Source organism: Hibiscus syriacus, unplaced genomic scaffold (genome assembly GCF_006381635.1).
Source record: "Hibiscus syriacus cultivar Baekdansim isolate YM2019G1 unplaced genomic scaffold, ASM638163v2 tig00001825_pilon, whole genome shotgun sequence".
NCBI lineage: Eukaryota > Viridiplantae > Streptophyta > Magnoliopsida > Malvales > Malvaceae > Hibiscus > Hibiscus syriacus.
This window is the reverse complement of record NW_024061893.1, coordinates 631,723-775,901: the sequence shown is the minus strand read 5'-3', so window position 1 is coordinate 775,901 and position 144,179 is coordinate 631,723. Positions and strand designations below refer to the sequence as shown.

Genomic DNA, 144,179 nt, shown 5'->3' with positions numbered 1-144,179 from the left:
AAAATTTTAAACTCGCGAGCTTCCAAATCGAGCTTCAATTTTTTATTTCTAGTTCAAGTTGAGCTTTATAATATTAAGCTCACGATTTTTTGAATCGAATCGAACTCAATTTTAAACTTTTTAAGTCGAGTGAAGCTCACCAATACTCGAAAAAAAATCAAAAAATATACTAAATAAACCATCCTTAAAAAGTGAAAACAACAAGTATTAGGACAACTTGGTAGTAAAGGTGGGTTGACATACAACTAGGACAATAAGCCCAGCAAGCTTTGCAAAGCTGACACACAAAACAACCAAAGATGTGCTGAATATTTGGAGAAGACAACATCATAACCCATAATGTATAATTTATCATGCCTTAGATTCATCAAATGATTCAGTCTTGAGACATCATTCCTTATTTACGCAAAACAAAGGGGTCAAGAGCTTTGTACATGAACATCCACTAAAAACCATTGCCATGCTTGGTGCTTCAGTAAAAATGGAGCTATTGTTCCAACCCCAGCTGTCCTTGCTTTCTGATCACTGGCCCTTGATCAGTGTCGGGCTGACTTCCACTTGAATCAGCTCTAGAAATTGCCTCCTGCTGTTGGACGGGAGATAACTCCTCATTTGTTGCATTAGGTAAGGTGGTACTCTCCTTGTTTGTCACTTTAGATGAGCCTGAGGCGATCTTTCCCTCAGTAGTTGCTTTAGATTCAGTTAGAGATGTCTGATTGGATGCCTTAGATGTACTTTCCTCAATTGTTGCACTAGGCAAACTAGTCTTCTCAGAAGGCAGTTTGGGAAGTGATTTCCTTTGTGGCTTTTTTATATGGACAGGAGAAATTGCTTTGGAGGAGATACTCAGAGATGCTTTCTCATCCAAACTTAGCCGGCCTAATTGAAGATCACTATTGCTGTTACCATCAGATTCTAAAGGAGTTGTGTTTTTTTTCCGACCAAGCTTTGGAGATTTAGCTCTTGTTGTTGGTATCTGCATCAAGGCAATAAGAAAAGGGTCGATGTTGCATAATATTGAGAAACTCAATGCAGCCACATGAAAAGGAAAAATAGAAATAAAATCATACTACGGTTAACAAGTGTAATCCAAAACAGAGCATGAAATATATTATCATAAAATGATGAATGTGTCCACACACTCGGGAAAGCATAAATAAATTGGCCTGTCAGGTCAGGATTGGGCCAAAGCAAATTAAAGCAGTTCAATTCAAAGTTATCCATCAAAGCTAAATGTATCAACAACTACAAGTAACAATGAAAGTTGCGTTGAGAAATGAGATATAAATTGCAACTCAACAATATAAAACAGCACTTTCAGAAAAGAAAATGGCTCTTATAGGATGATGAACAGAGACATGCAAATGGCTGAATAAGAAAGGTGTACAATAGGAAAAGGTGGCAAACCTAAAGCTAAGGCTTTGAAAATAACTAAGCACCTGCATGATCAGCATTTCATGCCATTGTCATTGAAATTGAAATACCAAGACAAATTTTCTCAAGCCAATTTCTGTATTGAACTGATCATCTAGTATTTTACTCATCAGGAGAATCAACTAACCTTCTTTAATTCCACCTTAGGAGGTGGAGGTTCCTGATAGAAGCTTGGCAATGGAGTTGCTTTAAAGTTTAAACTCTTCCTAAACATCTTAATCTCAGCTTCTTGTGTCTCCTGGGAGAAAATTGAAGTATTATTATGACAAGAAAGAACTAAAACTGGATTATAGACACCATCGGATTCACAAAAATAGCACCTTGGACTTAGCTTGCAAGTTACTCTTTTCTACTTCCATTGCATGAATCTTTTCCTCAAGTTTAGTGTAGAACTGCAGAATACAATGTTGAAGACTTAAGTGAAAGAGCTGCAGGAATACACTGTATATCTTGAGAACATAATAGAAGCACCAACCTCTTTCCTTTTCTCAGCCCGTTCGCCACACTTGAAACTGAAACCATAATTTGGAAGAGTACCAACCCTACGAGGTTTGGCATCAGTTGAAGTGGGAGTTCTATGAAGCAATTAAGGATAAACATAAACATAGTGAATTGAGAAATAGAAGGCTAAAGAGTGCAGTGCAAATGAAACTCGAGTATCAACGTATTTCAACCCACGGTCCCAGTCAGAAAGTAATACACACAAAAAAAACATTCAAACTGGATAGGATACGAGGACTCTGAGTCTGCTTCAGATTTAGTAACAGGCCCTTTCTTGAGAGGCTTGAGCTTGGATCTCTCCCTGTAATTCAATAGAACAGTTCAAAAATGACAGGAGAAAGATCTGTCATCATCTAGCAAGAAAGTTTCAGGGGAAATATACAGATAAAAGGTGACCACTATGAACTTCCCCCTTCAGTTGGATAATGTAATCAATATCAAAGGCAAAAAGGCTTTATGAAAAAACAGAAAGCTAAGAAATTGAAACATAAGCACGAATAGCACGTACGTAGTTCCTTCAGAGAAGGCTGCATCAGAGGTTTCAGATTGCTGTAGGAAGATGAGAGGAGAAAAGCAATACTCAAAAAGGCAGGAGCAATAATTGAAAAAGGAAAACAATCAGAAGATGAAATGCAAACAACTCTAACCTTAGATGCATTGGCTTGTCTTTCATTAACTGGTCTGTTTTTATGAGGCAGACTCAGACCTGGACTTGTAGCAACAGAACCACCATTTGAAGGTGTTAATGTCGCCTCTGCACTTTTTCCATCTTTGTTTTTCTTCACCAAAGCTGAATGAACAGTTTTGGGACCAAATGGCTTCTCATTCTTAGTTTTGCCTTGAACCTTTTGAGGTTTGGATTGCCTCACATTATCTTTTACTTCTTGTTCCTATAAATACAGACACTCCTGAATATGGTATCAAACTAATGGTAATAAATAAAAGCACTCAAATAATCAGACTTCTAATACCTCAGAATCAATCAATCCTTTGCTCTCCACCAAGTCATTTAATTGTTCTCTAGCTTCCTCAGTTTCTCCATTGTCATCCATTCCAATCTGCAAATAAGTTTCAAAAGTTTCCTCAACATTTCCACTCACATTATCTGAACCACTATCATCCCCAGGAACCCGAAGTAGTGGATAAACACCATTTAGGTGGACGGCTTCAAGCCCAAACGAAGACAAGTTACTTTCTGAATCCATCAAGCTGACAAAAACAAAACAAACAAAATTGTGAGCCTAATTTAAAATTTCTCAAAACCCTTGGAGCAATACAAATTTCAATACTTACTAATTTTGATTGGTCTATGTCTATCCACGTCTATCTATTTCAGCTTCATAAACGGTAAATATGGCTCCGATTGGTTGACGCTTAATCCCCCCCCAAATAACGTTTATAATATTTGTTGTTGCTATAACATTCAAGAAAAATGCGCAAAAAAGAACACTAACTTAGATCTATTCTTTGCAGATAAACAGCAAACAAAAAGCGGGAAAAAACATGCGCAAAAAAGGCGGAATGGAGTCGATAAAAAACCGAGTTAAAATAAAATGACTTTAAGTAAAGCAAAGCTCCGATGAGCACAGAGATCTACAACGCCACCAAACAACTAACACATTTCGCTTCACATTTATCTACTTTTACCAAATAACAAACATGAAATCCCTCAGTCTTTCTTAGGAGAAAAAAGAGAAGGAGAGTTGTTCTGGTCTTTCTTACCTCATAAAGCGTGCGATAAATCAACACTCCATGAAGCCCAGAAGAAGATTAATGAGAGAAATTAGTATAGAAAATGCGAAGGATCCGAGTAAAAGGAAGATAGTAAGGCAAACAGTGGAGATTAAAGGAACTAATCCCCTAAGCAGGAAGATCTTCAAAATTTAATTGGAATTTGAACTTTAGTTTTTTGTCTATGTGATAGTTGTACGAATACTGTTTCTTTGAAGGCTGAAGGGTATTTTATACGAGCGGCTTTCAAAACCATTTCCAGGTAAACTCACTATTCCAAGGGTAAATGACACTCCCCGTTACAATACGGTTACGGAAATACGTTTTTTTCTTTTCTTAGATTAACAAAAATACGGTTTTCGTACGGGTTTTTTTTTACTTGGAATTTCGGAGAATTACGGACGGTTAAATAACTAAATATGTTCTTCCACTCTCCCCATTACTTATTTTTTTAATTAAATAACTTTTTTATAATTATTAATATTCAATTCATTAACTAACTATTTTAAACCTAGTATTAGAATATTTCTTATTACTAAAATGTCATAATCTATATTAGTGAAACTTTACCTACAAATCACACTATACTTGTCCGATATTTGACCATGGTTAAATAAGTAAAGTTATGTTTGTGTTCGATTAATGTTCATTTAAATTTTTTAGTATCATATTCGTGTTTGTTTATTTATATTTAAAGTATTTGTACTCTTCTATTTATCGTTTGTGAACAAATGCATTTAACATTCACGAACATATTTATTTAACCTTTATGAATATATTTATTTAACGTTCGCGAACATATCCATTTAAATATTATTTTAATGTTAAGCAATCAATACTCTTTTTAATTTTTTATTTCCAAGTCAAAGAAAAATGATGAAATTATGCCACAAATCCTTAAATTCCTTAAACTTCACATTTTGAACTCCAAAGTTTACTTTGCGTTCAATTTAGTTTATATCTTCACCAATATTTAAAATGTAAAAAAAATAAACGCTTAAACGAGCTTGCCCGTGAACATAATGAATCGAATACATTTTTGTTCGTGTTCGTTTATTAGTAGATGAACATTAAAATTTTATTCATACTCATTTTATTTTATTCGTGAACATAAATAAACGTTATTTAAACGGTTCACAAATAATTTGTTGAATGCTCGATTCATTTACACCCCTAATTATATTAGACAAGACTTTGCTTTGATAATCATAATACAATGGATGTAGTCAAACTCAAGAGTGATTGATTTGCTTAATAAACTGAATCACCTAAATGGTAAGGCAGAAAACAGACGCTTTTAAGCAAAGATAAAGATGGCTGGTTATGCTGGGGTCTTTCTTCAACCTTGTTTATTATTACTAATTTTACCGATGTCTAATGATCTCATCTTTGCAACAACTTTAATAATCTTATTATTAATCATCATTTTTGCAGTCACCATTGACAGCCGCCAGACCAGGAGGGTTATAATCAACACTAGGACTTGACTTGTATTATAGCTAATAGCTGATGTTACAAAAAAAATTAACAATAATCTAATAAATATACAGGCCATATGAGATGTTAAACATCATATTGATAATACAAATCTATAGAATAATTCCAGTAACCTCTACTCTTTTTAAGTGATTGTTATCTTGGACCAGAAAGCCGTACAGCTGAAAGATAAGCATCGCTGTTGTAGTCCGATGGTGCTGAGGCTGATGTCGAGGACGTGCCCTCTCCGCTCATCGTCATCGATCTGAAGAAACTCGAATAAAGGCGAGATCCTAATGGAGATGACATTGGTGGCTTTGAAACTGGGGAGAGACCTTCTAGCATTTGAATGACTTTTGTCATGGATGGCCTTAAATGCATATCTTCTTGTATGCACCATAATGCAACTTTGATTGCAGTGTAAACTCTCTCATCTTCTCCTTCTATGGTCAGCCTCGAATCGAGGATATCTATCAGCTTCCCTTCGTCTAACATCTTGAAAGCATAGGATGGCAAATAGGATTTCTCTGAAGATTCTCCAGGATCGAAGTTTTTTCTTCCGCCAATGATTTCGAGTAGCAACATGCCATAGCTGTAAACGTCGCTCTTCTCTGATATCGCGTAGTTTGTGATCCACTCGGGTGCAAGGTACCCTCTGGTGCCCCTTAGAGTGGTGAAAACATGGCTTTGCTCTCGGGTCATTAGCTTTGCCAAGCCGAAATCCGAGACTTTGGCTAGGAAATTGTCATCAAGCAATACATTCTCTGGCTTTATGTCACAATGCACAATCTTTGCATCACAATCTTCATGGAGATAAGCTAGCCCTTTAGCTGTTCCTACTGCGATATTGAATCTTGTTCCCCAATCCAGCAGCGCATCTTCTCTGTTTCTCTTGAAGATCCATCTTTCTAAGGAACCATTCGACATGTATTCATAAGCAAGAAGTCGATAGTTTCCTTCAACACAAAAGCCTTTCAATCTCACCAGGTGGACGTGATGGATACTGCCGATAATACCGACTTCAGCTCGAAATTCTTTCTTTCCTTGACCAATGTTTTCCAGTTTCTTCACAGCTACTTGAGTTCCATCCGGAAGAGTCCCTCGGTACACCGAGCCAAATCCTCCATGTCCAAGCTTAACTGAGAAGTTATTTGTGGCAGTCCGAAGGTCATTATAAGTGAAACGAGTAGGCATCCCAGTTAAAGTCTCCAAGAAGTTATCCTCTTCTGAGGTATCATCAGGAGATCCTGGCATTTTCTTCTTTATATTATAGTATCCATATGCCACAACGATTAATCCCAAAATGACAAGAACCGTAGCAACAGCTATAATCACAACATATGGGAAGCTTTTCCTGCCGCCGCCGCCATCCCCTACACCATTTCCATTGCTTGACATTTTGACAAAAGCAACTAAAGCAGACCCCTGGTTAGAGTTTTGGAAGCTGCCAACCTGGTCAAAAAGGAAACAATTCCTCGAACTATTGTCATAGAACATAGCCATACAAGAACAATTACTCAAGCAGGATTCTTTGCAACTGCTCATATCGGTATTTGACGATGGAGAAACATAGTTGACGGCAAAATAATCTAGCCCGGTTCTGGCATCTACAAGGCTTACAGAGTCCTTTCCCTGACCGCAAGGAGAGTCGATGCCTGCTTTGCACGCACTGGAACTAAGTGGTGACGGACACTGGCATCTGGTGTTTCCTGAAGGTCCTGAACAAACAAAATATGGCTGACAAGCTTCTGGTGTGCCACAAGGATCGTCCGGGATCTTAGCTGATGCCAATGACCCTTTATCATGGAGATTGAAGAAAGATATAAAGCCATCACTTCCCAAAACTGCAATCCAAGTGGCGTTTGCATCAGTAGGATCCGAGATTGTAAATTGCCACAACAAGGCTTTGCTTTCATCAAATAAACTCCATGAATTCCCATCAATGGATGCTGAAGTGACCTCCCCACCATTCTTATTAATGTTTCTTCGTGCGTCCTTCCCCATGGACCAGTACGGCTGCGGGGTTGAGTAACCTGCCGAAAGAACCATGTCGCCGGACTTGATCTCGAGAATATAGCTCAGGTTACTGGCGCTAGGATCGCTTACAAGTTTCATTCCTTCTCTAAACTCTTGGTCCGTAATGAGGGTATTGGAAGGATGAGCAAAACTCTGCCATATTACCGTGCCATCATTCCCTTGCAAAACCAAGTTCCCTGAATCCATCAACACCATTTCTGAAACTCCTTTTTCACCGGTATTTGTCGTCCAAACTTCTTTTCCTCCTTTCTGCAATAACACGTTGCCGTTCTTGTCAAACAAAAAGGGATCAGAATTCGAAACAGGAACGTTCCTGTTAGCGGCCCAAATTACTTGAGTGGTGTCCATGTGCATGACAACAAGGAGAAACAATGTTACATCTGAGGTAGTGGTAAGGCCAAAACCAAATGCCGAGTTGTTAGATACAAGAAACAACCCGTCATTGTCGATCCAATCCATTTGAGTTCCTTGAAAACCCGGTTCAATCGACCCAATTCTTCGAATGCTAGCCCACAGATTTCAGAGAGAAAAAGGCTAGACAGCGCAAAAAATCCCAGCAAACGAATAAAACCCCCACTTTCCATTATAAAACTCCCAAGTTGAGAACCAAAACTAGGAGTCTTCATAGCAGAGAACAACAAAATAACCCAAAAGAAAGAGAAAATATTTTTGACCTCAATAGGCTAGAACCAAAGAGGATATATAGAAAATAAAAACAGGTTTTCTAGGCAAGAATAAATTCTGGGTTTCAGGAAATTCATCCACCAAACTCCTCACAAAACATTACTAAGCTATGGAGGAAGCAGATTTGAAGATGTAGACATATTTAAGTTAAATATTCAATAAAGTCTGGATTTTGAAATACAAAGCAGAAACTTCAATTCAGGGGGTGAGAAACCAGACTAATGGTTTGTCACCAGCTCAAACGAAAAAAAAAGGATAATAAAATTGAAGGAAGAGAATCAAAAGACCCACCTATAAATGATGGACACTGTTAAATGGAACGTACAAAAAGACCCGACCGACTAGAATCGATGGATGCTCTTCACCTTGCCATGAAAGGAAGCTTTTTTGGATAAACACATACAGTAGTAGGAGAAGCAAACTTAGAACATAAGTACTCCCCTGTTTACATCAGCAATTAATTATAAAGGAGAGAGTGAAGAGAATATAGAAGACGAAAGAAAAAGGGTAGGTTGCAGCCTCTCAGCACATTTTGTTGGATGAGATTGCATTTGCAAACATGGGTCTCTGGCGTTTTCCTAAATCTGTTTCTGCTTCTGTCATAGAGTTGAAGAGAGATCTGAGCTGCCTTCCCATCCTTTTCAAGCTGTTCTATTTATATATTTATATTTTTTTTGGGTTTGGAAAATTGTTTTCATTTTTTGTTTTCTGATGTTTTGGTCTTCCAGAGATGATATAGAAACTGTCAAAAAGAATGGGGTGGGGTTTGGTTGATAGTTCCAATAAATGAATGTAAGAAGGAATGAAAAAAAGAAGCACAAGTCAAAAGTGTTGTCAAACAAAAACATGGGAATGGAACTCTGTTGGCTGTTGAAACTATAAAACTACACATAACTATCTTTTTTTTTAATTATTTGATATTATATATGTATTATCTAAATTTTCATAAATAAATTAAACATATTAAATATTTAAGTATATTCATTTATATAATATTTATAACAAATATTATTTTATCAATAATAATCTCAATCTATAGAAATAAACATTTCAAATAAACAAATTTTTTACATTTTTTAATAAATCATCAACTGAACAAAGTTTTCAACGTTATATATATATATATATTAAATTTAGTAATAATAATAATTTTGTATGGTTCATTTGTTACAATATAATATTCTTTTCTTTGGTTGAGACAATATATAATAATATTTTTTATTTAAATTTTCTTAGTCATACTTAGTGATGGAACAAGTTGAATTATATTGAAAGTGAAAGTTGACTATAAAAATAGAGAAAAGAAACTAAAGGTGACACAATGATAATAATATACGAAATATTATAAATTTTATTAACTAATAAATATTTTTCTGAACAAATTAACTAATAAATATTTTTTTAAATAATAAAATAAGCTAATGTAATTGAGGATTTCTTAAACTAATAATAACAATGATATAGAGCTCAATCATAGTTGAAATATTATTTAATAAAATATATCAAAAATTAGATTAGTTATCGACTACTAATTAATGGTGAGGTGTTAGATTATTTAAATAATATTTAAAATTTAAAAATAGAATAACTTTAAAGAGAAAATCATCTTATAATAAATTTTTATTAATTAGTTAATAAATCAAATATCGAATGTCATAAAAGTAGACATATTCATTTTCCGATGTATGTTATTATCGTTAAAAGAATTAAAAAAAGTCTAATTATTACTTTTTAGTGTTTAATCTTATTACTTCGTTGCAATCAAATGTAAAGGGATCAAGGTCCTTAGAAATAACAGTGTTATGCCCTAAATCTCTAAACAGCATATCATTTTAAGTCCATCGAAATTTAAACGATTGATGTTCATATAAAATCTGATTAAATTTGAAATCAAATTAGATTATAAAAAGGTTTTTAAAATGTTATTAGTCAAATAATCCGTTAAAACTTTGAAGGTTTGGACATTTTTAGTTTTAGAATGTTTATGTATAATTTTAGTTTTGAGTTTTTTCTTCTATCATCTTTAAGATAGTATTACGAGTATTTTGAAGGTGGATCACACGGTTTATGAGATGGTGTCATCACAAATATCTTTATGTTAAAAGATATGACATTAAAACCTAATTATAATAAAATATTTAATTTCTTTATGTAGGGTCTCGTGACTCGATAAATATCTCAAATAATGTGAATTGTAACTATTCAAATTTCGAGCCATGACGAGAGTGTTAATCCAAGCACTTTTGGCCAAAGTAAGAGATTAGTTTGGCAATATTAAATGTTTATATTTAATACGAATTGTGCTTGCGATAATATATATATGTTGTTACGTTTACTGTTTGATGTGACTTTCGATATGGTTGCTCTATATCTGTAAATATATTGTTCTATCCCTAATATGCCGGACTCTTCTAACGATAACAAATCTAAAATAATTTGTCATGTACATGAGTAAATATTTTGTTATTAATTAGTCTTTTTATGTGTACGTGTTTAATAGAAGAAAGCATTTAGCTTAAGCATGAGACTAATATTTGATTCTTTGTATTGTAAATAATGTTATATGTTTTAAGTGTCTCACGTCACATTTACGCTTAACCTGCTTACAGTACCTGTTTCATGTTTATTCGTTAAGTGTTGTGTATTATTGAGCTCATAATGCTCAACTTTCGAATTATTTCTCTATATAGATAGTTAACATTATATTTACGTTCGAGTTAGGATATCGTAGAACCTTACTTAATGATTAAAGACTATAAATTTATTTGATTTATAATCATTATTTTATATGTGTTTTAATTTGTGGTGTTCTAACTTTTCTAAGATACTTTAAATTGGTTTCAATTGGAGTTATAAATTCATTTTAATTATCTAATTTAAATTATGTTTTTAAAAGGAATTCCGTAAGTTACTTCGATGATCTAAATATAATATTTATTAACTCATTAAATATTTTAAATGGAATTTAAACTGTTACATAAATCACCTCCAAAGAGTATCTAACATCTTCCTAACAGTCTTCAGATAAAATATCTGGAATATACGGATAGGGAATTGAATTATTCATTGATCTTTAGCTCAATCTCATAAAAGCTACACTATGCCGCAAATAAATAGCCCAATTCTGCAGTAAACTTCTTATTTTTTTGCGTGAGCCTTGAATCAGTGGAATGAATGTGGATAGGATTAGGGATGGTGGGTCGGGTCGGGTCGAGTTTTTGGGCCATACGATCTGAGAAGAAAGGGTCTCTACCCGTGACCTGACCCGACGAAATTAAGGTTTCACCCGACCCGAATATATGACTTAGAAATCCGACCCAACCCGACCCGAAATAAAAAAAATATTTTTATTCAATAAAAACAGTGACTTAATTGAAAAAAATTATATATAGAGGAGTATTATTGTAATTATCTCTAAATATATATGGTAAAATTATATATATTTTTTTGGGTAGGTCGGATTTTTTTCACTTTAAACCCGACCCGAACTGTGCATAAAAAACCCCGACCCGAATTTATTTAAAAAAAAAATCCAACCCGATCGGGTCGGGTCGGAACCTGTCGGATTCGGGTTGAATTGTCATCCCTAGATAGGATTAGGAAGGAAACATCTGTTGGCCACTCACAGTCTATGCCTCGTGAATTATAACACATCACATGCGATCGCAAATAAATATAAGTGTGGAACTTTATTCTATTGCAACTTGGCATATTGTAATTGTCACATGACCAAAAATTCGTTATATAAAATTTTACACGCAATAATATTTATCGTGAAAATAAATAAAATTATTCATATTCTAATATATGAATTAACAATAAATTCTTTTTATTTTATATTTTTAATCAGATTTAAATTAAATAAAATAAATATATTATTAAGTTGTATATCAATAACAAGGCTAGTTTAAACAGAAGGCAATGAAACGTATAACCCAGTGAAGTGGAGCTAGGTGGAGAATATCCTGAAATTGGTTAACCTATATAAAAATTATAATAATAATTTAAGGATTTCGATCCACTGACTTAGATGAAATTTACAAACCAATATTTAATAACTAGTGGTTGCCGTGTCCGATTGTAAAATGTATATTTTTAATTTAAAAAGAAAAAGGAAAATAAAAATTAAGGCTGCCAGCAGAAGTTGTAGAAGATTATTATAGAATTGAAAGAAAAAAGAAAATAAGGCATTTTTATTATATGATTTTTCATACTGAAGTAATTGACATCCATCATAAATGTCACTACCAACTATGCATAAAATATATATTGTTAAGAATTCATTTAATCCAATATTATATTATCAGTCATGGGACCGCTCTGCTGTGAAGGTGCCAAACAACTCTGTTGTACCCGCCGGCTGCCATATTGCATACCAAATATTAGGGGTGTACAAATTCGGGTATCAAATTTTCGGCGGGGTTGGTGATTTATTGATCCGTGTTTTGATTCGGATGTTACGGTATTTGGTAATTGGGCCGCGTTAACCGGGTTTTTTTCATTTTTAAATTATTAATTTAAAAAAATATATACAAATTTAAATGTTCGAAACTTCGAATTACATACTCCAACATCCGAACATAAAATTTAAAAGTTCGAAATACAAAATCTAATAATCCATAATATAAATAATTCATTATATATATATATAATAAAAAAATAAAAACTAACCGGGTACCCGAAAAAACTCAATTTTGTGACCCAGGCCCGACCCGAAAAATATCGGGCCGGGTAATTTTTTAAAAAAAAATTACCTATTTTTTAAGTTCGGGTCGGGTATTTTTGCATACCCCTACATAGCAAATTGCTAATTATTATTAGTTAAAAATTTAAATGAGAGTTGTTTTCTTATTTCCAGTTATATTGCATTTATTATAGTTACAGACGTAATGAAAATTATTGTATTTATTGTGGGTATAGTGATCGTGAAACTTTTTAAATGAGTTCATTTTCTTTTAAAAATGAGATTATTTTTTAAAATATAAATATAATAGCAAAATAAGAATGGGAATAATGGTCTGCTATCATCGCTATTGATTGGTACCCATTAAATTGTGATTGCAATCTACTATTATTGGTGTGATTCCGTTGTACACTGCTTTATTTTGTTACACCAATTTCAAACACCACTATCACTACATAACTATTGTTATTCCATTATCCAATAGCTATTTGAATCCATGATCTTAATAATTTGATTTATATTCTTCCAACTCATCAATTACATTCATTACTACCATAACCTTTACAATAAACTATTTAACTAGAACTAAATTCATTGAACGGTCTCAATGGACAAAAAGAGGGTTATTCTCTTATGATATATCAAATTTAAGTAATTATATCTATAAGATGTGTATAATTAGAATATTTATCATTGGATCTCTCTTTCTCTCACGATGATTAGCAAGTGAAATTACTTGACAAGTTAAGTATAAGAGACGATTTATACTATTCTATTTTATTATTAAATGAATTAATTAATCTTCATATTATTAAAATTAAGGATAAAGCCTATCAATGTCACTAAATTATACTCAAATGATCAATTGTCACTGAAATTTTTAAATTTATCAAAAAATTATTAAGTTTATCAAAATATTATAAAATAATCAATGCAATTGTATAATATATTCTAAAAGTTTGCTTAATTTAATGATAATTTTATAACATTTTGATAAAATTTAATATTTGTTTCATAACAATTCAATAAATTTAATGATTTTTTATAGTTTTTAAAAGTTCAACGACCAAAACGGTCATTTGAACATAGTTTAGTAACATTTGGAGTAATTTACCCTAATATTGTTCAAATAAGTTTTTTTTTAAATATAGATGTTAATTCTAGTGAAATTTAGCCTTATTTAATGTACAAGGATTAAATTGATCCATTTAATAGTAGTTGAACTTATTTGAACTGGCCCCATAATAAATGGATTTGAGAGGAACTTTTACCATCATCAATGGGATTGAAAATAAAAGTGAAATGATGGTTTTTGCATTGCTTAGGCTGTCTGCGAAAGTCAATACATAGAAGGAATTTGATCCCGTAATCTATCTCGAATCTCTATCGATGATGTATGGAGCCACACGGCAAATAAACAGCGTTTCATGGGTTTCTCACATGGATATGTATGATCGATGGTGGTAATACCGGACCTGCTCCCATGATTTCATCTTAATTATCAATCTTTTCTTTTACTCATTATTTAGTTTGGGTTTAGACATGAATTGGGAGGAAAGCACACATCGGCCGCTTTAAATTCGCAGTGCATGGGGTTTTGTCTTTTGCAAAGTTTAAGGTGAAAAATGCGTCACATCACATGCACTCAGTGGCGAGTGGTGATCGTGCATGTATATGGGCAGCTTGTTGGAGATCCATTATGTTACCATGTGATGTCACTTTTCTTGTTCTATATAAAAACCTATATTATATCGTTTTTATCCAAATCCTCATCATATTTGAAGTCCAACAACCACATAATGAAATCAAATATATTATTGGAGAGCATCTAGAAATAACAAATTTATTTTGGACCTGTTAACTTTAGACTTTGTTAATTTATGAAGATGAGTCAAGTGTTCATATATATATATATATGAACACTAATCAAATCTTTGATATTTTTACATTAAATATATTATTTTTATTAAATTAAAAATACAAATGTGTTAATTGTATTTTTCCTTGAAATCCCAATCGTCCATGTTCATTGTAGAAATTTTTGAAATCAATTTTGGAATTTTTTTCTTATATTATATAATAATGGACATGAAAATCTTTGACAACTTTTTGTTGAAGAGTCAACCGTGGAGAGAAATATAATAGGAAGGCCGGTATGAGCAAAAGGTCATACCGATGGAGACTGAGGAAGGCTGGGTGCTGATGATAAAAGGTATTTTTGAAAGACAAGTGGACGTGTTTGAAAAAACAAAGCATCAACAAAAGCATGCGTTAGGTAATCTTATAAACCTTTTGAAACCTTCAACTTTATGAATCAAAGTTGATAATCCTTGTATGTGTGTTTTGAATTTGGGGATCGATTAGGTAAGAAATGTTAGTGGACAACTTTATCTCATTTGTTTACCCGGCAAATTGCTCCCTTTCTTTCCTACATTGGAACCTTTGCATTATTACCGACTCCAGTGGCCCAATTATTCAAAACACTCATACCAACTGCCTTTTCTCAATGACCTTTGCAAGCCCAATCTCCATCCTTGAGATCAGGCTTCCTCAACTATGCATCCAATCAAAACTCCCCACGTAAGTTATTTCAAACGGATCACAACGTGGGCAACACAAACATTTTTGGATAGGAATGTGAATGAGCTTGGGCATAACGAAAGTTACTCAAGTTTGATTCGATTAAAGCTCGATTAATATTTGATTTAAATTGACTCCACTCAAACTTAAACTCGACTTGAGTTCTTAGTAAGTCAAAACGGACTACTTGATACCTGATTCCAAAAACTCACAAGCAACTCAAAAAATAATATGTTAAAATTTTAATATTTTTAAATTCAATTATTGATAATGTTAATATTTATATGTTATTTTTTAAAATATGATATATAGGAAAAAATTAGTTGGAAAAATATAATATTTTGAAAAAAAAATCAGCCAACCAATGAAGTGAAAAAAAATTCTGAAATAATGATCACCTGAGTTTGTTTTCTCAAGTAAGATTCTTTTTACAGTGCAACAAAAAAGACGTTAGAATTACATGATGACTTGGGGGAAGACGATCGAACAATATGATGTCTTCTACAAATAATCTCTATTCATGCTCTTGTTGGGTCATACACGTAGAATGAAGACCGTCTTCTTAAAGTTATCATGTCGTCCAATCATCTTCCCTTGAGCACTGTAGACTTTTCCCTAATTGAGAAAATAAAAAATCAATTGCAATACACAATAATTTTTTTTCAATGTCTTATCTGGACATTTTTATCAAATATAATATTTGCATGTACTTAAAATTCATGTTAGAGTTCGAGTTTGAATCGAACAAGTCTAAGAATGTTGAGTTCAATTTTTTGAGCTCTAGTCGAGTTTATTTTTTAATTTTAGAGCTCGAATCGAATTTGAAAATTTTAAGTTATAAGTTTTCGAGTTGATTCGAGCTCAATTTTAAATTTTTTGAATAGAATATTTTACAGTCCTATCCTAGGAAGAGAATAGGGGCACGGGTTATATATCCTCTCTTCGCCATTTTAATTATAATAATTCTTTCAGAGGTTCCCAATTGCAGCCTTTCATGGATTAAGAGACGAGAGTCTCTTGTCGGTTCAAAACTCTGATGCCAAGAACCTATGTCCCTCAACTTTTTTAAAGACAAAACTACATCACCAGAAAAGGTTCATATTCTCCACCACATTCAAGGCTGTGAAACTTGATGAAACCAAAGAAAAAAGAGAGAGATTAGATCCTGACCCCACCACTGGCACCAGCTATTACTAGTGTTTTTAAAATCAGACCGGACCTTAAACCGATAAAATACTAGTTCACTGATTCAACCGTGGTTCAATCAATTTGAACCGAATTATATAAAATATTTTTTTTAAATTCCACACAATATTCAAAGAAATATTAATATATACAACACTACAGAAAAACGTCTAAAGAGCATAGAATAGCAAAAATAGGAGAACAAAACAATCTCACATGACTAAAAAACATAGAAGAGCATCCCAAAAGTCTAAAGAATAAAAATAGGATAACAAAACAATCTCACATGGCTAAGAAACATAGAAGAACATCCCAACTGACTCCTATAAATAATAGAGGTAATTTGACATTCAAAATCATAGAGCCAAAAGTCTAAAGAATAAAAATAGGAGAACAAAACAATCTCACATGGCTAAGAAACATAGAAGAACATCACAACTGACTTCTATAAATAATAGAGGTAATTTGACATTCAAAATCATAGAGCCTTTTGGTGAGCACAACGTGAACAATTCTTTCGCTTAAATTGAGCTCGAGTTTCAAACTTCAATCGAGCTTCTAATTTTTTTTGAGTTTGAGCTTTTTCGAGTTTGAGTTTCAATTCTAGTTTGAGTCAAACTCAGCAATACTCGAGTTCAACTCGGCTCGTTTAACAAACGACGTCGTTTGGTTTAATTTTTTTAAAAAAAAAGAAAAAAAAACAGAACCGACGACACCGGTTTTGCCGGTTTTCAGCCAGTTCACACCGGTTTTATCGGTTCTCAACCGATTCTACCAGTTTTCAACCAGTTCATTGCAAAATTGGTTTTTAAAATTAACCGGACCGGACAGACAACTAGTAAACCGGTTTTGATAACCATGACTAGTACACATACCTAAAAAAAAGTAGCCACAAGCCCAATACTAAATCCAAAACGCAAAAGAAAAAGAGAAAAAGCAGCACTCATCAGTCATCCTACTCCAACAAACCAACACTTTTCTCTTTAGATTCACATTTATCAGCATTTAAAGTGAACATGATAGGGTTATACTTCTACAAGAATCAACATGTAAGACAACATAATTTGTACGTCATAGTTCAAGAGTCTCTTCGGTCATTTTGTTGGTGATTCCCTCATCCAACTGAACTCATTCAAATATTGCAACTCTTACATTTTTGCAACATTTTAACACACTGCTCATTAACATATAACTTTAACTACAAAAATGAAGACAAAACAAGGAAAAGAGCTTCAGCAGCACATACTTACCAAACCAGTTTCAATGGTCTTAAAGGACGGCCTAGGATCCTACATGCTTCATTCTTTCAGTTAAATAGCAGCAAGGAAGCTTTAACGGCAAACAAAATTGCTGATTGGCTGGTGGAGCATAAACTGCCTTTCGCTTGCTCAATGTTGCATCTACATTCAGATGTCCACCTTCAAGGCTCCATTTGTTTGAAGATGAGTTCAATGGGGCATCTCGGTTGCTCCTTGGAAAGGAAGATAAACTTTTGTCAATTGGTGATGTCAGATGACTGAACCTGTTCCACTCTAGAAAGGTGGAACCACTGTTTTCAATTTCCTTGGGCGGACTGTTTCCAGTACTCGGGCAAGGTGTTGAAAGAGGGCCCAAACGCAACGATAGATCACAGGTAATTTCATGTGGATTGTTAGAAGTATTTCTAACATCTGTATGGTTCATCTTACTCGAAGAGTCCACATCAGGAGAGAAGATGTCACAAATGACACCCATCTTAGCGGGCTCTACTGTGTTAGAAATTGACTTCGTGGAGATTCCATAGCTATGCTGCAGTTCTTCAACTTTAGGGTGGTTCCCATAGAAAAGAGGATAAACTGAATACATACTTGGAGCATGCTTCTCCACATTACTCGGAAGAGAATCATTCTTATATGGAAAGGAGATCTTGTTGGTGGCTCGGTCACCATTCTGAGCAATGTGTTTATGAGCTTCAGTGCCCATATGTACCACATTCATGGTTGTATGTTTTATGAATCCGGAATAACTAGCCATGCAGTGTGAATTAGTTAAGAAATTTCCTTGAGTAGTATTCTCTGTTTTTTGTGTGACCGGGTTAAGGTAACACCTCGAACTGCAATTGCGTTGACTCCTCAAAGTTCTTCTTGCAGTGCAGCCCAAATTAAGAGCAGCTAGCCAACAATAAAATAGATATATAGCATCTCAGAAAAAAGGTACAATTTGAAGCAAGTGATCTTCATAATTAAAGCCAGAAGCAACAAAGAACCAATAAATATGCAAATATTTGGCTTCAAATTCAAACAAAGGAAATTGGGCACAAAATTGAACGATTACCTTCAATACAAGGTTGGATAAGCTCTCCAGTTTCAGTACTCTCATCACGCCTAATGATCGTGTTAATGGCATCATTGGTTCGATCCCAGAGGATTTTAATGTCCATGTACTCAGCCTATAGAATAATTAGTTGCAAAAAATATGAGCTTGACATAACCAATCTCATCCCCTCCCCTAAAGAAGATGATGATACTATAGACACGTTTGGTTGGCTTCCCAAATATACAAGCAAAAAACAGGTGACAATTTGTGAACATTTTAACTCGTCAATTAGCAAAAACAACATAAAATATCATGATCAAGGCTTGTCCTTTTCAGCAAAACTCAACCTGGCAGAGCAGATGAAGGAAGATAAACAGTGTTAAATTTCAACAAAAAGTGCAAAAATTTACCTCGGAATTGGCTTTAGAATACATGATTTCTTCTGCTTTTAAGACAACAACAGGGAGCTTCTCTTGCCATTCTTTGTTCTTCTTAGTTGCTGAGCTATGAATCTCATTAACAACTCTAAGAAATCCAAATACATACGAAAAAAAAACGACTTAGTAGAAATAAATTTACATGAAAGAAATACAAAAGCAAGAGTGGGGGAAAGACCTGAAAATTTCTTGAATGAGAGAACCTCTCATGGGTTGGTGTCTATCACTATGCCAAGCTCTTCTCTCACAGACATAAGGTCTTGGACCTGGTCTAGGCATCTTCAATGATTCATTTTTACTGAAGAAGGAAGAAAGAAAGAAACAGAAAAAAAGCCATTTGCTTCTTCAAAGAGAAACAAAAACAAAGGCTTAGCCAAGGCCACCATGCTCTATAGAAAACTTGTTGGTAGCTCTGCTCAAAGCTTATACTTTTGGTTTTTCCTTTTTCATACACCGCCCCCAAAAACAAAATGCAATTCTGTAGCAATTAAAAGACATTAAGCAGTGAAAGATAGAGAGAAAAATAAAAGACAATAGGAGAGGGTTTCCTTTTCCTTTCTCTTTTGTCACAAAATCATTTCAAGGAGGGTTTAATTGATGAGTCCTGGTGTGTCCCCACTCATCCACATGCCCGCTTCCCCCAGACCCAGGAGTCTCTCTCCACCTTTTTCCAATAATTTTTTTCCTAATTGCTTTTAGGGTAAACTACACCAGACACCATCAAACTTTAAAGCGGACTCATTTATACTATTAAACTTTTAATTTTATCAATTTTAGTCATAACGTTTAGTTTTAAGTGTAATTATGCCACTCCATTGTTAAGATCTAACAAGATGATGACATGACAGTCGTGCGACATGATGTTGTTGATGTGGCTGACTCACTAAAATGACGTAGTTTTGTTTGAGAAATTTTAGTAAAATATTGCATTTGAGGAAATTTGAACTCAAGACCTTTTAAATCAAGAGTTAAAGCTTAAACACTATGTCAATTTAAATTTTTGATATAATTTTACAAACATAATATACATAACATGAGTCGCGCATTTCATATATTATTTTTTAAAAACCCCATAAAATTATTAAAATTCTAAAAAAACACATTAAATTCTAGAAAGTTCCAAAAAAACCCTAAATTCTTAAAAAACCAAAAAATCCTAAAGTCTAAATCACAATCCCTAAATTCACCCACCATCGCTATTGTTGTCGCACTAAAGCCTTCTCCTCTCGACGTGCACGCCATTCACCATTTGCTCGTTGATCGGTCGTCGTTCATGGTTCGATTAGAATATTTCACATTCGATGTTTGACGATCGATTAGCACACCGTTCATTGATTTCCAACGACAATAGAGTGAGGTAATTGGTGGTAAGGGTCCGACAATGGAAATGGTGGGCAGTGGTCGTTGGTTCGAGGGTGACAACAGGTGAAATTTGTGATTTGGTACTCAAGGCTTTGGGTTTTGGGAGAAATTTGAGAATTTTAAAATTTTGAAGGGTTTTTGAAAAATTATTATTTTTATTATAAATCATATATATTATAAAATAAAAAATAAAAAAATATTAAATAAATAATATTAATTCAAATTATTATTTAACATATATATTAGTTTTGTTATAATTATAATAAATTCTTAAATTAGCTTAGTGGTTAGTTGCTTCTCATTTGGTCCAATAGGACTTTGGCTCAATCCTATGGAAAGTATTTTTTTTCTATTAACAAAATGACGTCATTTGAGGCTTTATGAACATTAAAACAATTGTTCCAAAACGATGTCGTTTTAGTGAATTAACCACGTCAGCAACGTCACAATACACGAATGCCAAAATATAAAGAAAAAAAGCTCTGAAATAAAATTCTAGGGGTACCCTTACAAACAAAGGGTATATACAAAACGTGATTAACATGAAATATTAGTTAAACAAAGCTCGATACATCAAATAAAGCAAGCTAATTGGAATTAATTATATGGTTCAATCACTAGCTTAGACTATATAGAGATTCTCACACTTGACTCATTTAACATGTTTTTACAACTACATACTTATTGGAAGGAATAATTTGATCTTCAAACCATTAATGTTGGGTAAAGTAGGAAATTTTGCTTATAAAAGTCGACTGCAAATCCGATGTTTCAATCCCGGTTCCTTATTATCTTCAGCCGCTGCACACTCCTGATAAAACTTCTGCAACACCAACATTAAGCAAACTTATAAAGATACATGTTAAAGTTGATTTAAGATGATGGTATGAACTAAATTAATTGATATTCGAATTGTTTAAAATCGATCCTCAAGACATTTATGTTCTTCCACTCCTTGCATAGTTACTGTTATTTGCAAACATTGCTTGTAATAAGAGAAGCCAATCTCCTGCCATGGAATATCTCCTGCAATCAGCCAATCTCCTTCTTTGTCTTGGTAGGTGAGAATATAACGTGTATAATCGTCGTCAGCACATTTCTTGTCTGTTCAGAAAATGTATATTGAGATTTTGGCTACTTTTTTTATTTTTGAATGAATTTTGGGAGTGGAATTTTAGTGGCGTACCTTCGGCAAACATTGTGATCAAGGAGTTGGTAAGTGTTTGATAAGAGAGATAAACCCTAATATCAACCTTTCTTGTGATTGCCACTCCTTCCATCTTCGCCTTAACATAAATGGATCTGCCATTCTCTTTATCTGCAACTCGGTTGTTCTCAATCCCGCCAACTCCATTCTGTTGCTGGAATATTTTCTTCCTCCATGTTTTAATGGGTGGCCACCCCACTACTTGATCAACTTCCTCTTCATCGTTCCTGCTACAATTTCAACACTAAACTTAAATACTTTTTGTTTGGAACTTGGAATCATTAAAAGGCAAGAAAAGAGCCACTTACTCATCAATGGTGGAAAAAGTAGTGTTCTTTTGATCCTTGTGATCTTCTTCCTCGTTTGGCTGACCACTCCAAAGAAGCAAGGTTTTTGTGTTACACTCTTGCTTGAAGTTTCCAAAAGCCTGCTCAAAACTACGTTTACTTTTGTCACTGAAACCACCCGTTTGTTTCAGCTGATCCAGTCCGAGGTTGTTTAAGTCGAGCCCCTTTATTATGTTTGGTGTTGGGAGAACAAGACCGAGTTGAAGCTCCATATTAGGCATGGAAAATCAAAGTAGGAATTAAGAATATGAAAGATAGATGGGGGGTTAAAGCGAATGAAACTGGGGATGTATTTATAATGGGAATATGAGATGAAATTGACCCGTGTCTTGTGAAAGAGGGGAAGTTAGCGACAGCATGGAAGTTGGGTCGGGAAATAGCCTAGCAAAGATTCGGACAGGTAAGGAAAGGATACACCAACGTGCCAGAACCGCCTAGCCCAGTAGATGAGTTCCAACTTTACGTCCCCACCAATTACCAAACTCACCTCCCCTTCTCTCTATACACTGCTTAATTAAGTGTAATCTAAACAGTTTATAAATAAAAAAAAGTAGGCATTTGCTGTCACGATTTCTTGGATCTGGAGTATAATTCGGAATTGTCTTTTTTAAGTTTTTTTTAATATTTTAAAATGTATTTTCGAATTAGTACAAAAAATATATGAAGAAAAAAACTTAAGGAATCGTTTTGTGTAAAGACACAACTAAAAAACTTTTTTTTTGAAACGAGATACTTTGTATTAAGAGAAAACAACAAAGTATACCACCCTAAGACCCTCGTTAAAAAACCTCCCTAAACCTATTCGGAGGAAAAATAGTGATCTTTGGGATAGTACAACAGGACAGTTTATAACAAATAATACACCATATGTTGCCTCTACACTTAGTGCAACTCAACTACCGAGGCCTATACATCAAACCATGAATACAACTGTTACTAAAAACTGCAGACTTGGCCAGAAACATAACCAAAACCAGATCAAGAAAAAAATCCAAAACCAAAACAAACACAAAACACCTAGCAGACCATAACCATATCTTCTAAAACCCAGACATAATTAACATGTCCAAGCAGAAAGACAGACACCAAAACTGCAAGGATCATTCACATAACACAATAGATTCCGGACACCGAACAAAGTCTAGCACAAAGGGAATCAACGATGGCCAGAGGTAATTCGTCCAGACACCGACCTGAATCAAAACTTTAGTGAAAATCTGATCCGCCGAGAACACAATTCCTTTAAACCTTGATTTATTTCTATAATGCCAAATTACCCAAAGCAATCCAAAGAAACCGAGATGCCACAAATAATGAACTCTCTTCCTAATTCGAAGATCAAACCAAACCTCCAATAGCTGATTAACATTGAAAGGAATAACTAAATTCACTCTCCACATTCTACACCATCTTTGCCAAACTAACCAAACAACGCCACATTGACATAGAACATGATTTATCGATTCCGGGAAAAGATTACAGAATGGACAACCAACGCGCTCTAGATTCTTAACACCTCTTTTATGCAATTCTTCAATAACTGGTATTCTTTGGTGAACAACTCTCCACACAAAAGCGGCCACTTTTGGAGGAACCAATTTGAAGCAAACCAGACTCCATATATGCTCTTTCATCTTTCCCACACAAGCTAACTTCAAACAATAAGCTTTCGGATTATAGTTACCATCTGTCGCACCCAACCATTTAAGACTATCAGCTCATTGAGAAACACTTACAACTCCTTGAGAAACACTTACAGCTTTAGAAAGAACAAAATTGAAATTCAACCACAGAGGTTTTTCCCATTCGAAAAGAGATCTTCTAAGCTCGATCCTCCAAACCCATGCTCCATGAACCCAACTCCCAAACTCACTAATTTTACCAAACTTTTTAACAGTAATAGCATAAATCCTGGGGAAAGCTTCTTTAAGAGAGATCAGCTCAGTCCAATAGTCTGTCTAAAACTCTATTTTATTTCCATCACCCATAATACATTTAAAATCGGATAAAAGAACAACCTTTTGAGACACAACCGGGTTGACAATACTACGCCAAACCCAACATGAATTTCTATGATTGACTGCCCTAGGAAGGATGGAATCAAAGTCATAATTATACTTTGCTATAATGATTTTCCTCCACAAGCTATCAACTTCCCTACTAAATCTCCAAATCCATTTATTAAGCAAAGCACGATTCCTGATTTTAATGTCATAAAAACCCAATCCCCCATGCGATTTCGGCACACAAATATTGTTCCATTTTATCCAGTGAATGCTTCTATCCGATTAAGACTTCCACAGAAAATTAGCTATACATTTATTAATCAACTCAACAATTGAACACGGAATCGGGAAAATGGACATGAAATACACCGGTAAATTAACCAAAATTGATTTAATCATGGTTAATCTACCACCAAAAGATAAGAGTTTACCTTTCCAGCTTTGCAAACGATTCATAATTTTTTCCAGAACAGGCTGCCATAGGTCCTTTGACTTTTTCTTCAGTCCTAACGGCAAACCCAAATAGTTTGAAGGAAGATTTCCCCATCCACAGTATACCAAATCAACCACCTTTTAACTCTGGTCTCCTCCACATTGATCCCAAAAAGCCGTGTCTTTTTCATATTTAATTTCAAACCCACTGCAACTTCAAAAATTTTTAGAATTCGATTAAAGTTTAAAATCGACGATTCTTTTGCTTCGGAGAAAATGAGAAGGTCGTCTGCAAATTGTAAATGAGATAAAACAACTCCTCCCGAACCCACAGAAACCCGCCACAAAGTCCAATATCAATCGCTCTCGAGAACATAACGCTCAAAGCCTCCCCAACTATATTGAAGAGGAAAGGCGACAACGGACAACCTTGTCTAAGCCCCCTATTAATAGAGAAATACTTCGAAGGGCAGCCATTCACTAGAACCGCAATAGAAGGAGTCGATATACACATTTTAACCCAGTTCCTCCATCTCCTTCCAAATCCCATCTTCTTAAGGACTAGATTCAAGAATCCCCAATCCACACTATCATAAGCTTTACTAAAATCTGCTTTGATTAAAATTGCTTCCTTTCCTTTGGACACCCCATCGATGATTTCATTTGCTATTAAAATGCAATCCGATATTTGCTTACCGGATATAAAAACAAATTGGTTTTCACTGCTCACCTCAGACATGCAAGAACCCATCCTCTTGGCCAATACTCGAGAAATAATCTTATACATACTCCCCACCAATGAAATCGGTCGGAAATCTTCAGGAGAATTGGCCTCCGCCTTCTTCGGGATTAGGGCGATAAAAGACTTATTAAAAGAGAAATCTTTAACTCGTCCGCAATAAAAGTTGTGCATAAATGACATAACTTCCCCTTTGATAAACTTCCAGAACCTTTTAAAAAACTCCATATTAAATCCATCCGGCCCTGGAGCTCTCGACCCATCCGAAGACTTAATTACATGCCAAACCTCCTCCTCCAAAAAAAGGAGATTTAATAAACCTCCTTGTGACAGTATTCAACCTCTTCAGAGGAATTCCAAATCTCTTGAGAGGAATAGTGGACATCATTATATCCAGAGCGAAAGTAGTTTACAAAAGCATTTTGCATTCCAACCTGGCTTTTGAATACCGAATTCGACACCTTTATTTTTTATATCCTGTTAATTCTGCCTCTAGAAACAGCAGAGAGATGAAAGAATTTCGTGTTTTTATCACCTTCTTTAAACCACTTCAATCTAGATTTTTGCAACCACTCACGTTCTTCCTTCCTCATAGCTGCCCATAACTTAGCCTTCAACGAGTAAATCTCATCTTGGATAGAGAAACTGTTATCCTCCAAAATCGCTTTATCCTCTAGCAATCAATTTGTTTAGCAAGTTCTTCAGCAGAATGAGGATTCTTCTGTCTAGCTACTCTATCCCGATCCTTGGTCACATCCTTTACCAATTTAAGAATTTGAACCATGCCCTTACCTCTATTTCCTGCACAAATACCTTTAATTTTCTCAACAAGAACCGAATCATTCGCCCAATGATTAAACCACTTGAACAAACTATTGTAATTCTTGACCTTCTTTTCTTTTAAAATAACTGGTTTATGGTCGGATAAACTTATAGGAATAGTGACTTGAATGAGATGTGGAAACAGTCTAACAATTTTTGTTGAGATCAGGAATCTATCAAGCCGACTCGTCGCCGTATTCAAACCGCCTCTAAACCAAGTGAACTGACTGCCAATGCTTGGAACTTCAATAAGGTCCTGAGCAGAAATAAACTCCTCAAACATATGGCTGTCGAATGATTAGAAACCCCTACTCTTTCCGACTCCAATCTAACAACATTAAAATCGCCCCCCACTATTACAGGAGAATTCATATAAGTAATAACATAATTCAGATTCTCGAAAAAATCTCTCTTATCACCTTGAGCATTCGGACCATAGACATTTATAAAACTTATAACCATACTTGTTTTTGTCATTTACCCTTTAGAGCTAAAATTCTCCTCGTTACAAATTGATCACACATATCAAACACATTTGAATCCCACAACGAAATGAGACCACCCGATGCTCCTTCAGCAGGCGAAAACACAAATTCCTTATAATTCTTTCCTTTCAATCTCCTTTCAAGAAATCCACTGACATCAGAAACTTTCGACTCTTGCAGCAATACCACATCAACCTTATTCCTCTCTATAACACGAGAAACCTCTCTAATTTTTTCAAGTTTTCCCAATCCTCTAACATTCCAAGAAAATAAAGACAAAGATTCTTCCATATACAAATAACACACACCAATAAGAAAACCAAAAATCAAAATCAGGTATCGGACTTACCCCTCCTCTCAATTGCTTGCAGGTTTTCTATCAAGAGATCTCTGGGGCCAGAAAATTCCACCCCAACTCTTCGCCTACTGCTAAAGCCAATTCCATTTCCTTGCCTGACCTCCAATTCCGACCCGGAGAGTTCCTGCCATTATCTTCCTGAATTCTCGAACATTTATTGCTCTTCAAGAGATCATGTGAACCCTTATTGCTCAATTTTCTCCTTCTGGCAATATTGACCCTCGAAGGAACTCTTTTTCTCGCTCGTTTCGATCTTCTCGAATTTGATTTACAGGCGTCATCTGGAGAAAAAATATCCTCACCTAGATTCTGCTTCAAGGGGATAACACTCTTTTCCACTGTAGTTACTGCCATCCGAGCTTCTTCCTCTCTATGGATAGAGGAAACTTCATTAATCTGCACATCCATTAGTCTTGAACCATGAGAAATGGATTGGGTCTCCCAAGGCTGGGTTTGATCTCTATTAATTTCCATGAATCAGAAACTCTCATCCACATGCTGAAAATCAGGCCCAATAGTGTCCACAAAAGGCACGTCATGCAGTCTCTCCTCTGAAGCAGCAGATAAAATAACAACAGCTTTAGAATTGACCACACTAGCTTCCAGCTGTCTCGTTTCTTTTTCCAACACCTTCAATCTTATCAATCCTTTGACTCACAGACTCTACCTGTTCCATCACCTTCCAACTTTTCACCAAATCAACTCCTACACCATTGACATCTTCTAAGCCAAAATCTTCAGCTTCATCTACCTCCACTGGACACCACTCTCCACCCTCTGCCATTGTCCCATCGATAAAAGATCTAGTTTCCTCATGGGGTTTTGTACGAATTCTAATAATGAAAACTTTTCCATTAAACAATATGGAAACTCTTTCTGGAATCAAAGACTCAAACTAAACTTCCAGCATAAGCTTTGCAACGTCGAACCTATCCCTATTTCTGGTTTCATCATCTATCATAAGGACTTCCCCCCACAAACTACCAAAATCTTTAAAGAACTTAAGACTCCAAATTGAAATTGGTACGTCCAATAAGGAGACCCATATTTTAACCTTGACTTTATTCTCAAACCCTTCTAAAAATTCAAGTTCATCGAACCAAAGACGTATCCATTTATCTCTGCAAGACCAACACTCCTGACGACCTCGTTTGTTTTTAAACTGAATGATAAGCAGTAAATCATGCCATGGACTTACTTTCACAATCAATCCATCAGCTCTAAAGGCTGTTTGAACAATATCTTCATTATAAGTATTCTTGATTTTTCCAACCAGACTGCAACCTTTCCACGATAAATCTTGTTTAGGAATTGAGATATTCCTTCTAGGAACAACAGTCTTAGAGTAAGAGATCAACTCTTCTTCATCAGTAACATTAACGTGAACCAACCAATTAGAAGAACCTTCATTCACGGACAGTGGCAACCCTCCATTTTCGAACCTCTTCCCTTCAGCTACCTGCAACCCTCCCAGCACTTCCTTAAAAGATCTAGAATCCCTTATAGCTGGCTTCCAAATTCTCTTAACATTGTTGATTGTAACCCCCCTTTTATAGTTACTAACCGCCTCTTTGTCGTGGAAAACCCTGATCTTAAAGCCATCTAATATCCTACTATCTGCTCTAAGCACCGTATAATTAGCTTCATATTTCTTTCTGTATCTAACAAACACAAATGTTGAGTTCGCATCCACTCTTTTCCTACTCTTATACGCGATGAAAACATCTTTCACCTCTCCATAAACTTGAAACGCTTCCTTTAGAGTTGAAACCTGGATCCTTTTACTAACATTGTTAACAAAAATCGAGTAGTGATCGGGCTCCTGCGCAACTCTCACCCCTTGAGACATCTCACTCACAACTAAACAACTTAATCAAGTAATTCTTTAAGCCTCCTCTGATATCTCAAGAAACTAGTGATCCTCCTTTATTTTGCCCTTACAAACTGGAGAAAAAAAACTGACATTAATATTTTTTTATATAATTTCATCGAATTAAAGCTCTTGATTTTTGTATTACGTCTCTAACATAATCATATTGAACCAGTTAATCGTGCAACCTTTATTATAATAGGATAATGATAAATATAATAATCTCACAATATCTAAAAATATATATAAAAGAGCAGAAATTCGTGATATGTTGAATGATACATGATGTTTGTGTTTGTGCAGTTTATACTAAATAACACAATAATTGTCGCTCTGTTAAAATCTTAAATCACATTAATTGTTTATAGGATTACAAATCAAATTCACATAAAAATAAATTTATCCAAACTAGATTTTCAAAATTCTAGTCAAAGTCTAATAAAAGAAGTATAATAGTATATAGATTCAATATGCACATCAAGGTAAGGTATGAATCCCAAGACTCTGGTCCACCACTGATCTCCATTTTCATATGTTCACCAATTGAGTTACCACAACCTTTCTGAATCATATCAAAATAGAATTAGAGTTACAAAATTCTTACCGTCATCATATCTTTTAATATTATAGTAGTGATATTTTTTCAGTTTTGGTGAGATCATGTGCATATTTTTATATTGAAGTAAACTAGAGAGCAGCAGATGTATAAATTATAGTCCGTGCACATGAGTTTAGTTTTCAAAACTCCTATCAACATGTCGGTAGATGATCCTCAAACACATCATGATGCATGAACTCTCTTGTTTCAACAATATCCATGCATGATAATGGAGGGTTTTAAAACATTCTACTTATCTTCTTCGTTGTAATGATTTGGAACCTAGACTCTTATTCCTCATTAAAAATAATCACGGTTCCTTCTGTCGGAGTCTAATTCTACAATTGTAGATCAATAATTGGGGAGAGATAGAGGAAAGAACTTAGACAGTTTGCCAACAACATATTATACGTTTGGTACGTGGTTTTTTTTTTTAGTTTCTTCGATCACGTTCATCCGTGGTGGGGTTGCCAAATTAAGGGTGTGAAGGGACTTTATTTCGAAACATATGGAAAGAGTTCCCTTGTGAAGTTCACGTGATGGGCTCGACATGTTAGCCCCGGACCCGTGGTATTTTATCCCGTTGAAACCAACTGCTGCTGCTGCTATCCCAATTCTTCATGGTCACTCGCGTAATGATTCAGTCTGGTATGGGATCATCATGCTTGTGTGGTGGAACCCAACAGGGGATAGTTGTATACCATATTGGTCACATAGTTTACTGTCTCTTTAGCTGGCATGTGCATGTATGTGTATATTCTCACATTAATTTAAATGTATTGATGAGAACAAATTTATCTTGCCAATGGTAATGATTCATTATTCTAATTTAGACAAAGAATTGTCGTCGGTAAAAAGACAGTTCTGATATTTCTATACGAGAAAAATGACAACATAATAAGGTGAAAGATAAAATAGAATAAAAGAATGAGAAGATTATGGAGAGAGTCTTTCTCTAAGTTATTAAGGAGAAATATTTATAATGACCCTAGTTAATTATGTTAAACATAGGACAATTATAGTTATTTTTAGGTCAGCAGAATAAATATATTTGATCATCAATCTTGAATTTAGTTATGATAAATCATATAGGTATGTTAAAAGTATTGTTTGAATATTGTAGTTAACTAAGATTTTGTATCCGGAAAATGTGGTCCTACACAATTTTAAATATCTGGTAGTTTTTGTAAGTCATATACGATGGAGATTTAAAAAAATTCAAAAATTCATTTCCGAAGGTATAACAAAACGCTCCTCTAAACTTGGTGAAATTCATGTAGTTTAATTGGAAGTAGCTTCCTGAAAACTAAAAGCAATCCAATACCATTTATCTACCAAAAGAGTAGCAGTCAAAAAGTTATTAGCACGATGAAATCAGTCTCCAATGTGGGGCAAGAGGCACGGTCCACACGCTAGGAAAGCAAGTGGGGAGGTTTTCTCTAGCCTCCATTCATATTTTCTCATCACTGAAACGAAAGGTCCCCTACAAGGGATCAAAGCATCCTGGAACGTCTTTCGGTTGTGCCCCGGAATGGGACTTCGACGTAAAAAATGGATTGGGAGTCGCCACCGATCATTTATTTAAAAATAAATGGTTGACCGGATACCTTGTAATTTACCTGATCTGCGTCTTACCAAAGATGTGTCGGATTCGGGAGTCGGTTACAGTCAAGGAAGGGTTAGCACCCTTGAACTACCCTTTCGGTACCAATTAATTTTCCAGTTATCTTAATCGCGAAAATTAAAATTTAAAAACCCGATTCGAATTACTTACCTTTAATCAATTTAAAAAATATTCCCCTAAATAGTCAAAATATTAGACAAAATTAATAAATAAATAAATAAATACTAAATAAATCAAATAGAAATAAAAATAAAAAATAGAAAAAAATAAATGAAGCGTTCCGAGTCTCTTTAAAATAGGAGCAAATGAAAATCTCAGAAATCAATATAACTAAAGCATGTAAAATTTCAATTAAACTTAAAATAGTAAAAGTGGAGCAGGCACAATGTTTCTCCCTTTTCCTGAGTACTCCGAGCGCGCCTGTTGGTGGTCCCTAGCATCAATCGAGCCCCTCCTCGCTCTATCTTTGTGGTTTGGTCATTTCATCGGAGCTAGGTTCATCCCTGGGATCGAACGTCGGGTTTAGAAGTCGATGGGGTCGAACCTCGATGGGAATGTAACCGGACCCGGTTTGGGCGGAGCAAATGGATTTGGCTCCATTTTTCAAGCGGCGACCCCAACTGATGAACTTGGATAAAGTCTTGGACTTGTAAAACGATCCCGCTTGTGTCAGACGATGGTACCCATATGGGTTCCGAGCTTTGCGCGTGAACCATCTGGATATCCGGACTACCCGTTGGAAGAAGAAGAAAACATTCAAATGGAGAGACAACAGGGCATTGAAAAAACACGTACTGTCCACTCTTGTACCAAAATTGAGGTGGCTTAGACATTTGCAATGTGAGAACACCTCCAGAAGCCATTGAAGCCAGTGATTCTGTCAAAGGGCTTGGGCAGTGTAATCAAGTTCCACCGAAACCATCTTGTTGCCAATGTAAACGCAATGGCCATGAAGATAACCATTAGAACTCCAGTCACTCCTTCAATTCCATTTTTTGCTTTCTCTTGCTCCCTTCACTTTTCGTTTTGTTGTAGGTTCCCCCTGTAGCCCGAAATTACAACCATTAGATAATAATTCGCCCTTCTCCCCCTAACAAATGTGACCTGGGGTTTACTTATATATCCCACTGCTTTGGATATTCCAAGTTATGAAGTGGAAGTTTTAGATGGGCGCATATTGTGGGGGTAGTGGTTTAGTGGAATAGTGGGGGGATGTTATGAGATAATGGTGGTGGTTGGATCTTTGTTGGACCTATAAACAAAACAAAAAAATGAAAAATATATAATAAATAATAATAATAAATAAATTATAATGATATAAAACCCGGTCAAAAACGGTTGTCTACAGCTGCCCCTCTTTACACATTCTTGTGTTAACAAGAATAGGGCAAAGACGAAAAAGACAACCAGTTTTTTTCCGGTCTTCTCAAATGTGATTGAGCTTCCTGGAATTGGGCCTTTGTCTTCTTCTCGGTTTAAAAATTTCGTCTTGAAAATTCTTCCAGAAAGTAGTTCATCGCTGCCATCGAGCTGAATGAAATCGAACTCGTCGGGTCTTTGGTTGTCAGATAGCCCTTCTCGACTTGAGCTATGAACACGATATCTTTCGTCGTGAAGTTGAAATCGTGGACGGCACCTTCGTCGTGAAGTTGATCCTGTAATTGGATATCATTCGTCGTGAAGTTGAAATTCAATCTAAAGGTAAATGTTGCTGGTGAGCATGATTCCCTTCGTCGTGAAGTTGAAATCATATATGGTCCCTTCGTCATGAAGTTGAACCTTGGATTGGATATCCTTCGTCGTGAAGTTGAAATCCAAGTAAGTAGCATTGTTCCGAGTCCAATATCCTCGGTCGTGAAGTTGAAAGTTGTTTATTGACAACCAGTGGTCCCTTCGTCGTGAAGTTGAACTTGTGTTGTCTTGAGTCCAATATCCTTCGTTGTGAAGTTGAAATTGACTCTGAAATTGGGAAATTGTTTATTGACAACCAGCGGTCCCTTCGTCGTGAAGTTGAACTTGCGTTGTCTGGAGTCCAATATCCTTCGTTGTGAAGTTGAAATTGGCTCTGAAATTGAGAAGTTGTTTGTTGACAACCAGCGGTCCCTTCGTCGTGAAGTTGAACTTGCGTTGTCTGGATTCCAATATCCTTCGTTGTGAAGTTGAAATTGGCCCTGAAATTGAGAAGTTATTTGTTGACAACCAGCGGTCCCTTCGTCGTGAAGTTGAACATGCGTTGTCTGAAGTCCAATATCCTTCGCTGTGAAGTTGAAATTGGCTCTGAAATTGAGAAGTTTTTTGTTGACAACCAGCGGTCCCTTCGTCGTGAAGTTGAACATGCGTTGTCTGGAGTCCAATATCCTTCGCTGTGAAGTTGAAATTGGCTCTAAAATTGGGAAGTTGTTTATTGACAACCAGCGGTCCCTTCGTCGTGAAGTTGAACTTGCGTTGTCTGGAGTCCAATATCCTTCGTTGTGAAGTTGAAATTGGCTCTAAAATTGAGAAGTTGTTTTTTTGACAACCAGCGGTCCCTTCGTCGTGAAGTTGAACTTGCGTTGTCTGGAGTCCAATATCCTTCACTATGAAGTTGGAATTGGCTCTGAAATTGGGATGTTGTTTATTGACAACCAGCGGTCCCTTCGTCGAGAAGTTGAACTTGCGTTGTCTGGAGTCCAATATCCTTCGTTGTGAAGTTGAAATTGGCTCTGAAATTGAGAAGTTGTTTATTGACAACCAGCGGTCCCTTCGTCGTGAAGTTTAACTTACGTTGTCTGGAGTCCAATATCCTTCGTTGTGAAGTTGAAATTGGGAAATTGTTTATTAACAACCAGCGGTCCCTCCGTCGTGAAGTTGAACTTGTGTTGTCTCGAGTGGCACGATATCCTCCGTCGTGGAGTTGAAATCGCGGGTGTGTGGGTACGATATCCTCCGTCATGGAGTTGAAATCGTGGATGGCCCTTTCGTTGTGAAGTTGAGCCCTGACTTGAATATCCTTCCAAGTATTGTATGTTGCGGTGGACACGATTCCCTTCGTCATGAAGTTGAAACCATAGATGACCCATTCGTTGTAAAGTTTGGCCTTGAGCTAGATATCCTTCGTCGTGAAGTTGAAATCTACTCTCGAGCTAATTGTGTCGTTTCGAGTCCAATTGTCTTCGCTGCGAAGTTGAAATAGACTCTGAATGAAATTGGAAAGTTGTTTGTTGGCAGACAACTTTTCTTGACTTAAGTTGTGTTGTAAATTTCCTTTAAATGAATGATGGCCCCTTTCGCCAAATTTTGTGAGCTGGATGTCTTCCGTCGTGGAATTGAAATCTAGCTTGAAAGTGTTAACTGGAAACATGCTGCTCATGGTTGAGTTTGAGTCGAACTAGACTTGTTTTGAACTGGTTCTCGAACCTATCTGAAATTGGTTCTGAGATGTCAAGTCGGTTTAGGTGTAGCTTATTACTGCCGAGTTAAGCAACCACCATCGTTCTTTAAAGGCGCTTACAAGTCGAGTAGCCTTCATCCTGAAGTCGAAGCTTGACTCTAAAAGCTGCAAAAATTATGTATGCTAAAATGATGAATGTGATGCACCTAAGTATGTCTGAGATGCATGTAACATGAATGAGTTATGTTTTATCTCTTGGATTGGAGTCCTATATTTTTCCTGCCAATCTGGTTCATGGAATTGACCGTGCCCCATTTGCTTCTCGAGCTTTGGCTTTACAGACCTTTCATATTTGAGACTATCATGTTTAAAAATGTTTTTCTCCTTTTTCTTGTTTTAGGAGGGAAAAGGATAAAAATTCTGTAAAATATTGTTTGCAATTGAATCAAATTATAAACATGAGTTCAGAGTATATCAAAGGAATCAATAGCTCTTTTAATGCTTTCAAAGTTACAGCTCTTTGACAAGTGTTCAAATGGATGAGTTGGCTTTAGGTTGGTCTCCTTTCTAAGGTTTTGGTAACCCAAAATGTCATTTTTTTTAAATATCGAAATATGCTTTGGCATTTCATTTGGGTGCGGACATAATGACGCAACTAGAATGACCCACTTACTAGACATTTTATTTCGGTCCTCTGAAATCTTCCATTTGTTCAAGCTTTGTAGGCTCCTCCAACAAAGGCAGTGCGAGAGATATCGGTCTAAAAATGAAATTCTTGAGTGCTCGTGTGTAGTCGACTATAACAGGTGTTCCTTAACTCCCTTAGTTCAACATTACCGAAAATTTCTTGCTCAGATAAATTTGATTTAATTTTCCATTGTCTGGCTAGCTGAATCCATAAATTCGGGGCGTTTAACCAATTACTTTAGAGGGACAGCTTAACATTATAATCACTTTTATCAGGTTTAATTGAAGGGTTCATCTCATCACAAAGTCTTCGGCCTGACAAAAGTAGTGGAGCAAACACCGAATTGCCAAGTGTCCGAGCAATGTCATGGTTTGAATACAATCTATTCATAAAGCCAGGGCTTTCGAGTTTCCTCTGTAACCAATTGCCTTAGTGGAATAGCTCCGTTTTATGGATTTAATTTCTTAAGATTGTCAAGAATAACCTATTATAGTCTAGGTGTTTGTTGAAAGTAAAAAATTTCATCTTTAGAGTTCAATTTCCAAGCAACTGACCTAAACTAGATTCACTTACTCGACTATTCCATATGTGAAGATCATTATCATCACTGAACGTTCTAAATAAAAAGCATAGTAACGTCATATGCAAAAGGATGCCTCATGTTGTCCGCATTTTATGAAAGGAAAAGGTTATATTGGTTAATTGCAAGAGCAATGAACAGTGTTTGAGGGTATATTTTGGGTAAGGTCAAAGTCCTTGTTTTAAACTGCGTCAAAGATCTGTAACTTTGAACCACTTACAGAGTTTCTTAATTCATATGATATTCAAAGAATTGCAAGTTTACAAATGTGATTCATTGCTTATCATCTTTAAAGTAACATAAATTTATTCAAAAGTCCTTATACAAACTTGGGAAATAATGAAAAAACAGATTCAAACAGAATGCCTCAAATGATGAAATGATCTTCCTCACTTGGATGCCCCCAAGTTGTTGAAGTTGATCCGATTCTTGTTATGTATTTTCTGTATGATTCTCTTGATTGTGGAGTAATTCTCGATTGTGCGCCCTGGGACTCCGCTATGATTTTCCCTGGATATGGTGACACCACATGTGTGTGTCAAAAAGTTATTTGTAGAGCTCTTTGTAGGTCATGAGAATAGGGTCGAAATGTTCCCATTTTTTATGAAACATGTGAAGATAATTAATGTGAATGTAAAGAAACGAACAAAATGCAAAATGTTTAAATGCATGATGCATGAAATGTCCAAGGCATTGATCCGAAAAATGTGCCTATTATTCTGAATAATCCTTATTGGGGACAAAAATGTTATGTCTGAAGAGACAAAAAACTTTTTGATGGTATAGATCCCGCACAACCTTGGGAAAGTTGATTCGCCTTCCGCTTTTTCACCGGTTGAATATCTTGTCGAACCATTTCAGCTCATCTCGTCTTGCCTATAATCTTAGACTCTCAAAAATTTACTTTAGTGTGCTCGGTGTAAATTCCGGTCTATTCGGAGTCCTTTACAATGTAGCAATGTGACATATTCTTCGATTGCAGGTATCACGTCTTCTGGATTGAATGTGACACATAATCGCCCTGTAGACTATCCTCTGTATTTTCATCTCTTGTATTACAACCCCTTTGTCCATTAATGCAGATTATTCATGTTTAACAAACACATTTTGGTGGATCAAACCTCTTTAAAATGATGCATATGATGTAAATAAAATAAAAGAAAAAATGAAAAGAGTTGTAAGGTAAATCAAAATAATAAAATGAAAAATCCTACCCCACATGATATCTACCCGAACATGCTTAGTATTCCTACTCGGACATGATCTCTATCCCGCATGTTACTTTCAAACAAATCCTAACCGCATATTGTCTAGTTCGCATGCTTTGAACAGAAATTAAAAATGAAATAATTCTGGCATCCTAGGGTTTGAAATGAGGTTTTGGGGTAGGTTTATTTCCATAGTCTCCTGGTTTAGGTTCTAAAAAAAACGGTACCCAAGTTCTCCTTGTTGGTGTCCCCTTGGGCTTACCAGACCCTTAGTCCTAAGCTCATTACAAGCTTATGTGGACTAAGTTAAACTCGGGAGGATACATTCCCTTATGCCCATACGGAGAATAAATTCACACGAAGGCATAAGGTATATGAATCCTGAAGGTTACTTGCTAGGCCCATACGATGAATAAATTCACACGAAGGCGTCGCTTTCACCCCCACTTAAATAGGGTTCGGAGCTCGGGTATAGAGCCTTTAGGCAAAAAAATCTTTAAGGGCTGAAATAATTAAAAAACGGTCAGTACAACTATTTACTCGAAAATATAATCAAAGATAAATAATTGGAATCGAATAAAAAAATTTAAATTTAAATTTAAAATTTTCGCAAAAAAAGACAACTGAAAATTAATTTTGGCCTGACTCACTTACCTGTCCCCAGCGGAGTCGCCAAGCTGTCGGAACCGTCTTTCGGTTGTGCCCCGGAATGGGGCTTCGACGTGAAAAATGGATTGGGAGTCGCCACCGATCATTTATTTAAAAATAAATGGGTTGACCGGATACCTTGTAATTTACCTGATCTGCGTCTTACCAAAGATGTGTCGGATTCGGGAGTCGGTTACAGTCAAGGAAGGGTTAGCACCCTTGAATTACCCTTTTGGTACCAATTAATTTTCCAGTTATCTTAATCGCGAAAATTAAAATTTAAAAACCCGATTCGAATTACTTACCTTTAATCAATTTAAAAAATATTCCCCTAAAAAGTCAAAATATTAGACTAAATAAATAAATAAATACTAAATAAATCAAATAGAAATAAAAAATAAAAAATAGAAAAAATAAATGAAGCGTTCCGAGTCTATTTAAAATAGGAGCAAATGAAAATCTCAGAAATCAATATAACTAAAGCATGTAAAATTTCAATTAAACTTAAAATAGTAAAAGTGGAGCAGGCACAATGTTTCTCCCTTTTCCTGAGTACTCCGAGCGCGCCTGTTGGTGGTCCCTAGCATCAATCGAGCCCCTCCTCGCTCCATCTTTGTGGTTCAGTCTTTTCATCGGAGCTAGGTTCATCCCCGGGATCGAACGTCGGGTTTAGAAGTCGATGGGGTCGAACCTCGATGGGAATGTAACTGGACCCGGTTTGGGCGGAGCAAATGGATTTGGCTCCGTTTTTCAAGCGGCGACCCCAACTGATGAACTTGGATAAAGTCTTGGACTTGTAAAACGATCCCGCTTGTGTCAGACGATGGTACCCATATGGGTTCCGAGCTTTGCGCGTGAACCATCTGGAAATCCGGACTACCCGTTGGAAGAAGAAGAAAACATTCAAATGGAGAGACAGCAGGGCATTGGACAAACACGTACTGTCCACTCTTGTACCAAAATTGAGGTGGCTTAGACATTTGCAATGTGAGAACACCTCCAGAAGCCATTGAAGACAGTGATTCTGTCAAAGGGCTTGGGCAGTGTAATCAAGTTCCACTGAAACCATCCTGTTGCCAATGTAAACGCAATGGCCATGAAGATAACCATTAGAACTCCAGTCACTCCTTCAATTCCATTTTTTTGCTTTCTCTTGCTCTCTTCACTTTTCGTTTTGTTGTAGGTTCCCCCTGTAGCCCGAAATTACAACCATTAAATAATAATTCCCCCTTCTCCCCCTAACAAATGTGACCGGGGTTTACTTATATATCCCACTGCTTTGGATATTCCAAGTTATGAAGTGGAAGTTTTAGATGGGCGCATATTGTGGGGGTAGTGGTTTAGTGGAATAGTGGGGGGAAGTTATGAGATAATGGTGGTGGTTGGATCCTTGTTGGACCTATAAACAAAACAAAAAAAATGAAAAATATATATTAATAATAATAATAATAAATAAATTATAATGATATAAAACCGGTCAAAAACGGTTGTCTACACATCCCTAACCAATAACAGCTATTTAAAGAAAGACCCCTTTTTTATCCACCGACAGAGATGATAGGAAACTCTTCAACAGATGGTGACGATACTCAGAAATTCAACGTCTCTCACTGTTTACATAATTCACTGTTGAACCTTCTCAAATGTGTGTTTATGGGGTCAGTCCAAGAACCATGTCTCTAAAATACCCTTATAAACTCAACTATTGCAGAGGCACACGTGGGGGACGTTATGGCTCACTCTACCTTATCTTAAGGGTACATCTCCATCGCTAAGGGTTAGTACTACTGCCCTTATCCATGACACGGTTTAGTCGCTGGCTTCATTGGATTGTGACATATTTGCACGCTGAAAAGCATCCAATGTGTCGTAAATGTGAAAGAGATCCGCCTGTCTTTTTACATTTAGGTTCGAATTACCCCCCTTTTTTTATTCAAAGTCAAGATTCAAAAAGACAAGGCAGTAGAAAAAAATGAATTGGATTTTGCATCATTGGGTTTCTTGATTTTAAACAAGCAGCCGCAAAGAATGTCAATCCCTGAAGGGGTGTTGGGATACAAAGCACGAACATAATCATTCCATTTTGTTTTTACCTATGATTTTGGATCGTCCTAATTGCTTGCCCGTTTACACTTATTTCATGTTAAATCTTGTTTTACTTTTGCATATTATCACACTTCGCTTGGTAAAGTAAAAAAAAAAAATTTAGAATGATGAAAAATTAGAAAGGTAAAAAAGTAAAAATATTTTTTATTGGCCATTTGGTAGAAAAAATAAAATGAAAATAAAAATACAATTTTCATTCCTTTCATTATTTGGTTGAGTTGAAAAAATAAAAATTAAATTAAAATTTGAAAATATATAATTTTGAATTAACTTACATCTTTCTTTTATTTTTCTTCTTTTCCTTTTTAAATTGAAATATTTTCTTTTAACAATTTCTATTTTGAGAGAGGGAAAAGGAAAATTTTACCAAATTGATATGATTTGATTTTACACATGAAGATATAAAATGGTCATTTATTTTATAACATTTTCTTTTCTAATTTATCTTAATACAAGGAAAAGGTTAAAAAAATTAACCAGATAAATTCGAACAAAGGTAGATACGAACATATCTAACTGTATGAACAACAAACCACAAAAGGGAATCAAGTTATTGAAAGCTACCGACAAACTATAAATCATAGTCGACGTGAAAAAATATCTGCAAATGCAAGTAGTATATCCAAATCCAATCTGAGGCCCAAAACAGGAACGATCAATATGATAATAAATAAGCACTATATTAATCAGTCGTGGTGATGTCAAATCCAACCCTAAGAAAAATTATAAGCAAAAACAATGGTCAATCAACTAAAAACATACCATAAAGAAAAAAAAATCATAAAGGTAGAGTTATTGAAAATTAAAAAACAAGAAAAAGATAATGAACAATGAATATCATTGGTTGACGATCAGTATCAAGACTAATATTGTAGTCAATCACGAAATTAAAGAAGAAGAAAATCTAATAATTACAAAAGAAAGGGAGAGAAAACTGGAAAAATCACTTAATTCAATTTTCTTCTTCTTAACTTTAATTTCGAGAAGTTATAAGGACAAACATTTTTGTTTTTGGTTCTAAATTTAAAGAACCATTAAGTTCAGCATCAGCAGGAGAGAGATTTCATTTTGCTTTTTATTGGCACGAGTAAGCCCAATTTTGTTTACCAAAAAACAAAAGGAGTAAGCCAAGTTAAGTGAAATTTTATGATCCGAGCTTAATCCGAAAATCTAAGAAAAATAGCAGTATGGATACCCGACTACAAATTCAGGTATTTAATTATAAATAGCTGACAATTTTTATTCGGGTCAAAGGGTAAGATAATTCTTGTCGGATATTTTTTAACATCCATACTTTGTACTGGGAAATAATAATGTTGGGCTGTGCCCATTATCAAATATAAAGCCCAATTTAGCCTGCAATTGGATTTTGGGCAATGGCTTTACCTCTTGAATTTCCAATTATTGGTTTTCAAAATAACTAAATTGGGCTGTGGCATCTCGGTCCACCAACTATGAATGGGGCCCAAAGAAGAGAGTTCAGTTCAGTAGATGATTTTTTTTTACAAGGGACAAGGGTAGGAGTCTCATATCGAAAATCGAATTCAAGATTATACGTTCATCCATCTTTAATTTTTATCTTAATACCATAGACTCGATTGACCAATCATGTAATTTCTTAATTCTGTTTAAAAAAAGGTACTTAGAATCCACATTTTTAATAAAATGAAAACAGCAGTTGTAGTGGATATCCAGGCAATCTTTTTCAAAAATTATTAAATAAATAAAAAGCCCACAATCAGTTCTCTCAAAGCACGCCCTATGATATAAGTATTAAATAAGCATAATAGTAAATTTAGTCTATAATATTTAAATTTTTGTCTATTTTTTTAAATAATTATCAAACCATTGAATTTAACTATTAATTTTTAATTTTTAATTCACATGTAATTCATTATTTGTATGACGCTAGTTTATTAATATAATAATATACTTCGCCTTACACTATTTTATAATAAATTAACTTAAAAAATATACGTGTGGCGGATTAAAAGTGAAGTTCAAATAAATAATGTACGTGTGGCGGATTAAAAGTGAAGTTAGAAAAAGAATGATATAGGATATTCTTCAAAATTAAATCATTTATAAATTTGATAAAACATGATTTGAATAATAAATGGATAAACTGGCATCCCCATATGTCAGATAAGCATAAGCTGTAAAGTGGAGTTTGAAGATTTGGTCGAGGTTCGGTATTTTAATCTTCAACGGAAAAATCTCATCAAATTTGGAAGTGGAAAGTACGACGTCCATACATAATTTAACTTTCTAGATCACATTATATTTGTGGGTCCAAACTATATTATTTATTTTCCTTTATTGGCTGACATGGAAGAGGGATTCGCTACAACGCAAACATTGCCGACACCCAGTTTAAGTCGACACAACAAGAATCACGAAATTGTTAAGTCCACTTGGTTTGCAAACGCAAATTTGTTTTTGAAATATTTTGGTGAAAAAACACATTTTGATTGTTATGTTACACGACTTGCGTGTAAACATGTTTTATATCGATTTTTCACTCAAAAGTATATTATTTTTGAGAAAAAAATAATTTTATAATAACGGATCTCTTCATTTAAAAACACATATCTAATTTTATTAATCTGTATATTAAAATAATTCGAACCATAACTTTTATAAGTTTAATAGTACAGATTCACTCCACTATACATTATACAATTCGTAAACACAAATATATAAATCAAATATAAATAAAGAGGTATGACTTAAGCATTAAAGTTAAGTGATTGAGATTTAGGAATTAAATTTCTAAGGTCATATTCGAATCCTACCACCGTCACTCTTGGTGGACAATATGTAAATTCATATATAAATCTTAATTAAATCTTAAATATGTCCTGACCTTAAACTAGAGAAGCCACCCCGACTTAAACTTTTTGTAAAAAAAAATAATAATCAACAAAGTTCAACAAAATAACAACCATGCATAAAATCATATCAAAAAATTGTTTTACCGTAATATCTTATACATATGTAACACAAAAGTGATATCGCAATCATAATACTCAAACTACTCCTTTGAGAAGTATATTAAATTGACGGATTGCATATGTACTCGAATCATTGGATGTCTGAATAATCATGCGTCATTCATAATATAAAATTAAATTAGAATATCGAGTGCCTAATGTGATTCATCAATCGTTATTTATGATCAATAATAAACCAAATCAAAATTTTGAGTTTTGATGTGACTCATTGATCGTCAGTTATGACTACAAATTAAATCAATACTCGAAATTACCCCCTCTAAGACATTTAGGAGAGAAAAATTAAACGAATGAGATAACATATATATATATATATATATATATATATAAAAGAGATGAAAAAGAGCGATATCACACTTCAATCTTTTATCCTCTTTTCTTTATGTAAAAACAAAACAACATAAATAAGAGACAATATTTTTTTCAAAAATATGATTTAATTACTTTATAAATAGATTTTTATTTGTAATTTAAAAATCTTTTTTGTATATCCAATTGTGTTAAATTCTCACATAGTTAAATTAAGATTTGATCGGATGAATCTAATTACTCAAATAATTTTTTTCATTCATAGTTCATATTAATAATTAAATACTAATTTAAACATTCGTTACAGGGTGAATCATGATATTTCAATTAACATGTCATTAATTGATCACTTGAAGCATTTCGAAAAGTGTTTTTAGTGGACACTTGTACATTTATCCTACAAGTCAGATTTTCCCCCTTTTCCCACATTAGTTCCTGATCTACAGTCATGGCTGGCCCTAACTCAATCCACTTTTGTTAACTCTAAAAGCACAATCGTTGTCATTTATACCAAAATTATGATCCATTTCAACCTACCACCCAATTACCCATGAAATGGCAGTGAAGTATTAACTTTGCTTCTTGGAAAACTAAGCTACATAATGACAATCATCTTGACAATAAGAAGTCTGATCCATTACCGACAACCATACAAAATGACAATAAGAAGAATGCTGTCTTACATTTTGTTAATTGTCTTGCTTAATTTATGTCCATTAGAACTCTGTTGGAAAAACCGTTAATACGAAAACCTGCAACCCACAAAGGTTAACGATTGGTAACAATGGGAAAACTTGTTAGACAAATAAAAGAGAATAAATTTTCGAAAATAAGGATATAAAACAAAGTGACACGTGGTAGTTGAAAGGAGGGGGACCAGAACTCATGCAGATGCAATTGACTCTCTGTTAATGTTTTAGGAAATAAGAAAAGTTAGAACAAAAGATCGCGTATGATCAAAGTTGACGGTGGAGATTGAAGAGAGGAGTTACGTCAGAATATCATGGACGTTGAAAGAGAGGGAGGAGGATGGGGTAGAAAAACATAAAGGTAACATAATTGTTAAAAAAAGGGGAAAATAATCGAAGGGGATATGAGTGAGGATCCATCAAAAACTCGAAAAGTGTTAATGATAATGTTATCATTATCTTCATTACACTCGCGTGCGCATGAACACTGAATCCCGTACGTCCATTTTTATTTTGTGGGGTCCGTCATATAAAACTGCGGCACACACCCGTTCCTCTGTTCGTTTATTTACTATTTTGTTTTATTTTTCAAAAAAAAGTAAATTACACCAAAAGATTATTGAATTATTAATAAAAAATATAATAATATATTTTAATTAGTTAAATGGATTATATTTTAACATATAAATTGCTTGTAAAACTCAAATATAACAAAAAGATGTTCAAAATAGTATGATGACAATTCTTTAGAGTGTGTTAATAGCGTGCATGGGTTGGGAGCCGTGAAAAAAGGCAATTTATATGATGACATCATTCGTATCTACAACCGGGCCCCTTGATATTAAAATAATAATATATGGTCGATTGGGGAAAAGACAAAGCGTCTAGATTTCCAATCTACCTACGTGGCAGTATTCCACTGCGGCTCCATAAACCCCACTACTTTCTAGAGCCCCACATAAAAGCTGTTACGATCCCTCAATTGTTCCACGTGTATGGCTCGTCTCGACTCTTTCACGTTACCCAACTTGCCACGTCATATCACAGTGAGACCTCAGTAAATATTTCAATACTTTTCCAACGTAATTATTTTTATTACATTTTTAACGATTTTAAAAAAAAATACTTGATTCTTTTTATGTAAATAAGTTATTATAATATTTAAAGGTTTGGAGTTCTCAATAAAGAAGAAAGTATTATGTGATTCTTTTTATGTAATTAATTTACTGTTATAATAATAGGTATGAAAATATTTTTATTTTTTAAAATATAAATAAAGGGACCACTAACCTCATGGACAGCTTCCCAAAATCTGAAAAATCTTCCGCTACATGATTCTCTGCCAATCGGTAGCCGTCAATTAGTTTTAATTGACGAGAATGCCCTTACCTGGTTCTTCTCAAAACACTGAGAATGGACGGGGTTTAGAAAAAATAAGAGTTTACAGTTGTATGCTATTTTATGGTATTTCATTGATAAAAACTAAAATGTTCTTTTTACAAGAAAAAATTAAAAGGAAATATTTCACGTCCAAAATTTGTGTTAAAGATATACAGAATGGGATCGTATGTTAGAGATTCTATTTATATATATAGCGTAATAAGCAAACGAAACAATATTATATTAAGTGATTAAAGTATATTTTTATTTGACTTATTCATAAAACAAGTTTTTTATAATCATATTAAAAAATCAAATCAAATTATTATTTAAGTTGTAAATTAAATAAACTTTTATCTGAAAAATATGATTAATAAGTTTTTAAATTTATTTAGAATATTTATTTTAATTTTTTTCAAAAAAAATTGATTTGATCCATTATTCGCTTGCATTTTAAGTATCACTAGATGGATATATTTTAATTTTGAAGGTGTAAATTAGTAGTGATAAAGGATCGATTCAGAAAAATAATTATGACAGATGTTAAAAATATATGATAATTAAGCAGGTAGGAAGTGTAAGATAATTAGTGATTTGATGTATGTTTGTGTTGAGAATATATTTTTATTAATAATAAAATATTTTTATGATAAATATGACGAAGGACATCAAAGTAATTATACTTGCTTTGGACAGTGGACCAATTTTGTTGAACGCCAAACAGCTCCCAAAATTAAAATGTTGTATCCAGACAACGTCGATTGAAAGGAAAGGTTTTTCTGTAATTAAAAAGGGACTCTTTTAATAGTTGTGTAAGTGTAATTGGTAACTGTGATTCATAGAATCTTCGTTTTGAGATTATGGAAAGAAACCTTGGTTTTGAGAGGCCTTGGATTAGGTATACTGACTCAACAGTGTAGACATCCTGAAAAAATAGATCTTCTATTGGAGATTGCATCTTCTTAATCCTACTTTCACCTATTGGCGCGTGCGGTAATGACAAGTATTGATTTTTTAAGTCACCTTATTCAAAGTGCATCGTGTTGATTACATAAACTTAATTTTCAAATTAAAACATATCTAAAGATGAAAAAAGAGCATAGGTGTAAATATGTTACTTGCACTTATAATATATTATTCAATTAATAATGTTTTTCATTCCGCGTATCATAATTTTCTCTATGCTCTTATAACACTTTTGGTTTTTCTTTCCTTTTCTCAATTCTTCTTTCTTTTTTCAATGGATGTTGTAGTGCAGAATTTAGCGAATCTTTCAATTGAAAATGAAAAAGGATGAAGGTATATAGATTAAGGCGGAAGACGAGATTGTTACCACTACCTTTACCCATTGTTTCGTCGGCTCATTGTACGACTAGTGTCATAAACTTCCAATCCATGAGAGCAACTCTAGCGAATGTTTGGCATCATAAGGGGGACATTTCTATCACTGATTTAGGCTACGGTCGTTATCTCTTCAGGTTATATCACATCATTGATGTCGATCGTATCGAGAAAAATAGTCCTTGGAATTTCAATTCCCACCTACTTATTCTTCATAGATGTTAACTTCCTAAAAAGACTACTTTTAAAGCCTTTTTCACTTAAGTTATTGTTTGTTTAAAAGCTCATTTTTTAGTCATTTTAGGATCATGTAGTTGCATATAGTTGCATTTGTGGTGGTTGTGCTATTTTATTTCTTAATGGTGCTGTTTGAGGGAAAGGTGCAGTTTGTCTATGGTGTGCAGGGAATAGCAAGAAAAATGATTCTTTGGGAAGTAATGCCGCGGCATCACACGTTGCTAAAGCAGATTGAAATGTATTGACATTTCTGGCGCAGAAAAAGACAAAAAGATATTACTGCATAAGGACAGCTGGCACTGGACAGCTGTCTCTGCACGTGAAGGACTGTTGTAACCGCCTGCCAGAGCTGCCAAAGGACCACTGCCTCTTGGAGGATAAGGTTCATGCACAACATGTGATTCTAGGGGTATGAGGGGTATTTTACACCCAACAAACTCATCATTACCCCTAGATATTTTTTATTATATATGACACCTCATGGGAGAGAGATAGATACGGACAGAGAGCACACGCATAGAGCAGAAAAATCATATTTTTATTTTCTCTTTTCCTTTCTTCTTCCTTGGGATATTCCTCCATTGATAAAGCTCCAAGGAGTGGCAAGCTAGGCGCCAAAAGAAGCTAGCGAGCTAGGTGGTTCGTGGTGGCCGAGAGGAGACCTCCGGTGGCGCGTCGAAGGCTTCTTCTCACTTCCCTTTTTGCTGCTATTTTTATATTATTTTGTGGGTTGTTAGAACCAATATTTTCATGACTTTGTGTTTGGATATTTCGAACCCCACCATGAACTAACTTATTTGGTGGTGGTTGATTTAATGGTTGTTTAAACTTTTATTTTTAATGGTATATTTAAGTTTATTTTGGTTCTTTATTTGCTTTGCTTATGAATGCTTCACCATCTAGGCTTGTAAGAGGCATGTAAATGTCCATCTCTTAGATGAAGGTTAGGTTTTCGGAAGAATCCTAAACTAAAAATACTTGTAAGTATTCGGAAGAAACGCAAGATAAGATCCTCATAAGCAATGGGTTATGGTATTTTCAAGGGGCTTTGAACCGGCTTAGGAATATTATAACTTAATCCCTTAGATCTCGAAAGAGACTAGGATAGGATTTCAACGACTAAGAAGGGTGTCTTTATCAATAGGGTAGGCTGTCCAACATCGTTGAGTGAGAGCAGATGCCTTGGCATCCTATTCTGTTAGGTTCTTTTGAACACCTTAGGAAAGCCCTGTCGAGTAAGTAAAGACAAGATAGCTTAAATATACTTGGGAAATAAGTTTAGCAACCTTAGACAATCCTTACCATTCATTTCATTGGAAGCTTGTCACGTGAGGATTATTTTCTTCTTATTTTATTTATCTTTTTATTTACTGTCTTTACCATTTTTCATTGCCTTGACATTTCACCATACTCAACATTAAACATCCATCATTGCCACCGCATTTCTATTTGCTACACCATCACACCATCAATCCGCATCCACCAGCATACACATATCCATTGCCGTGACATTTGTATATATCAAGACTAACTATACTTAGATAATTTAGTGCGTTGCTTTGGTTAGACTTTCGTAATTTCACCCAATCCCTGTGGAGATGATACTCACTCATCATTATATTACTTGAGCGATTGTGTATACTTGCACATTATTTGCGTATATTTTATAGTACTCAATAGACTAGAGGATATAGTATATCCTGTGTCTACTCCTTTATTCTATGTAAATTTATGGGTTCTAGTTCATGAGGTCCCTCTCGGTTTATGTAAGAGAGGGTTTGGAGTTGGTTTATCAACAGGAGGATCAACTTCATCTGGTTCTGGAGATGCCGACAGAATTTCATATGGAAAACCTGGGAAATTCTATTGCATGAGGGGAAGTATTTTCTGAAACATAGTTTCTACCACATCTCTGTGTTTCACATAACCAAAGAATTTTTTGATATCACCGTGCATAGTGTGTAACTGAATCTAGGTTTGCATGACAATTTCTTCAAGGGCAAGCATTCTTGCCTCGGCACTAGATTGCGTATCATTTGTAGATTTTTCATTAATAGGGGCCTTAGATTTTGGGTTTTCAAAACCCAATAATAATGGTAACCGAGGCCTAGAAATACTTGAAACTCCAAATAAAGTTTCATCAAAAGAATTCTCACATACATTTTTCTTACGACATAAAGTAGTAATCAGATTTGGGAAAACTAAAGCACTAGCCTTTTTACCTAAGCATTCATGCACTCGTTGAATAATAATCCTACCCACATAAATAGAACAGGTTACCGTAATAGCATTTAAGAGCATTAATCGGGGGAGAGATATCGTCGTATTGTGGGTTATTGGCATTAACTTGTGCTTCATGAAATGGTTCCACAGTTTGGCACTTGGTTAGAGGTTTTCATGGTTAACCGAGTAACGGCTGGTTTGGCGGCCATTCTAAGAGGTGTTCGAAAAACACAAATCCTCCAAAACTCTGTCGTAAGTTGCATTATCAGCGTCGTTCTCAAAATTTGCATGATGATCTTCAACACCCTGCAAATGAAAGTAATGATTAATGGCAGTTGATGTAAATCGAATACTTACCTCGCACAAAAATAACATGCTGGTTCGATTTGGAAATATTAGCATAAAACTCTTTCACCAACGATGCATTCACTGAACCGGGGTGTCTTGCAAACTTGTGCCAGTTGTGTTGAATGACTATATCCATTACATTTGGTCCAAAACTGCCATCCTTTTCATCTATAAAAATGAACCCTAACTCAAAAAATATCTTCTATTTTTAAGTTTTGAAACCTTGCTTTTGCTTCATCATTTTTGAACTGTTCAGTAATAGGAGCTTCTGCTTCAGTAGGTCTCGTACACACCATTCTTGTAGCGTTTTGAAGAAATAAAAAGAAAAATGAGTGAGCTTTGTGTGTTTGGAAAGCTTGAGGAGTTTCGACTATGGAGGAAAATAAGGGAAGAAGGAAATGTAAGTAAAAATTAAAGGCAATAGTGAAAAATATGTACTGAGTGGACGATTGAAAAGAAATGAATGGATGGGGTAAATGAGTAGATGGGAAAAAAGAAAAAGTAAATTGTAAAATTAAATGTGATGTAACAAGACAATGGAGAGAGAAAAGAAAAAAATAAGGAAATAAAATAAAAGAAATGAATAAATCAAAAAGAATATTTTCCCTTTTCAATTGCTTTGTCTTTTCCTCCCTTGATAACGCTCCATGCATGGCTGCAGTACTGTGGGACCCCTACAAAACAAACCAGAAGTATCGCGCAGATATAACACTGCCTTTCCGCGCAGAGGTGAAACTCCTTTGTAAGCTTTCAAAAGCGGGCCATTGACTTTGAAGATCGTCCCATCATCTATGTTCTTGATGTCAACAGCTCCATGGGATAAACATAATGCACCTCAAATGGTCCTAACAATCGAGATTTAAGCTTCCCAGGAAAAAGTTTAAGTATGGAATTATAAAGCAATAATGGTTGGCCAACGTAAAAATGTCGTGACATTAACTTTTGGTCATGCCACTTCTTGGTTTTTTTCCTTGTATATCCGCGTATTTTCATATGCTTGTGTTCTAAACTCTTCTATTTCATTAAGTTCCAATAATCTCTGTTCCCTAGCTAACTGAGCATCAAAATTCAATCGCTTAATAGCCCTGTATGCCTTATGTTCAAGTTATACCGGAAGATGATAGGCCTTCTCATACACCAACTTGAATGGTGACATGCCCAGAGGATTTTTTAACGATGTTCTATATGCTCAGAGTGCTTCTTCTAACTTGGGTGACCAATCCTTCCGCCTTGGGTTCACCACTTTTTAAAATTTGCTTGATCTCACGATTGAATATTTTAGCTTGACCATTTTTCTGCGGATGATATGTCGTTGCAATCTTATGACGAACTCCATATCTCCTTAGTGCCTTGGCAATCAACTTGTTACCGAAGTGAGTTCCCTCATAACTAATAATAGCTCGAGGTACTCCAAACCGAGTGGAAATATTCTTGGGCAAAAATTGAGTACAAATTTAGAGTCATTTCTTGTTATTGTTATTGCTTCTACACACGTGGATACATAATCCACAATAAGCAAGATGTATAAATCTCTTACGGAATATGAGAATTGTCATATGAAGTCGATACCCCAAACATCAAACATCTCTATTTCCAAAATACTTTGCAGTGGCATTTCGTGACGCCTGAATATGTTTCCAGTGCATTGGCATTGATCACACGATTTGTAAAATGTCTGAGCATCTCTGAACATAGTTGGCCAAAAAAAGTCTGATTACAAGACCTTTGCAGTAATTCTTGCTCCTCCAAAAAAGGCTCCGCTTGGGGGTCGAGTGACAATGGTATAGAATGTTGCACCGTTCTTCTTCAGGTACACATAGTCTAATGAGCTGATCAGCACAATTCTTAAACAAATATGGCTCGAACAAAAAATAATACCTTGCATCGTGCTTGAATTTCTTTTTACCCCGACTGTTTAAATCAAAATATAATATTCCACTAACAAGAAAATTAACAAGGTCAGTTTACCACGAGATTGCCGCGACATATAAAATTTTCTCATCAGGAAATTCCTCTTGAATGTCTATAGTGTCACAGCATTCAAAATTGTTCTCTAGCCTAGATACATGATCAACAACTTGGTTCTAGTACATTTTCTTTCTACAACCTCTAAGTCAAATTCTTGTAAAATTAAGATCCTCTTAATAAGTTTAGGCTTTGCATAATTTTTATTCACTAAATATTTTGTAGTCGAGTGATTAGTGTTAACAATAACCTTAGTGTCTATTAGGTATGGTCTAAATTTATCAAAAACAAATACCACAAAAAGTAATTATTTCTTAGTGGTAGTGTAGTTCAACTGTGCTTCATTCAAGGTATGGCTAGAGTAATATATAACATGAAAAAGTTTACCTCGGCGTTGCCCCAAAACAGATCCTACGGTATAATCGCTCGCATCACACATCAGCTCGAATGGTGATGTCCAATCGGGAGGAACTACAATAGGTGCTTAGATCAATCGTTGTTTCAGCTCAGTGAATACGCTAAGGCATAATTCATCAAACACAAAGGGTTGATTTTGTTGAAGCAATGTGCACAAGGGCTTAGAAATCTTGGAGAAATCCATAATAAATCTTCTATAAAATCCAGCGTGTCCCAATAAACTCTTTATACCCTTGACTGAAGTTGGTGGTGGTAATTTTTCAATTACTTCAATTTTAGTTTTATCTACCTCAATGCCCTTGTGAGATATTTTGTGGCCTAACACAATGCCTTCAGTCACCATGAAGTGACATTTTTCCCAATTTAAAACCAAATCAATTTCCTCGCATCTTTTGAGAACTTTTTCCAAATTGTCACTCAAAATCATCTCTAGAAACAAAGAAGCCATCCATGAATATCTCAAGGAAATCCTCAAATATAACTTGCATGCAATGCTGAAATGTTATAGCATTACAGAGTCCAAAATAAATCCTCCTAAAGGCAAAAATGCCATAGGGACAAGTAAATATAGTCTTTTCCTGATCCTATTGTGCAATGGCAATTTAATTGTACCCTGAGTACCCATCTAAAAAGCAAAAGAATGATTTTCCTGCCAATCGATCCAATATTTGGTCGATGAAAGGTAGAGGAAAATGGTCATTTTTTTGTAGCTTTGTTTAGTTTACGGTAATCCATACATATCCTCCATCCAGTAACAGTGCGAGTGGGTAATGGCTCATTATCCTCATTTGTAACCACAGTAGTGCCCCCTTTCTTTGATACACATTGAACATGGCTTACCCATGACCTATTTGATATAGGGTAAACTACTCGAGCATCAAGCCATTTTAGAATTTCTTTCATTAATATTTTCTTTGTAACAGGGTTGAGTCTTCTTTGTGGTTCTATTGAGTTGTCGTGGCATTCCTTTAGCAGAATCTTCTGTATGCAAATGTGGGACTAGTTCCTTTCAAGTCAACCATAGTCCAACAAAGTGCTTTCTTATGCTGCATCAAAACATTTAACAAACTTTGCTCTTGGTTAGCAGTAAGGTTAGAGGAAATAATCACTGGTAAAGTTTTGTCGCTACCCAAGTAAACATATTTAAGATGCCTTGGCAAGATCTTAAGCTCTAGAGCAGGCACATGCAATAATGATAGCTTAGGAGGAATAAATTCATCAAAATTCATACCTGATCTAGCTAGTAGTAAGCTAGATTGTTCCCTTGCCATACTCCTCTAAACTTTCATCACCCATCCAATATTCCTTGTCTGCCAGCTGAATAAAATTGTTATGGCAAAGCTATTCAGTTTCTTCTTCAATTACTAAGTTTGATTCATAAATGCCTTGGCATTCTTTAGTGTCATGAACACAATTGAGAGTACAAATACATTGATAGTCACACACTAATTAGTCACTCTCATGGTGAGTTAATATTTTTCATAATCTATCAAAATACGACCAGTGGCTAAGAAAGGTCTTCCCATAATGATAGGTGACTTGGCATCAACTTCACAATCCAAAATTAGAAAGTCGTCTGGAAACACAAATTTATTCAACCTTACTATGACATCATCGACTCTCCCTTTAGGTTTAACATGGGATCGATCGGCAAGTTGTAAATTAATCGATATGGGTCTTGCATCTCCTATGCCAAGCTTCAAGAATATAGATTTCGGTATTAAGTTAACACTTGAACCAATATCACATAGTGCCTTTCCAACGAAATTAGCTCTATAGAACAGGGAATAACGAAGCTGCTCGGATCATTTTGTTTTGGTGGCAACTTACTCAATGAAGAACAAAATTCCGTTATTGTGGCAATTGTCTCATACGTCTCTACTTTCCTCTTCTTTGTACAAATTCCCTTAATAAATTTGGCATACGTCGGCATCTGTTCAATAGCTTCCAAGAGAGGTACATTAATATGGAGCTGATCAAGAATGTCCACAAACTTATTAAATTGAACTTCATCATTATGTTTATTCAATCTTTGCGGGAATGGTGGTGGGGATCAAGCTTCCTTAACTGTAGGCATAAGAATTGATTTTGCCTTGACATTAGAATTTTATGCCTCAACAAGCTCACTAGTAGAACCCTCATCCTTGTTATTCTCAGAAATAATATCATCACGTAATTCAGCTTCACCCTTTTCAGTAATGGGGGTAGAATCATCATGTTGTGTCCCACCAACCTTGACTTGTTGGTGAATTTGTATTCCACTCCTAAGAGTTAAAACGTTTCAATGCTCTTCTCCATGCGTTTTAGTGATTTCAGTGTAACTTGACAATCGTCATGCTGGCATTCTTGCAATTTCATAGCAATCTGACCAACTTGACCTTCCAAAGCTCTCAAAGACGAGCTATGGCTTTGAAGTAAGGTGCATTGACTACGAAGTAAAGCTCCTTGATTCTTAATTGAAATAGAATGGTCTTACAACATTGACTTGGTAGATATAAAATCTTGAATTGTAGCTTCCAGTGAACTAATGCTCACTGAAGATGAATGTAACACCCCAATTTAGGGGCTAAATTTTTAGAATTTTAAAGTATTGGATTTAATTGGAATTTGGAAGAACTTGAGGATTAAATTGAAAAATTTCAAAGTTGGCAGACTATTTTATAAAGTACAGGAAATTCAATGGCTAAACTCATAGTTTAACCATTTTATTTTTGAGACAATTATAAGTCTCTTCCCCTATGTATTTCTGCAGAAAAAAAGTCTCATTTTTCATCTCCCCGGTCAACGACTTTAATCTCCGATCTACTCACCGTCCGGCCTCCGTTCGACGAACCGAAATGATCATCGTGTTCGTTGTCGACCGATGAACAAATCCCCTCAAACCTTTCGTCGTGAATCGACACCGTTCGTCGTTAATTTCAGTCGGAAGTATCGTCATTTTAACTCAATTTTCAATGGTTTTCCGTTGATTCACGTCGATCCGGCCACCCGTTTTCGACACCTCCCACACCATCGTGTTCCTTGCATCGTTCCGAGTCCACCGATGATCTCCGTGTCTTCGTTATCGCCCGGCGCGTGGAGGGGTGAGAAAGTTAAAGTTTTCGATGTTCGGAATCGAGCTTTCCGCGATTCAAAATTGTGAACCGAGCTTGGTAAGTGTCTCAAAATGCCTTAAAATAAATTTTAAGAATTTTTCTGAGAATTTTTACACACTCCATGGCGTCGCACGCGCTGCCCCTGCGCGTGGGGAAGTCCTGGCCGTAGGTAAAAAGAACTCGGGTGCTAGTTTTGTAAATGTTTTTAAAATGGTGCCTAATATGTAATTAATCTCTGTTAGGGTGATATTTGTGTAAAACCGTTGACCGTTGACTTTAACTTTGATCGAAAAGTCAAAATTTTTGAAAAGTCATATTTTATATTTTTTGACGTCCTGAATACGAATCCAAAGTCTGTTTTGTCAAATTCGAACCTGGTAAGCTGGTTTTTACTGATTCGATCCGTTTTTCGGAAATTAAGTTCTGTTTTTGATGAAATTTATATTGTTATGTATTTAAGGAATTATTGGAAGATGAATTAAAGATAGAGGATATTCGAATGGAAATTTAATGGTCGATCAGTATGACACGAAAATTGAGGTAATACTTTACAACCTCTTTATGCTTTATGGAACATATGAATATTGGTAAATGCATGAATAAGTTAATGTTGGTCTCATTTGTGTAGTTAATTAATTTCTACACTCGATCCAAATGCGATAAAAATTCGGTAATTGATTATGGTTCAGATGACTTTTATAAGAAATTGAGGTATTATTAGTATTAAAATTACAAGTTTTGTGTTTAGTGATAAAGGAATCAACTTGGATATGTAACATATAATTTATTTCATCAAAGGTACTTGGATGGGAAATTATGAGAATACTCCGGTAGGGTAAAATTAAAAAAATACCCTTATGTTGTAAGATGACAAGAATTGTCCCTGAAAGTTGGTTAATAACTCTGAAAAGACATATTGATCCGATAAAATTTCAGATGTACATAAGAAATGCTAGTTTTACTTAGAAAATTTGACTAACTGGTTTTTACCCCAATAAGGTTTGTGCAAGATGTTAAAAGTTTGTTAAGAGAATCATTTTAAGATCAGAGAATGTTCGGGGAAGCAATTAACAATAGTATCTCCTAATTATATTATTTTCGTTAAGAGTTAATACTGAAGTTATCTGATTAAGAAATTACGAAAAATGCCCTTGATAGGTAAAAATAGTCCGAGTCGACCCTAAATGAGAAAGTATTTTGAGAATTCGTACTTAACTCGATAAATTACAGATTTAATTGTTAAGATCATGTCTTTGTACAAAAAATTCCTGATAACAAGTTGGTAACTTATGATAAGACAATTGACCTGAAAATCTCCGAGTTAAGAATAAATAATTGAGGGTGCTCTTTTGTCAGAATGTTTCGAAAGGACCAAAATAAATGATAAGTTTGAATTTAATAATAAGATCGAATGGAATGATAAAAATGAATTATTGTAATACACTAGATCTATAAATTGACCAAAATACATGTAATGGGAATGACCAAGAATATCACCAAACTCAGGAATGATTGGATATCATCAAGCTTTGAAATTAATGAAATAAAACTGAGCACCAGAATGACCAAAATACCCTTATGTCCTAGAGTAAGTACATGTTTTGGATTAATGAAGGAATCCAAGTAAATGTGGGTGTTGTACTACCTTTAAAAAGTTAAGGAAAATAACTTAAGTGAGCCAATCAACCCTAATGATATATTAGTACCTTAATGACATAGATATCACTTGAATGAGCATTCGTCTTCTGAAGTTTGGCTCGATGATAATTTTGGAAGTATTCAGCTCAGCTCAATTCTAGATCGCATTCTGTACTAAGAAGGAAATATTCGCTAGACAAATCAACTATGAAGACCAAATTGATCTGAAATGAAGTACAATATGTATCTGAAATTCAGAAACGTCTGAATTACTATGGAAAACTCTGAAGTAACCGGGATAGACTTGATTACTAAATGAATTAAGTAAACTTAATGACGGAGAATTTAGTAAGTAATTGGATGAGTATGGGAAGACCAATGAACTTGTATGATGAACGGTCCCTATGGGTTATGAACCAAGAATCAAATACGTCATCAATTCTTGATATTGTTGTAATATGGAAAGAAAGTAAAGATTATGGTGATACATGTTTGATTCCTTAAGGTATATTCAACGATGATTCTGAAGATGGTCAATAGACAAGAATTGTTAGTATTAAAGAGTGAATACCCTGGAAAGGCATTGAATGAACTTATCGATATGCATTAGTCTGGGAGTTGTGTAACTCAAGTTGTTTGATAATCCGATGGATCGACATAAATTGTAAATGTCTTGAATCTTCGTTTCTATATCTTCATCTGAAATTACTTCAGTCAAGTCTGAACACACAAGTAACGTTGAAGGAAAAGATTTTGAATACCCCATTTGGTTCATTTGGGCTGAAATCTTATGAATTCAAAGTATATTCCTGAATACCCCTGATTGTTTGGGTAATGGAATCACACTCAGTAAATCTGAATCTAGAATCATTATGTATAAAGGTTCCTGAACGTTTTCTTGATGCACATGAAAGCATAGTGGAATTCTAAAGTGTCAATCTGAAATGTCTGATTAGATCGGTTAGAAATCGATTCTCTTTAATAAGGTCTTGCTCCTGTAATTCGATCAAATTGTATAAGTTTTCTGTTATCCATACTGAGGATTACGAAATGCCTCTGAATAATACTTGGATTCTCTAGTGTGTTCCATATATATTAATAAATTGTTTTATTGTTTTAACATGTGGTACACTAAAATCTATGGTTACTATTTTATAGATACACCGACTTAGTGGTGATGTCTTATGGATTTGTATCACGATATAAATTGTATCTTGGAGATACTGATTTGTAAAGTACAACTCTGATCAAGTTGGAAAATTTTTATGGACTTAATGTGACTCTTAGGTAGGCTCTGCGGCCCTGAGATCATTCTCGGATAGGCCTTGCGACCCTAAGATGTGTTCTTAGGTAGGCCCCGTGGCCTCAACTTTATTGGGTAGGCTCTCAGGCCCTAAGATGTTCCCTTAGGTTAACTCTTTATACGATGGTTTTAAACTACGAGTTTAAAAAGCTCTACTACAATATGATTTATGAGATTTACTGAACTATCATTTTATAAGTGTACCTATTATGATTTTATCGTACAGTAAAACACACAAGACATCCTATTCGATCTCTTGAAAATATGATACTATGAATGTTTCCTATGAATTGAGATTTTCATGGCTTCTATTCGATGAACTACCAGTCAAACCCCAGATTATAATGAAAATTTGTATACGTTTGAATCAATAAGGAAATTATATGGCTTTCTATTTATCGGCATGTCTTGCAGCATCATCTGGTAGTTTTGTATTACTAAGCTTTTCAAAGCTCACTCTATTACTCACCATTGCAGGTTAAAAGAATTGTACCAACAGTTATCGACTTCAGTATGAGAGTTCTTCCGACGTTGCTTGCAGAGTATGGTACATGTGATTAGGGGGCATGTAATTGTATTTTGTTTTATATACGAGTTTGAAAATTTGTTTTATTTCAAATATTGTTAACTTTTATTTTGTACTCATAAATGATTTTATGAGCATACATGTTTTAAGGAAAGTTTTAAAATTTCCGCTATTTTTACGTGGGTCGCTCCGGTGGCCCTAATGTGACACCCCGGATCGGATCGGGCTATCCGTATTGGTCTGAGGGGGTTATATTTAGTGGTATCAGAGCTATGGTTGAGTCAAATTTTTCAAGATAGATCAGCCATCAAATTTCAAAAAGATGTCTAATCAGTACATGCCCCTAAACTACCATCATACCTCTCTGAGCTGGAACTCTAAGGTTGAATCCCTATATGTAATGACCAAACTTAAGTTTTCATTCGTTAGGACTCTATCTTTATAAAGGAATACCAGTAACGTCTATTTGAATTCTGTAAAGTACCTCACAAACTATGTGAGAGTTACTCGTCTGAGAAATTCTGACCCGACTCCATAAATGAAATTGAGATATGTTATCGCTTTATGAGCCTATTCTCATAACCAAGGCAGAATTGATTCCACAAGGATAAGTATGTTTTGATTATTTTTATTGGAATGAGGGAGAGTTATGATGAAATTGTATACTCAGTAGTTAATGATTAGTAAAGAACTCGTACTTCTGTAAAATCTACTTGAAGGTATGATAGAACATATGTAAGTTTCATTTATGCATTTCTGTGACTTGAATAAATTTCGAGGACTAAATTCTTTTAAGGAGGGGAGAATTATAACACCCCAATTTAGGGGCTAAATTTTCGAAATTTTAAAGTATTGGATTTAATTGGTATTTGGAAGAAATCGAGGATTAAATTGAAAATTTCAAAGTTGGTAGACTCTTTTATAAAGTGCAAGAAATTCAGTGTCTAAACTCATAGTTTATCTATTTTTATTTTTGAGACAATTGTCAGTCTCTTTCCCCGTGTATTTCTGCAGAAAAAATTCTCATTTTTCCTCTCCCCGATCAACGACTTTGATCTTCGATCTACTCGTCGTACGGCCTCTATTCGACGAACCAAAACCATCATCGTGTTTGTTGATGACCGATGAACAAATCCCCTCAAACCTGTCATCGTGAATCGACGTCGTTTGTCGTTAATTTCAGTCGGAAGTATCATCGGTTTTAACTCAATTTTCGTTGGTTTTCCGTCGATTCATGTCGATCCGGTCACCCGTTTTCGACACCTCCTACACCATCGTGTTCCTTTCATCGTTCCGAGTCCACCGGTGATCTCCGTGTATCCGTCGTCGTCGGCGCGTGGAGGGGTGAGAAAGTCAAAGTTTTTGATGTTCAGAATCGAGCTCTCCGCCATTCAAAATTGTGAACCGAGCTTGGTAAGTGTCTTAAAATGCCTTAAAATAATTTTTAGGAATTTTTTCGGGATTTTTTGAGACTTCACGAATCCGAATTCGAATATGAAGTTTGTTTTGTCAAATTCGAACCCGGTAAGCTGGTTTTCACTGATTTATCACTGATTCAATCGTTTTTCAGAAATTAAGTCCCGTTTTTGATGAAATTTATATTTTATGTATTTTAGGAATTATTGGAAGATGAATTAAAGATCAAGGACATTTGAATGGAATTTTAATGGTCGATCCGTATGACATGAAAATCGAGGTAATACTTTAATACCTCTTTATGCTTTATGGAACATGTGAATATTGGTAAATGCATGAATAAGATAATATTGGTCTCATTTGTATAGTTAATTAATTTCTACACTCGATTCGAATACGATAAAAATTCGGTAACTGATTATGGTTCAAATGACTTTTTATAAGAAATTGAGGGATTGTTAGAATTAAAATTACAAGTTCTGTGTTTAGTGATAAAGGAATGAGCTTGGATTTGTAACATATAATTTATTTCATCAAAGGTACTTGGATGGAAAATTATGAGAATACTCTCTGGTAGGGTAAAATTACGAGAATACCCTTATGTTTTAAGATGACAAGAATTATCCTTGGAATTTGGTTAATAACTCTGAAAAGACATATTGATCCGATAAAATTTCAGATGTGCATAAGAAATGTTAGTTTTGCTTAGAAAATTTGAATAACTGGTTTTAACCCCAAGAGTGTTTGTGCAAGATGCTACAAGTCTGTTAAGGTAATCATTTTAAGATCAAAGAATGTTCGGGGAAGCAATTAATCATAGGATCTCCTAATTATATTATTTTCATTAAGAGTTTATAATAAAGTTTTCTGGTTAAGAAATTACGAAAAATACCCTTGGTAGGTAAAAATAGTTCGAGTCGACCCTAAATGAGAAAGTACTTTAAGGATTCGTACTTAACTCGATAAATTACGGATTTAATTGTTAAGATCATTTTTTATTACAGAAAATTCCTCATAACATGTTGGTAACTTCTAAGAAGACAATTGACCTGAAAATCTCCGAGTTAAGAATAAATTATCGAGGGTGCTCTTTTGTCAGAACTGTTCAAAAGAACCGAAATAAATGATAAGTTTGAATTTAATAATAAGATCAGACAGAAGGATAAGAATGAATTATTGTAATACCCTGGATTTGTAAATATACCAAAATACCCCTGTAATGGGAATAACCAAGAATATCACCAAACTCATGAATGATTGGATATCCTCAAGCTCTAAAATTAATGAAATAAAACTGAGCACCAGAATAACCAAAATACCCTCATGGCCTAGACTAAGTACATGTTTTGGATTAATGAAGGAATCCAAGTAATTGTGGGTATTGTACTACCTTTAAAAAGTTATGAAAAATAACTTAAGTGAGGCAATCAACCCTAATGATATATCAGTACCTGAACGATATAGATATCACTTGAATGAGCGTTCGTCTTCTCAAGTTTGGCTCGATGATAATTTTAGAAGTACTCAGCTCAATTCTAGATCGCATGTTGTACTAAGAAGGGAATATTCGTTAGACAAATCAACCATGAAGACCAAATTGATCTGAAAGGAAGTACAATATGTATCTGAAATTCAGAAACGTCTGAATTACTCTGGAAAACTCTGAAGTAACTGAGATAAACTTGATTGCTAAATGAATTAAGTACACTTAATGACGAAGAATTTAGTAAGTAATTGGATGAGTCTGGGAAGACCAATGAACTTGTATGATGTACGGTCCCTATGGGTTATGAACCAAGAATCAAATACGTCATCAATTCTTGATATTGTTGTAATGTGGAAAGAAAGTAAAGATTATGGTGATACATGTTCGATTCCTTAAGGTATATTCAGCGATGATTCTGAAGATGGTCAATGGACAAGAATTGTTAGTATTAAAGAGTGAATACCCTGGAAGGGCATTGAATTGACTTGTTGATATGCATTAGTCTGGGAGTTGTGTAACTCAAGTTATTTGATAATTCGATCGATCGACATAAATTGTAAATGTCTTGAATCTTTGTTTCTATATCTTCATCTCAAATCACTTCGGTCAGGTCTGAACACGCATGTAACGTTGAAGAAAAAGATTCTGAATTCCCCCATTTGGTTCATTTAGGCTGAAATATTATGAATTCAAAGTATATTCTTGAATACCCCTGATTGTTTGGGTAATAAAATCACACTCAGTAAATCTGAATCTAGAATTATTATGTATAAAGGTTCCTGAACGTTTTCCTGATGCACATGAAAACATAGTGGAATTCTAAGTGTCAATCTGAAATGTCCGATTAGATCGGTTATAAATCGATTCTCTTCAATAAGGTCTTGCTCATGTAATTTGATCAAATTGCATAAGTTTTCTGTTATCCATACTGATGACTACAAAATGTCTCTGAATAATACTTGGATTTTGTAGTGTGTTCCCTATATATTAATAAATTGTTTTATTGTTTTAACATATGGTACACTAAAATCTTTGGTACATATTTTATGGGTGCACCGACTTAATGGTGATGGCTTACGGATTTGTATCACAGTATAAATTGTATCTTGGAGATACTGATTTTTAAAGTACAACTCTGATCAAGCTGGAAAAATTTTATGGACCTAATGTGACTCTTAGGTAGGCTCTACGTCACTGAGATCATTTCGGGTAGGCCCTATGGCCCTAAGATGTGTTCTTAGGTAGGCCCTGTGGCCCCGAACTTTCTCAGGTAGGCTCTCAGGCCCTAAGATGTTCCCTTAGGTTAACTCTTTATACGATGGTTTTAAACTACGAGTTTAAAAAGCTCCACGACAGTATGATTTATGAGATTTACTGACCTATCATTTGATAAGTGTACCTATTATGATTTTATCGTACAGTTGGAACACACTAGACATCCCATTCGATCTCTTGAAAATGTGATACTATAAATGCTTCATATGAACTGAGATTTTCATGGTTTCTATTCGACGAACTACCAGTGAAACCCCAGTTTATATTGAAAATTTGTATACAACTAAATCAATAAGGAAATTATATGGCTTTCTATTTATTGGCATGTCTTGCAGCATCATCTGGTAGTTCTGTATTACTGAGCTTTTCGAAGCTCACTCTATTACTCACCATTGCAGGTTAAAAGAATTGTACGAGTGCAGTTATCGACTTTAGTAAGGGAGTTCTTCCCGCGTTGCTTATAGAGTATGGTACAAGTGATTAGGGGGCATGTAATTGTATTTTGTTTTATATACGAGTCTGAAAATTTGTCTTATTTCGAATATTGAAAACTTTTATTTTGTACTCATAAATGATTTTATAAGTATACATGTTTTAAGAAAAGTTTTAAAATTTTTGCTATTTTTACGGTGGGTCGCTCCGGTGGCTCTAATGTGACACCCCAGATCGGATCGGGATATCTGTATCGGTCTGAGAGGGTTAAAATGAAGCTCATTTGTTGGTATTATGCCGTGACATAGCATTTTTGTAGCCTTGAGATTCATTTTGATTCTATTGCCGAGTGGATTGACTGACATTGTGGGCTATTTGATTCCCCCATGAGAAATTGGGATGCTGACATCATCGTACATTATAAGTGTTAGAATAAGGATTATTATTACCATGATTGAAATTACCTATAAAGTTGATGAACTCATGGTTGGGCATTCGCTCTCGTGATGATTGCCTTGACATAACAAATATGCCAAGCTAGTTACTTTTACTTCCTTCACATCCGTCGAGCGTTGTAATTTTTTTAGTATATTAGTGATAGCTGAGAGTTTAGCGGACACCGAATCTTCGGTATCTAACTCGAATGTTCCAGGTGCTTTCCTCCTACTCCAAAGCCTTAAAGAAGGAAATTGATAGTCATTATTGGCAATTCTATCAACGCCTCAGTAGGGAGATTTATCCAGCAATGTCCCATTTGCCGAGGCATCCAACATCATCCTCGTTGGTGCATTGAGTCCATTATAAAATATAACTACTTGAGTCTAATCATGAAAACCATGATTTGAACACTTAGAAGCAAACTCTTGTAACGATCCCAACACTCATACATAGATTCATTGTCACCCTGGCTAAAGGATACTATTCCATTCTTTAGCTGAGTATTCATGTTCGATGGGTTATACCTCAAAAAGAAACTCTTACAAAGATCGACACAAGATTCCTTTTAAATAGATGGAACACCACTCAACCAAGCCCTTGGTCACTCACGTAAAGAATATGGAAACAACTTTAATTTCAGCACATCCTCGTGCACTCCTTCTTAACGGAAAGAATTACAAACCACCAAAAATTTTCTAATATGTTGAATGGCATCTTCAGTTGGAATGCCCCCAAACTGCCCTATAGAATTCAACATATTAAACATAATTTGTTTAAGCTTAAAATGTGTACCCTTAAATTCGGGTGACATAATTCTAGGATTCAGATCATCTAGCATTGAATTTAAATGATCACGAATAACACGAGGCCTATCAGCAGGTGCAACATTTTGTAATGCCTCTGCATTCTGGATTCCGTCATCTTGACCAATGCCCTGATTTCCAATTTGATACATATTTTCTCGAGCACGTTGAGAACGTCTACTTTGTTTAAAAAGTCTTTCAATCTCAGGTTCTATCGGTTCCAATGGCTCTTCAGAATATCTTCTAGGCATACACTAAATAAACCTGGAAAAAAATAAAACAAAAGTATTAAGTAGACTAAAAAATAAAGTGACAAAAATAAAATGCTATAGCAAAACTAATTAACATCACGTTGTCAATCCCTGACAACGACGCCAAAAACTTGTTGTGTGTTGTGTGTACTATAAAATTGTACGTAAATAATGTGTAAGTCTACACAATCGCTCAAGTAATAAAAGGATGAGTGAGTATCGTCTCCACATGGATTGGTGTAAATTACAAAGTGTATGTTGGTGGATATGGATTGATAGTTTGACGGGGTAGCAAATGGAAATGTAGTGGCAAGAGCAGATTATAATGTTGAAAATGACAGAGATGTCAAGGCAATGAAAAATGGTAAAAAAAAAATAAATGATATTTGGATATTACTCACACAACAAGTTTTCGAATTAATGGTAGAGATTGATTTAAGGATGCTAAAACTTATATCTTAAGCAGATTTAATATATCTGATTTTCACTTGCTCTACAGAGTTTGCTGAAAATGTTCTCGCTATCTCTAGTCAAATGAACCTAATAAAATACAATGTCATGACATTTCCTCTCAGTCTCAACTATGGAAACCTACACCATTGATAAAAACTACCCCTCTTAGTGGTTGCAATCCTATTTTTGTCTCTCTTAAGCACTAAGGAATTAGGATATAGTGTTACCACCGATTATAAGCTTAAGAAAATACTACACCCCATTTCTTATGAGGATCTTTCTTGTGTTTCTCTCGAATACTACAAGTAATAATGACTAAGTTTCTTTCGAACACCTAGCCTTCATCTAAGTAATGGATACTCTCATGCCTCCTACAAACTTAGAAGATGAAACATTTATAAGCAAACAGGTAAATGCAAAAGATAAATTTAATCTACTATTAAAATAATAAAAAATCAATAAAATCAACCCACCAAATAAGGTTAGTTCTTGGTGGGGTTCGAATCATCAATGTAACAAAACATGAAATACATTCGTTCCAACAACCCAATATTAAATGGAAAAACAGCTAAGGGGAAGGGAGAAGAAGCCTTCGATGCGCGCAACCGGAGCTCTCCTCAACCACCACGACTCGCCATAGCTTGCTAGCTCCTTTCGGAGGCCTAGCTCGCCACTCCTTGGAGCTCGTTAATGGAGGAACACCACTAGAGAATGAAAAGAATGATACGGAGAAGAAAATCTAGCTGAAGATGATCAAATCTACCTCATCTTCTCTCTTTCTCATATGCATTGTATATAAAAAATATAATATCCAAGGGTAATAATGGGATTTAACATTTTAATTACCTATAATACCCCTAGAATCACTTATTGGGAATGAATCCTATCATCCTAGATGGAAGTGGTCCCCAGCATGCGGTTATAACCATTAGACACGTGTCTTGCCAGCTGTCATTTTACAAAAATATATTTTTATCATTTTCTATGTCAGAAATGCCAAGGCACTTCATTCAGCTTTAGCAACGTGTGATGTTACAACATTTCTTCCCAGTGCAACCTTTTGCATATTATTTCATGCACAACGTAAACAACCACACCTTTCCATCATACAACACCTTTACAAGATAAAATAGCAATATCACCACTAATGCAACTACATGATCCTTAATGAATAAAATGAGTTTTTAAACTAACAACAACTTAAGTGAAAAAGTACTTAAAAGTAGCCTCTTTAGGAAGTTATCAACAGAGAAGATCCCATATCTACTCATTTATTCTATGTAAATTTATGGGTTCTAGTTCATGAGGTCCCTCTTGGTTTTATGTTAGAGAAGGTGGTGAAGCTTCTTGGCAACTTCATTGGAACATTAATTGAATATGACTCTACTGCAACCTCTTTGGGTTATAAATGTATGATGAGAATTTCGATTTAAGTATACATTCGTGCCCCTCTAAAACGTAGGAAAAAATGCTATTGTCCAGAGGTAAGCATCAATATGTGAGATTTTCATATGAAAAATTAACTTTTTTCTATTTTCTCTTTAGTAAATTGGGTCATGAGGAAAGTTTCTATCCAATTCTGAACACCCCAACCCGTATCCGACCTGAATACGAGTCCGAGATGTCACATTGACTTTTAAAAACGATATTATCACAAAATATTAAAACATTTGAACTCATTTTAAGAAAATACGATTATATATTGTTGAATTGTGTTTGTTATAAAATTTTGAGGCAAAAACATATTTATGAACAATAAAATACGGTATGAACAGTACCGTGAACAGTACACTGCTACAGTACCCAAATGTTAAAATTTTCCAGATTGTCATAGGGGAACTGATTCCCCTTCTACAAGGAACCGATACCCTACTATAGTACTTTCGTAAAATATGTATAAATTCATAAAAATTCAAGGTTTCATCATTATACATTTATCTTTTACATATATACGATTAAAACATTTCCAAAACTCGATCAGAGTGTATCTAATACAAATCATTTTTATTACATGCCAACTAAATTCTTTCTAACAAAATACATGTAATTCGATCTACATTTCTGATCTGATCTTCGGTAAGGAGAACTGACCTTTCTCGTTCCTCTTTACTTCTCTTTTCGCTTACCAAACCTACGTGTGAAACAATCACACGCTAAGTCGATGACTTAGTGAGGCATATACACATATAATGGAAACCATAAAACATTTCATAAAGAAATACACTTAATATCATATAATTCATATCAAATGCATGAACATTTATTACGATCATATCATATAAAACATATATCATTTCTGTAACATATACCCACATGCACATATATCCTTATCAACATGTTTAACATTTCATATTCATTAGTATTAATCCTTATAATTTAACAATTTTATACATAACGTATCATGCATTAACCAAGCAATACACCATTACATAAATCCTGTGATCTATTCCATATAACAAACCACATATGCATATCACATTCAATATATTTATTTAATCTCTTTATTAGCCCATGTACACCTATGAGAACTTAAGGTATGTGAGTACATTGAGGTTGTGCACCACTATGCTATCACCACAGCTCGTATAAATGTCCCGAATGACCTATCCAGAGGTCATAAAGAACCTCGACAACTATCCATAGGTCCCGAAGAACCTAGGTAAACTGTCTATATGTTCCTTAGAATATAGGTATATTGTTCATATGTCCCGAAAGATATAGGTAAACCCTCGACTCTTGGCATGCCAACTATACCCCTAGTTCTCATATCACATAACATTGGCATTATCATTTATAATAGTTCACATATTCATATATTCATATCACATCATTCTTTCACATAACTCTTTATCACATTTCATGTAATTACATATTTATTCTCTTCTGTCACATACCACATATATGTGTAAACATCTATCTCATATTATATAACATGTATAACATATTGCATATTCATGTAATCATATAGATCATGTCACATAGCTTATATTATTTTTCATATTGATATATATATATATATATATATATATATGGTTCACTGTCACATATCACATATTCCTTTTCTCATATTTTTCATATCACGTCTCATATAACTACATATGTCTGTCTTATCTCATATGCTTCACATACATCACATATATTATATTCATATCACATATTCATATAGGCTTACGGTTTTATCACCTATCATGTCATTTCACATATACACTTTTATATCGTATAAACCCATAACCTTTTATCACATAGCTTCTTATTATATCATTCACCTCATATAACTTATTTTATCTCACCTTTCCATTTATTTACGTAAGCCACATAGCATTTACAAGAACATATTCACTCATATAATCAAGCATACATACATTTCATGTCATTCATTTCATTCTCTATATCCTTATCACATACTTTATTCACATATATTTCCTATATAACTCATATCATTTTATGCATATCTTATTCTTATATCTCATCTATGTTCATTCACTTAATCTTCTATTTCATATATCTATATATATCACAACACATAGAACAACATGTCAAACATATCATAACATTTTAAGAGTTACTTCTTAACATAATAACTCCATCACTGGCTCATCGGAAGCCAATGTTCATTCTATAACATAAGCACAAATTAAATTGCACTCACCTTAGCATTGCTTTGATTCGATCATAATCCTTTGATTATTCCGAAACTTGTTTAGGCTCAATATCTACATAAATATAACATTTCAAAACAATTATCAGAAGCCTAAACCTTAAACTTGATGTTAATAACTTAAGCCGGTTTAATGAACCAAAATTCTAAAAAAATTTCTTTAGGGGGAATCGATACCCCCCAGGGGTTATCTGTACCCCCTGTATAATCCAAAATTTTTCGTTCAAGCCCAGAAATTCACTGTTCATATACGAAAATTCACTATATCAACTTAAATTCTTCATGTTTGATTCCCTTTCATATTCTTAACTCAAATATACATACTTAAATTAATTTCTACTCATTTATCTCATCTTAAACCTCAAAATATTCTCCTCTTTATGAACTTCAATAATCATACCAAATATTCAATATACTCTAAATTCAATTCTATCACTTCATATCTCTTAATTAAACTGATGACACGTCAAATTTAACTTCAAATCCAACCCGAAAATTCATTTAGAAACTTCTTCTCTTTAATCTTTCATAACTTCTTCATCTTTTGATTTTAAGATAACTTAAGCTTTATTTAAGCTTAGTTATCATATAATGATCAAAACTAACTCATAAAATCAACAAATAATTGATTAACCAGAAAACTCACCTTTGCCTTGGAGCCTTTACGGGAGGAGGAAGAAGAAGATGAGAGAAATGTCTGGAAACATTTGTTTCCCATATTTCTCTTCCACGTGGGTTATAAGATAACCTCAAATCTTATTTTATTCTCTTATTTGTTCAATGACCATTTTGCCCTTTAATTCTTTTAATAATTACTAATAACTTTCAGGAAATATCCACAAATAAATCATTGAAATATTCAACATTTCCACTTAAATCAACAAATTCTGAAATTTTACAATTTAATCACTAACCCATAGTTTGAGATGGTACAAAATCGATTAGAAATTGATAATCAAGACTTACCGTTGGAATGCGATGCCTCACTCTATGCTCATCGACGAAGATCAACTCTGCCGCAAAGTAAATGGCTGAGAGAGAAGGGGACATATGCTTTAAATTATCGACCAAATTTTCATTTCGGATTTGGTGGGATTGACCCCATCACAGCTACAAATCAAGGCACAATATATTACAGTTCAAATTTAGATGACAATAAATCTATCATGATGTATGAAGATACCAGAATTCAATTTCCAACGTCAAACAAAGTAATCAATCAAGAAAATTTTAATGACGCAAATTCAACATCTAATCAACAAAATGGCAGCAATTAATATGGGATTAATATTCATGAAATTAGATATGAAAATACTAACCAAAATACTGCAATGACAGAGGAGGAGAAAACTCGTTACTTCATGTGAATAGATCTAAATGCCCTTGTATCCAAATTTCCTCTCCAGGTGTTTCCGTGATAGAGGATTTGAATGATGAGCCTTTCTATTCATCGCAGGTCCCGTTCAACGGGCCAACCGGTTCACAAAGAAAATATTAAGTTGTAACGTATAAGGTTTGGGATGACCGGTCTGTTCATCATCTCCGAAACATGTTGGAGAAGTTAATCCCCCTGTAGTATTCCTAATTGAAACGAAACTTCAGAAATGAAAGATTGAGCACGTTAGAAGAGTCTGCAGTTACACAAATGGAATTTATGTTAATTCAATAGGTAGATGTGGTGGCTTATCTTTTAGCTAGAAAAGTAATATTAAGATTTCTTTGCGTTTATATTCGGACAGGCACATTGATGTTATGATTGACAAAGGTGGTGATGGAAAATCATGAAGATTGACGGGATTCTACAGTGCTCCTGAAGTACGTAATAGAATGGATTCATGGCAGTTTCTTGAACAACTTAATGATTCGCCAGATATTCCATGGTGTGTTTTTGGAGATTTTAATGAGATCCTTTCCTTAGCTGAAATACATGGAGGTCTTCTTCGAAGTGAGTGGTAAATAGATAATTTTTGTAACGTTCTTCTTGAATGTAACTTAGAAGATTTGTGTTATAAGGGAAACTGATTCAGTTGGGAGAGAGGTCACATTTCAACAAACAATATTAGGGAACGACTTGATCGTGCAGTGGTGACCCAAATATAGTTGAACAAATTCTCAAATTATCGGGTGGACCATCTTACACATTCAATTTCGGATCATTGTCCTGTTCTTATCAATTCAGACCTCCCACTTAATATTCTCGGTATAGTTTGACACTTTCGTTTTGAAGCCGTCAGGCTATTGAAAGACTCTTGTGAAGCCGAAGTCAGGAAACACTAGAATTTTACCTTTGGAATAGTACCTGAACGTCTTCGTTAAATATGTTATGCTTTGGATGGATGGTTCAAGAAAATCAATAAGAATAATAATATATCAATCAATGCCCTTAAAAAGAGACTTGCAGCCCTTAATGACCAACCATTTTCTGATGAGACTCTTGGTGAAATAATTGATGCAAAATTCGCCCTTAATTTAGAATTAGACAAAGAGGAACTAAGAACAACGAGCGTGCGCAAACTGGCTCAAAAATAGGGACAAAAAAAAAAATTCTTCCATAAGTTTGCTTGCCAGTGGCACCGAAATAATAGAATTGAGGGATTGGTTTCAAATAATGGCCAATTTTATGAGGATGAGGAGGCTATCCAAACTATTTCTATGAACTATTTTTTCAGACCTTTTCAAATCTTCCAATTTGGACGTTAATAAGGGGGCTTTATATGGTATCAATCATTGTATTTCTTCTACTATGAATGATGATCTGATGAAATAATTTACATATGAAGAAGTTACTGCAACACTTCGCTCCATGAACCCTATGAAAGCAGCAGGGGAAGATAGTATGGGTGTCATTTTCTACCAAAAATTTTGGCACATTTTAGGAGTTGATGTGTCCAACTATTGTACTGAAATCTTAAATAATCTCTTAGAACCGAATCACACTCGCATTGTTCTTATTCTAAAGATCAAGAATCCCAGAAACGTGTCTCAATTTCGTCCAATCAGTTTATGCAATGTACTTCTCTAAATCATCTCCAAAATGTTGGCCAATAGACTGTAACCTATTCTCAATCAGTGTATAGATGAAGCCCAAAGTGCGTTTATACTTGACAGATTAATCATTGATAACGTCATGGGAACATATGAAGTCTTTCATTCTATTAAGAAGCGACGAACAGGAAAACATGGCTTATTTTCTCTAAAACTTGATATGAGCAAAGCATATGATCGAGTCGAGTGTATCTTTATTAAATCAATCATGTATAAAATGGGGTTATGCATAGGTTGAATTCGGCGTATAATGAATTGCATGACCTTTGTGTTTTATTCCATAATGGTGAATGGAAATGTGGGTGATAAAGTCCAGCCATCGCGTGGTGTTTGACATGGTAACCCACCCAGCCAATAATTTTTTAATTTATAGCGAAGATCGTTCTTCACTTATTCATACGACCACTATAAATAATTGGATGAAAGGGGTGATAATAGCCAGAGGTGCACCTCCGATTACCCACCTATTTTTTGCTGATGATAGCCTCATTTTCGGGACAACAAATGAAGGTGAGGTCCATTTTTAAAGACTATTCTAGTCAACATATCAATTTTGAGAAATCCCATATTTTTCAGCCCATTTGTGGCTGTTTTGATTGCTTTTGATGTTTGCCAAAATTTGGGGTCCAAATAGTTAACGACCTTGGTTATTATCTTGGTTTACCTTCCATGGTTGGTTGCGAGAAGAAGAAATCATTTCTCAAATTGAAAGATAAGTTTAATTGGCGAATACAAAGCTGAAGCACTCGTCTTTTATCAATTGGAGGATATGGGATTTTCATCAAATATGTGCTCCAACTTATCCCCATCTATGGAATGTCATGTTTTCTCTTAACTAATAGTTTCTGTAAAGAATTAGAGGTCACCACAGCTAGATATTGGTGGCAACAATTGGCTAAGAAGGACATCCATTGGTGTACTTGGGATGTGCTTTGTAAGCCTGAAAATAAAAGGGGTATGGGCTTTAGAGATTTTTGTAAGTTTAATATTGCACTTCTCGCGAAGCAGGGGTGGCGTTTTATTTCTAAACCTAATTCACTTGTGGGAAGGTTACTATGTCTAAATATTTTCCAAACTTATATTTTCTTCAAGCTCCTTTTGGATCCAATCCCTCTTTAGTTTGGCGGAGCATATGGAACGCCAAAGGTTTACATGAAAATACCTACAATTATAAGATTAAAGATAAAATACATCTTGACAAACAAAATTAAATCTTTACCGCAAAACATTTAATGTTTGAATATTTATTTTTTAAAACAACATTCTATATCGGCACCATTTCACGATAACCATTGAATTACAATTAAAATTGTCTTAAAATATTTGAAAGGTATATTAGACTATAAATTAGTCTTTATTCCTAATTTAAGTACAACTTTTCTTATTTATTGTGATGTTGATTGTGATGATAATTAAGATGATGGTTGTTTTATATATAAATTTTGTATTTTTTCTCATTTCAGATTATTATCTTATAAAGATCTAAGATACAAAAATCGGTCTCTCGATCTATAACATAAATATAACACAATAATATAATTGATTCTACGTCTAAAATAATATTATTAAAATTAGTGTTAGATGAGCTTTATATTATTTTCAAATAAGTTGTCAAAATTTGGTGCGACAACACCAACACAAACCTACCTCGGTTATCAATCTGATCCTCCAGGCCAAAACCAAACATGTAGAGTTAAGTGTTCATTTTCTTCTAGACAAAATCATTGACAAATCAAATAAAAAACCTTTCTCATTATTTTTAAGATACTCTATAACAAAGCGTTCGTTCACCAATTGTAAAATAATTACATACCAGCTCAACTTCAATTTACAAATACATTAATTAAAACCTTTTTTGGATAAGTCAGATTATATTATCCAAAGAACATAGTCAGATACAAAATTACAATCAGAGATCCGAAACAAAAAACAAATACTTACAAAAGAATCAATGATCTTCTATACCCCAATGAATGCATATAGTAATATTAACATTATCTATTCTATTGAAAATTTCCCCTAGGTTGCAGACTAACAGTATCTTTAATGGCCTTTATAATTGCTTCTGCAGACTTTGCTCGGCTTTGGAACACCCTTTTGTTTCTCTCTTCCCAAATCATGTAAATGATGGCATTGAGAGCTAATATCATGACCACCGTGAGTAATGATTTTCCTTTCCACATAGAGCAGGCCCGTGCCATGAAGACCTCCCAGGAACAGATTGGAAATTGTAATCCAGACAGTGAAAACACTGCTTTCCAAATGGTGACAGTAGTAGAGCATTTGAAAAAAAGATGCTCTCTAGTTTCTAGATCAGAATTGCAGAGAACACAATGGCTTTCGTTGATGAGTCCAATGCGCAACAATCAGTCCTTTGTTGGGAGCTTATCGAGGAAAGCCATCGAAGTTATCAGGCTGTGTTTGGGAATATGCAGGGGAAACCATAACAGTTTCTGCCAAGGGACTTTAACCTTCTTTTCACGAAGAGAGTCCCATATTTTACTAACTTTACTATCAGCTGGAGTAAGAACTTGGTGAGCCTCGATTCTGAGTTTAAGGAGTTTCTTGAGACTTCAACTAGCAGAGGTTTTAATGTCCACATACCAGGAATATTTCTCCTTAAAAACATAGTGGTTAAGCCAAGCAATCCAGAGGGATCCTTCCCCAACAAGAATGTTTATACTAACTGAGATCATACAAGCTTTATTCCAGGATTTCATATCCTTGACCCCGAGCCCTCTTTCTGATTTCAAGAAACATAAATTTTTCCAACTCACTATTGCTCCAGTAGCAGCTTTTTCGGACCCTTTCCAGAAAAAACGGGAACAGAGTTGCTCTATTTTCTTTAAGACGAAACTTGGTTGGAAAAGTTGTCTACACCAGAAATTAGAGATACTGGACAACATAGACTTGATTAGCTCTAATCTTCCTGCATAGCTAAGGTTTTTTGTGGACCAGTGGTGCAGTCTAGATTTTATGCTATCTATAAGGACCACACAATCCTTTTCTGAGATTTTCCTAGTGATCAGAGGAATACCTAAGTATCTTACAGGCAGAGAACCTAAGTTGAAGCCAGAAGTTTATTTAATGTTCTCAATTACTCCAGTAGTCATACCAACAACAAAAACTCACTTTTAGAAGTATTTAGTTTAACGCCTGAAATATCGTAGAAGTAATCTAAAACAGCAGTGACACTAATAACAGATTCCTCATTCCCTTTGCAAAAGATGAGAAGATCGTCAGCAAAGGATAGATGTTTTAGACCTATGTTTTTGTATTTGGGGTGATAACCGAACACACCTCTTAAAGCATCCAAGTTAAAGAGTCGTGAAAGAATATTCATAGAGAGAATAAATAGTAAAGGAGAGATAGGGTCTCCTTGTCTTAAGCCCTTAGCTCCCTTGATGTAACCATACAAGCTTCCATTGACAGAAATAGAGTAACTTGCCGTTGAGAAGCAAGTGGTAATCCAGTTGACAAAAAGCTTTGTGGAGATCAACTTTCAAAGAGCATATGGGAGATAAGTTCTTTTTGTTGTAGCCTCTAACTATTTCTTGAGCAATAAGGGTGTTTTCAATGATGCTCCTACCTTTAATAAAAGTGGTTTGGTTGAGTGTAACCAAGTCAGGCATGAGAGTTGTTAGTCTTCTGACAATGATCTTAGAGATGGCTTTATACACCACAGAGCAACATTAAATTGGCCTAAAGTCCTTTACCTTACTTGGTTTTGGGATTTTAGGAACCAATGCAATAACTGTAGCATTGAAAGCGGGACAGAGATAAGAATCAGTGAAGAAATAGGAGATGGCCGCTACAACATCTCTTTCAATAATAGGCCATGTGGATTTAAAAAAGTGAGGGGAATACCCATCAAGCCCCGGAGCTTTTTCATTGCCTTGGCTGAAAAAAGCATCTTTGATTTCCTCTTTTGTAATATTCTTCACAAGAGCTTCAGCCTTGTCAACAGAAAAGGAAAACTGAATTAAGTCCTTCAGCTGGTTTGTGGAAATTTCTTTGACTGTAGGATCAACAGTGCCTATCAAATTGGAAAAGAATTTAACCACCTCAGCTGACATTTGGTCATAGGTTTCAAGCCAGTTACCATTCTCATCAATGAGAGTGCGAATTGTGTCTCTTTTGTTTTTAAAAACAACTGCAGAATGAAATAATCTGGTGCATTTATCACCCTCCTTCAACCATTGAATCTTTGTTTTTTGTCTGAAGAACAATGTTTCAGCTTCCTCCAAGTTTTTCAATTCGTTTTGAAGGGATATCTCATTTTTGATGTCTTCCTCTCCCTTTAATGTTTTGAGTTGTTGCTGCTCTAGCTCGGTTTTCTTTTGCTTTACCCTTGCTGGAAGGTCACTAAAGCATATGTGATTGAGGTTCTTAAGGCTAAATTTCAATCTCTTAAGTTTAGAGAAAAGAATCTGCATATGATTTCTATTGGCAGATCTAGACCATAACTGTTTAACCACTTCCATGAAACTCGGGTGATGGGTCTAATAATTGAAAATTTTAAACGATTTAGGTCGATCAACTTGAGCTTCTTTAGAGAGCCAGACTTGAGCAAGACAATGGTCAGAGGTACCAGGGGCTTGGAATTCAACGTGCGAGTCCTTAAAAGAGGATACCCATTGAGGGTTAACAAGAACTCTATCGAGTTTCCTTGCAAGGAAGGTGCTCTGTTGCTTGTTACTCCATGTGTACGTTGGTTCAAGAAAAGGGTGATAAAAAAGGTCAAGATCAGTGAGTGTTTCTTGAAAATCTCTCATGTTTGAAGTAAATAAAGGGCCAATGAGGTCATAGTCTGAACTTTCGTTTGAGTGGAGAATAACGTTAAAATCTCCACCAATAATTCATGGAGTAAGGCCAACAGTAGATTGGAGGTCGCGTAAATGCTGCCAGAGAAGTCTTATGGTAATTCCGTCATTGTTTCCATAGACTGCAGAGATGGCAATTCCCTCGGATAGAAATATAGTGGTCTGAAGATTGAATTAACGATAAGTCCAAATCCTTCCTCCAAGGAATCTATATTCTACCATTTAAGGCCTGGTCATAGTTAGTTTCTGCATTCTAGCCAGAAAAATTGTATCCTAAGATAATTACAGACTTTTCTTCCTTCACTCTTGTCTCCATCAAACAGAACACATCAATTTTATTTTGGTTAGCTCTTCTAATGACTTTTGCTTGCTTATGAGGACAGTTGAGTCCTCTTACATTCTAAAAAACTAGGTTTATTGGGATGGAGTTTCCATTTTATCCCCTCCACCACCAACAACAGAACTCTTTTGGCTATCTTGTTTTTCTTTCTTTTTCGACTTAAGCTCCTTTACTATGGCAGCTACTCCTTTTGAAGAAGCTCGAGGTTTTTTCTGAATTTTCATTGAAGCAGGAGAAATTTCCTCAGTATCATTTAGAATCTGGAATCTGTTTGAGGAACCTTAAATATCTATTTTTGATTTCTCTTTGGCAGACCTTCCTCATCCTTTTTTAGGAATGGTCGAGGAAGATTCACTTTTGTTCTTGTAAGTTTCTACATTTGGGTTTGATCCACTATGGAGAGGGCTTGATGAGCCTCTTTTTGCTCTATGCTTTCCTTTGTTAGATATTTGACTTGAGAATCAATTGCAATAGAGACAGTATGATCTTGTTGATCTTCAATTTGTTCATTTCTTCCTTTGGCAGAATCATCCTCAGCTGTACAATTGATTTTACTCTCTTGCAGCAGTTCAATTCCACCAACTGAAGGTTCTGTCTCGACTACACTTGTAGATTTCTCTTTTTTCCTCCAAATTAGATTTTTTGCAGCAACATAATTTTTTGATTGCATACAACCTTTTTCATTGTGGCCGAAAATATTACAATAATTACACCGAGCTGGCATCCAAGGAACTTCGACTGTTATTGAGACCTTTACTCCATTCTTTAATTCCACTTCAACATGATCAGGAATAGTGTCATTTGCTCCTACTTTGATACAGAGTTTAGCGTATTCTAGGTATGTTTTAGAAGCAGTGACTGTGTCCATAAAAAGTGGAATGCCAATTGCACTACCTATATAGTTGAGTCCTAAGCGATAATATAACTCAAGGGGAATATTGTAGAGGTGAACCCAAATAGCCAAGCTAGAAAGATCGAAACTTAACTTTTGAAGACTAGGTTCCCAATTTCTTAAAATAAGGGGCTTGTTCAAAACATGCCAAGGTTCGTTTTCAAGGACCCAGTCACGAGCAGTAGCAGAAGAGAATGAGAAAATATATAAATTGTTTCCAGCAATACTCACCTGGACTTGCGCACCCACCGTAGCTTTCCTCCACAAGTTATTAACAATTCTTTGCAATTAAGAGAAGCTCGGAGCAGGACCAAGAAATTATCCCACGAGAGAAAGGTTCCACTATTTAATTCCAGAATCAAGCACCTCTTTTAGGGGATGAACTGTTGTGGTACCGTCGCAAACCCTAGGGGGTGAAATTCCAAATTGTGACCTTCAGAACATCCAAATAACTTTCTCTAATCCATGGGATTTCATGTGAGGCAGAAAGGGAGACGAAAGCAGTCTGAGCAAAGAGAAGACTCCGTGAAAGAGATGAAAGAACACCCAGGAACGTCGGAGACACAACGAAGAACCCTGAAATCGTTAACTCTACTAACGTACACCCAGAGAAAACTTATCGTGCGCCGACAAAATACTTTTTAATTTATTTTACTATTAAAACCTTACTAGTCATTGCGTCTCGTCAAAAAATAAGTTTATTTTAGAAATAAAAAATTATCATCGTACTTAAATAAAATGATAATCAGATGAACGAATTTTATATAAATAAGTTATTATTTTTATTTGACATATGCAATACTCTCGTAATGTTGAAAAGATAGGGAAATTAAAATGAAAACTTTTTTCTTCTGTCAAAGTTCGTCCGTTCTCTTCTTTTGTAATTTAGCAAACATTTTTGAACTATAAAAGGGTCAATCTTAAACAGAATCTCAAATGTTTTTTCAACACAAAATCTAAATCATTTAAATAACACTAATGATTAGACAATTTTCAACTAGTATTTATTTATTTATATTTTATCGAAATTCAACTAACATTTATGGAGCATATGATTTTTTTTAAGTGTAGGTAAATAACACAAGATCGAGGAACGTGGACATGTTAAAAGGGCATTAAATATTGATATCAGATTCGCTATAAAGGAATTTAATGGGGAGCATGAGTAATGCGTGAAGCGCGTGACACACATGCCTTTAAGGCAGCGTGATAAGTAACAGTGACCTGGAGCAATGGTGCCTGGGTCTGGCCAGCATAAATAGACAAATAATTGTAGTATTGAATGCACTTACCCTCTCCCTCTCTTCTCACACACACCACACCAGCATCAACACTGGGGAGAAAGAAAGATTAGATCTTTTTAGTCAAGTTTTAGGAGGGAGAATCCAAACAAAGAAGAAAAGAAACGAAAGCCTTCCAAAAGAGTCCGATTCATTACTGGACGGGCCTTGAAGTGAAAAGAGGGGACCCCGATATTATAAACTCTTTGCTTCTTTGTCTTTGGGCACAATTCTTTGCTTTAGCCATTGAAGAGATTATCGCAGAGGAGAAAACAGAGTTGGAAGAAGAATGTTTGCAGCGGAGAATGGACTCAAGGGTGACCCAAGACTACAAGCCATATCTGACGCCATTAGAGTGGTTCCTCACTTCCCAAAACAAGGTTTTTTTTAATACAGAATTTCTTTGTTATTGAGATTGAATTTGTTTTCTTAGAGGATCTTTGATTAATCTCGTTGCTTGTTTGAATGGTATGTAGGGATTATGTTCCAAGATATAACAACCTTGCTGCTGGATCACAAAGCGTTCCAGCATACCATCGACATCTTTGTCGATCGCTACAGAGACATGGATATCTCTGTAATAGCTGGTACTCTGCATCTTGTCTCTTCTTCTCAAACACCCTTTTCTCTGGTTCTTATTTAAAAAAAAATAGTTAAAACTGAAATTTTGTTTCCGTGTTTTCTGCTTGTACTTTTACTTCTGTAATAATTATATTTCTTTAGGAAATAATTTCCTCAGTGAACTGGTCTTTTTACCCTCGACTATTATTTTCTCGTAGTTCTGTTTTATCCTTATCGTTTCTCTTATTACTATTTCGGGTTGCTTTTCTTTAATTCTGAGTTTAATGTTGCAAATTTATCTGTAGGAGTCGAGGCTAGAGGATTCATGTTCGGTCCATCAATTGCCTTAGCTATTGGTGCGAAGTTTGTTCCTCTGAGAAAACCCAAAAAATTACCAGGTGGTGTTATGTATCAGCGAGGGCTGAAAATCTGGATAGCTTTTAAAAAATGTGTAATTATATTGGAGTACAGAACCGACTGCTTATATTTGTATATATGTAGGTGAAGTAATTGCTGAAGCTTATGAGTTGGAGTATGGAACCGACTGTTTGGAGATGCATGTCGGGGCTATCCCCCCTGGAGAACGTGTTATAGTTATTGATGACTTGGTCGCAACAGGGGGAACCCTGTCAGCTGCCATAAGACTCTTAGGTAAAATTTGACATTTTTCTTCTTCTTCTCAAGTTTATGAATGATTACCATAATCTCTCATATAACATGAGGTTACTGTTTAAATAGAACGTGTTGGTGCTGAAGTTGTCGAGTGCGCTTGCGTTATCGGGCTCCGTGAGGTCAAGGTAAATCCTTCCCTCCCTGGTTTTAAAAAATTGTGACAAGTTGAAAGATTTTGAAAAAGAACTTTGTGATGTTTGCGGTAATGAAATTTCTTCCAATGCCGCATTTGTCCAACTGGATTGAAAAGTAATGATCGATGGCATGGCGTTGATTGTGTTGGATTTTTCAGGGGCAGCGCAGGCTTAATGGAAAGCCACTCTATATCCTTGTGGAACCACGGGAAATAGATGGTTGTTGTTAAGGTATTTATGTTCCTATCCTGGATTTGCAGCAGCTATATTATCTCGATACTTGTAAGAATGGTAGAATTTAGTGGTCATTTTTTGTATGTGTGTTGGACCTTGGTAACTGATATATGGTCGACTATCTCCTTGCTGTTTTGCAGAGAAAAAACGACAGCAGCTTTTTGCTGGTTAATTTTCGTCTCCTAATTGTTGGCCAAGGGAATTTGTCCCTTCACAAGGCTCATTTTGTAGGATTCTTTTTTCTTGTTAGATTTGTGTATCTTTTTCCCAAGGCTTGAAATTATGTTCCCATCTACAAACCACAAATCGTGAATGAAGAAATGCTGTTTCTCCTTGCACATTATTTGCCATTAACTGTGATTTATCTCCACCCTTAAATGATCAAATATGCAGAATGTGTTTATGCCAAACAAAGTATCCGAATTCGGCATTTGAATTCAAATCCGCATGTACTGCAGCAAGGGGCACCGGCGTTTCAAGTAAACTTTCAGATGGGAGAAATATAAAACACTGCCTCCCCACTTCTGCAAAACTCAAAACACGGTAGCGTGCAAGACGATGCATCTTCTCTGCAGTACATTTATTGGAATAGACGGAACCATAAATTTCACAAGTAATGCAGTTGTGTGATTGATTACCGGTGACTCTTATGTAGATAGAGAGGGACATAAAATTATACTAATTTTTTATGGGTGAAAATAGGTTATATAAAGAAAATATTTTAAATACATATATATAATAATTTAAGAGACGATTCTCTCATTTACTCGATACACCCTACAGACAACGTCGGAGTTGCCTTGCAATGGAGGTGAAATAACGGCATCTGTTCATCGCAAGTATTTGATTTTGCCGAACTTTTAGTTTTTCAAACATCTTAAGAATATATTTAAATAAATATATATCAACATTTTAATATAAATAATTAATAATTCATTTATTCAAGAAAATAAGAGATGTATGATTAAATCCTAGAGTTTGTTTAAAAAAAATAAAAATAGTTAATTTGTTGGGTTTAATAGAACGCCGAAGTTTTCTAATGTGGATGGAGAAAATGCCAAGTCGCGTTCCTTCGTTTCCTTCTATAATAAAGGCGCTCACTCTGGGAGTCCACTAGTCCCCCTCTCACCTGTCCCATCTTCGTAACTCAATGCCAAAAGTTTCCACTTTCCTTAATTCAATTTTTAATAATGCTTTTCATTGTTTATAGTTCTTATACAAGCTGATTAATTGAACGACTAGATTAGAAGGAGAACTTCAATGGGGGCAGCCTTTGTTTCCATTTTTTTTGAATGATCTGTAAATTTGTTCAGCATCCAGCGAAAGTAATCAATTTAGTGTGAGGGAGAAGGTACTGTGTTCATGGATACATCGGTCGAAGCGATATAAAGAAGAATTTAGATGGCGATACTGTACGCTCTGGTTGCGCGTGGATCGGTGGTGCTGGCGGAGTTCACGGCGGCGTCGACGAACGCAAGCTCCATTGCCAAGCAAATTCTAGAGAAAACAACTGGAGACAACGACATTAACGTTTCGTATTCGCAAGATCGATACATCTTCCACGTCAAACGCACCGATGGGCTCACTGTTCTTTGCATGGCAGACGAAAGTGCCGGAAGTAAGTCCATTATCTTTTCTTTTATTTTTTTCTTAAAGCTGAACTATATTTGATTAACGGGACATGATTACGTTTCAATTTCAATCGCCAAGTATTTTCGATTGTTCCAATTTAAAGGAAAAATAAGATAAATTTAGGTGATTGATTAAAGTTCAAGTGTACAATTTCAATTCTAGAACGGGGAAATGGTTAAAAAAAATCTTTTGATTTTTCACGAATCAAATCGAGAATTCATAGTTAAGAATATTCTTTGGTTAGCAATTACTGTGTGATCTCTTCTTTGTTAAGAACCCTTTTTGTCCAATGTTTCTGCTGATGAACATTTTCTTTGGCAATGGTGAATGTGTTTATTGTACTTTTTGCAGGGCGAATTCCTTTTGCATTTCTGGAAGACATGCACCAGAGATTTGTCAGGACATACGGCCGAGCGGTATTTTCAGCCCTTCCCTATGCCATGAACGATGAATTTTCAAGGGTTTTGAGCCAGCAAATGGAATATTACTCCAATGATCCTAATGCTGATAGGATAAATCGCATAAGAGGTGAAATGAATCAGGTAGGTTTTAAATGCTTGAAACTTATTTTCTCTTTGCTTCGCATGAAAATAAAATTTCTATTTTGATCTGCTTCCAAACTCCAATCATTTGGCATGTTATATTTAAGGGAAGCCCTAAAATAACTGCAATTATGGCCTTTTCGCTCAAGAGCATTCAACTTACATTTTCTTTTTGACCATAGCCTAATGATTTCTTTTCTACTCTAATAGGTGCGAAGTGTTATGATAGAGAACATCGACAAAGTTTTGGAGAGAGGTGATCGCCTAGAATTGCTGGTTGACAAAACTGCTAATATGCAAGGAAATACCTTTCGCTTCAGAAAGCAATCGCGCCGTTATAAAAACACAGTGTGGTGGAGAAATGTCCGGTTTACGTATGATTTCTGAACTCTAACCGTATTTTGTATGTTTACATGACTACATTGAGTTTGGAAGTTAAAGTTACTTAAGAACTGCATAATTTTCTCATAAACTTCCTTGAAATTGCAGTGATTCTAGGATGTGTGAATTGATCACTTACTGACTTGCTCGGCACATTGCAGGGTTGCTCTCATAATCTCCCTCCTGATTATTGGTTATATTATGCTTGCTTTTGTTTGCCACGGGTTCACGCTACCTTCCTGTATCTAAAATGGGGTCAACAGTTTGAGAGATTCAAACACAGTCTGCAGCCCCATGCCCCTTCTCCCTCCGTTTCGATATACTTTGTTCGTTTTTCCTAGTCTCTGCTTGGGGATGTTTCTGTTACAATATCCTCTGCAATGAGTCGTATTTACCTTTTTGTTTATTCAATGTTCCTATGTGAAGAGCTAGAACTTTCATGCGGCACTCAATGTTTCTTCATGGAACTTGAAACTGGTTGGTATTTGTCTTTGACGACATGCTTGATTATTCATATTTATTCCAAGACAAATAGAAAATATTTTTTTTTCAAAAGTATACTTATCTTCATTGATACTCTTATTTTGCATACTATAAAGTTGATTTAGCTAATACAAACATCAATGGAGTTATGCGCAAGTCATTCATGAGTGTTTTCGCGGGCACCAGTTGCATGTCTTCCTGGCATTTCGTTTGAAGCTCAATGAAATCTCTAGACCAAAATGCAAGCATATTAAAAATACAACTGATTTAATTCTTTTAGAAAATAGAACTAAATTACATTGAAACAAAGAAATAGAATAAACCATTTTATTATTATAAAAAAGTACATACATATTATAACTGTGATTTACACCGGCATATTCATATTTTATATGCAAAATATATTAATTACCCAACTCGTGAGCAATGAGTCGAACACTAATTTTTTTTAACGAGCATGAGTCGAACACTAATTTTTTTTAACGAGCACGAGCCGAACAAAATTTTAATGAGCTTAACATGTTACTAGCCAAATCGAACAATAAATTTTTTTAACGAGTGTAGGTCTAGCATTACTTAACTCGCGGTTAACTCGCTTGATAAACAATCTCCTCCCATTTTATAATTTTTAAAGGATCCTTTATTTATTAATCATTCATCTTTTCCGTACATTACAATGGGGGCTATTTCGCATCATTTTAATCTACATACACTTTAAAGCCCAATACAAGTTATTGTCTAAGAAAAGGTAAATTAATATAAGACTAAAAAAGGTATAATCGGAAATTTAAAAAGAACCTTAATAAAATCGATTTAGTGCAATTAAAAATGTTAACTTATACCTAATATATTATATTACAATGGGTATCTTATCGATACTTTTTCACAAGTATCAATATTTTTGAATTTTAAAAAAAATTAGAAGGCTGTAAAGTATCAATACTTTTCTACAGATATCGATGCTTTCGAATTTTAAAAAAATGGAAAATGAGAAAAATGCAAAGTTTCGATATTTTCCCACAAATATCAATACTTTCAAATTTAAAAAAAAACATAGAAAATGAGAAGAATGCAAAGTATCAATTTAAAAAAAATATCGATATTTTGATATGATGGTCGATACTTTAGCATTTGATGAATGATAAAATATCAATATTTTTTTCTATTATGTTTGATACTTTAACATTTGAGAAAGTTGATGGAAATTAAAATATCGATACTTGTTTATTTGAAAAAATTGTTCAAGTTAAGATCAAAAGTTAATTATTTGAAATTTTTCATTAAAATATCGTTGTAAAAATATCGATAGTTTAATAATAATTACAATTTAACCGGTTAAAATAAACTAGACGCAACCTAACATATTACATTAAACTAGCTACTGATTTGTTTAAAGGTATAATAATAATGTAAATGGTAAAATATTTACAACTTAATCGATTAAAATAAAATAGGTGAAACCTATTACATTAAACTGGCTATTGGTTTGTTTAAAGGTATAATAATAATGTAAACGGTAAAATATTTACAACTTAACCGGTTAAAATAAAATAGGCGCAACCTACAATGTTAAACTAGCTACCGATTTGTTTAAAGATATAATAATAATGTAAACGATCAAATATTTATAACTTAACCGGTTAAAATAAAACAGAATCAACCTATTACGTTAAACTATTACCGGTTTGTTTAAAGGTATAATAATAATGTAAACGGTAAAATATTTACAATTTAACCGGTTAAAATAAAATAGATGCAACCTATTATGTTAAACTAGCTACTGGTTTGTTTAAAGGTATAATAATAATAATGTAAACAATAAAAATATTTACAACTTAACCGATTAAAATAAAATAAGCACAAACTATTAAGTTAAACTAGCTATCGGTTTGTTTATAGGTGTAATAATAATGTAAACGGTAAAATATTTATAACTTATCTGGTTAAAAAAAATTAGGCGTCATCTATTACGTTAAACTTGCTACCGGTTTGTTTATAGGTATAATAATAATAATGTAAACGGTAAAATATTTATAACTTAACCTCTTGAAATATTTTTTTTAAATTCAAAAGTATCGATACTTTTTGAAAAATATTGATACTTTGCAGCCTTCTCATTTTCCATTTTTTTAAATTCGAAAGTATCAATACTTGTGGAAAAGTATCAATACTTTGCAAGAGCCTATTACATTAAACTAGTTACCTGTTTGTTTAAAGGTATAATAATAATGTAAATGGTAAAATATTTACAACTTAACCAGTTAAAATAAAATAGGCGCAACTTATTACGTTAAACTAACTACTAGTTTGTTTAAAGGTATAATAATAATGTAAACGATAAAATATTTACAACTTTATCGGTTAAAATAAAATACCCGCAACCTATTATGTTAAACTTACTACCGGTTTTTTATAGGTATAATAATAATGTAAACAGTAAAATATTTACAACTAAACTGTTTGAATTTTTTTTTAATTCGAAAGTATCGATACTTGTAGGTTGATGGGGGAGTTCATCAACTTTATCAAAAATCTCGATACATCATATCGACCATCATATCATAGTAGTATCAATATTTATTTTAAAAACAATTTCCCTCCAAAGATATAATTACATATTAAATCGATATCGATTTCATTAAATGCAACTTTAATATTTCACATTGCAACATACTTTATTCACAATAACATTATTGAGCGCAACCTAATATGTTAATATTTATTTATAACAAAATAAATATTAACTTATTTTGTTGTCGTGAGATTTCTAAGGCCAATCAACTTAAAATTTGATAATATTTTAAGCGCAATCTAATATGTTGATAATATTAATAAATAAAAAATAAGTAATTAAATTATTTTGTTATTGTGAGATTTCTAAGGCTCCATCAGCTTAAACTCTCATAATATATTAGGCCCAACCTAATATGCTGATAATATTAATAATAAAATAAGTCATTAACTTATTTTATTATCACTTATAATATTTTAGGCGCTACGGTTGATAGTGTTTCAAGTAATTAACCAAAATTATTAAAGTCAATAGTTCCCCCATATTACATACAATATAACATTTCCGGTTATTACCATTATTATTAACACAAATAATATTTCCGATAAAAAATTATAATATTTTTGGTAGCACTTTTAACCAATCATGCCGTTTATTAGCCGAATTTTAACTGCCTTACAGCGAAACCTCCCCCAATATAGCTTTTCGATCGACCCAATTTCTGTGGTAGGATGCTTCCTCTTAAAACTTTCTTCAAATAATCTAAAACTGAAAAAGGAGAAAAAGAGTTCACGAACGGAAGTGATTATTAATATTACATACTTGCTTCGGCTTCAATCCTTGCACTTTTATATCTCTCAACGCCATTTATTTATGAATAATCCTAATGATGCTTTTATGATTAAAGATAAAACAAAGTGAAGTTGTCCATACGATTACATAATTGATGTTAAAAAGTAACACGCAAAATCATTTATATTTTTTGTTTACTAACCTTCATTTCCAAGTATGTATATCAATTTTCAATTCAGAAATAAACTTTCGGCATTGAGAAGTAAATCACAAAAAGCAGGAATTATCCACCTTTATAAGTGCTTCTTTTCTTCTTCTTTCATGTATAACTTATTATCAATCAAATGATAATAAATAATAAAACACATACATTTATACATATATATATATATATATATATTAAAAATACATAAATATTTATTATAAAAAATTAATACCCGTATTGTATATAATTTAGACTCTATAATATTTTTGAATTAATCACTGGTATCAATCTATTAACCGACTAATCCAGACCGGATAATACAGAGGCAAGAGCAACCCTCCTAATTCAATTTGTTTCATTATCAAACACCAGTATTCAAATTTTTGACCTTACTTAAAAAATCAAATGACACATCCCACTAGACCAACTAGTTATTGGTTCTATAATGTTATATAGTTGAACCATTCATTTAGGATTTACAATTTTAAGATTTACAGTAAATTTAGAATTTTTATGTTAGAGTTTAAGATTTAAATAGTTAAGATTGAAGAGTCTGAATTTTACACTATTTATATATTAAATAATTTTTTTAAAATCAATTTTGACGGAAAAATTAAATTGAAAGAAAATTAACCCATGTGCATAAAATGTGGCTATTATATATTTGAAAAGAATTAAGATCTATTCGGGTCTTGCATTAATTCTCCCAAGCCATATTGAGTGCAATATCATGTGAAACATATCAAATCTCTTAGAAGGTTGGTTTAACATAAAGTGTCTACGCACAACTCTCACACCCTCTTGAAGTTTCCGATATTTTTCTTCCGGAATTGCCAATAAAATCTCTTTCAATCCAGGAATCTTTGTTGTTTCCACCTGTACCGAGAAAGCCTCCCACCGCAACACATCACTGAAAGGCAACACATAGTTATCCGACAAAATAACAGGCACACATTCAGAGTATATGGCCTCAACAATCCTTGGACTGGTAACTTCATACCCACTTGGGCATAGACAAAATTTTGATTGCAACATGTAGGAGTAATAGTCTTTGTTTTTCGGGAGGTATTCGTAAACCTGCATGTCATCGTCTCGGCCTTTCCAGTGTTGGAGGAGGTACAGGCGGATTGGGCCGTGAAGACCGCCGGCGAAAAAAGAGAGATATGGTCTAGAAGCATTGCACGGCCGTGGGTGGATGAGTTTAGGGGAAAAGTAGCCACCGTTGAGGCTGATCTCGGGAAGGCTTACGTCCTTTTGTGGATTAAAGCCTTCGGAGGTGACACTGAATTGAATTGTTGTAGAGGAGTGAATTTCCTTTTGATGCATGAGGCCCCTGCAAATGAAGCATGAAGCGATATAGTATAACTTATGACATACTTCGTGATAATACCGAATTATTACCTATGTTTAGTCGGTCGGTTATATAAATGGTTGTAATATAATTAATGCAAAAAAGAAAGAATGAAAAATAAGAAAGGAGAAAGATAAACTGACCCAATCATGACAAACAAGCATGAAGTGATCAGCGCCATGAGTTCGATTCCAAAATGGATATTTGGTGGATATCACTTTCACATAATCTGAAACAAACTGCTTAAGAGGAGTAACGTTGAAACTAAGAGGCGTGTAAATATACTTGACCTCACATAATGATGTTGATGTACATGGCGAAGATGTTGATGATGCTAATAATGCTAATGTCGATGATGCTAATAATGCTAATGTCGATGATGGCGATATTGATGGTGAAGGTGCGGATGATGTTAATAATGACCATGTTGATGATGCTAATGTTGATGTTAATCATGTGATATATTTGATCCGAGACGTTGAGATGATCTTAGTTCTGACATGATTAAAGTTTGGTATCATAGGGTCCTAAAAGAGATATGTAATTTGAGAAAGGTCCTAAAGATAAATTTTCAAGACGATTTTCTGCCGCTTTATATACTAGAATCCTCCCAAACAATGAGAAGGTGGATAGAGAATGGCTAGTATATTCCAAAGAGCTTGACAGAGTTTTTTGTTTCTGTTGTAAAATATTTAGGAAAGGGCTTGCAAAAGGTCAGTTAGCTAATGACGGTTTTGCAGATTGGCAACATCTTAGCACCAGACTTAAAGAGCATGAAGTTGGCCTAGAACATGTCACAAACATGACTACTTGGCTTGATTGATATGCGTCAGAGATTAAAAAAAAATGAAACAATTGATAAAGTGGCACAAGAACAATTTGAAAATTTAGTGATCATTGGAAGAAAGTTCTTCAGAGAATTATTTCAATTGTAAAGTTCCTTGCTAAACATAATTTAGCTTTCCGTGGATCGAACGAGAAATTGTATTAAAAGAGCAACGGAAATTTTTTGGGTTTAATTGAAATGCTGGAAGAGTTTGACCCAGTTATTAAAGAGCACGTGAGACGTATCACAAGTGATAACATCCATGTTCACTATCTCGGTCATACAATCCAAAATGAGTTAATAACTTTACTTGCACATGCAATCAAATAAGATATCATAAAAAAAGTTAAGCAAGCAAAGTATTACTCAGTGATACTTGATTATACCCCATATTCCAATCATCAGGAACAAATGACTTTGATATTGAGGTATGTAAATTTCTCATCCACAAGTGTCAGTGTTGAGGAATCCTTTTTAGGATTTTTAAATGTTAATGATACCACTGGTCAGGGACTTTTTGATACAACACAAGATGAATTGAAGTCACTTGGTCTTGATATTGATGATATACGTGGTCAAGGCTATGACAATGGATCGAATATGAAAGGTAAACATCAGGGAGTACAAAAGAAATTTCTAGATATAAATCCTAGAGCATTTTATACTTCTTGTGGTTGTCATAGTCTTAATCTAGCATTATGTGACATGGCTAATACTTGTGGAAAAGCAAGAGATTTTTTTGGAGTAATACAACACATATACACCATATTTTCCAATTCTTCTAAAAGGTGGCAAATTTTGAAGGATAATGTTCAAGGACTGACACTTAAGTCATTGTCAACCACACGCTGGGAAAGTCGTGTTGATAGTGTCAAAGCTATTAGATTTCAAATTGTGGAAGTAAGAGAAGCTTTACTTCAAGTTGCAGAGAACGATAATGATTCCAAAATAAAAAGTGAAGCTAAATCTTTAGCAACAAATGAGCTTGGCGATTTTGAGTTTTTAGTTTCGATTGTCATTTGGTTCGATATATTATATACCGTAAATTTAGTGAGCAAAAACTTACAATCCAAAGATATGCTTATTGATGTTGCTATTAAAGAAGTGAAAGGTTTGATCTCTTTCTTTGAGGAGTTTAGAAACACGGGGTTCTCGAAAGCTGTCGATATTGCTAAGCAAATTGCAACTGAAATGGATGTTGATCCTGTCTTCCCTCAAAGACGTGTAATTCGTAGGAAAAGACAATTTGACGAGAGTTCAATTAATCAAGATGCTTCTTTTTCTGCAGAGGAATCATTTAAAGTCAACTACTTCTTGTATATTGTTGATCAGGCAATTGCTTCTCTTACAACAAGGTTTGAACAATACAAAGAGTACGAGAAAAATTGTGGTTTCTTGTTCTCTTGTGACAAGTTGAAGTTCTTTGATGGCAACCACCTTAAGTCATGTTGTTGTCATCTTGAAGATGCACTCAAGAAAAACGGACAATCAGATATTGATGCAAATGAATTCTATGTGGAGCTAAGATTACTTAACAATTTCTTGCCAGCTGAAAATATGAGACCTACTGATGTTTTAAAATTTATGAAAAAGGTCGATTGTTTTCCTAATGCAATAATTGCATTTAGAGTACTATTGACTATTCCAGTAACGATGGCATCTGCAGAAAGAAGTTTTTCAAAACTGAAGTTATTGAAGTCTTACTTGCGGTCCACAATGTCACAAGAGAGACTTAATGAATTGTCATTGATAGTTATTGAAAACGATCTATTGGAGAGTCTTGATTATAAAGAGCTAGTCAATAACTTTGCTTCTAAAAATGCTAGGAGAACGAATTTATTTAGAGAATAGTTACTTTGTATTTCACTTTATTACATGAAGATCTTTTTTACGACTATTTAACATTTCTTATAATTATAATAAATTTTGAAATATTAGTGAACTTCTTTATATATCTAATATTTTAGTTTTAAAAGGCCTATTTTAAAGTTATGGCATAGGGCTACTAAAATTTACAAGACGGCTCTGAGCTCTGGTTAGTACTTGTTCTAAAACTTGTTCTCTGCTTCGTTTCTTCGTTTCTATCTGCAATGAAACGATAACATATAATTAATCATTTTCCGTTAATAATTTTTTATATTAAGAAAGAAAATAGGAACAAAATTGAAGTGAGATGGAAGAAGAATTATCAAACATTAAATCTCTTTTTAAGATACTGATATCGGCATTTGTCTTTAAGATTGATCAAAGTATGAGGTAACGATTTTTTTCCCTCAATCCGTTAGAGAGAGAGAGAGAGAGAGAGAGAGAGGAGGGAGATAGAAAGTTTTACTATAACGGTGCTGGTTCGGTTGAGGTGATGATAATCATCAGTTGATCCGCTGGAACTAACGGCTCTGATTTGACCAGAAGTAGAAACGATTAGTCTCTGCAACTCAAATTTTGCTCCTGGTGATTCAAGAGTTGGAGCATAGAAGATCATGAAGGAATTGAAATGATTGTAGTTAAAGAAAACCACGAGGAACGTGAAAACACAAAGGCATAGCAACGTGAAAGCCGACACTGAATATCTACAGCAACTCGCCATGTTAGGAAAGCTTTTTTGATGATCAATTAGAAACAATGTGTTTGGATAGTGTGCTACCGCGATCCATTTTCTCGAGCAAATTATGAAGGAAAAAAGCGAGGGAAAACGGCGATTTCTACATAGTAAAATTAGAGAAGGCGTCGCGGGCGGAGAAAGTTTTATTTGCCTTTGGCCTGCCTTCGTGTTGCCCACTTAAATACCCGTTTGAGGGAGTGGTAAAATTACTTATTTGTCTATAATTATAAAATTTTAAGAAATATTATACATATTATTCAATTTTTTACATGTTTTATAATATAATTTATCTTGACGTTATTATATATTTTTTATTCTTTTTTTTATATATTTTAGGTTTATATCATAAATAAGTACATAAAGTATAATATTTTTTCATTTAAGTATTTAAAATATTTTAGTTAAAGTATATATAAGAAGTATTTATTTTTTCATATAAGTTTTTAAAAATTTGACATGTGATATTAATTAAAGAATACTTTAGATACTTAATTGAAAAAAGTTGAATACTTTATGTACCTATTTTTGACCAAAAAATACTTTAAATACATGCTTTGACAAAAATATAACTTTAAATATTTATGTTTGATAAAAAAATACTTTAAATATTTAAATAAAAATGATATACTTTAAATATTTATGTGTAATATAAACCTTCATTTTAATATCATTATTATTTTATTTTGAAACTTCAACATTAAAACTTAAAATCTCTCTTAACTTGTTATTTTTACGAGGTAGCGAGGTAACAGGTTAACAATACACAAATGTATAAATTATGAGAATAAATAATTATAATAATTCTTTAAAATAAATATAAGTTGCCAGTGGATTTTTTTAACATCTTTAATTTTAAACTTCAAAAATATTATTTTATGTAATTTTAATAATTTTTCTATATATTTTATATTTTCAATTTATTTGCATATTTTTATATTATTTTTGTTAATATTATTGCTTTTATAATTATTTTAAACTAAAAAATGTTAATAAGCTTAAATTTTTATATAATAATTATATATTTAAATAAAAATCACAAATATTGACATTTTAAAATTATGTAATATTTTAAAAAATTTCGCCTAAACACATAAATGGATTCTGGCATTATTTATACAGTGCTTAAATTAAATATTTTTCATTAAAAATATTTTAGTTAAAGTATATATAAAATATAATTTTTATCTCTTCGTTTCTCTTGTAACGTAGGATTTAATTCTTTTAGAAAAGATAGAACAAAATTACACTTAAAAAGAAAAGGAAGATAGAACAAAATTTTTCATTATTAAAAAGTACATATATATTATAACTGTGATTTACACCTACATATTCATAATTTATATGCAAAATATATTAATTTGGCAATCCTCTGTTAAGCCTCCTAAGCCATACTGAATGCATCACCATATGCATTATATCATATGGTTTAGCTGGTCGATGGAGCACGAAATGTCTTTGCACGGCGAGGACCCTTCTTTGTTTTTTCAAATATTCTTTCTCAGAAATCCCTTGCAGTATTGTTTTGATCTCTGGTATCTTTGCGATGGGAACATGAACGGAAAATTTACTCCAGTCGAGAACATCGCTAAACGGTAACACATAGTGATCGGAAACAATCACCGGAACACAACCGGCAAGTATAGATTCAACCTCTCTCGGACTTGCAACTTCGTATCCGCTAGGGCAAAGGCAAAACTTAGTTTGGCTTATTAGTTGAGTGTAGTTTAGGGTTTTGGGGAGGTATCGAAATACTCTAATGTCATTGTCTTTTTGCTCCCAATATTTGAAAAGCATTTTCCTCACGTTCCCATGTTGGCCACCTGCGAAGAAGGCTAGAATCGAACGGTTGTTTGGGTGTTGGCCCTTTCGAGGCTTTCCCAGCTCCCCATAACGAAGGTACACTTCCGGCAGTGAAACGTCTCTTTCAGGCTTGAATCCTTCAGAGGAGTTAGCATTGCAAAGAACTCTAATGAAATGCTTGAAAAGCTTCGGATCCGCTGCTGAAACATCCGGTGCCTGAAAACAATCATTTTGATCATAGAAATGAACCAACTGATAATATAAGTAACGAGTGTGTGTACAGTAAAGTAAAATACATATTATATGCTGAGCAAAAAAAAAAAATACATATTATATACCCAATCATGGCAAGAGATCATAAAATGATCGGCTCCATTGCTTCTATTCCAGTAGGGATATCTGGTTGATACAATGCCAATGTAGTCCTTTACGATGTTCTGAAGGCGCTCACGAGAATAATTCGTATACGGCCTGTAAACATACTTTACAATATTCACAACGCTAACGGGGAGGAAAAATGCAAGGGCCTCATCAGGGGTTAGAGCTAAGAATGGTGAAATATCGCTCTCCAGTTCATCAATAAATTGCCCCTCGATTGAGTATATATCATTTACTGGACCTTTATGAAAGAGCGGTGCATCTCCTTCCTTGTATGGCCACACTCTGAATCGCTTCTGCATCTCGACGTGGCTCCTGAATTATGCATAAACTAGATTAGCTAAACCGATTCATGGAATCATAATTAACTTTTAAGTAACCAAAAAAAAACATGTATGAAATAAGGAAAAGATCGTTTGGGATTTCATTTCATGGCATGTTTGACAATTGAAGGAATAACTCATACGTATTGAAAATGGAACATGCAGTTTTCATTTCGTTATAGAAACTGGGGACCATCTCGAAATTGATAATGCTTGGGGTATAAAAGAATATACAGACTTTTGTAATATCGACAACCAAAGGTTTAACCAACTTAGTGATTGGGGAAAGCAAAAAGTCCGAACCCATATATGGGCTTAATCAAAGGCGTTCTCAGCCGTTCTTCCGACTTTCAACTGAAGATCTCGGGCTTAAATGGTTAGATGAAATATAACCTTGATTGTAATCATGTTTTCACATGGTCCAATATCCCAATGCAACTAAATGCAAGAACTAATGTCGCAACTAAACTTGCATTAAGCAGTGAAGTTGAAAGGGCACTTTCCGTTTGGTTCTTCTTCAAATGAATGAAAAGTTAATGTATGACAAGGTAATGGGAAATTTCTTAACTGATGAAAAGCGCAAGGGTTTCTATAAACTGATCCCTTGGGAACGTAACTCCCCGGCCCGTTCGAAGTACACCTCCGAGACCGAGATGCCGCTCGTATCGCCTTTCTTGCCCTCCCCAACCCTTCTTTCAGAATCTCAATCTGTCTCTTCTTCTGCGCCTGTTAAAACAAAATAACAACCCAAAAGTTAAATGTAAAAACTAAAAACCACCATAATGCTTTCAGAATCTGAATCGAACTGACATCATTACTTACAAAGCTAATTCCATTATGAAAAATCGGAGCAGAACTTGGAGTCGGAGAGTTTGGAAAGTGAGAAGAATTTTGTGGGGAAATCTCAGTGCGATTCCATAAATGAGAAGAAAAAGAGTAGAGATGGTAGCGGTGATTGATGGAAGCCAAAAAGAGAATAAGGAAAATAGATGGGTAAATGAACAAAGGGATAGGGTCAGCCATATAACTGAAAATATTTGAGTGCAGTGTTGGTCGAAGTGGGGTGCGATACGAAGTTGAAATGTTTTATTTATATGAAGAAGTAGAGGTTTAGTGAATCACTGACTCTCCCTTTTTCAGCAAAAAATCAAATCTCTCTTAACTTAATCCGTTATGTTTGTTGGTAAGCGAACGTATAAATATATATCCTTAAAATTTCAAAAACACAAACGTTGGGCCCCCCTCAAGTTTATATTATAATAACAACTTGATTAATGTTGAATCATATGTATTGTTTTTTCTAAGAAAAAAGGAAATATATTACTTTAGTCGGAAATCACATAATAAAAAACACTGTTCGAAATTATAGACGAACTATCATAAATAGAATATAAACGATGAAGTTTGAGTAGAGACGCATTGTGTTAACACATGGCAACATCATTGGTAGTGCGACGAACAGATTGAATTCGAATGTATTTGCGAGCGAACAGTGGATTACACGCTTTATCCAAGTAGAAGTTTATTACCTACACATGGAGTCACGAATGAAGCAATTGATGAACTACATTACCAACATCACTTTCAATAATAATAGAGGATCAATCTAAATCAATTATCAATTGAATAAGGGCTTTTGCCTCAAAAATATATATATCTTATTAGTTAGTTTAAATATAAGGATTTATTAGGTTAATTATTTAATTACATATATGTAGGGTGCATATTATATAGGCACATAATTTATATTATATTATTATTAGTTCTGTGAATATATATATATATATATGTGTGTGTTTAATTATATATGGGTTACTTATTAATAATTATTACTATTAATTATGATTACATATAATATTATTATTAGCCATGCGTGTGGTTATATATATATATATATATTATGGGTGTATGTGATTATTATTATATACATATAAATATATTATAAGTAATTAAATCGAATATATATATATATATACACATAAATATTAGTGGAATTTAAAGAGCACTGATTTTATTAATTTCATTTTACAGGTCCAAAATTAACTACATAAAGCCCAAAGCAATTACAAGGAAAAGTGACCCAAACAACCACTAAAGCTCAACTGAAGTAAGCCCGATCAGTTAGGAGCCCAAAGCTAGAACCAAATGGAGTTAGGGTTTTGGAAGAGAGTCTCCAACCGCCTCCAAACGATAGTTGTCAGATTAGGAACGAATCTGATGGCCTAGATCAATCCAAAGGTATTAGGGTTTTGTACCTAAATGATACCTCACTAGTAGTCGCCATCAACGAAGTTCAATCGTCCAGATTCGCACATTGGATGCACGCGCGTCGCTCTAAACTCCCACGCGTCTGACCTCTATGTCTGCATCAGCACCGTATATCCCCTGCCACATTCTCTCTGCCATGAAAGTGGTAGGGGACGGAGGGATAAACGACGAAAAACTCATTGCTCCTCGTCTGGTGCATGCAAAATAAAAAAAAATAAAGGGGCATTTTTTAGAAGAGATAAGAGAAAGAACATAAAACAAAAAAGGGGATGGATATCCTCATAATCTCATCAGGAACATAGCATCATAAACACAAGAGCACAAAAGGAAAAAAGGAACCCTCTTTTCATTAATCATCATCTTCTATCAGCAAGAGAGCACAAAGCCAAAAAGAAAAATCCTTTTCGAGCAGCAACCAAATTAAGAAAGAAGAGAGCTTTTACTTTTTTATGTTAGAAGAATTGAGTACCAAAAGAAAGGAGAAAACCCCAAAAGAGAAAAAACTTACCTTTCTCGTCTGAAAAAGAGCGTCATTATCCCCTGGAGCTAAAATCTTGTTTAGCCGCTTGAGGTAACATTTTTTTAAGTTTGTTTGGGGTTTGAGGGGGTTGTTTCTTAGGGTTTTGGGTGGCTTTGGCTTCGTTTTATGAGAGAAGGAAGGCTTTGAGGCGTTTTAGCTCCTAATCGGAGCCCTTTGAGGGCGACGGCTACGGTGGCTGTGAGGTCAAGGAAGGAAAAACGAAAGAAATGAAAGGGAGGGGTTTGAGATGAGAGAAAACGACGAGTTGAAGTTTAATGGGAGTAAGGGTGATGTTGAGTTAATCGATCGACGGAATCGGCCAAGAGGGGGTGAATTGGCAATTAAAATTTCGGTGGAGGCTTTTGCAGAAAATTGAAAAGATTTGCACGGCGATTTAGAGTGGTTCGACTTTCTCAATCAAAGTCTACGTCCACTACCTTAGCTATCCACACTAAGGATTTTCCACAAATTCACTAATTTGTCTTTCTTTTGAGGACAAAGAGTAACCTTACAAACCCTCAAGAATTATACCCCAAATTCTTGAGAAAACTCTCTCCTAAAGAGAACAATACAAATTTGCAAACTTACAAGGAAATCCTCACAAGGTAGATTGTTTGCACAATTCTAGAACAAAGAAAAGAACACTCAAAGATGAATACAATTGAGCACAATATGTGTTCTTGAAAGCAAAATGAATATTGAATGAAAATAGGCTTGAAATGCTCAAACTTGAGGTTTGATGCTTTCTCTTTGATTCTCTCTTGATTCTAGTTGCTTGATGTTTCTTGTTTTTGATCAATGGCTTCTAAGCTTGCTTAAATACACCTTGAATCACTTCTTAACGTTAGGGATGATTAATGAAGATAATATAACCGTTTAAGTGTGAAAACATTTATTAAAAATGCTTGGAGCATGGGGGAATCGGTACCGTCTCATAGGGAATCGGTTCCCTAAGTGTAAAATTCAAATATTTCGACCGTTGAATAGGGGGAAATCGGTTCCCTTCGAGCATTTTGGAAATCTCGGAGCCAAACCATTCAAGGGGGAATCGATACCCCCCTTGGGGGGGAATCGGTTCCCTCTGAGCAATCTGGAATTTTTGGCTTTGAAATGGTTCGAAATACTTTGAAAGATTATTTTGAAATTGTTTTAAGATTAAAACTTAATTTTACACTTAAGTAAGGATTAAAAATGATTTTTGAAATATTTGGAGTAATGTTTTGATATTCGAATAATTATATCGAATATACTTAGAAAATCATTTGGAAAATCTTAAAATTCATTTAACTTAATTTGTTATATCGAAATATCAAAATGTTTTCAACAATCTCCCCCCTTTTTGATATAACAAAACATTTTAGTAATTTTAAGATTTTGAAATCAAGTTTTGAAATTACTCCCCCTTACTTTAACACTTCTCCCATTTATCATTTTAAAACACACTTATTTTAAAACACACACTTAAAACACACACTTCTCCCCCTTTTTGTTAAATCAAAAAGATTCAAAGAAACGTGAAAAACATTTAGCCAATTGATTAGGTATATGTATGCATAAGCTGCTAAGATCACAATCAAGAGAAACATTAGCCATTAGCTTCATAATCAATATTCATATTTAATGTGATATGGAAAAATTGGTCATATATCTAACATGAAGTAAATGATGCAATAATGAATAAATCACACAAAACATATAAGTTCATACCATCCATAAATCCAAACAAATTCACAATAAATCAATTCACAAATTCAAACATTCCAAAATATTCAAAATGTTAAAACAATAAGTTTGGAGTTCAAAGTAAAACATTTAATCACATATCCGGATCAGGAGGAGGAAAACGAGCTCGCATAGCGACCATTTCGTTAATGAGGTCATTAATACGTTCATTCATCGAAGCGTTGTTTGTGCGCATCTCTCGGAGAATCTCTAATTGTTGAGCTCCCATTGTGGATAAATGGGACTCTATAAAAGTAAAGCACGAATCCATGGTCGCATATCGGAAATCAAATGTCTCCATAAGGATTGAAAATATGGAGGCATTTGAGTCGATTGTTGTGCGTGCTCCTCGGGTTGCTCAGGCTCATCTTCGGCTTCATCGATATCCCTCATTAATTGTTCAAACTCTGGATCTTCGTCAGCTTCGAGTGGAGCTTGTGAAGAACTAGCTCCCGGAGTAGTTGCAGAAGATCGAACCCATTCACCGGTTTCTTTATCTTTGACCCATCCCACTCTTGTTAAAGAAAGAAGATTGATTTGTTTTTAAGAGGAAAGGAGGCATCTATACCAACTCGAAGCTCGGCTTTAGAAAAGAGATTACTAAGGATACAACCGTAAACTAGTGAAGAACAGAGTTTCTTATTTGGCACTAGGTTAACAGTTTCAACAATCTCAGCAAAGATAATCTCGGAAAGGTTTTTTATATTGTGTTCAAAACAATGCAACAACCAAAGATCTAAAGCTCTGAGAGTAGAATAACGACCCCCGGATGGTCGAAACCACCAAGTGATCATGAGATGAAGAAAACACTCATGAAGATCTAGAACACTTGCACTATCATTTCGTTTATATCGAGAGCCTAAAACTTGTTTTTCATTTGATAAACCTTCATTATCCAAGCCTAAGGCATTGGCTATGTAAGCCAGATCAAGATGGAAAATTGACCTAGGAGGTAGGAACATACTCCTATGGTTTTGGTTTTGTCACGATTTTTTATACAAACGGCATTACAATAGAAGATACGAACAAGTTGATGATAGACAACGGGTTCAAGTTCGAAAAGTTTATCAAATTTCCATTCGAGCAAGATAGGGAGATATTTAAAGTTAATAGCAACCATAGCTTGAAGAGATGGGATACGTTCTTCTCTAATCTTATACGAGTCAAAATATTGGTAAAACCAAAAACGATAATCTTTAGGACCCTGTTGATTGAAACAAGAATTTTGGATAGTCAAGTTAGGATCAAGATTTGGAATAGGATTTTGAGGAATAGGAGGAGGATTTGGAGGTGGATTTGGTTGACGACTAGATGAAGACCTAGCACGTTTAGGATTGGACATGGTGAAGGAAATCGAAATAGATTGGATAACCTGCAATTTTAAAAACAAATGTATGCAATTCAATTAATCCCAAAACTCAATTGAGTCCTCAATATTTCAAGGTTCGCTAAATCAATCCTATTGGGCAAAGTTTTTGAAAAACTTTTGACAAATATGGTTTTGAGAAACAATATATATATAGTTTTCATAACAACATAATTTTATCAAAACACATTAACTTTGAGAATCAATTTTTTTTATTTCAAAAATTTTAAAATTTTGTAAAATTCTTGTGTTTTTGATGAAATTAGTTGTAACATCTAGTTTCTAATCATTAAACAATCAATGCCCGATCACTATTTCAACCTAGAACTAATTAAAACTAATCCTATGTTCAAAATCAATGAAATAGAGAGTTTAGAAAAATTTACCTTGAAAGATGAAGATTGAGGGGATTTTGATGTTGTTTGCACGATTTTAATGATTCAACAGGTTTAGAAGATGATATTTGAATCGAATTCCGATTAATATCGTTGATTTGAGGCAAAAATGGAGATTTGAGAAAAGTTGAGAGAGAACGACGGAAGAGAAGAGGGTTTGAGTATTTTGGGGTTTTGGGTGTTCTGCCCGATTTAACAGAACCCTAGGGGGTATCGATTCCCCTCTGGGGGGAATCGGTTCCCCTTCAAAGGGGGAATCGGTTCCCTCAAGGGGGGATCGATTCCCTCTGCACCAAAATGCTAAAATCCGATTTTAAACACCCAAAATGCTAAATTAATTTCCTCTAGTGGTATTGGCAACTCATATAGTGAAAATTAATCATGTTCAAACAATTCAATTAATCTTTAAACGATATTTGAACATAAAATTGATTTTTTTTTATCAAGAATCATAAACTCCCCCTAACTAATAGTAATGAATGCAATCAAAATTTACTATTATAAGCATTTTTCATTTATTATTAAAAGTGCTAAAATTATTTTAAACACTCAGTGAAGATAGATTGGTCAAACCTAATTATCTCCTAAGTGTCCAAAATCGTTCCTTGTCTAAAGGTTTTGTAAAGATATCCGCTAATTGGTGCAAAGTATCAACAAATTCTAGAACTACATCTTCCTTAGTGACATGGTCTCTAATGAAGTGATGTCTTATTTCAATGTGCTTAGTTCTTGAGTGTTGGATGTGATTTTTAGTGAGACAAATAACACTAGTATTGTCACACTTGATAGGAATGGTACCTACTTCAATTCCATAATCAAAAAGTTGTTGTTTCATCCATAAAACTTGTGCACAGCAACTACCAGCTGAAATGTATTCGGCTTCAGTGGTAGATAATGCAACACAATTTTGTTTCTTTGAAAACCAAGAAATTAGCATATTTCCAAGGAATTGGCAAGTACCGGAGGTGCTTTTCCTATCTAATTTGCATCCTCCATAATCCGCATCAGAAAAAGCATGCAAGCTAAAGCTAGAGTCTCTAGGATACCAAAGTCCTAAACTAGGAGTATCCTTAAGGTATCTAAATATTCTCTTAACAGCTAGTAAATGTGATTCCTTAGGGCATGATTGAAATCTAGCACATAAGCAAACACTAAACATAATGTCCGGTCTACTTGCAGTTAGATAAAGTAGAGATCCAATCATTGACCTATATAATTTAACATCTACACATTTACCTCCTTCATCTAAGTCAAGCTTTGTTGAAGAGCTCATTGGAGTGTCATGAGGTTTCCCATTTTCCAGTCCAAACTTCTTGAGCATATATTTGACGTACTTAGCTTGATTGATGAAGATGCCATCTTTTCTTTGCTTGATTTGGAGTCCCAAGAAAAATGAGAGCTCCCCCATCATGCTCATCTCAAACTCACTTTGCATTAGCTTAGAAAATTCTTGGCAAAGAACATCATTAGTAGAACCAAATATTATATCATCAACATAAATTTGAACTACTAATAAATCTTTACCTTTATGCTTCAAAAACAATGTAGTGTCAACCTTCCCTTTTGAAAAAACTTTTTCAATTAAAAAATTTGACAATCTTTCATACCAAGCTCTAGGAGCTTGCTTTAAACCATAAAGTGCTTTTGTCAATTTTAAAACATGATCCGGAAAATTTGAATCTTCAAAACCTGGAGGTTGTTCCACATACACTTCTTCTTTTATAAAACCATTTAAAAATGCACTTTTAACACCCATTTGATATAATTTAAATTCATTGAAACATGCAAATGCTAATAATATTCTAATTGCTTAATAACATTCTAATTGCTTCCATCCTAGCTATGGGAGCGTATATTTCATCATAGTCTATGCCCTCTTCTTGAGTATACCCTTGAGCAACAAGTCTAGCCTTGTTTCTTACTATATTACCACTCTCATCAAGCTTATTCCTAAATACCCATCTAGTACCTACAGTAGATTTATTACTAGGCCTTTCAACTAATGTCCATACTTTACTTCTCTTAAATTGATTTAACTCTTCTTGCATAGCCATAATCCAATGTTCATCATTTAATGCTTCTTTAATATTCTTAGGCTCTATGCATGAGATAAATGCAACATAATTACAAATATTTCTAAGAGAATATCGAGTTGTTACCCCTTTTGATGGATCACCTATAATTTCACCATCCTTGACATAGTTGTACTCTCTTGGATAAGATACTTCCCTTTCTTCAATGGTTGGATTCTCAAGAGGATCATGAGTTTCCTCATTTTTCGTTTCTTCCTTTGATGATGGTTCTCCAATGTCATGTCTAACGTCATTTGTATTTATAACACCTACATCATCATTCACACAAGAATCCTTCCTCGGAAGGGGATTATCATCGAAAACAACATGTATAGACTCTTCTACAACTAAAGTTCTTTTATTAAATACACGATAGGCTTTAGAATTTAAGGAATAACCTAGAAAAATTCCTTCATCACTTTTAGCATCAAATTTGCCAAGGTTTTCTTTACCGTTGTTTAAAACAAAACATTTACATCCAAAAGGATGAAAATAACTAATGTTAGGCTTTTTATTTTTGAAAATTTCATATGGAGTTTTCTTTAAAATTGGCCTAATCATTACTCGATTTACAACATAACAAGCGGTATTTGTGGCTTCCACCCAAAAATATTTTGGCAAATTATTTTCACAAAGCATGGTTCTAGCCATTTCTTCTAAAGTTCGATTTTTCCTCTCAACAACTCCATTTTGTTGAGGGGTTCTAGGTGCTGAAAAAATTATGGCTAATACCGTTAGAGTTACAAAATTCAGTAAATCCAAGATTTTCAAATTCAGTTCCATGATCACTCCTAACACTAGTTATAGAGTAACCTTTTTCATTTTGGATTACTTTTGAAAACGTGATGAATTATTCTAATGCTTCATCTTTAGTATTTAAAAATAGAACCCAAGTATATCTAGAATAGTCATCTACCAAGACAAATGCATATTGTTTTCCACCCAAGCTAGTAGTTCTAGTTGGCCCAAAAAGATCTAAATGGATCAATTGTAAAACTCTACTAGTTGATACATCATTAATGGATTTAAAAGAAACTCGCTTTTGTTTTCCTTTAGCACAAGCATTACAGATTTTATCATTATCAAATTTAAGCTTAGACAACCCTCGAACTAAATCACCTTGAATTAGCCGTTGCAAAACACTCATACTAGCATGTCATAGTCTCCTATGCCATAACAAATCATCATGCTCATCCCTAGCAACTAGGCACAAAATAGTCATATTAATAAAATCTAAATGCATCATGTATATATATATATATCCCTATTTTATGACCAACAAGCATAATCGAAAATAGATGCAATGTTAATCAATTTTGCAATCATTTAAAATAAAACATTGTATCTTTTATCAAATTTATTTTTCAAAAGATTATGCTTTTAACCCATTCACATATAAAACATTATGCAATGTTGATTATAGAGATTAAGAGAACATGCATAAAGTTTTTGAAAATGTTATGCATTAAAACTTTATAATATTTAAACAAAAAAATCTATGCATAAACATTAAGAAAAAAAATTTAGGTCAAAATTTTGCAAAACCAAAGTTCTTGAAAAATCGATATCAATTGTTAAAGAGATATCAATTACTTTTTAAAAAACAATTTTGACCAAAAATTAATATGATGAACTATAGTTTATAAAACATTACCAAAATTTACCATGTTCATCATACAATATTTTTCAACATACATGAGATAAAACATAATTCAACATTTTAAAACCTCATGCATGCATAAACTAAATGAGCAACCAAATAATAAAAACATTAAGTTTAGAGGTTACCCATTCCCTTTTTATGTGTGGCTTAGAGCATCTTGAATATCATCATCTTTATCACAATTGCTCTCACACACCTACAAGAGACATTTAAGTAGATTTTGGTATCCAAATTGCTTTGGATCCTTGAACATTAGTTTCAATGCCTCTTGTTCCTTTTGGAAGCCATACTTGTCTAATTTTAAATCGTTTTCCTTTCTTTAAAGGACAAGTATGTTCCTTATGACCATGATAATGACAATGTGAACATATTGTCATTATTGAACTAGATGAATTATTTAGAATGATCTCTTTTTCTCTTGTTAAACATTCAAGCTTATCTTTCAAATTGAAATTTTCTTTTTCAATACTTTCAAATTTCATTTTTGAGAGTTCTAAATCCTTCTTCAAGATTTCATTTTGATTTTCAAAATCCATTTTCATTTCTAGAAGAAGTTTGTTTAATTTGAAAATTTCTTTTTCAAAGTTTTCAGATTTTATTTTTAAAAGCTCTAACTTCTTTCTCAACATTTCATTTTGATTTTCCAAGTTTGTTTTAGCTTTCAAAAGAAGATTATTTTTAGCAATAAATTTAGAAATCAATTTATTGTATTTGGAGTTCATGGTCTCAAACTCCGAAAATAATTTATCATAAGCATCTTGTAACTCATTAAAAGATTTTGAATTTGATATATTTGAGTTAGAAGATACCTTTGGCTCTGTGAGAGCTAATAGAAACATCACTTTTATTGGTTCTTCTTCTTCCTTGTCTCTATAGATCTCCTCAAGCTTATCCCACATTTCCTTGGCACTTGAACAAGAAGAAACTCCTTTATATACATTAGGATCAATTGCACAACACAACATGTGCATAGCCTTTGAGTTTTGTTGAGCTTCCTTCCGTTCTTGAACACTCCACTTCTTTACCTTCTTAGTAGGAGAGGAATATCCTTTCTTGATTATCATCCAAGCTTCCATATCAAATGCTTTGATGAATATCATCATACACCTCTTCCAATGATGATAATTTGTTCCATTGAAGTGTGGAGGCACGTCAATAGGTCTGGATTCTTCCATGGAGAATGAACCGGAAGTAGACACCATCTTTATCGATTTAACTCTTCCCGGATCAACTCAAGAGGCGATTAAACCTTCAAATGAGTGAGGCTCTGATACCAATTGTTGAGTTAATCGATCGACGGATCGGCCAAGAGGGGGGTGAATTGGCAATTAAAATTTCGGTGGAAGCTTTTGCAGAAAATTGAAAAGATTTGCACAGTAATTTAGAGTGGTTCGACTTTCTCAATCAAAGTCTACGTCCACTACCTTAGTTATCCACACTAAGGATTTTCCACAAATTCACTAATTTGTCTTTCTTTTGAGGACAAAGAGTAACCTTACAAACCCTCAAGAATTATACCCAAAATTCTTGAGAAAACTCTCTCCCAAAGAGAACAATAAAATTTGCAAACTTACAAGAAAATCCTCACAAGGTAGATTGTTTGCACAATTCTAGAACAAAGAAAAGAACACTCAAAGATGAATACAATTGAGCACAATATGTGTTCTTGAAAGCAAAATGAATATTGAATGAAAATAGGCTTGAAATGCTCAAACTTGAGGTTTGATGCTTTCTCTTTGATTCTCTCTTGATTCTAGTTGCTTGATGTTTCTTGTTTTTGATTAATGGCTTCTAAGCTTGCTTAAATACACCTTGAATCACTTCTGAACGTTAGGGATGATTAATGAAGATAATATAGCCGTTTAAGTGTGAAAACATTTATTAAAAATGCTTGGAGCGTGGGGGGAATCGGTACCCTATCATAGGGAATCGGTTCCCTAAGTGTAAAATTCAAATATTTCGACCGTTGAATAGGGGGGAATCGATACCCCCTATGGGAGAATCGGTTCCCTCCGAGCATTCTGGAAATCTCGGAGCTAAACCATTCAGGGGGAATCGGTACTCCCTTGGGGGGAAATCGGTTCCCTCTGAGCAATCTGGAATTTTTGGCTTTGAAATGGTTCAAAATACTTTGAAAGATTATTTTGAAATTGTTTTAAGATTAAAACTTAATTTTACACTTAAGTAAGGATTAAAAATGATTTTTGAAATATTTGGAGTAATGTTTTGATATTCGAATAATTATATCGAATATACTTAGAAAATCATTTGGAAAATCTTAAAATTCATTTAACTTAATTTGTTATATTGAAATATCAAAATTTTTCAACATGTGATAAAGTGGATATTAGGTTAAACACAAGCCTAACTGAGGCTTTAAGTGGAATGTGAAACGGCGCCGTTCCATCTAGGTTAGCATCACTCGTTTTTGCGCCTGGGGATGAGATTATTGTGTAAGGGCTCAACCCAATTTTTGTTTTAATTCATTTCATTCCTCAAATCGAATTTCTTTATATTTCTGATTTTGTCTTTAAGATTTACACGTGTTGCATTTTAGTCATGTGCTAAGTTATTTTTAAATCTTTGTTTCTGTTCATATTTGTCATGTACTTTCTTTGATTTCCATTTTAGTCCATATTATATGTTTGCTTATATTTTGCGTTGTTTATGTTTCTGGCATATCCTTTATAGAACTTTCATTTTAGTCCCCATCTACTTATGGGTTTATTTCGTTTTTGGTGCCTGGAATATATAATTTTTGTGCCCTATGACTTATATTTGTTTAACCGACTAATTAGGTCCCTAGATTTGCTATTTTAACCGAGGATTTGTTTGTCCTTTCATCTTGATCACTATGCCATTTACTTTTTCCTCGTGTATGTACATATGTCCATTTACCAGATTTATTTTTCTTAAGTTACTGACGAGGCCTGTTGTGTGTGTTATTTATCCGATTGCTTAAGCCTAATGTGTTATATATATATATATATATTTGTATTGGTCTTTATTATGCCATATGCCACATTTTCTTTCCTTTTTGTATGGTAACATACATGTAAACACATATATTTAGGGTAAATGTATTTTATGTTTTATTTAGTAGGTTTCACGTGTGCCCTGACATATATGTGATTATGTGTTGAGTATGATGTGGCATGTTGTAAAATTTATATGGTCTTGAATATTGTTAAGTTAGGTTATGTATGCCTTTAAATTTTATTTAATTTAATCTAGATAAAATAACATGTTATTTAATTCTTTTTTTATGTGTTTATATAAGTACATTTGTTCTTACATATAGATTTAGGTATTACTTATCTTTTCAAAATTAACATGCATGATAACCCCGTAAGCATCACTCGATTCGTTCAAATAATTGGACTAAGAGTAATATTATTTCATTTTAATGTCATTGTGAAGTGATTGTCTTAACGTATAAGAAAGTCACTTCCGATAATTTTAAAATGAAAGTGTATCCCATTAAGTGAAACCTTAAAAATTGATTACGCTTAAAATTTGGGAACGAGAGAAAAAGAAATGTTCGTCTATTTAAATTCTTTGAGAAATGATCGTTAGAACTTATAAAAGGTCCGATCTCGACGTCTTTAAATAATTCAACATCCTTCTTTTTTCTAAAAGGATTTGTAATTTGTAATTTAATTTGTTTTACTTCATTTTATCATCATTCATACATTCGAACTAATAATGAATTATCAAATGGAATTGTAATATTTCTTTATTTCGATTTGAGTAAGAATTGATTGTTTTAAGGCATGAGAAGTTGTTTCTTCTCGATAGGAAATAAATTAAATATTATTGTGTTTCGTCCTAAAATTCAAAGAATATTATTTGAAGAGATCTTAAATTAAATTAAATTCGAACTCGTAAATTTTATTGCAAAGACAACTAATTAATCAACTAGGTACCGATTTAGAGTGCTATGGGGTGTTAATCTTTCCCTATGTGTATTCGACTCCCGAACTGAATTTTTTGGAACGTAGACCTAAAACGTTATTTTAATAAAATTAAAATTAATGTTTTATTAAAATGACAATTGTTTTGGGTGTCCAATCACACCCTAATCAAATATTGGTGGTGACTCCTCGAACAATTTTTTTATATTAAAAGGAAACACCAAATCAATCGAGACGAGATTTTTTAATCACTTAATAATTAAAATTTTAAAGAAATCAGATATATATATATATTGTTTAATAAATTAAAGTATTAAAATATATAATGATACGAGTTAAATAAAAATAAATTTAATTAAAAATATTAAAAATATTTGTTAAATAATAATTAATATTATTATAATTTTATATTTATAGTTAAATTAAAATTTTAAAATTATTATTTCCGATCGTCAAATCAAATCCAAATTATATTTAAACACTCTGATCAAGTAATTTTGAGTAACAATTTTCTTTTCTTTTTTTGGATTAAATTAAAACTCTTTAAGTAACCATTTTCCAGTATTACACTCGAACTGTTAAAATGCTTAAGCTGAGCTGCCACCGAATTTTAAGGTTGGCCCACTACCATCAGCCGAACCAGTAATTCAGAAACAACAAATTGGATTGAAAAAGTGGTGACGGCGATTGATGGGTCAGAAATTGGATGAAACTGGAATGTGTGTAGAAACAGAAGAAGATTCTGGCATGAGTCGATAAATATTAGGTTTTTGGCCTTGATCAAAGTAACTGAAGGTTTGGTCACAAGTATAATTACATGTTTGGACTGGTAGTTGGGAGTTCCCTCAGATAGCTTGGTTCTCTGTCTCCCTTTCTCCCTCCCACCACATGCGGTAAGCTTCGAATCTCTGCAAAATGGATCAAACATCAAACCAAGTCAATCAACACTTGCTTTCACTGCTAAAATCCTTCCAAAAAGCTTCAAAAGATCTGCAGAAAAATCCCATTTCTTCAACACAAGAACCCCAATCCACAATTGATCCTTTCTTAGACCTTGAAAAGGATGCAAACCTCATTTTTAATAACGACCCTAATCTTTTCAAGCTCTCTCAGCTGCTTTGCAACCTCAAAAGCCTGCTTGAAAAGCTCCTAAAATATCAGGGTTATAGGCTGCCCTGCATCCTCAGACGCCAAATCATCAAATACAAGATTTACCAAGTTGCTTGTGCAATAGAGAGTGATATTCAAGCCTATTTTGATCGAGAAAGCGTTCAAAACCTTGTGGGAACACTTGAAGGATCAGCTGATGAGGATGAGGATGAGAAAGTGAAGGTTTTGGTTGAGTTTGAGAAGCGTCTATCGCGAGGTTTTGATTTTCATTTTCAAGATTTAATTTTGAAAGCCAAAATTTTCTCGATTCTCGAACATCTACTTTGCGACTCTTCATGCTTAATTAGGGTTCGAGATCAGGTGGCACTAGTGATAGCTTCACTGGTTAGATTTAATAAAGATGTTTTTGTGGGATTGGTGCTAATGGGTCCAACTGTTCGAGCTTTAATATCAATGTCATCTTGTTGTTCGATTCGAGTTCTTTCTTTGCTGATCAAGTTTATTCGAATCCCTTTGGTTGATGAACTAGAAGCACACAAAGAAATCCCAAGAATTATAAGCCTTTTAAGCTCAGAAAATGTGGCGATTCAAGCTGAAGCAATGGATTGCATACTAGGGATCGCGTATTATGGTAGAAGAGAAGCCATTGAAGCAATGCTTGAAGCAGGGTTGGTTGAGAAGCTGGTGAAGTTGCAGGGATTAGAAAAGCAATCCAATGTGGATGATAATGGAACAAGTAATGAAGAAATGGAAAGCAACGAAGAGGATTATATGAGTAATTGTCCATTTGAAGGTTGTGTTGCAAGATTTACAATGCAACTAGAATCAGGAGAAATGTTAAGTAAAAAGGAGAAAATAGAATTTAAGTTGGAGATTTTGAGGAGAGTTAGAGAAGCCTCTGTTTCTGAGGCAGAGATAGCTTCCATTGTTGCAGAGGTACTATGGGGTTCCTCCCCTTGAAATTAGATTTGAGGCTTAGTAGTTCTCTAGAAATTTGTATTTCATATGTTTAAGGTGTAATGATGAGTTTAGCATATAATGAAACATTGGTTAATAATTTTTGGTCAGGAAAGTCGAGAAAAATGTTTTACAAACATGAATTCCTCATGAAAATGTCTTTCAGCTTTGCCGAGACTAGAGGAACTTCATTTTTTTTGTTCTTTTGATAAGGGTTTTTCTAGAGTAATATAAACCATTGTTTTTGGGGTTCAGTTTGGTTTCCTTAAGTTGTCATTATCTTAATATTGATTCTTTTGTTGTAAACCAGTCATGTTCAAGTGTTAAAGGTTCAGCCCAACATGACTGATGTTCGCCGAGCAACACCGGTTGACTTGCCTTCAACAGATTGAAGTAGCGATAATCTTGCCAATCTTAATAAAGTTAGACCAAATCGAGAAAAATTCTGCCAATTAATACGAGAAAAGCATTCAATGTGTAGATACACATTGCCACAATTACCAAGGAAACAAAACTAAAAGCATAAAGGCTTTCTCTTTACCTTTTGTTCTTTATTTCTACTTTATTACAGTTTTGCAGAATTCTATTAAAAAGGGTTATGATAACTTTGGATGCATACTCAACTTTACCAACAAAATAATAATAAGACTACAGGCAGCAGCAGCAGCCAACAGAAGAAAAAAGATCAGTAGGGATTTCCTCCTCGAAAGAATTTAGTTAATCAAAGATCAGGCAGAGTCCCTTCATCCCTCCACCTCATTTTTCCTGAAAAACGTTAGATATTCATCAGAAATTACCAAGCCTCCAGTCAGAATCTAGGTATTAACAACTGTGAGCTGGAGCATGTTTGGAAGCAACAAGAAAGGAGTGTCATTTTAAAGATACCGATGCATATGATAAATATAATAATAAAACTGACTGAGCTAAGTCATGCGAAAGAGTAAGGACAAGAATTAAGTCATGCATAATCAAACAAGTATGATTTCCAGAGCTGTCACAATGTTCTCTACTCTAATTTAGACAGACACCATGGACCCATTATAACTTCCCACTACACCATACCCCTAACCTCAGCAAGACAATAAATAACAAGAACAAGAGATTCAAGCTCATTTTTTGCCTTTTAGCCGGTGGCTGGAGCTCTTCCTCGTCTTCACCAACATCGTTGTCATCATTGTCCTCCTCCTCCTCCTCATCATCATCCTCTTCTCCACTGCCACCTTCCCCGTTGGCCTAGGGTTCATCTTCAGGATCTCCTTCATCTTCACCAGAAGCATCCTACTCCTCGCCTGCATCTTCATCTTGATCATCTTCTGCTTCTTCATCGTCAACATTATCATCATCGTCCTCCGTGTCACTGGCATCCTTGTTCTCAGGACTAGGTTTTCTCACTGCAAGAAGCTGAGCCAGTGGAAACCTGCAAAAGAAAACTGGGGCAATTTTCCCACCCCACGGAGCAAAAAAAAAGAACAAGTCAAGAATGATGAAAAAGAATGCAACTAACCCAGCATATGCTTCAGGCTCTTTCAAGTGGATATCAATTCCATTAGGCATTCCCATCTGGAAAAAAACCAAAACAATTGCTGAAAAGAAAAACAGATTTCTTCCAGGAGCAATTTGTGAGCAATATATAAAAAGCAAGCAGATTATCACATCAAATGACACAAAGTACAGGAAAAATGGAAGTACCCCATTGTCGTATGAATCACAAATAATATATGCTTAGACCAAATGACAAACAAGCAAACATTCTTGCACAAAAAATAAAAAGAGAATTGCATCTTCCACTCTCTTTTCCTCTATAAACATCCTAACCAAAGAAAGAATTGCAACCTTCTAATTTGAAGAACAATGAAATCAAATTATCATAGAGAATTTGTCAATTTCCAATAGATTCAAGGAAAATAAATCCTTATAAAGCATAAAAGCAACCACCACTCAAATCTGTTAACCCAGCAGATTAAATTGCAACTTCAGAAGCCAAGGTAAATAAATAGCAAAAGTAACAGAAAAGTATAACATCTTCAGCAACCAAGCGACGGACTTTGTAACAATAATGGCAGACTCGACAACCATAGCTTGCAGTGCAAAGCCCAATAACGCATCGTTTCCGGTCATACATTCCATTTGAGCGACTTTTGACATAGCGTGGACTGAGACTACAAATAAAGAAACCCAATTGAAGAGGGAGTGAGTTAAAGATCGAATTTACTTTTTTTTTTTTAAAGAAATTTAAAGATTGAATTAGGTTTTTGGAATTGGGGTTTATGTTAGGGTTTTGGAGATATCATTAGCCTCCACAAGCACATGATTCAAGAAAGAGTGTTTGATGTCCGAGATAAAGAGATTGTCGGTCATGGAGTTGAGCATAACAGCTTGAGACCGTAATTTTAAATGTTTAAATTTTCTTAATTTTAATAATATAAATATATAGTTATTTGAATTTAATTTTTTTAATAAAAATAATTTTTTATTTTATCACTTATATTATTTTATGGATTCAATTTTAAATTAACCTTCTTCAAATAAGAAATTTCCAAAATATTAATAATTATATACTGTGAAACAAATAATTATAATTAATCTTCATACTTTTAAGAATATATATCTATAAATAATAGACACACGAATATGTCATGATATGTCTATATTATAGATAGATTAAGAATTATATATATTAAAATAATGTTCATAAACAAATTATAAGTATACAATTTTGTAATGTTAATTGAGAAATCATTAGTGAAAGAAATAAGGCGGTAGGTGTTTTCATATTCTATATAAACGTGGGGCGCAAGTAAATCCACTCCGCTCCAGTGTGTGCGCATATATGTCAAATACTTGGTGGTTCATGAAGTTAAAAACTTTCAGAGACCGGTGAATGAAATACTAACTAAAAATGAGAATACCATTTTCGAAGGAGAAGCCAAGTTTCACATAGGAAAAAAGATAATAGTCTAGCTGTCTAACAAGTTTTACATTAAGAAAGAAGAACTACATGACCTAATTATACATTAAAGAGTTCGATAAAACAAAGCAGATTTATCAGCCCTGGGGTTGGGGTTGGGATTTGGGTTGATCCAAGACTGTGGATTGCGAAGAAATGGTACTTGCCGATCCATTCTCAACGCGTTGTGGTTGGGGCGCAACATCCCATTTTCCCTCGGATTCAAGTGGTTCAAACACATAAATGGTGCCATCAGTTAGGCCTATGGCAAACTGGTTCGGTTCTTGGGGATGGGCAGCAATTGCAAGTGGATGAACAGTTGAGCTGCCGTAGATGAACAAAACATGTGTTAAATAGCAAATAACCACCCATTTATCGTCAACAAGAAAAATAATGGAAGCAATGTTGTTATAGTTGAAGATATTTGAAAATTTGTTGATATTTTTATCATTGCATGCGCATCAGATTCTCTGTGAATCAAGGCCAATGACGTGCACATCTTGGGCAATATGCTAATTGACAAAACCAGACATTTTAAGTACCTGACATCGGATGACAGATAAGCAGTGGGATTTATCTGGCGCTGTAATTGAAGGTTTGAGGCACTGAATATGCGCACTGTTCCATCCATAAAACTGGTGTACACCAACCGACTATCACATGAAAATATTCCATGGGTGATTGGTCCTGAAGATTCTCCTATGGCCAACTGAAAAGACACGTGACATTCCATTTTTAAAGCTTTCAATCGAACAGATACTCCAATTTCCTCTCTTTTTCCCTTTTTGCTAACAAAATACTCCATTTGCATATATATATACATACCTGCTTTATACACTCCAGTTTCCTCACATCATATATGGCGAGTTGAGTTTCGTTTACAGCCAGCAAATGTGTCTGATCCTGCTGAAACTGAATCTGGGTGTCAGACCTTGCTGTCGGCGTCCTTCCTGCTGGAGTTTGCAAGAAACAACCATTCTTCCTTTCCCAATTATTCAAGTCCCACACGATGATCTGTGATATAAAAAAGATAAAAAGATTTCATCATGTCAAGCTACATTAAGCCTGGCTGGTGGGACATTGAACCAAAAAGTTTCCGTATATATTTCGTATATATGCATTTAAGGCGGGGGGAACTCTACCTGAGCATCAGCTCCAGAAGAAACAAGTACATTCAACAGATGGGAAAAGGCGAGACCAGTGATTCTCTTAGAGTGTCCCTTAAGCTTGCTCTTGACCTTTTATAGGAAAAAAATGCGAATATCTATGAGTTCTCTTTAGTGCTTCTTAGATGAAGACATTAGTCCTTTGATAAAGATAAAAATTACCTCGTCTAGACGAACATTGTATATGTAGACTGTGAAATCCTCCATGCCAATAGCGATTATATTGTTATCTTGAGGGTGAAAAGCAAGATATGTTGCTACAGGTGGTGGAGACATGAATGTTACCATTTTCTGTAGTTATTCACCAGAAGTCTAAAGTGGTTAACAAAAATGTAATACACTTAGCAGTACCATTCACATGTTCTATAAGAACTTTTATGCTGCAAATTATACGAGTGTTTAGAACCATCTTTCCTGGAACAATACCTTTGAAAACATAAATTTTAACCCTCCTAAACCATTGTAAGTAATTGATCGCATGATTTGAAAAAATTACCTTAAATGTCATCATGTTGAACAATGAAATTTTGCCTCCTGATGCAGACATGACGTAGGAGTCATTCTTGGACAATGCAAAACATGGCACAGTTTCAACAGAGTTACCCTCGATAAGATGATTGGTCATCAATATGCCTGATGCTGGTTGCACTAGTTGAGGGGTAACCTTTGTTGTTGCCTACACCACAAATAGTTTGATAGAATATAACCAAATCAAATGTTAGCATTTTTATGTTCATTAGGTTCTTCAGATTGATTAGCAGATTCACATCATATCGAGGCAATTGGTTTACCTTCCCACTCAAATTGAGGTCATTTTGTGTCCATTTCCACAGTAAATGAATGGCGTTAAATGCTAATGCCAAAATGGCATTACCTGAATTAGTATAAATCAACCTTCCGATCTGAAGCAAGTAACAAAAATAAGCCTGTCAGAAATTTATGGCTACTACAAGAAAACAAACAGTTCATTAGTTTCTGAGGAAAATACTAAGGCACTAGTTCTGATGGTTGACTCCATCAGTATATTCAGATATTACATTCCATTCTTTTAAAGTTGGCCCAAACAGTTAATATATCCATAAAAGCAAACAGGAAAATAACTGAATAAAATTTATTGATACTCTGTATCAACAAAATCATTCAAAGTGATAAATTTTGATCTGGTGAAAATCATACCTTATCTGTTTGGAAACGAGCTGAGAGTTTGAGTGCACGAAATTGAGCAGGTGTGCTAATTTCAGTGAGTTGGCCTGCTCTTACTGGGTTTACTTCTTCCGTTGATTTCTCTCTTGTATCCTCCGACTTTTTTGAGTCACCATTCTAGCAAATGCACCAAAAATATTAATTTTAAAATTATATTGAATATACTTGAATAGACCAAGATTGATTAGAGAGTTGAGATGAGAAAAGGAAAGAAGAAAGAGAATCATGCCAAAAGAGGGTCAGATGGAGCATAGACAATGAACCTCAGGTTATCGCTTTGGTATAGCATTCTCCATGGACTATAATGCATAGACAATGTAAGAATTCCAGAATTAGTTAATTACCATTGCTGGAGCATCAGATGGATGTGGTCTTGGAGCAATATGGGAATGAGTTTCATATGTTCGCATCAATCGAAGACCATCAACAGTTGCCAAAATTTTTATTTTATTCTCATTTGCAGAAACAGCCAATAAGGAACCCTCCTTGTTGAAGCGGATACGAGGACTTGCCTTGAAATCAGAAAAGTATATCAGCACACTGAACTGTGAATCTTATGGTGCAAAATATGTAATTTTCATTCAAGCATTTATCCACTACCTACATAAATGAAATTTAAAAGTAAACTAACCGGTAATCCTCCCTCAGCATCACAGTCAATAAAAGAATGCAATTTTCCATATCCCAGAATTTAATTGAATAATCATCACCAGCTGCCAAGAAACTTCCTGGCTGTATCAAATTGCACAACTCCCAAAGAACGTTTGTAAAATCCTTGGTAGGTTCTCTTCACAGTACCTTCATTTTCATTCCATTCAACCATGTGTGACTCCCCTTCTTTTGTGGTTCCACACGAGAACAACCTACATATAGTTCACAGAGGAACCCGAGTTTTCATTTTGTTCATAAAACAGGAAAATGATGAAAATAACATTAGTCGAAAATGTCTTCCTCTATATGAACCTTTTTCCATCAGCACTATAGGCCATTGTTGCACAGGAGCGACCAGGAGCATAGTAATCAACCCTGGATCCCATCATGTCATATAACCATGCCTTTATCTTGCCATCCACTGATGTTGAAAAGAAAAACTGAAGAGCGGATCATAAGCCACACCATACAATGTAAGAAAATATCTATCAGAAAAACCTATGTATCAAGCAGAGACCTTACATGGACATTTTCTTTGTAATGAGGACAGACAGAATGTACAGCAGCTTCATGACCTTCAAATGTGTATAATTTAACGCCAGTGCCTACTTCCCACACCTAAACTCAAGAAATTAGTATAGAAGTTCTTTTTTCTTCTTATAAATGAAGCAATAATTATTCAATCAAACTATTCAATCATAACGAACCTTGATGGTCTTGTCATCACCACAAGTAATAACCGATAGTTGCTTAGAGGGGTTACAAAATGCTAGATCATTTACAGCACCAACATGAGAGTCAATCTAGAAATCGAATGTAATATTTTGTTAGAAAATTAAATAATAATAAACTTAACTGCATTGTAGGAAGAAGATATGAGAACACACCTCCAAATGTTGTCGAACATCATTCCCTCCAAAGTAAGTGTACAACTGCAGCATATGTTTAGAATATCCAACTCCTGCTTGGAAAGAAAGCAAAAACTGTGAAAAATACTGCTACTAAATTGGTAAGCTATTTCAAACACTAAAATGATGCCAAATGTTCAATCTCACCAAACAAAGAACCATCAGGGCTCCATAGTATACGTCTTACTGAGACAGATGGATCTTTGATTAAAGCTGCCTGTGTTGCGAAAATAGTTGAGATCATCTTGGAAAAAATGAAAACAGCTATAATCTCATCAGATTCTTTTCCTTATTTTCAAAAGAAGCATACCTTTAATGCCATCGAACTTGCTCCAATATCCCACACCTGAAAGTTTCTTGAAATTAACTTCTCTCTTGAACTAACTTCCCACAAACTTATGTCCCCAATGTTTGTTCCAGCTGATAGTAACATCATAGAAGGAAACATTAGTCACGATGAATCCAACCAAACAAAAAAATAATCTGAAATAACGAACATAAAAGTAAAACTAACCCAGAAGGAGAGTTTGTTGAACAGGATGAAAGTCCATGCTTGTGGTATCTGATCCTTGGTTCAATGTGCGAGCAACAGTCTTAGGCAGTTCTTCAGCCATGTTAAATTGCAAACCATTCTGAGAGGGATTCATTCCTGGTGGCATTACCTGGACAACATGAAAAAACTTTGAATATAAGTAGGTTATAACTGAAACAGAAGTGTAATGATGTACTTAGAGTTTAACTCACTCACCCTGTCAGGAACTGCAGAAACCCTTGCCATTGATATATCAGACCCCGAGAGACCCTTTGATACAGCAGCTAGACTCCACAATAGAACAGAAACAGGAAGGAGAAATCAAATGTAAAACCTCTAGTTATGGCTTGAAAAATATAACTGGTTGCTTACCGAGATTTGACTGACCACCAAGGCCAACTCCTCCAGAAACTACCGGGTGATTCATGCCAACTCCTCCAGAAACTATTGGGTTATTCATGGTAACTCCTCCAGAAACTACTGGGTGATTCATGCTTGAAGGAGTTGTTACCCACACATTTGAAGGAACTTGAACTGATGTTGATGCAGGTTGGAATGACTTACAGAAGACAGAGTAGGAAAAAGTTTTTACTTTTTTTGGTTGAATTCAGCAAAAGATGCTTAGAAAACCAACGCAAGCCAGTTGCTTATGCTTACCCCATTTGCACACACTGGAATGAAGCCTTCTGTTTTTTGTGCAGAAACCATAAGTTGATTGCTTGCGGCTAGTTGTGTGTATGGATCAGTGGAATTTCTACAACTGTGATCCACCATAAGAGTTCTGATATCAGGATTTTGCCTAGGATTTGGACAAAGGGAATGTTGCCAGTTTAAGCTGTGAGATGCAAATTGAAATTAGTTTACCTTTTATTGATGAATGTTTCTAGAAATCCAAAAAATAACAGCAGCTTTGATTCGATCAAGAAGAGAACAGTCTCTTCTCTTTCACTTTGATGATCTTCAGAGAGAAGTTTACCTTTGATTAATGAGCATCCGTAACCTTGAACTTTTAATGTTAGGGAACTGCAACTTGTCACATAAAAGAGGATTTGCCTCAATAAGCTTCTTGAGCTCAATCAACATAACCGATCTTGCTGTCTTTGCATCTCTATAAGTTGACAGTTGCTCATTCTCCCTGCAGAAGATAAGTTACTAAAGTCCACCCAAGGGAAATGTTCATAGAGTTTTAACCAACAAGAAACATTGAAATTCGAGCAACATCAACAGAACATTTACCTAAAATTATCTAATGTCAAGAGCTGAGTGATTTCCTTGAATAAATCCCCATTAAAGGAGGAAAAAACTTTAAGATCCTTGGTGAGGATATCGAGAGCCTTGGCCCTATCAAGCCTGATCAATGTAATACCATGAAAGCATAGAAAATATAATTAGATGAAACAATGGCAAAAAGGATAATCAAACTTTGTAATTAAAGAAGACTCTTGATTTTACTTGTCCAAGGCCTCCAAGTACTTTTGCTTGCGGATTTCAAAAAATATCTTCATGGAATAACGATTATCATCAACTTTAGTGAACCCAGAAAGATACTGCTCGACCTCCTCCCATTTTCCGCTGAGGATCAGGTCCTCAAAGTGCTTCACGCTGAAAAACAGCCCTGATTCCTGCTGAAGGCTGTTCAAAACATTGAAAATTGAAATATTAAAGCAATCAAAAAGAACTAAAAGAAAAAAAATACCATTAATGGTAATGGTTTTGGTGTTTGGGTTGAATTTTACATGTGAACAGTTTCCTTGAACTTTTCTTCATCTAGGAACTGCATGATCAGGAAGATTAGATCTCTGCTAAGCGAAGTCGTCATTGAAACTAGACCACCTTTATCTCTGCAACTTTCAAAAGAAGCTCAATTAATTGAAATGAAAATGAGAGATTCTCGCATAAGACAATAAACATAACTGACAAACTGACAAAAGGACCGCTTCTTTTTATTTATTTATTCTTTCTTTTACAATATATCATCTAACATGATTAAAATATGAAGCAATGGATTCAAAGTTTGTTTTTTTACTCTCAAATCCTGGGTTAAAAGTTTACTCTCAAATCCTGGGTTAAAAGCTTGACAGACACAAACAAACACCAAACGGCAATGTCGTGAAACATCAGAACCCGTTTTCAAAACATAATCAGGAAATCAGAAACCGAAGGTAATTGATTGAAACTACTGATGAAAATCCCAGAGGTGGAAAAAAAACCAGATCGAAAAGAGCGAAAGTACAGATTTACAAAGACGAATCCCCCCCCCCCAAAAAAACAAGGGGTTTTTTAAAAACCGATCAAAAACAGTAAAGTAACTTTAGTTAGTGTGTTGAAATTCAAGATGCTGTAAAGTAGGATGTATAGAAAAGAACATGTGAACACAACTTCTTGTGAGAAAAAAAACAGATAAAAGAAAAAGAAAGAAACGATGAACAAAGAGCTTACTTGCACAAACAGAGAGGAAAGAAGAAAAACAACAGAGAGCAAATGGAAGAAACAAATAACCAGAGCTTTCTCTCCTTGTTTTTTCTTTTCTTTTCCCAAGGGGATGCCGCTTCTTGGATTTCTAAATGGACCAAGACAAACGGGGATTATATAGGGGGCAGCAGTTTTGAGGAGAAGTCCGTGGACGTATCATGATAAGGGCAATTGCCCATGATAAGCACACTTGAATTCACAGGTGCTGAAACGTCGGTCCCTCTGACAAAATATCGGCCGACAGCTGTCTTAACTTTGTTAAAAGATGACAACAACAGTTGAGTTATACTCCTCACCTCATTTGAGCGAGTGAAAAACACTCGCTACTAGCTTGCAAGGTAAGGTTTATTACTTCTTAGTGAAGGAATAAAATTAAAAGGCTCACGCAAATTCAAACAAAATAAAATGTATTTGCTAATAATTTAATATAATGCGTATATGAAAATACTAAAAAACTTAAAGATTATGATATAAAACATATTTGATGTATTATATAATTGAAAAATTGTATAATAAAAATTAGTTTAAAACTAAAAATAATCGGGTTTTCGTTTTTCAGAATTTCAAGAGTCCACTCACTGGAGGGTAAGTTCAGTGGTGGAGAAAGCGAGTGAGAATGGAGTCCACTTTGGTCATTGTGACGCATGACACTGACGTGCGGACAAAATTAAAAGAAGCCTACTTTTCTGTGTGGACGTGGTCCAAAGTCGAAAATAACGCATTAGTTCTGATGTAACGGACAGTGGCACAAAACTTTCGTCCCTCTCAGTGGGTTGGAACTGGAAAGGAACACTTTAAATTTTAAATTAAATATAAAAAATGCTTAATGCGTTTCCTTTTAATTTGTTGAGATATTTCATTTATTTATGTTTAAGTATTGATTTTTTAGTTACTTATAGGTTTAGTTTGAATTGATTTGTGGTTTATTTTTCATTTATTAAAATAATTATAGAAAGATTTATTTATAATTAATAATAACTATACGAAAGTGTAATTATAAAAGAAAATTAATTCGTTGGACATTATATATGGTATATTTGTACATCATAAAATAATTATTTAAAACTATAGTTATAATTATAATAATTACACGAGAGTTTTATTATAATAAATTATAATTTATTAGACATATTTAATTGATAAGATGTAACAATTTAACACGTTAAAGAATGATACGATATGATTTTTAAGTATATAATTTATATCACTAATATATTTTTATTTTAAAAAAATGTTTTAAATTTTAGACTTATTTCAAAATTTTAATTCATCATAATCCACTAACTATAATACTTAATTAAACACATCACATGCAATTATATTCAAATATAATTAAGATGTAGTTTTTTAGATAAACCTTTAATTAATAAATTAAGAAAAAATAACTCAGTGACCAAAAATGCCTTATAATATATTATTTTAACCAACTTTTTTTGGATTTACCAAAATGACCAACTAAATCGCAATGCGATCGATAATTCGCAACGCGATCTCCGGTATCGCAAATCAGTTTCCAGATTCGCAACGCGATTCTGACTATCGCATTGCGATTTCCCAAATCCGCGTTGCGATTTTCCTAATTCGCAATGCGAATACGTAAATCGCAACGCGAATTTGGAAAATCGCAATGCGAATACGTAAATCGCAATGCGGTTACGTAAATCGCAATGCGAATACGTAAATCGCAATGCGAATACGTAAATCGCAATGCGAATACGTAAATCGCAACGCGAATCTGTAAATCGCAACGCGAATCTGACTATCGCAACGAGATTCTGACTATCGCAATATTGAATTTCAAATTCGCAACTCGATTTATGAATTCGCAACAGGTTTTAGTTTCGCAACACAAATGTTTTGGGTATATAACTACGCAGCAGTAGCAACTCATAACCTAAATCCCTAAATCGCAACTCATTCCATCTCCATCTATCACTCTCTCCGGCGACATCCGTTCCTATATCCAACGACATCCTTCCCCATCCGGCAACATGTTTTAGTTTCGCAGCTCGTTTGTTTAGTAAATTAATTTACAATAATGAAATCATCTAATGTTGATCATGTTTGGATAGATTTGTGTTTTGGAGGGTCATGGAGAATGTTCATGGTGTTTTACAATATATGCCTTTACCCATGAATCTTCAACTAAAACTGTCATTAAAAAAGTTAACTTATGAAACTCTAATGTTACGTGTTGCAAATAAATTGAATTTAGAGCCCCTAAGTGGATTTAGGCTATCTTATCAGAGAAATGGTAAAGTTTATTTGTTAACCGACAATGAAGATGTTGAACGATTCATTGCTTACATTAGTGTTTCAAGTGATGATGTTACATTGTATGTTGTTGAACCTAGAAGTAGTGAAGTTGGGTCAGTAGCGAGTAGTAATCAACTAAGTTTTTCAACCCCAGTTTATAGTGCTCAAAATTTAATGGTTCCACCACAATTTCATCACCAAGCAAATATTGTTTCACCACATTTCCAATACCAAACATAATCTCAAAACCCACAACCTTTCCCTAATCCAAATCCCAATCAACTTTCAGCACCAAATTCTGGTTTTCGTATTGACTAGTTAGACGATGATGAGTCAACAGAAAAAATTGTGAGTACTAGTCAGTATTCAAAATTTGATCTTGGTCAATACCCGGACTTTGATCTTGGTCAATACTCAGATTTTGATGATTTTTCAGAAGAAGAAACAGACCCTGCGTGTAATGATTTTGATATTGGTCAATACCCGAATTTTGATAATGAAACAGCCGTTGCCGAGGGAGATGTTGTTGATGATAATGAGGAGGAAGTTACGACTGTAAATGAACATGTTGAACATCTATTATGTAATTCATATAACACTGAAGAAGAAAAAGAAGAAGAAGAAATCCCCAAAGAAAAGTCCCCGAAGAAAATGCCACGGGAGTATAACTGGAATATGCCAGAATTACTTCAGATACCGAAGAAGAGTTGGTAAAGATAGCAGTTGATTGTTACACAAAAATTATTCCTATCAAGAAAGATGATTGTTTTGATACAAAGGAAGACTTGAAGATAGCTTTGTATACGAAATGTGTGGAAGATGGCTATCAACTAAAAGTTAACAAATCAAGCAAAGATCGTTTCGAAACAAGGTGTATGATTGACAAAAACTGTACGTGGCGTATGATTGCAAAGAGGATAAAAGATTGCGAAATGTTTCAAGTTAGGACTTTTATTGATAAACATACATGTTCAAGAACCCAAGTTTTTCCTCACCATAGACAGGCAAACAAAAAGGTGTTGGGTGGTTTTCTGGCTGAGTTAATGTTTTTGAATGGCAGGGTATATCGGGGACATGAAATTATGACTGACATGAATGCTCGGTTCAAGATTAGTAACTCATATTCTCAATCTTGGAGAGCCAAATGTTATGCCTTGGAATTGTTGAGGGGGTCTCCAGAAGCATCGTTTGCCCAACTGCCGGCTTATTGTCACAATTTAAAGCTGAAAAATCCTGGGTCGGTAACTCATATCAAAACAGATAGAGATGGACGCTTTGAGTTGCTTTTTATCGCCATTGGTGCTGCGGTTAGTAAATCAATATAATTTTGTTGACTCATTTTTGTTAGTTACATGCATTTCACATTTAAATGATTATATTTATTGTGTATACAATTTTGTAGATTCGTTCGTTTATTAATTGCATGCGCCCAGTTATTATAGTTGACGGAGCACATTTAAAAGGTCGATACCTAGGAGTAAACTTATTAGCAGTAGCCATGGATGCTAAAAATGGGATACTGCCAATAGCTTACGGGGTTGGCAAATCTAAAAACTCTGATTCATGGACATGGTTTATGGGGCATCTTAGGGATTGCATAGGTCCTATTAGCAATCTGACAATCATATCCGATAGGTAAAACTCAATTGACAATGCTGTTAGAAGGTGTTTCCCAGATGCTTTTCATGGACTTTGTGGTGTTCATTTGTATAGAAATCTAAAATCAAGGTCTGCTGGTATAAAACATCACAAATGGACATACTGGAAGGCTGTAAAAGCTTATCGGGAAGTGGATTTTAATAAGCATATAAACTGTTTAAGACGTGTTTTGCCTCAGTGTGCTCAAACACTAGAAGATGTCGGGTTTGAAAGATGGTCAAGAGTACATCAACTTGGAGCAAGATATGGTTTCATGACGTCTAATAGTGCAAAATCAATCAACGCTCTAAGTCGTCATTCCCGGAAATTACCCATTACTATGTTAATGAGTTTTTTCGAGCCTCTATTCAACAGTGGTACTACAAGAAAAGAAACCATGCAGGTATTATTTCTTTAAATTCGTAACTTATCATATATTTTACTAAGTATTATTTATTTAAATTTACAGGAACATTGGAACATCGTGTTACACCATGGACTGAGAAAAATATAACGAAACGTGTTGTGAAGTCAACGTCATGGAGAGTTGAACCATGTTCAAACACTTTGTTTGAAGTACTGGATAATAACTTAAATGGGCTTGTCGATCTAAATGCAAAGACGTGTAGTTGTATGAAATGGCAAACATCTGGTTATCCGTGTGACCATGTTATAAAAGTTTCTCTTCATCTAAACCAAGATGATTCAAGCGCATACGCTATGGATTGCTACACTACAGAAGTATATCGACAGACTTATGGCGAGATTGTCTACCCTATTCCACATCCTTCTGAGTGGGACATACCAGATGACTTACAAACAGTTTTGCCACCAGCCATGGACAGAAGGCTACTGGCCGACCAAAAAGTCACGATCGTATACCGTCTAAGGGTGAAGAGAAGAAGAGATCGACATGTAGTCGGTGCAAGGAAAGTGGTCATACAAGGTTGACATGTGGATCACCAGTGCCATCACAATCATCTTTTCCTCTACCAAAATATGGATCCTCATCAAAATCCCAATCACAACCGGCTTCACCTTTTGGGACTGTTAACTTAGGTGATTTTTAAATGCAAACGTTGTATTATGTGTGAACTTTTAACATTTTCAATTAGGCATGTATTAGTAACTTGAGTTTGAACATTGCTATGATATGTTCAGTTGTTATCACTTATTAGACATTCATTTGACTATCGCAACGTGAATATGACTATCGCAACGCGAATATGACTATCGCAACACGGAAATGACTATCGCAACACGGAAATGACTATCGCAACGCAGAATTGACTATCGCAACGTGGAAATGACTATCGCAACGAGAGAATCGCAATGCGAAATGAAAATCGCATTGCGATTCACTCGTTGCGATTTTCATTTCGCATTGCGATTCTCTCGTTGCGATAGTCATTTCCGCGTTGCGATAGTCTGTTTTGCATTCAACATAATGCAGATTGAAATCAACTATTACGTTTCAATCAATTAAACAAGCACAAATATTATGTACACATCAATTAAACAAATCAACATTTACAAATCATCTTTTACAAATCAATTAAACAATCAAAAAATAATAATGAAATCAACTTTTGCACCCATACATCCATTTCACGCAGCTCACTTCAGGATTAACCTGCAGAAACCAAACATTGAATCAACAACACTTTCTACACATCTAAAACCTACAAACAGCAAATTATTGAATTCTAGCTACTTAACCAAACATTTTCAAACCAAAAAGAGTATATATGTTTAACAACACTTGCATTTGACTTACAAATTGTTTATGGACACTTTCATAATACGGATGCAGGTAGGCAGCGTCTCGCATATATCGCTCTAGCCATAAAATGCCGAAACCACAAGCCTACTGCACCTCTATCTCTATAGGTGGGAGGTAGAAAATATGTACTTCCTGTCGTCAAACGCTCCAAGCACATGCATACGAGAGGACCACAATCCCCTCTGGCTTCCTTCGTTTGTTGTGGCGCGGTCTCGTCTCTGATAACTGTAACATTGAACTTCTTTGGCTTCTTGTTTCCATACTTAGTCCAATAATTAATTGCATCCAAGAATTTAGCCAAATGAGAGCTCCATCCCTTAATAATATCTCTCAAATCAGACAATGATATGTAATTTATCATGTTGTCATATACTATTGTCTTTAGGGATGGGAGCTGAAGCTCGACGAGAAGCCAATGAGTACGGTCCAAAACAGGGATAAACACCTGCATCGAAATGTAATAATTCAAATTGCGCACTTATTTATGAACACCTTTAAAATATTTAAAAAAATATACTAATCTTATCGACCTCCCACCATGCAGGATAAAGTTTAGCTTGTCCATTAGCCAACACATATGATTCCTGTCGTTGATTCTTCAAGTGAACTACGTGAAAAGACGTCGGCATAATTGTATATCGCATTTTTTTTATATTTTTCTTCAATTTCCTTATAATTAGAGGACGTTTCACCCATGCATCAATATGTTGTTTTACAAAAAAAGACATATATTAGTGAATTACATAAATTTTAAAAAAAAATTAATCAAACTGAAATATAAGAAGAAATATAAGACTTACCCCTCCATCGAAATAGCCGTTGTCTTCAACCCCTAATAATACACCCCACCAAGACCGTTCAATCAACAAATGCATATCATCGTTGAGTTTGTATAGGTCAGCGTAACACCCTTGGCTCCGCTCATGTAGATAAAAATCAACTACGGTCTTAGCCCAAAGGGTATTATCCAGAATTGTTTCCGGTAGTTGTTTCCTCTCCACTTCATCTGCCAGAATGGTACTCGCCGGTAACTTATACGAAAGCCAACAGTCATCCATCATGTCCGGCACGTGAGGGGGCTTCTCAATAATTCGATATATTACGCCGTGTGAATCGGGCTCTAGAATGTTGGGAGGGACCTCTTCAATGATGACAGTGGCCTCTTGAACGGTGGGAGGGGACTCTTGAGGGATGATAGGGGCCTCTTGAATGATAGGGGAGGCCTCTTGAACGATGACAGGTGAGTCGAGCTTTTTCTTACGGATTCTTTGCACTATTGGGGTGAACGGAGACGTAATAGCACGTGCACGCCGTCTGATGCGTGAACTCTGTCTTGTAAGAAAAACCCGACGTAGAGCATCCACCTTAGCGGGCCGCTAAAAATAAATCAGTAAATAAACAGACATGATATTAAACAGTGAAAACAAAGACAAATATATTTCAAACTTGCACGGTATTCACCCAAGTCATTATTATATCTTTGTTCACAAAATGCATCAGATAACATTCCAGAAGTAAGCACTTATATAAACATTTAAAAGGATAACATATAGGTTTAGTGCAGGTTCAATGACAACATAAAGAGTAGTAGTTTATTCTTGAAACTTAAATTTTCAACACTGTGAAGTTAGTATTTGTCTTTTGGTTAAAGTAATTCAATTCATTCAAGTTTCAATTTGCAGAAGAAGAATAGAATCTGAAACTTAAAATCGCAACGCGAAAATGACTATCGCAACGAGAGAATCGCAATGCGAAATGAAAATCGCAACAATAAAATAGCAATGCGAAAATGACTATCGCAATGCGAAAATGACTATCGCAATGTGAATTTGACTATCGTAACGAAAGAATCGCAATGCGAAATGAAAATCGCATTGCTATTCTCTCGTTGCGATAGTCAAATTCGCATTGCGATAGTCATTTTCGCATTGCGATAGTCATTTTCGCGTTGCGATTTTGTTGTTGCGATTTTCATTTCGCATTGCGATTCTCTCGTTGCGATAGTCATTTTCGCGTTGCGATAGTCATTTTCGCATTGCGATAGTAAACTATTCTTCTTCTGCAAATTGAAACTTGAATGGATTGCATTACTTCAACCAAAAGACAACCAAAAACAAATACTAACTTCACAGGGTTAAAGAATAAACAGTTAAACAGTATTGGCAGCAACCGAATGAATTTACTAAGAAATCTAAGGGAAATTACGAGTAAATTTATCATCATGTTAAATATGAAAAATATTAAACTTACCTCGTTGTGTAGAGTATGAACCTCGTTCTGCAACGATACTACAATCTCACGTAGAGCTGCTACCTCACCACGTAAAGTAGACACCTCAACACGCCATGCACCATTGTCATCGCGTAAAGTACCGACCTCCTCACGCAAGGCATTGACCTCATTACGTAACTCCCCTAACTCATCCCGTGGAGGTGGAGGTGGAGAACAGGGAGATAAACGTCGTGGCATCTTTGCCGGTCGCCTATCATGAGGTGATGGTGGAGAAGAGGCTCGATGATGTGACATAATAGGTGATGACTCTCGTTGTGGAGGTGTATATTCGGGTCGATCAGGTGATGGCTCTGGGTGAGGTGATAGCTCTCGAAGTGGTGGCTGCTCATCATCCGTGCCATCAAAAAAAAAGCTTACTAGCTTACCACCAATCAGTGGCAAGCTCAGCTTCCGTGGGTGTCAGCCTCTGTAATGGAGTGTTGGCCTCCTAACAATATAAAAGCTCAAACAAAGTTAAACGTGTACTAGTAATAACTTGTTTATAAATATATGGTAGTATTTGTGTTAACTTATATTATTTATTGTAGTATATGGTAGTAAATCTTCCCATTACTGTAAGGACCGTTTCCTCTTCCAGGAAATAGCCCTAGGAATATCATTAGAAGTTTTTAATGCATATGTCTGCATGGCGGGAAAGGCCTCAATATCCAAATCTACAAACAATATAATAACAAACATTAGTAATTATTAAAGAATTAATTATAATTTTGGAAACATTATATAAAAATTATTACCTTAAAGGCCCAAATAAAGACTGACAAAGTGTATTTGGAACCATTGCCACGCAAACTTTTCCGATCATTAAAGGCAGACGACAACTTATTCCATGTAGCTCTCCATAGATACGAACCCCACGGAAACAGGTTCCATGCATTTAGGTCCTCTACCAATTTAATTAGATCATTAGGAATAGGTTGTCGGGCCTCTCTGCCTAAAAAGTCGGCTTGCAAAAGTATTAGAAGGCATACTCAGACAACATCGACGTCATCCATCCGAGTAAAACCACCATTCTTATTCAATAATCTCGTCAAGTCTTCCACGTGTAAATTCGACTTCTCCGTTGACAGCTCAGGAAAAACCCGGGAAAACCATGATAGACGGGTAATATGTCTAGTGTATCGATCTACATCATCGTGTCTGAAGCATAGACCGGTGATTAAGCAAAACTCCTCCCGCCCAAAACACGTATACGCCGGTGGAAAATCAAACCATATCTCTTCATCACGACGTTGTATAGTCTCTAGTAGATCGCTAGTCATGGTTTGAAGAAACAGATGGGTCAATATAGCATCTCCACCCGGATGTTGTACTTTCAGCCATGGCCCGAAGCAAGTATCCTCAAATATTTTTCTTTGTGCAGGTGAAAGCTTCGACGCAATTGTTTTGGCCAGGCTTACTTTATTTCTTAAGGTCAATTGAGCCGAATAAAAGTTCTGCAAAAACAATAAACATACCAATTTAGATATACCAAAAACTACACTGTGAAGATATGAACAATAAATATAAAAAGTAGTAGTTTATTCTTCAAACTTAAATTTGCAACACTGTGAATTTAGTATTTGTTTTTTGGTTGAAGTAATGCAATTCATTCAAGTTTCAATTTGCAGAAGAAGAATAGTTTCTGAATCTTTAAATCGCAACACGAAAATGAAAATCGCAACACGAAAATGACTATCGCAACGCAAGAATCGCAACGCGAAATGAAAATCGCAACAACAAAATCGCATTGCGATAGTCATTCTCGATTTCAAATACTAAAATTGAAAGAAACTTGAATGGATTGCATTACTTCAACCAAAAGACAAATACTAACTTCACAGGGTTAAAGACTAAACAGTTTAGCAGTATTGGCAGCAATCGAATGAATATAATAAGCAATCTAAGTGAAATGGTTAATCTATTATTGAAAAACCTAATAATAATGCAAAAATTTCAAAATAAAAATAATTAAAAAAACTAACCCTCGGTGGTTGATTTGGTTGATTTTCCATTTCTAATCGTGAATGATTTCGCCGGAGATGGAGACTGATATCGTCGGCAATGGGGACTGATTTCGTCGGAGATGGGGACATATGTCGCCTTAGAGAGTGAGAGATGGAGATGAGACTGAGTTGTGATTTAGGGTTTTAGGTTATGAGTTGCGATTACGGGATATAATGTGACGGTTCAGTTTTTCGATATATTAATATATTCGTGTTTGGAATTTGAAAAAAAATACGCGTTAATACGAATGACGCTATGTAAATCGCATTGCGATAGTCAGATTCACATTGCGATTTACGTATTCGCATTGCGATTTTCCAAATTCGCGTTGCGATTTACGTATTCGCATTGCAAATTAGGAAAATCGCAACGCGAATTTGGGAAATCGCAATACGATAGTCAGAATCGCGTTGCGAATCTGGAAACTGATTTGCGATACCAGAGATCGCGTTGCGAATTATCGATCGCATTGCGATTTAGTTGGTCATTTTGGCAAATCCAAAAAAAGTTGGTTAAAATCGTATATTATAAGGCATTTTTGGTCACTGAGGTTATTTTCTCATAAATTAATTACCCAAATCCAACTAAGTAGTTACTTTTCGGATTGTACCTTTAATTAGTGAGTCGATATATATTGTTCGATATTAATAACAAACGATCAAAATTTGAATATTTGATTTTGTTTGAAATTCTAATATTATATTTTAATAAATTAACATATTAGTTTACCTTGATATAAAAGATATATTAAGAAAAGCAAATCCAATAAATTTAATTGTGGTTCAAATATGATATCGGAGATAAGTTTTAGCTTAATCGTAGGCCCTTGATGTTAGTTTTCAGTTAACCTGAATTTAATTTATAAAATTAGGTAAAAAAGTGGTACAAAATCCCAAAAAGAAACTTATGCCTGAAATTGTTTTAGATTCCTTGAGTAAAAAGGTCAAGCATGCATGCCAAATTTACAACGAGTATCAGAACAGTTGAGGCAGATGTTATTCTTAAGTTCCTTTTGTTTTAAGATTAATTTAAATATATATTTAATATCTAAATCAACTATTTTTTTAATTTTTTTTAAAATATCCTCTGGGTGCACGTTAGCAGGGCTAACGGTTCCGAGCTTCTCCCTCGTGTTTCCGGTACTTTTTATTCTCCGTTCGATGCTTCATCAACTGGGTAACCTTTCTTTACTCTCCATTTGATCCTCACTGCGGAAAAAACACATGGATTGGAGAAATCTTTTCGGATGTTCTGAGGGCCAAAATTTGGAGTTCTTTCCGCCTAAGGTTTGCGAAGGATCCAAATCCGTCCAACCCCCACAAGAGGTGCTCGATGCTAGAATTAAGGAATGGAATTTCTCGCTTGTGGGACAATTCCTAGGTGCTGCTCCAAGCTTCTCCTCAATGTAAAGACTTGTTGATAACCTATGGAGGAAAGCTCTAAAGAGCGAAAAAATATAGGTTAGTACTGTTGGATCAAACCTCTTTGTATTTTCATTTGCCTCTGAAAATGCTAGAAAATGGATTCTAGAAAATGGGCCATGGCATGTTTCGAACAAAACTCTAATCCTTAGGAAATGGGAACCGAACCTCCAAAAACTGAACTTCGACCTTTCTACTGTTCCAATATAGGTGCATCTTTTTCATGTCCCACTTGAGTTGTATAATCGTCTTAGCCTTAGTTACATAGCAAGTGCCATTGGCACCCCCTGTCCATGGACTCAGTTACTACAACAAAAACTCACTTACAATATGAAAAGCTTTGCATTGAGATAGGGGTTAATGATGCGATACGAAAAACTGTCGGAGTGGAACTAAAGGAAGGGATAAAGGCTACTGTTTTTGTCGAAATTCCTTGGATGCAAGAAAAGTCTGATTGGTATAAAATCAAGTTAAAAATCAAGTCTGGAGGAAAAAAAGTCTTCTCCATTTGAAGCAGAGGTTTTACCTACAGTAGGCGGGATTGAACTTCTGCAAGAAAAAGATATTTCCTCCTCTGTTATTTTGAATACTAATATTGAAAAAGAGATTATAAAATCTAAAGGGAATGAAGTGGAGCACCAGGCCTATACCTTTACTGATGATACTGGTCAAGCAGAAAAAGATGAAGAAACAGAGAAGAACCATCTAGAACATGTTGCTGATCAACTTAATCACTCTAAATGAGACCTTCAAATCCCTGCTCATAATAAAATAACCATAAAGAATGAAGGAAATCACTCTCCTTCTATACCTAAAAGGAGAAGAGTAAGACCATCAAAAGAGAGAGAAAAATCGAGCTCAACTGATTCTGCTAATAGATTCCAAGTTCTAAACGAAATTGAAGAATCCTCTTTGATCATTGGAGAACCCCAAAGAAAGTTTGTGCATCTTCATTAGGAGTGGTTGTCCTAGTTAAAGACTTGAAGTCAAAAAAGAAAACTAAACTAGAAATTCCAAAGAAAAAAGTCGATAGTGCTGGCGGGGGAACAAAAACTACCCATTCTCAATGATAATTGCTTTTTGGAATGTAAGAGGACTCAATTGTTCTCTAAACCAAGACAAAGTTATAAGAAGAGCTTTACTAAATAAAGTTTATGTCTTTTTTTTTTGCTTGAAACAAGAGTGAAAGAAGAAAAATATTCTGCAATTCTTAGAAGCAAATTTGCTGATTGGAATGCCCAGTCAAACTATGATTTTGCCTATAATGGAAGGATTTGGATTCTTTGGAAAAAATCTTTAAGCTTCTCGGTAATCCAAGTCTCTGACCAATGTATCTCAATTCAAGACCTCTTTCAAAATATTCCAATTGCCATTACTTCTGTTTATGGAAGTAAGGATGGTAGTGCTAGAAGGCTCATTTGGCACCAATTTCACGAACTCGAAACTAAAATTGGCCATCTCCCTTGGATATTAGGTGGAGACTACAATATTATCCTCAATCCGAACGAAAGCTCTGATTACGACATTCTTGGCCCTCTAATATCTTCTGACATGAAAGATTTCCAAGACGTTCTTTTGACCTGAAACTCTTCGATCATCCTTTTTTCGGTCATTTACTCACGTGGAGTAATAAGCAACAGAATACATTCCTTACAAGGAAGCTAGATCGAGTCCTTATTAATCCTAATTTTCTGGAAGTAGTTAAACAATCCTGGAAAACACCAACTCATAGAAATCCTATGCAGTCTCTATTCACTAAATTAAAGAGGGTGAAAGTTTGTCTGAAGGCACTAAATCAAGCATCCTACAGTGACCTACCTGCCAGGGTTAAACAAAAAAGAACTGACCTTGATCTTCAACAATTAAAGACTATCCGAGGCGAAGAAGGCATTGAAAAAGAGATGTTCCTCCGCAATGAAATGAAAAATATTGAGGAAGAAGAATCTTTATTTTTTAGGCAGAAAGCAAGAATCCAATGGCTAAAAGAGGGAGATAGATGTACCAAATTATTTCATTCAACTGTTGCCCTAAAAAATAAAAGAGATACAATTCGCATCCTCATCGATGAGCAAGGAAATAGACTGGAAACCTACGATCAGATTTCAACAGAGATAACCAACTTCTTCTCAAACTTACTTGGAAAAGTTGATCCTACAGTAAAGGAAACTGACCCAAATCTGTTGAAGGAACTTTTTCATTTCAATTTGTCTACTGATAAAGCAAATGCAATTGTGAAGAAGTCACAAAAGAGGAAATAAAAGAGGCATTCTTTAGTCAAGGAAATGAGAAATCTCCCGGTCTAGATGGGTTATCCCCTTTTTTTTCAAAAAGACCTAGAATTTAATTGAACATGACATTACTGTAGCAATTTCCCATTTCTTCAAGGAATCCTATCTTCTTCCTGCCTTTAATGCTACTGTTCTTGCTCTAATTCCTAAGATCCCTAACCCCAAACCCAAGTAAGGTTAAGGACTTTAGACCAATCTCTTGTTGTACTGTAATCTACAAAGCCATTTCAAAGATATTGGTACGAAGATTGAATTGTATCATTCCTGAATTAATAACTCTCAACCAAACGGCTTTTGTAAAGGGTAGAAGCATCATAGAAAATACACTCCTTGCACAAGAATTGGTAAGAGGTTACAGTAGAAAGAGTCTGTCTCCCAGATGTTCTTTGAAAATAGATCTCCATAAACCTTTTGATTCCCTAAATTGAAGATTCATTTCTACAATCTTGAAAGCTATTGGTCTCCCTATGACCTTTATCAAATGGATTGAAACTTGTTATACTATAGCAAGCTATTCAATCTTCATTAATGGGAGCTTATCCGGGTACTTCAAGGGAGCTAAAGGCCTAAGACAAGAAGACCCCTTATCTTTCATTCTTTTTGTCTTATCTATGAATGTCATTTCTCTTCTCCTTAACATGGCAACTCTTAAGGGCATCTTTGGTTTTCATCCCCAGTGCAAAAAAATTAACTTGACTCATCTTTCATTTGTAGACGATTTACTTATATTTTGTAAGGGATCAACTGATTCTGTCATCAGTGTAACCAGTGTTCTGGAAAAATTTTATGAGATGTCAGGTCTCCATCTTAATGCCTCCAAAAGTGAATTCTTTGCAGCAGGAATGTCTTTGGGAGTAATTAAAAGCATTAAAAAGCTACTGGCTTTAAATTCGGCTCTTTGCCAGTGAGATACCTTGGAATATAGTTGCTCACAAGAAAAATCTCTGAAAAAGATTGCGCGACCCTCATCGACAACATCAAAACAAGGCTGTTCCACTGGTCCAGTAAACTGCTCAGCTATGCAGGAAGATTGAGTTAATCTGAACGATACTGTCTTCAATATCCAACTTCTGGTGCAGACAACTCTTCTTGCCAAATTATGTCTTGGGGAAAATTGAACAGCTTTGTTCTCGCTTCTTCTGGAAAGGGTCAGACAAAGCAACTTCAGGTGCACGAGTGAGCTAGAACAAAATCTTCTCCTTGAAATCAGAGGGAGGCCTTGGAATCAAAGATATGATGGAATAAAGCTTGCATGTTCAACCTAATCAAACAAATCCTTGCTGGTGAAGGTTCCCTATAGGTTGTATGGCTCCATAAATACGACATAAAAGAAAAAGATTTCTGGTCAATGGAAGTAAAAGCCAATACTGTAACATCACAAATCAGAGTTAGTGACTAAAAAGTATTTTTGGAAACTTTGTGCTCAAATTTGAAACAAGTTAAAAGTTCAAGGACTTAAATGGAAAATTTCAGTGTTATATTAAATGGTAATATTGGAAATTTTAAGGGTATAATAGTAATTTCATAAGAAAGATTTTTATTCCTCTTTTATATTGGAGATGGCACGTGGAAAAGGGAGAAAAGAAAATAGAAAAGTCATGAGACTTTGGTTCAACCTTCTTCTTCTTCTCTTCCCGTAAGCTCCATAGCAAAGGTAAGTTTAATTTCAACTGATTAATTCATGAGTTTTAAGCTTAGTTTTGATTCTTGGGGTGATAAGAAAGATTATTTAGAGATTAAAGCAGGTTGAAACTTCAAAATGGATGAGTTATGAAGGATTAAATATGAAGGTTTTTAAGGGAATTAGAATAGAGGGAGTTAGTATTTTGAAGTTGAATTTGACTTTTCAATGATTGAATTAAGAGATATAAGGTGTTAGAAATGAGTTTAGAACATGTTGAAAATTGAGTTTAATTTTTCAATCCTAGAGGTGGATAGGATTTTGAGGTTTAAGATGTGATAAATGAGTATTAATTGATTTAAGTAAGAGTATATAAGTTAAGGAGATGAAATGGGTTGAATTATGGCAATATTGGGCTAAGTTGAGTGATTTTCGTGCATAAATTGGAATTCTGAACCAGTGTGCATCGGTACACATTCAACATGTACCGATGGATCAAGGGTAAATTTCCAGAAATTGTTCAGTGTGTATCGATGCACCCCTTAAAAATGGAAACATCGATTGCAATTAGTGCATCGATGCATAAGGAGTGCATCGATGCACATGTTAAAGGTTGCATCGATACACTGTAGAATGTACCGATGCACTTCAAGGGAAAATAGAATTAGGTCTTTCTTTTGGCCTAAGAAATGATAGATTAGAATACATCAATTAGATACTGATATGTATCAATGTATAAACATGTAGATATCGAGCACGAACAAGTTCCGGGATGACCATAAAGTTAAGATTCGATCGGAAGAAAGGAAATCATAAAAGGGGATTGGAACTTAGTGAGGCCAAGGTGAGTGCATATAAGTTAGTTTATGATGTTTAATGGAAATAAGACTTTCGACGAGTCTATTTCCTATATTAGAATGTATGAATTTATGATCATATGCATATGCTTGATTTGGGTATATGTGATATATATTACATTATGTATTAAATGATTTGTGTGAATACATGTATTATGATAAGTTATAGGAATTAATATTAATGATCTATAAGATTACATGGGAATGTGAAATAAGTTATGTGATAGGTGACCATACATGTTACATAGTATACGTGATCAATTATAAGAATCAATCTAATAGATTTATATGACTACATGAGAAAGGTGATACGTTAAATAAGATTAGACTATAGAGTAATATGAGAATAATATATATTAGTGAAGGGAATTGAGTATAAATGATGATACCAAACCATAAGATAAGTATTTACTTATAGGATAATATGAGATTATATGAATATATAGTATAACTTTATGAGGAAGAATTGGTGTTATATGATTTAGGTATGGAAATGATCTAGGTGTAAGTAAATGACATGATTATGTGACTATGTGTGAAATGGAGTAAACTAAGTAATTATAAGGTATGTGAATATAGGTATATAAGATAAGCCACATGACTATGAATTAAGTAAAATTAAATGGTGAGAATGATATGACAGAAAGCTATAAGAGAATATGTGATAACTCCGTAAAAAGGTCATATATGAGACTTTTTCACTTAAGTTATTGACTGTCTAAAAGCTCATATAGGATCATATAGATGCATTTAGAAGCATATAGTTGTATGTGGTGGAATTATGTTTGCCGAGGCATTTTTATTTTGTAATCAGCGCTGCTTTATGGGGAAGGTGTTTTATTTGATGATGTGCGGGATTTAGGAGCAATGATAAGCAAAAGGGAATTGCCATGACATGATGAGACTACTGAGAAAAATGTGATTATCGCGACAACTCAGACGAAATTTCTGGGAATTTGCACGACTGCCACACCACCACAAACATGAAGTCAAGGTACCTTGCATTGCATTCCATAGCATGTAGTCTAGTTTTATTTAGTTTTTATTTAGCATTGAGGACAATGTTTCTCTCAAGTTTGGGGGAGCTAGGGTTCTCAAATCATTTCATGATAGTATTAGTAGAACGAATATGCCATGACATTAGTAAGTGTTAGAATTAGTTTTCTGGAATAAATTAATGATGTCCGATGATGATGAACTTTTGATGGCTAGGATTGAATGTACAAACTGTTGAGGATGATAAAACCAACTCTAGGACTTGCTTCTTTGAAACCTTTGAATACACTATTGTATGTTTTTCATGCTTAAGGAACTTGAATTTTTTTATAAGAGAACTTTTGCATGTCTTAGCATAAACGATGAAAACCCCACTTTGTAAAAAAAATTGTGAATAAATGCTTCGGCATATCTGTAGAGGGACACTCCGCTATGCCATGACATTTCTTGGAAACTAAAAATAAATAAATGGCAGCTATGTATATGAGTGAATGAAAGTAGTCACGGCATGACTCTACCTGACTAGCTCGGGGGTGGAAGGTATGCTCCCTTTCACCTAGAGTGTGGGATGGTAGGTGTGATTGGCTGACTCCCCTCGTAGCAGTGTTAAAAAAAAAAAAAAAAGGAAAAAGGAAAAGAAAACAATGTGGGAGTAAAAATTGTAAATGTTGTGGCAAAACAAGAAAGCTTGGGTAGAAAATTTTTAGGTTTGTTAAGCATGGACTGGATATAAACACGTACACACCCACACAAAGAATCTTGCCCTAGGGGACAGTACTAGATTTCTCAAACCAATCTAGTATGTTGAAGCCAAATGTTCTGAGGGATGAAATTATTTCCCATATAATTATTCTGCTTCTGAACTTGCCTTGGTATTTTTATTTTGCTTAATACTATCCATTACTTGAGGATAAGCAATAGCTTAAGTTTGGGGGTGTGATAACTCCGTAAAAAGGTCATATTTGGGACCTTTTCACTTAAGTTATTGACTGTCTAAGAGCGCATAGAGGATCATATAGATGCATTTAGTAGCATATAGTTGTATGTGGTGAAATTTTGTTTGCCGCAACATTTTATTTTGTAATCAGTGTTGCGTTATGGGGAAGGTGTTTTGTTTAATGATGTGCAGGATTTGTGAGCAAAGATAAGCAAAAGGGAATTGCTATGATATGATGAGACTACTGAGAAAAATGCGATTGTTGTGACATCTCGGACGGTATTTCTGGGCAGAAAAAGTCAAAGAATATATTTTTAGTAAGAGCCATCTGTCATGGCATAAAAAGTGCTTTATGCAATTAGCATTAAAGGAGGGGCCAATTACCATCTTTGTACCAACTCTTACATAAAAGGAATGAACTTTAGGGTGCAAGTGTAATTTTAACACAAAACCCTAGGTTCATTCTCCCCTATAAATAGAAGATGAAGCCTGACTTTTTGAGGAGACTTGGAGATTTTTAGACAGCCACCAAGAGCTTAAAAATTTGGAGAAAAAGTTCTCTCTTTTTCTGTCAATTTTTTTTACTGTGGCATTCCTCCGTTGACAGGTTATATGGAGTGGAAAACTAGGCGTCCGAGAGGAGCTAGATCGCTGGGACTGTTCATGGTGGCTGAGAGAAACTCCGACAGTGCACGTCGAAGGCTTTTCCTCCTTCCCTTTGCTCTTTGCTTTCATATTTATCTTTTGGGTTGTAAGGAACGAATTAACTTGCTTTGTGCTTGCTTATTTTGAACCCCACCATGAATTAATTCTATTTGGTGGAGTTTATTTTGGATATTTAAGTTTTGCTTTAATGAATGATTGTTTTTCTATGTTATAATATGTTTTGCTTATGAATTTTAATGCCTTAAGGTTGTAGGAGCTATGAGAGTAGCCATTCCTTAGGTGATTACTTAGTGTTCGAGAGAATGCCTAAGTAGCATATCCTTAGTATTCGAGAGAAACTAGGGAGGAACCACATAAATAAGGGGTTCTAGATAGTAACTAGGCCTAATCCACCTTAGAGATATGGCTAGGATTTCATTCGACTAAAAGGAGTTGTGCATGAGCGATAGGTTAGATGTTAATGATGCCGTAAAAAGGTATTGCCAAGACATATCCTGTTATCTGGACCAATAAGATCCCAGCAGTAACTAACGCCAATTGGTTTTGCCAAGGCATCTTCAATCTGTCGAGTCCCTTGACTAGAGATAGCATAGGACACCCTTAGTAAACTCTGTCGGGCAGATAAAACATAGAAGTAAAACCATTCTGAGAAGTGGACTTAGATTTTCCTAGGTAACTCCTATCACTCATTCCCATAGTAGCTTGTCGTGTGAGGAGTCTAAAGTTCTTATAAGCAAATCCAGTATTTACAGTTTATTTTGCCTTTATATTTTTATTTGATCGCACTACACACAATCCATTTGCTACCACATTGCCATCGTTTTATTTCCATACCATCCATTCATTTTTCCACAACATTATCATTTGTATATATATTATCTCTAACTTTACTTAGGTGACAAAGTGTCGTGACAAACTTATTTGATTTCCCCCAATCCCTGTGGAGAACGATACTCACTCATCACTTTATTACTTGTTCGATTGTGTATACTTGCACACATATCCGCACCATTTATAGTACTCACAAAGAGCGGACAAGTTTTTGGCGCCGTTGCCGGGGAATCGCAACTGGAAGTTAATTTGTTTTGTCAAAGCATTTTTATTTTACTTGTTTATTTTTTTAGATATCTTTACTTTTTGTTTTCTTTATCTATTTCAAGTTTTTCGTGGTGTATGACCAGAAGACGTTTGAACGAGCCATTAAAACTGGTTGAACCTGAGATTGAGAGGCTTTTTAGGAGAAGAAGACGAGATCAACGTGCAAATATGTATCAAATCAGAAATCAAGGCATTGGTCATGAGGATGATCAGAATGCCGGGGCAATTCCAAATGCTGGGAATGCAGCCTGACCTCGTTCTATTCATGATCACTTAAACCCGATCTTAGATGATTTAAATCCTGGAATTGTGGCACCAGAAATTCAGGCAGCCCACTTCGAGCTCAAACCTGTCATGTTCAATATACTGAACTCCATAGGGCAATTTGGGGGCATGACAAATGAAAATGCCAGGCAGTACATTCGTAACTTCTTGGAGGTTTGCGATTCCTTTCACCAACAAGGAGTGCACGAAGATGTTTGAAACTAAAGTTATTTTCTTATTCTCTGCGTGAACGAGCAATGACTTGGTTGAGTGGCATTCCAGCAGGTTCAATAGAGTCTTGGATAGATCTGTGCAAAAAACTTTTGCTGCGGTATAACCCTCCGAACATGAACACCCAACTGAGGAATGACATTGCTTCTTTTCGTCAAGCTGATGACGAGTCTATGTATAAATGCTGGGACCGATACAAAGCATTGCTTCGAAAATGTTCGAATCATGGTTTTGAAGATTGGACGCAAGTGGTGATGTTCTATAATGGAGTAAATGCACTCACGAGGATGATGGTAGATGCCTCGGGAAATGGGATGTTACTTGATAAATCACCAGCAGAAGCATTTGACATTCTGGATAGGATTGCCACCAATGATTATCAGTTTTCATCCACAAGGCTTGGATTTGGGCGCAAATCACATGGAGCTTTCGAGCTAGATTCTAAAGATACCATGTCTGCCCAACTTGCTGCTATTACCAATATGTTGAAGAATTTCAAAGGCCAAGTGAGGTGAGAGAAGTAAAGGCAGCCCATTAAGCATGTTTATTATGCCATGACAATCACAATGAGAGTGACTGCCCGACCAATCAAGAATCCATCAACTTTTTAGGCAACTTCAACTGAGGCAACAACAACCCCTATTCTAACACATATAATCCTGGATGGCGTCAACATCCAAACTTTTCGTGGGGAAATCAAGGAACCAGCACTGCTCATCAACCAGCTCGGCAGCAGAATTTAATGACTCCCAGGGATTTCAATCGAATATGCCATGGCATAATTCTAACAAGGGAGGGTCATCTTTATCAAACGCTAGTTCTTTGGAGACTACAATGCAAAAGTTTATTGCAATAGCGAAGATAATGATGCAATATCATGCAACCTCCATAAAAAATCAAGGAGCCATGCTTCAGAGCCATAGTTCGTCATTAAGGGCGCTGGAGAGTCAGGTTGGTCAAATTGACGCGGCATTACAAGAACGCAGACCAGGACATTTGCCGAGTGACACTGAAGTCACCAAACCTCATGGTAAGGAGAGCTGCAGTGTCCTAACTCTCCGAAGTAGTACACAAATTAATGTTGAAGACAAGTTTGGGGGAAGACCGAAGGATGATTCACCCCCTGTAATCATGCAAACTGAGCAAGAAGTGCTGGAAGAAGCACCAGATGAAGAGAATAAGGTTGGGGATTCGTCAAGTAAATAAACTGAGGGGGCAAATAAAAATGCCAAGGCAACTTCTATTCGCACCCCGTCAGTACAAGAAGCCATATCCCTACCCCCTTTTCCTTAAAGACTGAAGAAGCATAACGAGGATATTCAATTCAAGAAATTTGTTGACATTCTGAGTCAACTTCAAATCAATGTTCCTTTTCTGGAGGCTATAGAACAAATGCCTACATATGCTAAGTTCCTCAAGGAGATTGTGACCAAGAAGAGAAATGTTGAGACGTACGATACAATTGCCACGGCAAAAGAATTTTGCTCTTCCTTAAGCAAGCTGCCACCAAAGAGACATGATCCGGCCAGTTTTATCATCCCATGTGTGATAGGAGACAAATTTGTTGGGAAGACACTATGTGACCTTGGCTCAAGTATGAACTTGATGCCTAAGTTAATTTTCGTAAAGCTTGGGATAGGAAATGCGAGACCCACATCCGTTATCTTGTAATTAGTCGATCGTTCACATGTGCGTTCCGAAGGGCGAATTGAAGATGTCATCGTGCGGGTTGACAAATTCATTTTTATTGTGGATTTTTTGATTATGGACTGTGAGGTCGACACCACCACACCCATCATCTTGGGGAGACTCTTCCTAGCTACCGGTCGTATTCTCATCGACTGTGAGAGGGACGAGCTGACTATGCGAGTGGCCGATCAACAAGTCACTGTGAATGTCTTCCGATCTCTCAAGTACATGGATGATTCTAAAGAATGCCAGAGAATTTTAGAAGTGGACACAGTAATAACAAAAGAAGCAGATCAATTTTGCCAGGACAATTTCATTCAGCTGAGACCTGATGAAGGGCTAGTGGAAGACTTAAAGGCCAGAGAGCCTAATGATTTTTCATCCGAGGAACGACATGCTAGCTTCCTTAAAGTTAGTTCAGGTACGCGTTTTGAACCTCTTAATTTCGAAGAGTTTGTTCCTCCCAAGCCCTCATTACAGCATGCTCCTTCCCTAGAACTTAAAAATTTGCCACAACATCTTAAATATGCTTATCTGGGTAGTAATGAAACTTTACCTGTGATTATTTCCTCTGCCCTCACTCCTAACCAAGAATCGAGTTTGTTAAGTGTTTTGTCACAGTATAAGAAAGCGTTAGGCTGGACGATGGCAGATCTCAAGGGAATAAGTCCAACAATCTGCATGCATAAAATCCTACTGGAAGAATGTCACGGCAAATCCATAGAGCCACAACACAGACTAAATCCAATCATGAAGCAAGTTGTGATAAAGAGATTCTCAAATGGCTTGACGCTGGCGTAATATACCCTATTTCTGATAGTTCTTGGGTGAGTCCCGTTCAATGTGTTCCAAAGAAGAGAGACATAACCGTGGTGACGAGTGAGGACAATGAGTTGATACCTATACACACGGTTACAGGGTGGCGGATTTGCATGGAATATCGCAAGCTCAACAAAGCCACCAAGAAGGATCACTTCCCTTTGCCGTTCATCGATCAAATGCTGGATCGACTTACTGGCAAGGCATTTTATTATTTCTTGGATGGATACTCGGGGTATAATCAGATTGCCATCGTACCGGAAGACCAAGAGAAGACAACATTCACGTATCCCTATGGCACGTATGCTTTTTGAATAATGCCTTTTGGACTTTGTAATGCCCCGATAACTTTTTAGTGCTGCATGCAAGCCATATGTTCAGACATGGTTGAGGACTTTCTGGAAATTTTTATGGATGATTTTTCTGTTTCTGGAGATGATTTTCAAAAATACCTCGGTAATTTGGAGAAGGTACTGAAACGATGTGAAGAGGCCGATCTCGTGCTGAACTGGGAAAAATACACTTTATGGTGATCGAGGGCATTGTTCTTGGCCATAAAATTTCTACAAAGGGCATTAGGTGGACAAAGCAAAGATCGAGGTGATCGAGAAGTTACCCCCACCAAATTCTGTCAAGGGCATTCGGAGTTTCCTTGGATATGCTGGATTTTATCGGAGATTCATCAAGGACTTCTCCACAATATCCAAGCCCTTGTGCACCCTGTTGCAAAGAACCATCCATTCGTGTTCGATCAGAAATGCCATGACGTATTCAAAGAGCTGAAGTAAAGACTTATCTCTGCACCGATCGTGGTTCCCCCAGATTGTACGGCACCGTTCAAATTGATGTGTGATGCAAGTGATTTTGCCGTGGGAGCTGTACTTGGGCAACGTAGAGGTAAAATTTTTCATGTTATATATTATGCTAGTCGTACCTTGAATGAGACACAATTGAACTATACTACCACTGAGAAAGAATTACTTGCCGTGGTATATGCATTTGACAAGTTTAGGCCATACTTGATAGGCACCAAAGTCATTGTTCACACTGATCACTCAGCTATAAAATATTTAGTGAATAAGAAAGATGCCAAGCCTAGACTTATTAGGTGGATATTACTATTGCAAGAATTTGACTTAAAGGTAATAGATAGGAAAGGTACTGAGAACCAGGTTGCAGATCATTTATCTAGGCTATAGAACATTTCAGAATGCCATGACATTTTCTATATTAAAGAAGAATTCCCTGATGAGAAAATTTTATATGCCACGGTAATTCTGTGGTACGTTGACCTTGTCAATTTTCTTGTTATTGGTGTTTTTCCTTATGAACTAAATAGCCAGGGAAAGAAGAAGTTTTTGCATGATGTCAAGTTCTATTTTTGGGACGAGCCGTACTTGTTCAAGCAATGTGCCGATCAAATGATTCGACGGTATGTCCCCGAAGAGAAGCAACATGATATCTTATATCATTGC

General features: G+C 34.8%; 10 protein-coding genes and 3 pseudogenes across 15 annotated transcripts; 3 read left to right on the top strand and 10 right to left on the bottom strand.

Annotated features, from left to right (window-relative positions):
- Positions 1–337: 337 nt before the first annotated feature.
- On the bottom strand, positions 338–3,938 carry LOC120135774 (protein WVD2-like 5). 2 transcript variants are annotated; one of them, XM_039151982.1, is made up of 9 exons: positions 3,658–3,938; positions 2,907–3,144; positions 2,583–2,825; positions 2,444–2,484; positions 2,168–2,236; positions 1,910–2,009; positions 1,755–1,826; positions 1,562–1,672; positions 338–976 (listed from the first exon to the last, which is right to left on the bottom strand). In XM_039151982.1, the coding sequence occupies exons 1-9, from the start codon at positions 3,660–3,662 to the stop codon at positions 488–490; spliced, it is 1,368 nt and encodes a 455-aa protein (XP_039007913.1). In that variant the 5' UTR covers positions 3,663–3,938; the 3' UTR covers positions 338–487. The 2 variants fall into 2 exon arrangements, with proteins under 2 accessions (XP_039007913.1, XP_039007919.1); XM_039151988.1 differs by having other exon boundaries at positions 1,910–2,006; positions 3,658–3,937.
- A 1,254-nt stretch (positions 3,939–5,192) lies between these two features.
- On the bottom strand, positions 5,193–7,858 carry LOC120135763 (G-type lectin S-receptor-like serine/threonine-protein kinase SD2-5). The gene has a single exon (XM_039151974.1). The coding sequence runs from the start codon at positions 7,636–7,638 to the stop codon at positions 5,299–5,301; it is 2,340 nt and encodes a 779-aa protein (XP_039007905.1). The 5' UTR covers positions 7,639–7,858; the 3' UTR covers positions 5,193–5,298.
- Positions 7,859–17,382: 9,524 nt separating this feature from the next.
- LOC120135726 lies at positions 17,383–39,803 on the bottom strand. 2 transcript variants are annotated; one of them, XM_039151950.1, is made up of 5 exons: positions 39,770–39,803; positions 19,223–19,708; positions 19,018–19,132; positions 18,626–18,740; positions 17,383–18,462 (listed from the first exon to the last, which is right to left on the bottom strand). In XM_039151950.1, exons 2-5 carry the CDS (start codon positions 19,321–19,323, stop codon positions 17,594–17,596), a joined length of 1,200 nt encoding a protein of 399 aa, XP_039007881.1. In that variant the 5' UTR covers positions 19,324–19,708; positions 39,770–39,803; the 3' UTR covers positions 17,383–17,593. The 2 variants fall into 2 exon arrangements, with proteins under 2 accessions (XP_039007881.1, XP_039007886.1); XM_039151955.1 differs by lacking the exon at positions 39,770–39,803 and having other exon boundaries at positions 19,223–19,723.
- On the bottom strand, positions 21,073–22,207 carry LOC120135745 (auxin-responsive protein IAA29-like). Of its 2 annotated transcripts, none has more exons than XM_039151961.1 (4): positions 21,922–22,207; positions 21,593–21,843; positions 21,417–21,510; positions 21,073–21,229 (listed from the first exon to the last, which is right to left on the bottom strand). In XM_039151961.1, exons 1-4 carry the CDS (start codon positions 22,179–22,181, stop codon positions 21,178–21,180), a joined length of 657 nt encoding a protein of 218 aa, XP_039007892.1. In that variant the 5' UTR covers positions 22,182–22,207; the 3' UTR covers positions 21,073–21,177. The 2 variants fall into 2 exon arrangements, with proteins under 2 accessions (XP_039007892.1, XP_039007898.1); XM_039151967.1 differs by having other exon boundaries at positions 21,593–21,840.
- A 34,542-nt stretch (positions 39,804–74,345) lies between the features above and the next one.
- Positions 74,346–76,011, bottom strand: LOC120136440. The gene is made up of 3 exons (XM_039152482.1): positions 75,778–76,011; positions 74,953–75,666; positions 74,346–74,735 (listed from the first exon to the last, which is right to left on the bottom strand). The coding sequence occupies exons 1-3, from the start codon at positions 76,009–76,011 to the stop codon at positions 74,346–74,348; spliced, it is 1,338 nt and encodes a 445-aa protein (XP_039008413.1).
- A 2,586-nt stretch (positions 76,012–78,597) lies between these two features.
- Positions 78,598–80,169, top strand: LOC120135717 (adenine phosphoribosyltransferase 5-like). The gene is made up of 6 exons (XM_039151939.1): positions 78,598–78,951; positions 79,048–79,158; positions 79,438–79,530; positions 79,634–79,783; positions 79,871–79,929; positions 80,097–80,169. The coding sequence occupies exons 1-6, from the start codon at positions 78,861–78,863 to the stop codon at positions 80,166–80,168; spliced, it is 576 nt and encodes a 191-aa protein (XP_039007870.1). The 5' UTR covers positions 78,598–78,860; the 3' UTR covers position 80,169.
- A 1,259-nt stretch (positions 80,170–81,428) lies between these two features.
- On the top strand, positions 81,429–83,133 carry LOC120135704 (vesicle-associated membrane protein 711-like). Of its 2 annotated transcripts, XM_039151934.1 has the most exons (5): positions 81,429–81,489; positions 81,557–81,790; positions 82,156–82,346; positions 82,557–82,720; positions 82,889–83,133. In XM_039151934.1, the coding sequence occupies exons 2-5, from the start codon at positions 81,574–81,576 to the stop codon at positions 82,974–82,976; spliced, it is 660 nt and encodes a 219-aa protein (XP_039007865.1). In that variant the 5' UTR covers positions 81,429–81,489; positions 81,557–81,573; the 3' UTR covers positions 82,977–83,133. The 2 variants fall into 2 exon arrangements, with proteins under 2 accessions (XP_039007865.1, XP_039007860.1); XM_039151929.1 differs by lacking the exon at positions 81,429–81,489 and having other exon boundaries at positions 81,508–81,790.
- Positions 83,134–87,386: 4,253 nt separating this feature from the next.
- Positions 87,387–88,366, bottom strand: LOC120136430 (annotated as a pseudogene).
- A 31-nt stretch (positions 88,367–88,397) lies between these two features.
- LOC120136418 lies at positions 88,398–90,747 on the top strand (annotated as a pseudogene).
- Positions 90,748–90,885: 138 nt separating this feature from the next.
- LOC120136408 lies at positions 90,886–91,543 on the bottom strand. The gene is made up of 2 exons (XM_039152462.1): positions 91,229–91,543; positions 90,886–90,981 (listed from the first exon to the last, which is right to left on the bottom strand). The coding sequence occupies exons 1-2, from the start codon at positions 91,481–91,483 to the stop codon at positions 90,886–90,888; spliced, it is 351 nt and encodes a 116-aa protein (XP_039008393.1). The 5' UTR covers positions 91,484–91,543.
- A 1,308-nt stretch (positions 91,544–92,851) lies between these two features.
- LOC120135694 (probable glycosyltransferase At5g11130) lies at positions 92,852–94,769 on the bottom strand. The gene is made up of 3 exons (XM_039151924.1): positions 94,568–94,769; positions 93,637–93,991; positions 92,852–93,514 (listed from the first exon to the last, which is right to left on the bottom strand). The coding sequence occupies exons 2-3, from the start codon at positions 93,976–93,978 to the stop codon at positions 92,852–92,854; spliced, it is 1,005 nt and encodes a 334-aa protein (XP_039007855.1). The 5' UTR covers positions 93,979–93,991; positions 94,568–94,769.
- A 16,396-nt stretch (positions 94,770–111,165) lies between these two features.
- On the bottom strand, positions 111,166–112,148 carry LOC120135679. 2 transcript variants are annotated; one of them, XM_039151913.1, is made up of 3 exons: positions 112,006–112,148; positions 111,491–111,546; positions 111,166–111,403 (listed from the first exon to the last, which is right to left on the bottom strand). In XM_039151913.1, the coding sequence occupies exons 1-3, from the start codon at positions 112,129–112,131 to the stop codon at positions 111,265–111,267; spliced, it is 321 nt and encodes a 106-aa protein (XP_039007844.1). In that variant the 5' UTR covers positions 112,132–112,148; the 3' UTR covers positions 111,166–111,264. The 2 variants fall into 2 exon arrangements, with proteins under 2 accessions (XP_039007844.1, XP_039007849.1); XM_039151918.1 differs by having other exon boundaries at positions 111,491–111,547; positions 112,002–112,123.
- Positions 112,149–112,879: 731 nt separating this feature from the next.
- LOC120135672 lies at positions 112,880–119,911 on the bottom strand (annotated as a pseudogene).
- Positions 119,912–144,179: the final 24,268 nt, after the last annotated feature.

Excerpts from the sequence above, each read along its gene's own strand:
- LOC120135694 (XM_039151924.1), bottom strand. The coding sequence starts at position 93,978 with ATGCAGAAGCGATTCAGAGTGTGGCCATACAAGGAAGGAGATGCACCG. Across the intron at positions 93,515-93,636 it reads TGATCTCTTGCCATGATTGG|GCACCGGATGTTTCAGCAGC; the intron begins GTATATAATATG and ends GATTGTTTTCAG.
- LOC120135726 (XM_039151950.1), bottom strand. The coding sequence starts at position 19,323 with ATGCCTAGACCAGGTCCAAGACCTTATGTCTGTGAGAGAAGAGCTTGG. Across the intron at positions 19,133-19,222 it reads CTCATTCAAGAAATTTTCAG|AGTTGTTAATGAGATTCATA; the intron begins GTCTTTCCCCCA and ends TGGATTTCTTAG. Across the intron at positions 18,463-18,625 it reads TATCCAACCTTGTATTGAAG|CTGCTCTTAATTTGGGCTGC; the intron begins GTAATCGTTCAA and ends ATTGTTGGCTAG.
- LOC120135774 (XM_039151982.1), bottom strand. Across the intron at positions 2,485-2,582 it reads GACAAGCCAATGCATCTAAG|CAATCTGAAACCTCTGATGC; the intron begins GTTAGAGTTGTT and ends ATCTTCCTACAG. Across the intron at positions 1,673-1,754 it reads ACTTGCAAGCTAAGTCCAAG|GAGACACAAGAAGCTGAGAT; the intron begins GTGCTATTTTTG and ends ATTTTCTCCCAG.
- LOC120135745 (XM_039151961.1), bottom strand. The coding sequence starts at position 22,181 with ATGCCTAATATGGAGCTTCAACTCGGTCTTGTTCTCCCAACACCAAAC. Across the intron at positions 21,511-21,592 it reads GATCACAATGTTTGCCGAAG|ACAAGAAATGTGCTGACGAC; the intron begins GTACGCCACTAA and ends TTTTCTGAACAG. Across the intron at positions 21,230-21,416 it reads GCAGGAGATATTCCATGGCA|AAGTTTTATCAGGAGTGTGC; the intron begins GGAGATTGGCTT and ends TTGGTGTTGCAG.
- LOC120135717 (XM_039151939.1), top strand. The coding sequence starts at position 78,861 with ATGTTTGCAGCGGAGAATGGACTCAAGGGTGACCCAAGACTACAAGCC. Across the intron at positions 79,784-79,870 it reads AGCTGCCATAAGACTCTTAG|AACGTGTTGGTGCTGAAGTT; the intron begins GTAAAATTTGAC and ends CTGTTTAAATAG. Across the intron at positions 79,930-80,096 it reads TCGGGCTCCGTGAGGTCAAG|GGGCAGCGCAGGCTTAATGG; the intron begins GTAAATCCTTCC and ends TGGATTTTTCAG.
- LOC120136440 (XM_039152482.1), bottom strand. The coding sequence starts at position 76,011 with ATGAGAGATTTTCAAGAAACACTCACTGATCTTGACCTTTTTTATCAC. Across the intron at positions 75,667-75,777 it reads GGCTCTCTAAAGAAGCTCAA|ATTCTTTTCTCTAAACTTAA; the intron begins GTTGATCGACCT and ends AATCATATGCAG. Across the intron at positions 74,736-74,952 it reads AAATCCCAAAACCAAGTAAG|TTGATCTCCACAAAGCTTTT; the intron begins GTAAAGGACTTT and ends GCTCTTTGAAAG.
- LOC120135763 (XM_039151974.1), bottom strand. The coding sequence starts at position 7,638 with ATGGATTGGATCGACAATGACGGGTTGTTTCTTGTATCTAACAACTCG.
- LOC120136408 (XM_039152462.1), bottom strand. The coding sequence starts at position 91,483 with ATGGCGAGTTGCTGTAGATATTCAGTGTCGGCTTTCACGTTGCTATGC. Across the intron at positions 90,982-91,228 it reads ACCGAACCAGCACCGTTATA|ATAGAAACGAAGAAACGAAG; the intron begins GTAAAACTTTCT and ends GTTTCATTGCAG.
- LOC120135704 (XM_039151934.1), top strand. The coding sequence starts at position 81,574 with ATGGCGATACTGTACGCTCTGGTTGCGCGTGGATCGGTGGTGCTGGCG. Across the intron at positions 81,791-82,155 it reads GGCAGACGAAAGTGCCGGAA|GGCGAATTCCTTTTGCATTT; the intron begins GTAAGTCCATTA and ends TACTTTTTGCAG. Across the intron at positions 82,347-82,556 it reads TAAGAGGTGAAATGAATCAG|GTGCGAAGTGTTATGATAGA; the intron begins GTAGGTTTTAAA and ends CTACTCTAATAG.
- LOC120135679 (XM_039151913.1), bottom strand. The coding sequence starts at position 112,131 with ATGTCAAAAGTCGCTCAAATGGAATGTATGACCGGAAACGATGCGTTA. Across the intron at positions 111,547-112,005 it reads TCGCTTGGTTGCTGAAGATG|ATGGGAATGCCTAATGGAAT; the intron begins TTATACTTTTCT and ends GTTTTTTTCCAG. Across the intron at positions 111,404-111,490 it reads GAGCCTGAAGCATATGCTGG|GTTTCCACTGGCTCAGCTTC; the intron begins GTTAGTTGCATT and ends TTTCTTTTGCAG.